The sequence below is a fragment of the Streptopelia decaocto genome, assembly GCF_964273445.1.
Source record: "Streptopelia decaocto genome assembly, chromosome: 3".
Classification (NCBI taxonomy): domain Eukaryota; kingdom Metazoa; phylum Chordata; class Aves; order Columbiformes; family Columbidae; genus Streptopelia; species Streptopelia decaocto.
The window spans coordinates 63,948,598-64,092,776 of record NC_138656.1 but is presented as its reverse complement, the minus strand read 5'-3'; the positions used below and the strand labels follow the sequence as shown (position 1 = coordinate 64,092,776).

General features: G+C 39.2%; 3 protein-coding genes across 10 annotated transcripts in view; 2 read left to right on the top strand and 1 right to left on the bottom strand.

Annotated features, from left to right (window-relative positions):
• LAMA2 (laminin subunit alpha 2) overlaps positions 1–45,310 on the top strand; it is a 359,087-nt gene extending 313,777 nt beyond the window's left edge. For both annotated transcript variants that reach the window (XM_082048323.1, XM_082048322.1), the window contains exons 47-63: positions 4,708–4,867; positions 8,375–8,499; positions 10,614–10,776; positions 12,838–12,982; positions 14,358–14,496; positions 19,121–19,241; positions 21,479–21,697; positions 23,039–23,187; positions 26,457–26,633; positions 27,386–27,602; positions 31,967–32,079; positions 34,090–34,279; positions 36,732–36,887; positions 41,013–41,166; positions 41,526–41,656; positions 42,283–42,505; positions 45,047–45,310. In XM_082048323.1, the coding sequence (XP_081904449.1) occupies positions 4,708–4,867; positions 8,375–8,499; positions 10,614–10,776; positions 12,838–12,982; positions 14,358–14,496; positions 19,121–19,241; positions 21,479–21,697; positions 23,039–23,187; positions 26,457–26,633; positions 27,386–27,602; positions 31,967–32,079; positions 34,090–34,279; positions 36,732–36,887; positions 41,013–41,166; positions 41,526–41,656; positions 42,283–42,505; positions 45,047–45,204 (2,740 nt within the window). In that variant the 3' untranslated portion in view covers positions 45,205–45,310. The remainder of the gene's footprint in view (positions 1–4,707; positions 4,868–8,374; positions 8,500–10,613; positions 10,777–12,837; positions 12,983–14,357; positions 14,497–19,120; positions 19,242–21,478; positions 21,698–23,038; positions 23,188–26,456; positions 26,634–27,385; positions 27,603–31,966; positions 32,080–34,089; positions 34,280–36,731; positions 36,888–41,012; positions 41,167–41,525; positions 41,657–42,282; positions 42,506–45,046) is intronic.
• A 24,099-nt stretch (positions 45,311–69,409) lies between these two features.
• Positions 69,410–135,952, bottom strand: ARHGAP18 (Rho GTPase activating protein 18). 7 transcript variants are annotated; one of them, XR_014183819.1, is made up of 17 exons: positions 135,731–135,952; positions 107,689–107,888; positions 105,178–105,413; positions 102,321–102,393; positions 96,939–97,108; positions 94,569–94,734; positions 91,824–91,915; positions 89,190–89,267; positions 86,642–86,801; positions 84,155–84,237; positions 82,737–82,943; positions 81,761–81,907; positions 76,063–76,187; positions 74,502–74,563; positions 71,236–71,899; positions 71,070–71,137; positions 69,411–70,617 (listed from the first exon to the last, which is right to left on the bottom strand). XR_014183819.1 is itself a non-coding variant. In XM_082050125.1 (16 exons), the coding sequence occupies exons 2-16, from the start codon at positions 113,729–113,731 to the stop codon at positions 71,808–71,810; spliced, it is 1,926 nt and encodes a 641-aa protein (XP_081906251.1). In that variant the 5' UTR covers positions 113,732–113,763; positions 135,731–135,769; the 3' UTR covers positions 69,412–71,807. The 7 variants fall into 7 exon arrangements, 5 of the variants coding, with proteins under 5 accessions (XP_081906251.1, XP_081906249.1, XP_081906250.1 ...); XR_014183818.1 differs by having other exon boundaries at positions 69,410–70,617; positions 71,070–71,899; XM_082050125.1 differs by adding an exon at positions 113,697–113,763 and having other exon boundaries at positions 69,412–71,899; positions 135,731–135,769.
• LOC309438043 (uncharacterized protein) lies at positions 135,806–142,409 on the top strand (the record flags this gene model as incomplete). The annotated part of the gene is made up of 3 exons (XM_082048951.1): positions 135,806–136,263; positions 140,847–140,960; positions 142,257–142,409. The coding sequence occupies 3 exons, from the start codon at positions 135,806–135,808 to the stop codon at positions 142,369–142,371; spliced, it is 687 nt and encodes a 228-aa protein (XP_081905077.1). The 3' UTR covers positions 142,372–142,409.
• Positions 142,410–144,179: the final 1,770 nt, after the last annotated feature.

Genomic DNA, 144,179 nt, shown 5'->3' with positions numbered 1-144,179 from the left:
ACCTTATTGCTAGGAAAATACAAATTGGGGTGCAATATGAATTGTTGAAATCTTCACACGCTCATGTTATGCATACTAAAATAGCTTCATGACACAGTAATGCCAGACTTTCATTTACAAGAAAGCTGCTTCAGCAGAATATGGAGCCAGGACACAGTATAAAAATTCACACATCCTCCAAAAGCACATTGCCTATTAAGCTGGTTGTTCTGGATATATAGGGTGTGCATGCTATTAGTTTTGAATGAACTGCAGGATCAGCAATTTAGAACAATTACAGCTGCACAAATCTGAAGTACAGAGCAGTGTTTAGGAGAATTACATTGCAGAGACATTAGTTGGATTTGTGGGATTAAGGTGAAGAACTTGGGACTGATTTTGCATTCTTAAAGCAGACTTAGTAAATCCTGTACCTACTGAAGATTCTTCCATTTTGAACATTTTAGTCCATTTAATAACTCCCCTCTGATTCGCTTCATAAGCTGCTGGAGAGTGTTATTAATTTCATTCTCTCGCCTTTTTTTCTCTCTAAATGTCTGCTCAGTTCCAGACACAGACTTTTTTTAGCAATCTTACAGAGCCACTGGGGCAGCTGAGGCAGGGCACCCACTTAGAATGAGGACATAAGATGAAATTCTGACCATGCCAAGTTTTGCCATTGATTTCAGTGGTGACAGACATTGACATACAGTAATAATAATATAGCAGGTTTAAAGATTGATAGCAGTTCTTAACCAAGGATCCCAAAGGGCCTTAAAAAGGGGAGATGTGGTGGCCAAAAGGTTCTCAAGTTCATCCAGCATACTGAATGAAATCTAAATATGAAAAATCTGATGAGATTTTTAACTGATCGGTTAAATCAGTTCAGTTAATAACTATGCCAAAATTTCCAGTGTGTTAAGCCCAAATTGATAATTACTGCATCAGTTTTCCAGGGACAATTTTAACTTTCATCACCTTTTTATTTGAAGTGTACTAATACTTTGCATTTTATTGTAAATGCAGAGGTTATCATGGAAACATTTTAATTTTTTTTGGTAAATAACTGAAGTAAAAATTCTTTATTCAATACGAATTTCCTATAATTTGATGGTACAAGAACTTAACAAATGTCACTTACAAAGTTACTTACCTGTTTACAGAGGCAAATATGATTGGCATTAAGAACTGCAGTCGAAATATCAATTAGCAAAGGAAAATCTGGCATAACAGTATGTGACAAAATTATTTAAAGCACATTTCCAAAATGCAAACTGTCGATTTTGTGAAACGGTCAAATGGACAATAGAATGTTTTTGAGGCTCACTAGATCAGTGAAACAATGTCACTCGACTTCAGCAGGCCTCAATTAGGAGCAGGACCTGATTAGTTTTGATTTTAACCAAGTGTGATTTAAGTATTACCATTGTTTTAATTGCTATTGACAGAGTTTAAGAAGCGCCCTTCCTTTGAGGGCAAAGAACTCTTGAGTCACAAGTTCCCTGTAGACACCTCCAGCCCAGTTCAGGGAGAATTCAGTCTTAAACTACTGTGCCAAATCTAAGCCATACTTTCCAATGAAGATTTTCTGTGCTCTTAAGGGGCCAAGGAGAAGAGGTTTCTACACTGTATTTTGTAGTCTAATGTTGATAACTTGCAAATGTCATCCCCATTATACCATGCATCTCCTGAAGAGCAAACCCTGCATGCATGGCATTATGTAAATTTTTCAGATGATCAGCCACAAGGTGATGGTACATCTTCTGTAATCCACCAGTTTTGCAGAACTATCACTAGAACAATATCTTCTAACCTGACGATTTGTCATGCACAGAGTAAAAATGCCTTTTTGCTGTCAAGTTAGCCAAGTTCTTTCTTCAAGCTCAATTGTCCTCCCTAAATAAGAGAGAATTATTTATGGAAGAAACTCCATTGTTAGCATTTCAGTCTGTTTGAAGATGAAAGACAACTGTGCTATTTGTGACATATTAGACATCCTAAAAAAGTGTCAGTCTGTTCAGTGACTTCTGCATTATTGCACTTGGATGTTTTTAAACTGGAATCTTGATTTCAGCACTGTGTTATTGAAAGTTCTAATGACTTTCTTTCAGAGAGCATTAAGGTTAAGTGGTTTAAAAAGAAATCTTTAGCAACTGTTAGTCATTCAACAATTACTGCATTAAGAACTTCTGTTGTTTAAAGGACTTCATGCCAATAAATCTGAAAAAAAAAAAAAGGTAAAAGTTTGGAATTTATCCTGCATAGAAATCTATCTGCTTGGCATTCAGTTGATTTTGGAATAAAAGGTAAAATATTGTCATTAAAAGGAAATTAAAAAAAAACAAAACAAACAAACAAAAAAAAACCACCAAAAAAAACCCAACAGAATAACATGGATGGCTTTAGCCCACATTGTTAAAATGATTGGGAGCATCTACATGTTTGTGTACCCCAGAAGTCACTTCGGAAATTCCTGAGGAAACTGAGGGTCCCTTCCATGTGGTTTCCAGAGCTGCCAGATTAAGGTATGGGTGGGTAATCAAAGAGCTCCAGTGGTTTTTTGTAAATATGTATTTTTCACAAAGAAATCCTTGAGATCCCTGACTACAAAGCAAGCAAGATGGCACAGATCTACAAAGGTATACTCCATTGGTTGGCAATCATCAAAATTAATTTGTAACCCTGCTTCACAGTTCAGGAGAAATTAATCAAAACTGAAATGTTTCAATGGAATTTTTTAAATTATTATTTAAGTGGCTTTTTTTCCACTTTTATGTTATTTCATGAGAAAACTGTCGTGTCATTCTGATTATCAGGTAATAGGTTCTGAGACAAATGAATTTCTAAAGAGTGTTTTTTAGATATAAAACGCATAGTCTTATAGGATTTTTCTACTCTCTAGAATCCTGGTCCAGTAATCTTTCTAAATCCGGGAATTCTATAAGTACAGATTTAGCTTATTCAGTAGCCTAAGTAATGTCTTGCTGTGCTCTAAATGTAAGTTCTTCAAGTAAAGCTTTCACAGAAATGACAGTTCTTCCTGAAAGGTATGCTTTTAACTTTCAGTTTGCTTGTTACTTCAATACCTGAAGCCAATCTTTTCTTTTTTTCTAATTACACAAAAAGGAATTGTACATCTTTGCATGCATGGAGCAAAGTTCAAGACCTTAGAAAATCAAAGTGCTTTTTTTTCCCTTTTTTTTTCACATTCTGGCTGTGACTTGACTGTATCTTCATAAGACGAGTAATGTAACTTTTCATCTAGAAAATTTTTGGTTATTTTATCACCTCTATTTAATTGGCTTCTGTCCTTTCCATAGAAACCTTTGTCACAAGCGTAGATATGAAGTCTGTTTTCTAAGAAAAGTTTGTTTTGTCTAGCTTGAGAACAGGCACTCAGTAATTTTTGGAGTTTAATTTGATATACAGTTGTCACTCTTGGTACATATACACTCTTGGTAAACTCTTATGGAAAAATAAAGTAAGTTTTATTTAAAATAATGTGTTTCTGCATTAAATATCAAACAGTTAAGTTATAAAAGTTCCATGTGATATCCATGCTGAGTGTTTCAGTGCAAGTTAGGATTGCAAGGTCAGGCATCCATGTTAAGAATTTCCAAATTAACATGACAATGGTCATGGGAAATCCAGCATCCTATTTAAAGTGAGGTGAAGCATTGATTTCCAAAGTTATCCCTTAGCCCACAGTATGTGATCTCCCTCTGCCTACATCACTTCCCAGCCACTCCTCCACCACATTACTGAACATACTAGATACTTCATCTGCACATGGCAGGGTTTGGGTCACGCTCCCTCTGTCTGGCCGGAAACACTAAGTTATGGTGTGACTATAAATGCCTTATAGTTTACTTCTACTAGGTCAGTAGTAAGCTTTCCATGGAAAGCTACGATCCATACTGCTGTAAGCAAAGGTAATATTAAGCAAATTATTGCAAAGGATTCAAAATTATTCAAGTTTCCTTTGAAATACCTTTCTGTATACCTGAAAGACCAGGAAGAATCATCTTCTCCACATTATGTTCCTCCCATTGTAAAAATGTCAGCAAACTCTTTCCATGCCAGTTGCTACATTAATATAACCTAAGGAGTACAAAACAAATTGCTGCAGAAACTATTAACAACTGGTAAATTCATTTATTGTTGTTGTAACTATCAATATTTGATATGGTTCATAGAGGAAAATGGGGTAACATCCTTAAACATAATGGGGTTTATGCCTGTTTCATAAGCAACCAGAGCGCTCCACTGCAGAAAATACAAACTCTATGCATCACAGTAAAGCCAATTGAAGTACTGTATCACATGATCATTCATTTTCAGTTCAAATATGATCTAAGAAACCTTACAAAATTCAGAAACTTAATTTGGAATTTTGCCTGCATCATTTGTTATGTCAAGAAACAATTACTCAGCACTAATTTCATCACAATAAATCTTAAAAATGCAACTTCTTTATTTTAGTCAATGAAAGTTCCACTTCATCTGTATAGTGAATTTTGTTCAAAAAGGACATTGAGGTGAGAAAAAAAATGGTTCTGTGATCATGTCTTTAACTTACACAGGCATAAGTCTATTTCTTTTTATCAAAATGGTGCATAAATCAGTAATACATGCCTCTATTAAAAGATGCCATCAAAAATAGTATTTTCCTATGTTTGATTTAACTACTGAGTATGTATGCTTAAATTATTTTGTTAAAATCTTTAGGACTGGGAAAAATGGCACAATATCAGTGCGAGCTCTGGATGGCCCCAAAGCCAGCATTGTGCCAGCCACATTCAGTGCTCTTTCTCCACCTGGATATACCATTCTGGATGTAGACGCTAATGCCATGCTGTTTGTTGGTGGTTTAACTGGAAAAATAAAGGTAATGTCATGTCTGGAGCTAGTGTATTAACTGTCTGTTTATGTGGACAATATTGTTATTGCTTAGAGTAGAAATAGGGAACTTTAATATTTTGGTGTCATTATAGTAGATGCTTTAGTAGCAAATAGTACACCTGTGCTCTTGAAAGAATATTAGGATTTGCCAGCCATCTGGGTGCACAGACCAGAAAGTTCTCTGTCCATGCTGTTAACTTCTTCTGCTCAGAAGCCTGGTGGCTGGATGTATGGATGCAGCATTTAGCCCAAACAACTAAATAGACAAGGAAGTCAATTGAAGAATTTCTTGGAGAAATACATATTAGACAAGGCAGACTTTCTGACATTTTTTTCTATGTTCTCCTTACAGCCTTAAACAGAGGTTCTAGTTTGCTCTCTACCTTCCAACTTTCTATCTAGAGGGTGTTTGCTTTTTTCTGTTAGCCATCAACCAGAACCCTTGAAAAGTATTTCTTAAATTAATGAATCATCAGTTGCTAAAAGTGATACTGCAGAGATTAGTATGACCCTTACAAAACCAAAATGGCCTCACTGGCTTTCTGTACTCTGTCCCTTCGATCTGCTTTTTCAAAGAAAATGGAAATTTAAAAAGGAGAGGTACTTTATCACCCACACTCTCAGCTTTCTTTAGTTCTTGGATTTTTGCTATGTCAGGTAAGTTTTAAGTTTCTGCTGTTGTTTTCACTCATACCACATTTAGTTACATTGGCATTATGTCCTAGTTTTCACTCACCATAATACCTCAGTGGAATAAATACTCCACTGCGGTGAATCAGGACTGTTTAGGGCTTGCAGTGCTGTGTAGCTGTAGCCACCAAAGGCTCAAACACACATCCATTAGAGGCTACAGGGTTGTGTCTGCCCACCTCCCTAAAACATTTAGCTGGCAGAGTCTGACTGCAGGCTCAGGAGAACAGACTGGCTCAGGTAACAATCATAAGTGCCAGAATTATGATTAAATGAATAATTTCATCATTCTGCATGCAGAAAAGCACTTTAGGGTTTGGTTTATACAATATTTAAATTTTGCTGACTCAGTTGAGACTCCACAAAATGCATGGTCAGGTGGTTTTTGGCTTGTTATCTTCAGGTGATCCCCTGAAGGAGTCATGGAACTTGAAACTCAAATGCCAGCCTAAACCCAAACCTTATTTGCAGATTATTTTAAGTATCGATTTTGAGTTATCAGAAGGCAAGTGGGACAAATACTGAAACATAAAAATACCATTTATATTTGCACATGTCTAGAACATCGAACTTCCCAAACCAAAGTTTTCACCTGAATTCTACTTCGAAAAAAATGCTTGGTTACATTAAGAATCCAGAGAATCAAAGATGATACAGAAGTTCAGCACTAGGTGTTCTGTGCCACAGCATAGTCTTGTGCCCAGTCCTGATTTCCACAGCAAAGCTATAACATTAGACTAACAAAAATGTATGTTTTACTTGATGTCATCTCTAGATTTAAGTATTATAAATATTTAATCTTAGTATTACAGCCTGATGGTAGAAAAAGTGAGGCAAAGGTGTAAAGAGAGATCACATGTACTGTTTGAGCAACCAGACACAAAAGCTGGTACCTACTGCTCCAGTAAAAGATGTCGCCTTTCCTAACAAAGGTCATCGCACTTAAATTGCAGTGTCAGAGAAAAAAATAGTTTGAATTTAGAAGTATTTAATATTGTATCTACTGATTTTACTTCATTGTTATTATTAGTAGTATATATTTGGGATATTTACTTGATATTTAAATACTAGCAGTATTTGAATAATACTTAGTCAAGAAGAATTACATAACAATGAAGCCTCATGAAGTGTGTGTTTCGGAAAAAATTAGAGATTTAGCAGAATCTCTAAGGGGAAATGGTTTCAAGGTCTCTTCGTGTTTCAGGACAAACAAAAAAGACCTGGACACAGTAACGTTTAAATCTGAACCCTTTCTTGAATGTTTTTCTTTTTCCTTTAGTTAGATACAGTGAGGCAGAGGTGGGTAGTGACCACAATTCAGGACGTAAGACAGTTGTAGGATCAAGTATGAGGTGTGATGCTGAACAGAAACAGGAATTATGGATGCTGCAAAAGTCTGATGCCAGAACGCTGTTTTCAACTTCAGTAAGAGTTCTCCAGTTTGCTATGGCTGGTATATTTGCAATTTAAACACTACCAGACTTGCTCTGTTCAGACACAGTTTATGAATTTAAAGAGAAATTATTACTTTTCTGAGAATTTTTGTTATCATGTAGTACAGTTTTCAGGGTCAAAAAATGAAAACCTTAACTGAGATTCTTCTAAAACCATGAAGCTCTTTGGACATTTATGACAGTCACTGATAGTTTTTTTAATCTTTGTCTTACAAATGGGCTTTTTCATATTATTGGGTTTTAGCGTGCTTTAATTTGTCATGGGATTTTGTCCACATCCCTTTTTGCATGCATCTTTGCAGTGTATTCCAAAAGAAGGCTCATTTTCAGTTTTTAAAATCATCTTTCATCTGACTTGAGTAGAAGACTATGATACTTAGATGCCATGAATTTCTCAGGAGTGACATTAAGTTTATACTTGTTGCTAATTAAAACCTTCCAAATTACCCTGGAAAATATCACCAGCCCATTAAGTCTTTTGAGTCATACTTTTCCTTGAATATTTTCAAATTGCACTTCTCCATATTCTCTTATAAGATCTTAATATTCATAATTGCTGTATGGAAAACAGCAGGTGCTTGTCTGTTTCAAATAGCTAAGTATATAGATTTTCAATCAGCTCATATTGATGAAGTGAAATTTAAATGAAACTAGGTATTTTTAGAAGGATAATTTTGAGCTGAGTACTCTGTGTACTTTCAAATATTACTACTGTGATCATGATACCCTGTTATGGTCTAATGAGCATTACCTGATATGCATGACCCTACCTTAATGAATTTTAATAGAGTATGAGTTTAAATTGTTTTGCCATCTGCACTTTTTTCTGCATCCAAAATTCAGCATGAACTTTACAGGTGTAGCCAGTTGAGTTCACAATTGGTCTTTTATCTTGGACAGTCTGCTCAATTTCCAGGCATTTGAGCATTAAGTACAGTAAAAACACTTTCCTTATTGTATTGCGGACAAAGATTCCTCATAGCCCTTTCTATGAAGCCTTAAACAAAGATCCAGACAGACCCTGAACAAGTGGGAATGGGCAGCTCCCTGAATAACCAGCAAAGCTGACAGGGCAGCTCCTCCTTCTCCAGGATTCATTCTTCCTAGGCCTTCACCAGAGTCTCAGATAAATGGGCTTTGATAAATTAGCTTTTCCACCCTGACTGATACAAAGTTTAGTTCACTTCCTTGCTGATCAGTTGTTTAATAAGACAACTTTCAGATCAATTGTTTCTATTTATATTTAAAATAATATGAAGCATCTTCTGGTATTTCATGCCAGTTTTGGTTCCAGACACAGTAGATCACTTCAAATTGAATTCTAATGAAATTTGTGTTTTCTGTTGCAGAAGTCAGATGCTGTAAGAGTCACCACCTTCACCGGCTGCATGGGTGAGACCTTTCTAGACAGCAAGCCCATAGGTCTGTGGAATTTCAGGGATATTGAAGGTGACTGCAAAGGGTGTGCCGTCAGGTAGGTGGTGCACTGACTGCTTCTCATGCTCCTTTGGGAAGCTGTCTGCAGTGACACTGTGTTCTCTGGTAAGCAGCAGGAGTTTCCACAGCAGCCGTCAAGTTCCCATAGACGGTAGCAGTCTGTACACAGCATTGAGAGTTGTAGGTAATACAAAATGAGGTTGCAGTTATGCCAAGAGGGGAAACGCCCAATCAGGGTCATAAAAGTGGTCACTGTCGTAACAGAATTAAGATGGTATGATGGTGCCGTGATGGTGAGGCTTCTGCTAATCAGTAACCAGAATTAGTCAATGAAAGAGAGTGGGATCCACAGTGGGACTGAGTCCGGCTCATGGACAGTTGTGGTGTGGGTGCCTGCTCCTCCTATGCAGCATGTGGCAGACACAGGTGCCTCAAGGTGGCTTTCATAGCCACCAGTGTTGTGAGCAGGGACCCCCACAAGAGAAAAGTGTCTCCGTTCTCAAGAGAGAATGGAAAATCCTGTACTTGTCAGTGACCTTTAATTCCAGGTAGGGCAAATGGTCCATCCAGGCAGGACCAGGATTCACATATGTAGGCTCAGGACTCTCTTCAGGAATTTTGAGACAACCAAAGTTACTTCCTTTCCAGATGTGTCCTTGTCCTTAGAGAGCTGTTGACCCATCTTCATTCCTCTCTTTCCCACCAAACTAATCCCAAACACTTTCCTGTACCAGGTCTCAGTTTCAAAAGCTGAGGGCCCTTATACAGTGCATGACCTGATACTACAGCACAGTCCTGGGAATTATCATGTAAAGAAGACAGACTCTGGGTCTGTCACAACCTTGTTTCTAGTTTATGACTTTCACAGTGACCAACCGCATGAAAGCAGCACTGTCCTCTTAGAGGCTCCTGGGTTTTTTTAGCAAATTCAGCAGTGTCAGTATATGGTATAGAGCTCATGCTGCTTTAAGGGAAATAATTGCAAACCCAGTCAGGGAAGTTAAGAATAGACTAGTTTTGAAACTAGGCTGCTAGTCTGACAACCTGCTAAGGCTTAGCCCTTTACAAATTATGGAAAATCCAGTTGTGAACAGTAACAATTTTGGAAATACCAGAGGATATCCTTGACTACAAACGGAGGCCGTTGACAATGACATAGAAATTTAATGAGCATGATGATGGATATATGCATTTCAGTTCCAAGCAAGTCATAGTGGAAATGCTTAAACCATTATGTGGAGCTCCGCCTAAATTAAATTTTCTTATTCATTAGTGATAGTGTATATCTACTTGTTTGGAGTTGGAGGTAGGTGGGAAGGAGATTAAAAAAAAAATACTAGACTTGAGATGTGTAGAAAACTGTATTAGAAGCTCCCTTTTACCTTAACCCATTGTTTCAGTACCAGAAAGAGTCCTGTTCTCCTGCAAAATCTATTTTCAAAAACCCGTTAAATGTAGCTATAAAGAGTGGAAAGACTACATTCAGGATCCTTGTGTACATGTGCCAAGATAAATGAGAAACAGGTTCCTGGCCAATATTTCACATGTAAGTCCCTTGTTCAATTTTCATTGTATTTGTGATTAAACCAAAAGACTGATGTTTTGCAGCTGTCTGATCTGTGTGACAGAAATGGACAAGAGTCTATCATAAAAATCATATCAAACAGATTCAAAGCCTCATCTTCTGTTCTGTAATGATAGGAATGCCAAAAATTGTGGAGGGCCAGATGCTTCTGCTCTTGTGGTGTTTGTAATTTGTGGGTAAAAAGAGAGAATTAGATTCCAGAGTTTTCAGTCTGGGATCCTTTAGAAGTTGTAATATCGCTAACCATAACAAAAGATTTATTACAAGATGAAGGAGTACATAATGCTATTTTACATTGAGGGTTGCAAAATGAGTCATTACAGACCACAAGATATATGGATATATGTGACAGGTTCTGCTTCCATCTTCCTCCCAGAAGTGCTGTTGTGTTGTACAGCTGGTGAACTGACCTTACAGCTTCACTTCCCAGAACCAGGGTTTGATATAAAATCAAACCAAGTTTGGGAAGAGTCCCAAGAGGCGTCCCCTCCCTCCAACTTCCCCTCACTTCTTTTTCTTTTAATCTCACATGGCAAAAGAAAATGGTTGGAATTGTCCCTTTTCAGCCCACAGGTGGCAGATGGTGAAGGGACGGTCCAGTTCGATGGGGACAGCTATGCCATGGTGAGCCGCCCAATCCGCTGGAACCCCAATATTTCCACAGTCATGTTCAAATTCAGGACCTTCTCATCAAATGCCCTGCTGATGTATCTTGCTACTGATGACTTGGTAAGAACAATCAGCTAACATTCACACTCCTGACAGGTTTCATGCCATCTTCACAGTGTCTGAATTTATCGTTATTATGAGAACAAACAGGAATTGAGTGTAGCATTGTCCTGGTATGATACTCTCTGATAGCTAAATGAAGGCAGACAATACTGTAGTGTGGAAGCTGACTGCCTCCGATTTACTGATTGGGGAGCATTATTATGTGCCTGGATATTTGACTGAGGGGAATTCCAGCTTTTCTGAAATTATTAGTTCATTTTAATTTATCCCAAATGATTACCTGTGCAAACATTGCCATTTATAGTTATGCCTTCATAGTTTAAAATGTCGTAGTGTGAGAGCAGGGAGATTATGGGAAGAGACAAGTCTTAGAAGTCCTACTGATATATAGGCAAAGTTTATGTTTAATGGAGTGGCATTAAAGGGGAACTGAATGGTGCAACAAACACGTGATGGTGATGGCATTTTTATGAGGCATACAAATTGTCCCTTTTCCAGCTAAAACAGCGAACAGAAACATTAGTTATAAAGGTGTTCAAGGCATTTATTCTCATGCACTATCAAATGTATGTGGGTGACAGGGAGAAGTTATTTATAAAGACATCTGGCCAGATCCTCACATGAACCAGGACTAACTCAACTTCAGCATATCTGATCGAGATTGACTTGCAAGCCTGGCTGGGAACAGGGTCATTTCTTTAGCCTTTTCATATGGGCCAGAAATTATGTACAGCAGTTCTTCATGATGTCTTGAAGAATTACTGAGCACTCACTATTTTACAAAAACTGGTTTTGTGTAAATCAGTCTTACTTCAGATGTCTGTATTTTAGGAAAAATTATCATAATTGCTGGAATTATCAAGGAGAAGGGTGCTCCTCCTGAGTGACTATAGTAAAAGAACATTTTATTATGACAACGAAGTACTTACACAGTTTTTATAATTAATTTTTATAATTGAATATTGAAAGTATCATTATTGTAATTATTTTAGATGACTTTGTATAATTATTTTGTACAATAATTATTAATTTTTGGTAGTTTTCAAGAAAAATAAGTGTGTACCTGAACTTCTGAAAAACTCTGGAAGCTGCAAGGCAACTAATCCCTGATATAGTTTCTCTCTTAAGATATTGTCCCACTATATAAAAACTTCAAGGACAGTCTTTCTAGTGATGTATGGATGGACATGCATAAACATCTAAAATACTGAGTTTGTTATATTTCGCTCTTTTATCTTAACATAAATTCATGTTCATGCACATGACATTATGATCACAGTTTTGCATAAGTATTCAGCACATGGTAAACTATTTTCATCCCCCACATAACTGAACACAGGAGGAACTGACCCTGAGCAAAATTATCATTAAACTTAAAATTTCTCTGGTACATTCATATCCTGGGTCATAGTTCTGCCATTATTTGCTTAATGCCTTTCATGCTGCCCAGTTCCTTGGTTGTTTTCCACTTTGAATCCTGCCAGCTCTTTTTTTGTAGGTGCTGCACTGTTACACTATTATTCCAGTCAGCCATTTGCAGTCACTGCTTAGATATTGGTGTCACTGGCCGATGAGAAAAACAGTTCATAGCTCTCCATTTCTAAAGATTAATCTGTGGAAACACTGATAAAACAAGCCCATTTTACCACCTTCACTATTCTTGCTTTCTACTTTGCAAGTTTAAATCTGAAATACGTAGTAAGTACACTACCTGTCAAAGCTCAGTATTAGTTTCAGGTAATTATAATGTGTATTTCTGTCTTCAATCTAAGAAAGTAAAAGTACAGACATCCCAGCAAAATTCCAGCTAAGTTGTTAGCAAAATTCCAACTAAGGTAGTAATCCAAAGGAGAGGAAAAGGGGAAAAAAATAACTTGTTGGCAGCAGACATTCATAAGTTACAGGCCTGGGCAATAAACACATAAGCAGATATTTTTTTAAAGGTTAAAAGAAGTTGTCTGTCACTGAGGAAAAGTACTTATTTAATGACATATGCATTTTTACCAAAAGGAACAAGAATAGTAATTTGTGTATCTATCTAATCCCTTTCATTAACAGAAGGATTTCATGAGTGTAGAACTCAGTGACGGGCATATAAAAGTCAGCTACGATCTGGGTTCAGGTACAGCTTCTGTTATGAGCAACCAAAAACACAATGATGGCAAATGGAAATCTTTCACCCTGTCAAGAATTCAAAAACAAGGTGAGTTCCTGTGGTGCTGACACCATGACATTCCAAGTTTCTTATGCAGTGCAGCTAACCATCTAATCTTGGGGAAAATGATGTGCAAAATTACTGGAATTATAAAGTTCTAGTGATTTAGAAACTTATTTTTCCTAGAGTACAGGTGTGTTGAGCTGCACGTGGGTGATTGCACTGTTGAAATGGCCTTTTATGAACAGGTAGTTTAATTTTCAGGCATAATTCCAATTTACAGTTGCATAAATTACATTCTGAAATGCTTCTGAGTGGAGAAAGAAGAAACTTTTTCATCAGTTCCCTGATGTTCAAAATCATTAAAAAAACCTGTGTGATTTTTGTTAGGACAGCAACAGCTTCTGTACTGTACAGTCATCTCATGCTCAGCATGCCCTAAGGTACTTTAAAAAAGCAATTACTTCAGTGCATTATCTCAGTAGACAAAGCCAACAACTATTTTATATACCCTAATGAAATGCAGAGTGCCATGATCTGAATCTACGTGAAAAAACCTGGGAACAACTTCAAAAGGGCTACTATTTCTTTAGCCTGTTACTTGAGCAAAATGTGAAGTGGTGGCACTTGGTAAGATCGCAAAGGTTGCTGGCTATTGTGCTAGCAACCCCCTTTTTTTTGTTTTTAATCTAGTTATAGGACTGTTAGAATCTTACCTGAGCCAAATTATTTTTATTTATGGTATCTGTGGCATTCCTTGTGCCTTTGTATCCTGAAGTCTTTGCATTCTGAACCTTCAGGGTCACCAAGACCCCCTAAAACGCACTCTTCCTCCACTGCACCCTGCAGTGCCTTCACATCTCAAACACACCATGCATTAAAAATATATGGAAGAAGCATGTATATAGGATGGTTGTTATGCAGCGCATCACCAACTCAAGATTGAGATTAGACGTGACGCCAACCGACTGCTTTGGGTTTGAAAATCTCTAAGGCACATAATGACAATGCTTAACAAACTTTTGTGCTAAAAAAATCCTGCTCAAGTGACAGCCTTTGGACTGAAATAAAAAATTAAATGTAAAGTGATTTCTTCTGTCCTGAATTTGTCCTGAAGTGTTAGCTCCAAATTACATTGACACAAAGAACATACTAAATTGAAACAGGTTTAGAGAATACATAAAAATAAAGCAGACAGAATTGCTATAGCTTTTCAGGTTGTTATGGAAACAGAGGAAAGTGCAGGTCTCTTTGCCTGCCCATAACTGACAATTTGGAAATCCAGTGTTTTAATTGTGAAATACAACCCTCCTTGCCTGTCCCCTCACCTGCTAACCCTCCAAATATTTCTCTGTTGTTTTCTTACATGAAGATATCATTGTTCCTGTCTAATATTCCAAAACTAATCTCAAATCTCTTCCAGCCAACATATCAATTGTAGACATAGACACCAATGAAGAAGACACCATAGCAACAACTTCTACAGGCAGCCACTTTGGGCTCAACTTAAAAGGGCATGAGAAGATATATTTTGGGGGATTGCCAACCCTGAGAAATCTAAGGTAACATGGCTCAAACCAATTTCTTTACCTTTGGTAAGGGGTTGTACATGCAGTGGAATCTTATTCTTTGTATTTATTTCTCAAGTTCACTCGCAGTAAGTGAATGGTGAGTTCCCAATGTACCCTATATTGCCACAGCAGACCAATGCTTTATTTGCATATGTTATGTATTTCAATGTATTTCACAGAGCTCACATTACACAAATACAATGGAAATAGCAGTAACAGTGCAGTTCAGGTTTCTGGTGTTATACAAGAACCATGATGTAGCTGACTTTTCAGGTATTTTTTTATTTGATTAATAGAATTTGTGACTTCAGACTTACAGAAATGGCTGCATACCTCCACAAAATTAAGCACAAGTGTTCACCTTGTGCATGAGTAGACAAATTGAACTACAAACTACTCCTTATAGTATTACTATTAAATGGGTATGCATGTTTTTGCATAATCAGGGTCAGTATACATTCAATATATATAAAAATGTTGTGCTTGGATATAATGTAAAATTATTTGTAGATACAAGTACCTGGTTTGCTTAGATAAAATTCCTATTGTATTCAGGAATTAAAATATATGATACAACACTTCTGATATATTTAATGTAAATAGAATGAAATACAGCAATCTTTCCCTTCAGAAACCTGATCCTGAATTTCTTACACAAATAAAATTCCCAGTATTTATTTTTAACATATTGCATAGTATTATTGATAAACTTTACCTTAAGTTTTAATAAACTAAAGAAATGGAATAACAGATACTTGAACTTAGTAATTGTATTGTATGGTTTTAAATAGACCAAAAAACTTTCTGAAGATTTAAATGAATATTCAGTAGTTTTGTAATGACAAGAACAAGAGAACTCCGTGCTACAGTGGACAGATGAGCAAGACAGAAACAAGCCCATTAATCTATGTCAGCTTTAGCTACATGGTATAATGACAGTCTTGAAGTGGTCTTGTGCACAAGGAACTGCTGTGATTAGTCCACAGGCTGTTCTGCATCTAAAAGATGGATGTATCTGTTAATTTATTAGGTTAATAGCTGACCTCTGATGTCAAATCACCCAGCAATAAAAAGATCTAAGATCTATTTTACTCATGAAATGTAACACTATATTATGTAATTGTGAAATCACACCAGCGCATAACAAAATATCTAGAGTCATTGTCTTCCAGAAAATCCTTTGTGGTTTCTTAGAAAATCAGTGTACCACAGCTACTTGGACCTGTGGTAAGCATTTTGCCTGCAGCTATGATTCATCAGTCCCTGGGGCAAGATGAATGTTACAGTAAATTAGAACCAAAAATAGGGAAAGGGAGATTAGGGCAAAACTGAGCCACTGCAAACAATAGACACTGAGGTACCCGTGACTTTGTAATTAGCAGGTCATGTCAGTTCTGCCAAATTCTTTACATGGTTTGCTTTTACTCACGACCATATACAGCAAGAAATTATGAAAGTTCTCCATTATATTACACTTTAAGGTAGCTGTTTGCAGAGTAACCCTGTTAATTTTTATAGTCTGATAGTGTATGTAGAATCTCACCATCTACTCTGTGTTGTTTGTAAATGATGTATATCTGTCTCAGTGTGAAATATTTGTACCTTGCTAATAAGTATAATTTGTTACAATTAATTTTGATATTTTTTTTGTCTTTCTCTCTCACCCTAGTGTGAAAGCAAGGTAAAAATAATCAGATTACTTGCATGACTTGCATGTGTTAGTAAGTGCAGCTTGAAAGCACTGGCAGCAATGCAGAAGCAGTGTGTGGGCAGTATTTACACCAGCTGCTATGCTAAGGCTGTTAATTCAGCAAGCTGCTCCTGCTGCATCAAGCAAAGCTGCTCCCAAGTGCTTAACACTCTCATCTTACACACCGTGCACACGCCTACACAAACAACTTTTTCTTCACACAGCTGCTTACTTCAGCTGTGTTTGTTGATGAGACCAGACTAAGGCAGAGCTCAAGTGAGCTGTGTTGCCGAGTTTCATTCTGACCCTCGGAGCTGGAAGAGCAACATAGTCCCGGGCCAGGTGAGGAGCCTTGTGCTCCTGGGCAGGGAAGTGGTTACTGAGGAGGATGAGAAAGCTAGGTGCAGATTTTTGTGATATCTGCCACTTCGGAGTTTAAGAACAAGAGGACAGGAGAGGTCACCCGTTTCTGACTGTTTCCATTTTGCAACAATTGGTGTCTGTTATTTTGCTCAGATGTGAAATGAACTCCGCTGTTTCAGAGCTTAATTCATGGCATGAAGTACAAAAATGTAGTTTCCTTCCCCAGTCTGGAGAAAGATTATTTCCTCCCAAGCTCCAGAAATCTTTTCCTGTGTTCCCTTGAAATTGATACTAATTTGGAAAAAAAAAAAAAAAAAAGCCAAGATCCGAGGTTGCATCTGGAGTACTACATCCATGCATCCAGTTCTGGGCTCCCCATTTTAAGGACAAAAAATTACTGGAGGCAGTCCAGCAGCAGGCAACAAAGATTAGGGGCCTAGAGCACCTTTCTTTTGAGGAGAGACTGAGAGCTGGGTCTGTTCAGCTGGAGAAGAGAAGGCTGAGGGCGGATCTCATAAATGTTTATAAATATCTCAAGGGCGGATGTCCAGAGAATGGGACCAGACTCTTTTCAGTGGTGCCCAACGATAGGATGAGGGGCAATGGGCACAGACTGAAGCACAGGAGGGTGCCAGAGCACTGGCTGCCCAGAGAGGTTGTGGAGTCTCCTTCTCTGGAGACATTCAAAACCCGCCTGGACACATTCCTGTGCAATCTGCTCTAGGTGAACCTGCTTTAGCAGGTGGGTTGGACTAGATGATCTCCAGAGGGCCCTTCCAACCCCAACCTGTGATGTGAATGAACTTGGACCTTGTTCTGTATGTTTGGAATGGAAAAGGGGAAAAAAAGTCTTAGGAAAACATCAAGCAAGTATTAAATGTTTACAAGGATGTAGAGTTCATATGGGTTGAGAATTATAAGACAACAGTGACAGTCTATTGCATGAGTGCAGTCTGTACTGGAATAGGGCAGGAATGGGGTGGGAACATGGGTGGTTTCTGTATGGCAAAGAGAGGAGACAGTGAGCACTGCTGACAACGACATGGCAAAACTCATCTGCTGCTGGGAAGATCAAGCTATGAAGGAACTGGGGAAGAGCTAGGAAAGAAAATAATAAAAAATAAAAGGTGACCATAGCTACATGACCGTAAACAAAGCAAAGTATGGATTATTTTAGTAAACCAGATGCCTAGTTTCAGGGATGTAAATTTGCCAGAGAACATACCGCGCTTGCTAGGATGGCTGTAACGCAAAGAATGGCTTTCAGTACCAAAACATGCAGCTGAACAGTATATCTGCAAATTGGTTTTGTTCTGTAATTAATATTTTTAAAATATTTTCTTTCCTTCCAGGGAGCTCCCGTGCTTGGTTTTGTTGTTTTGTTTTTTTTTTATCCCCACAGTTCTAACTCCTCATTTATTTTCCCAATTCATTTTTCTTTCTATGAGCTGTTCATATTCAGATATTCTACTGAAGACTCATGGGTAATATTGTGAGTGAATTAACTAGTGCTTTTTTGTCTCTTTGGATTTACTTTCCATTATATGAAAGGCAACTTTTTTCCTGAAGTGATTTTATAAGGCTTGTCTTCTTTCAAGCCTGGTTCAGATGTTGCCAGCAGTAATGATCGCACCCTGGTGTTCCCAGGCCTGGGAAATCATACTTTTGCATTCAACCATGGTAGCTTTGATATTATTTTCAGGAGTTTTCTCATTTCTTCTGGCAACCAGCTGATGGGCCAAACCATGGAACTTTGCAATTCGATTACATAATTTTCCTGTCTTGGATAGATAGTCAGTTTCTGTAACAAACCTGAGGTTTGTTTTTTTCTTAACTGCCTGAAAAAGTCAAATCTATTGCTGTGTCACAAGAAAATATGCAGCAGTTTTCATAGGAAAGATACTGGGAATATAAAAGGCATAGAAAAAATCTTAGTCCACCTGAACATAAAGAATTCCTAAAGCATAACAAAAATCAAATCAAAACTTTTTTTCAGTCTTTGGCAAAGACTTTATCAAAAATGTTTCTATGCTGCTAAATTCCTCTTTTGTTAGGATCTAGCATGCAAAATATGGATGAAACCTCAGTCTTCCAGTTAAGGTCTCTCCTTATTGTCATGATTTTTGAGCTGGCACCTTTCTACTTCGCTTAAGGAACAACTACTTATTTCGTAGCTCACTGCATTTAAACAGCAAAGGTGACAGCTCTCCTTTACAAAAAACAAACAAACAAACAAACAAAACCAAACAAAAACAAACAAACAAAAAAACACTCAAAAAAACCACACACACAGAAAAAAAAAAAAAAAGGAAAAATTAAGACTGTTGTCAGTTGAAGATGAGATGAATCTCCTGTTACACCTTTGAGTGATGGAAGGCAGACTGCACAATGTGCTGATAAGTTGTAGAAGGCAAGATGTATTCATTTGAGTATGTGTGTATTAAAAAAAAAAAAAAAAGTCAAGCATCTGTGCATCTGAAAGTGCGTGTGTGAGTGTGTCTAGCTGTGTTCTCCTTAAACTCTGTTTTTGAAAATACATTCTACTTCTAAATGTTTTTTTAGGCCTGAAGTAAACTTAAAGAAATACACAGGTTGCCTCAAAGAAATTGAAATTTCAAGGACACCATATAATATATTGAGTAGTCCTGATTTTGTTGGTCTGACCAAAGGATGCACACTAGAGGTTAGTCTGACTTCCGTGTATTTTGGTCTTAATGGGTGTAAATGTTTTCTGGTTTCTGATTGTATAAGGCATATTCAGACACACATAGGGATCTAACCTGAAAATCAGAGTGGTTCTATTTTATAGAAAGAAAGATTAACTAGTCTGATCAGCAAGCAGAGCAGTTTTCCAGATCCTAACCTCTTGGACAAAATTCCTGGACAGATGTAATATCCCTGTCCCTAAGGAGCAGTATTTTCTGAATTCCTTAGCAGTGGTGTAACTCTGTTTTAGATGACTAAAACGGGAATTATTGACATTAATGAGGGAGAATTAGGCACTTATAATATTGCAAAAAGCTTTAAAAATGTTGATACATGTAAAATCTAAGGATTTAAATGACTTTTTTAAAAAACATTAATATAAAATCATTCATGACAGGAAACCTGAGGTACTTTGAAAATCACAGTGTGTTTGGGGGTAAATGAAACAAAATCACTTTTATGATAGGGACTGTAGAGCACTTACTGTTATGAACTACCACTGAGCTGGAAGGCATATTTCTTACTGATCACAAAGAATGTGCAAAATTGGTGTCATTATTTTAACTGTAAATGCAACTCAAGTCTATTTATTTTTAGTTGTTCCTTCTTCTAATTAACAGGCTTTCAATGCATATGAAATTCTAGGAGTCTGATTCTAAGTTTGAGAAATAATATAGCAATTTTCCTTGGAAGAGTCTTCATATAGAAAAAAATATTTCTGGTGACATTTGTCTCCCAATAAACATTTTGTATTTCTTCCCTGGAAATGTATGCTATTTAAGATAGTTTTGCAAGCAGATGTATCATCTAGAGTTCCATCTCATATAACACTACAGCAAATCGAGTTACTGTTAAACACATGCTTTCCAAATATTTTTCTCCAAAACACTGAAAATTTCCTTTGAACAGTGACTGGAACCCAGACAGGCCAAAATAAAGATGAGTAGCCTATTTTGCTGTGTTCATCATTTCTGTCTCTGGCCTTCATCAGAGCAAAAAGCACACAACAATAGGACTCTCAGACAGGATAGCAGACTAGATGGATCAGTCATGAGATGGCCATTTTTAAGTTTTCAGGTTTGTGACAAAGCTAAACTATAAACAACCAGATTGCACAAACGCTTTTAAATCTTACACATTTGGGGTTGGCAAAAGTTTTGTACAGAAGTTCATATTTGTTTGCATTTTTTGTATATTCTTTGCTGAATAGGAAAAACAGTTATTTTGGTTTTCTTCTGTTGCTGTGAATCTTAGAAGCTTTTCACAATATTTTGTAACTTTTGAGGTTTCAGAATTTGTAATCTAATTGGACTAACCATTTTGTTGGGGAATTAAATAAAATATCCAAATTGTACAAAACAGGGTTTGTAGGATAATTAAAAAGAAGTGAAGTAAAAGCAAAAGATAAGGACTGGACATACGCTCAATTATTTAAATGCCCTCAGATTTCAGAGAAAGGTGAACATCAACAGCAATGATTTTATCTAGCATAATCTATTATGCTGAAAACAGTTCTACTGTACTGAAAAAATGGTGAGTTAGTTTAGAAAAAGTCACTGTTTCCGTAGAGTGGTCTTCCCCATCTGGAAGAGTACAAGAACTGGCAGTGATTAGAGAAAATCTTCAGGAGTATGCAGTGATGTATTATTTGATCACATACTCTAGTCTTCGAATTGTGTTAATGGCTACCAATATCCAAAGAGTTGGACCATGCACAACTGCTTCATTTATGAGCCTGAGTCATTAAGAAAGCAGTGGTGCTTAGAGAAGCAATAATGATGAAGCAATCATGACCGATTAAAGGAAAGTATTTTCTGGGCACATTTGACAAATAATAGAATCTAGTTTATGTTCATATTGGCTGCTGTATTGATTTAAAAGCAGAATCTCACTGGATTAACTCAGTGGAAAACTTTAACATAAAAAGATATCTGTAAGCAGTTATTTTTAATCCAAGAGGATACACTGAAATAAGACTGGAACTTTGCCTTCCTGTAAGACAGAAATACTCTAATGAAGGCAGATGTAAACAGGTAAATCAGTGTTTGCACAACAGTTTGAGAAGTAAATTGCTTAGTGGCTATTATTACTTTCCATCTCTTCCCACTACTTATATTTATGTAGTTTATTACTTTAGTTAAGAAATCTTTCTGCAAATGCAGACTCTTTCTTTTAATGCTATTAATGGACTTTCCTATTCTCTTCCTCCTACAGAACATTTACACAGTGAGCTTCCCCAAGCCAGGTTTTGTGGAACTGCAGCCTGTCTCCTTTGATACAGGCACAGAAATCAACCTCTCCTTCAGCACCAAGAATGAGTCTGGGATCATCTTGTTTGGCACAAGTGGCACAGTTGTCCCTCCCAGGAGAAAGCGCAGATACACTGGAAGGAAAGCTGCCCCTCTGAGGAGAAAGCGCAGACAGACGGGACAGGTATGAGGAACCTAGCAAAAGAGAAAGAAAACTAACAGTTTTACTGAACTTCTTCCACTTGGTTTGTTTCAAGACAGTCAGATGTTTATGCTTAAGTTAAAAGTCAGTGCTTGGGAATATGTTATTTCTAATGTTATCCTTTATCTCATGCAGAATCTGATAGAGGCTCAGAATTTTTTTTATTTTAATTGGAGGAGCTGTTTCTCTTAAAGATTTACAGTAAAACACCCATTACTTGTTACTAAACAATAACAGATTTGGTTTTGTGTCATATAGATGCTTCCATGTTGTTTTTTAAATCAAACCTAAATGTAAGAGAATACTCTTCTTCACTCATTCTGAGGACTACTTACACATTATTAATGCTTGGAAACATCTCCCACTCCTGTTTATATAGACATAAGTGAGGATTATTCTGCTTCCACCGAAACCCCTTGTTTGGGATCACTGCTGTGGGGTAAAATAATTAAGAGAATTCCAAGGTCTCCTTCTCTCCCATAAAATACGAATCTGCAGTATAAATCCTTTCTGAAGAAGAGGATAGGATCAGTCTGTTCAGAGGAAGTACACACAGAGTCCATGTGACTAACTGGCAAAAGCATGATTGCTGCTATAAGTAATTAAAATCTTGATTAATTAAAAACCTTACAAACAGACATACTACAACAGAGATAAACAGGATATTTTGGTGCTTTCTTTGTTCAGGACTTCTGGGAAATGATATTTCATTATTCTTCTTCCTGTCTGTTTTGGAAGAGAGCTCTCAGTGACCTGGAGGAACATGCTCCAGGGACAACACATTACGGTGGCTCACCTGCATGACATTAACTTCGGGGTAGGGGCTCCTTTATCATTACCCAGTTCTACAGGTCAGAGAAGTGAGCATGACACTCATTGCTATAGCAACTGGAGGTCAGATCCTGAAATCTGCTACAACATTATATTGGTTGCTAGAGTAACTACTAGTGTGATTTGCCAGCCCTCCAAACCCAAAACTCACACTGAGATCGATGCTGTTCAGGGCTTGATAGGTTTAAGACCAGGCCTTGTAACAGCAAAAATCAGAATTGTAGGTTAGAAGTCTCCATCTTTCCCTGCAAACAGGTATGCAGAGAGTTAAATCTTTTGTTGAGGCTTTCCAGCATGACCTCATTTTATCCATTCCTCATTATAAAAACGCAAAACGCTCTGAATACAGCAGCAGCAGCAGAACCAAAGCTACAGTATCTTGACTATGGTAAGCAGTGTAAGAAAATAAAACATACACACTAATGTAAAACTGAGTGAAATAATTTCTTTCCAAATGTAACTTGCCTTCTAATACCATCATACACATTGCAGGCCTACTATGCAGTGTTCCTGAACAGAGGTCGACTAGAAGTGCACATCTCCACTGGGATACGGGATCCCCACAGAATCACCGTCAGACCAGAAGCTGGCGAGTTCCACGACGGCAGAGCACACTCCGTCCGGATAGAAAGAGCTAAAGGGTAACAAATACCTGGAAGTGCTACAGACCACACAGCACAGCTAATTCAACAAAGCGAATGTACTAATGTCTTTAGCAATCCACGCAAATTTTTAGAAGTTAGTTTCTGACAGGGCTTATTGTTCTACAGAGCTGGGTTTACATGCTTTCCTAGGCTATCAACCTATTTCTCCAGAGACCTGAATTTGTATCTTTAACCTTCTAGTACTTGGCAAATATGTTTTATAATATTAGTCGAATCTGTGGATGAGAAATACCACTGCAGTACAGTAAATCCCCTTTTCAAGACATGTAGAGAAAAAACTTTTTAAAAGTGTATAAGCAGCAGCAGCACAGCAGCCTGGAGCCTTTTTGAGATGCTGACTCGGTTATTATTTATGGCCTGGAACACCCCTTGTTCCAAATAGGTTTTGTTGTGGACATTTGGACACACAAATGTGTAAGTAATGTGCAGACATTCAAAGGATTAGTGCACTATCTACAATGTTGTTCTATTTTGTTTAAAAAAAATCAGATAGAAGATGTAACATCCAGCATGTTACAAGATACAATTATTCAAGCCCGCTGAACACTAGGCTTCACCCTCTCACTCCCAAACACTGCAGCCTTCTTGAGCAACAATCCTGTCTGTTTAGTCACCAGGTGCCCTTCTGTCCCCTCTATAATCTGCTTTGCTTTGCTTTGTCCTTTGTCAGTATAATTTTCTTACTGAATTTCTATTGTATCAGTAAAAAAAAAAACTTTATAATAATGCCTTCAGACAATCTCTCCTCAGCTTCAATGACTAGTTGGGTGTAAAACTGCAAATTCTTTGGGAGAAAAAAGTTATTTTGGAAATGGATGACTACGTTTTGTGAAACATTTTATGTCACTGTGACAGAACACAAATATGCAGATGATAATAAGAAGCTTTAAACAACAAAGATATTTTATGCAGTGATATATCAAGTACAGTAGCTTGACCTGTGAGAGTACATCAAGACACAATGGCTGTACAATGCCATCCAGTAATGCTTGTTCAGATGAAACCTCTGTTACAAAACAAATCATCTGAACTTTGCAGTTTGTGTAACCTGAAATGATGTGAAAAGATATGGTAAGATTAACTCATCCTCTGCTCATCACAAACTCAAGCTTTATTTGATTAAATATGAGGAACATCCTTTGAAAACTCTTCAGAGAGATAATTGTCCATGTAATTATGAAGTATTTGCTTTCTCTTCTGAGATAATTACAGGATACTGTTGAAGACTAATGCACATCATTGTATGGTTCTGCTTGGTGCAAAAATGTTTACTATGGTAATGGCTAGGGATGAAATAGTGCATGCTGATGAAAATGAGGCAAATCAGTAGCCATGGCTAAAGTGCAGCAGCAGAAAGGATAACTCAAGTCTTGACAGTCTAATTTCCCTGCATGTCCTCTCAAGGCAGTGAAGTGCCCTCTCTGGGACACTTCACAGAACCTAAATTAGTCTGTTCTCTGAACTGCCCCCAGAGAAATCTCACTCCTGTTTCCCATGCTGAAGGGTCTGGGGAAAATCCTAGAGATTGTCCCAAAAGATAAGTCTTTTAATGCCTGCTTTCTCCAATCTTTTGAAAAATTAACCACTTTCTTACTCTACAGCTTTATAGACCAAATGAATCCATCCAAAACTATGAGGAAATAGGACAATTTGCATGTAGTACAACAGTTATACAATTCAGGCAATTAAGTCAGTATCCACTTCTGTCTATGACTTGTGTAAATAACAAAGCCAAGTGTTTGTTTTACATATGAAAACTGGCCTCTTTTCAGTAAACATTTTCAATATTCAGTTGGTGACTTCTATAATTATTGTTAATGAAGACTATTGGAGTTAAATGTAATTTTGCAGTTGAAAAAAATGAGATTGTTTGCCAGAAACTGATTATTTCTGATGTGTCTTAAGCATGCCCAGTAATTCTGAAAAATCAAGCTACTTACTTACAGCTACCCAACTTAGGCTTAGATAATTAAATTAGTCAAAGGTGCTTGAATAATTAGGTCCTCATGTTTAGCATGACTGTAACATATTTGAAATAAAACCTGCACTTCATAAATAATATCAGAGTTTTCTGTAGACACATATAGCTTTTTGTCATGGTCCTGATTCTCTCCTGGCTAAACTATATTAAATATAATCTAACAACATAAAGAAATGATGCCACCTAGCATTCTACATTCACCTTCAGAATTACTGAAGTTCTTATCCATCCTTTGCAACTCAGCTCACCTTAAGCTGAATTTGTTCGGACGTTGGAGGTTTTCTATGTTTCATTAATGATTAATTGTCCCAAAGACAGCAGTTCTATTTTTGACTCTTGTTGCTATACTTTGTTACATATGTTACTCATCAAAATAATCCACTGTCTCTCAGTTCCACAGCCCTGATAATAATGTTGCTTTGTCAGTATACACAATGTACGGTTTGGCAACCTAGATTTTCACTTTATGTCCCCTTTACTATGTTTCCTTGTAAATGTGGTATGAACCCAAAACTAGCCCTTTCCTCTTTGTTCTTTTTTCTATTCTTTGACTTGGTTTGGTCAGCCAATAGTCCTGTGCATCAGAGGCTTCTGCCTTCCTCTGTTCAACTTGAACACTATCTTCCATGAGACAGCTTTGACTTTAACTTGTAGCATGTGCATTACCCACAAGAAAGAACAATAGCACTTGTATCACTACATGGAGAACAATCAGCAGTTCTACTCTGCTGTCTCCCTCAGAAACAAAAGCTACCAGATCTTTTAGAAACTCTACAGTATGTATCTGTGGTTGATTCTGCAATAAGAGCAGTCCGTAGCAGTATTTGTTCCCCTGCAAGAAGGTAATAACCTGTACAAACCAGGAAATAGGGAGCCCAAACAAAACACGACCCCATGTTGTCCCCGTCCCACTGAGCACTAGATAATTATATCAACCATCACCGCACGGCCAGCTGGGCTCTCACCAGGTTAGTGTTGCCACACTACAAACAACTTCTTCCGTTCAACCAGTGAGCAGTGACATTATCACCTCTTCACAGCACAGCTTTGCCAAGCTCTGTCAGAGAACTACCAAGCACAGTAGGAGCTGAAAACCTTCTAGTGGTTAATATGCATTTAATGTGAGCTGCTAATTACATAACTTGGGTTGCTCAGTGTTATAGCTGGTGTAGGAGTAAATGGGGCCTGCAGGGTGGTGATTTCAGTACAAGCAATAACCAGAGTATAATATATATTTCATTGCTTTCAAATATTTTTTTCACAGGATGTTCACTGTTCAAGTAGATGAAGACAAAGGCCAGACTCAGAGGTTGCCAACAGACCTGCCCATCTCTGTTAGGAAACTCTTTGTGGGGGGTACTTCTTCTCAGTTTCAGACTGCACCTGTCAGAAACATACCGCCATTTGAAGGCTGTATATGGAATCTTGTCATTAATGCCACGTAAGTCTCACTGATGCCACAAATGTCCAGTTAATGAGGTCTGGTTTTCTACCTTGGCTGTCAAAAAAAACTTAATTGTTGCAAGGAATCATACTAACAGCAAATCCTAGAATATTATCTGTTTTCTTAATATGCCCTTCACTTTTTTTGTCTACAATATACACTGCCTAGGCTATGCAATTAATGAACTGCTTTGCAGAAAAGCTAACCCCTGTCTACTTACCCATAAAATCAGAGAAATTCAACAGTAACACTGGTGTAAAATTTGCCTCAGTGATAGATATTTATGGTGTACTACAACACTTTATTTTAAGCAAGGCTGATCTCCAAGTGCATACAAATTCTGAGACCCACCATGAGAATGAATTTGCATGCTGCAGTAATCTGGAAGGAACATTTAAGTAAAAAGAAAAGGAATGGTGAATAATGTAAAACCTCTGTAGAAAGTTCCCATCTAAGACTTTCTTTCATATAACTGAAGTACCTAAAGTAGGATCTCATAGTCCCACAGTGCATAAGTGCACATCAGAGGATACCTGTCTCTCTGCAATGACTGTAGGAAGGAATGCCAATGGTGACCGACACCTCTAATTTAAGTGTCCCGCTTCTTTACCTAAAACAGATGGGATTAATCCTGACTCTTGTGTCCTGTGAAGTGGAATTACACTGCAGCATATGGCTATTCTTTATAAATGGGTAGTAAAAAGGCAGAAAAACTAATAACAGACATCAATTTCTTTGTGTATTCTCAGCCCCATGGACTTTGCTCAACCCGTGTCCTTTGAAAATGCAGATATTGGACGATGTCCCTCTCTAGAACCAGAGATTAGGCTACCTGAGGATGAAGATAAACCAGTCCATGCAACAGTCCTGATCCAACCCGAACCAGACACCAACGGGGACAAAGAAAGACCAGAGACTCCTCCTGCTTCCCCTCCTCCTCCAACACCGTCTCTATCTTCAGCACTTGTAAGTGTAGATCATTTCACTCAGGTAAAGTTTGAAAAGTTTCTCTTCCAAGGCAAAATTGAAAAGTTAGTCATCAAGAATAATGAAGTAATTTGCTACAAAAATAATAACAGTTCAGCATGCTATTGTAAAGGGAACATTGGTTGATGTCATACACTTGGATTATCACAACAGTAATATAAAAGAATTTTAAAGAATGATATAACAGTAGAATCTCCTTTGGCTTGCATGCTTAGGCCTAAACTGTTGCACTTCAGGATGTAAGCCAAGTACTATCCAATTGGGGTTGGAAGATAAATTTTTCTATGGGAAATCCATGACCTTATGATACTTTTTGTGCTGTTCTCTGAAGCACATGGTAACAGTCACATCAGGGACAGGATGAAGAAACAGGTAAACCAGAGAGGTCTGTTTGATATGGCAATTCCTCCACTGTTATTTTATAATTTTAGTCAGGAGACTTATGAATTTAAGAACTGAAACCTCAGTCAGTGCTAAACTGAGCTCAACTGTTGTTGTCAGAGACCTCAACCAGGCAGCAGCAAGCAGTCTTATACAATGAAATTTAAGAAGAAACTCCTTCTGTCACAAGTGTAGCAGTAAGAACTTTTAACTGTTTTGGTAGGTGTGTCCACACTGGGTCAGATTTAATCTTCATTCCCGTTTCACACCTGATTCATTTTCAGAATTCATATCTGGACATAGGTAGGATTTCTAACAATGTTTTCTTACCAAAAAAAAAAAAAAAGGCACGAAGATGAGACCAAAATCCCTAAGTCATTAAGGTTAATTTTATATTTGAGATATATGGCCACCTCTATTGGCCAGCTACATATGGCACAGCTTTATCTAGAAGGATTGTCACACAATACTGAAGTCTACACAGAACATGAAGCCATCTGTGTACCTGGAAATGGGAGCCTGGGGTGCAAGATAGGCAAGCTTCATCTTAGTTATTGCCCTGTCCCAAGCCCCAGAGCCTTTTAATGCTCTGGGGCAGCATTTTTGATTCATTCCCACAAGGTGGAGTAGTTGTAACATGCGGGCTCCTGTGGACCTTCCTGTTTGGAGTTGAAGATAGGGAAATTTACAGTATAGTAAGGCCACCACAGAAAGATAATTAACTAGGCAACAACAAGGTAGAAAGGGTCATCCAGTTTAAAGCTCACTGATGTGAAACAGTTCTGTCCTATTATCCCTTGAACAAACATTACAAACAAAATAAAAAAAACACAGAAGTGCATGAGAGAGTGAGTACACACTTTCTAAGACTCTAAACACTAATGTTTAAATAGCACAAATGAGAGGAATAGATCTACTCATATTGGAAACTAGTTCTATTGTAACTAGGTGAGTTTTGTATATTACATATCTAGAGCCATGACAACTTGGAAAAGGAGTTCAAAATAAGAATCTGAATAAAAGACCATTACTTCTGCTCCTGGAAAAAATAAAACTGTTTTAGTATTCTGAAGACTTGGAAGTATTTTAAATAAGACAAGATTTTGGATAGTTTTTACATTGATAAGTAAGTTCTTCAAAGTATTTTTCTGGGGAATGTTGCAAGAAAATAAGTAACTACAGTTTAATAATGAGATAGCACTCATGACAGTTAGTTATACAGAAGCACAATGTAGAAAGACTGTATGTGCAGAAAATATAAAGCAGGAAAAAATTATTTCCAGATAGGACATCTAAGTAAGTTATTTTAGGACCTCTTTTTAATCTTCATTATATATGTGCATGTAAAGGGGGAGGGAGGGTTTAATCCCAAATGAAAAAAAGCTACCTTCTACTACAGGCAAGACAAGATCTAACAGTAGGACAGTTGGGAAATACACTGGTCACTAGTCTGCTGCTGCTGCTTGCTGTAGATGCCAAAATGTTTCTCAACATTGAGTAACTGTTGCTTCTGCCTCATATTATTCACTGCTTCTCAGGATTCGCTTGCCACTGAAATGAAGAGTGCCAGCATTACTTCTGCCTTTGACTCCATGCCGGTATCTTCTACTGTTTCTCCATGCATTATTTCATTGTTTTATTAACACTATTCAATGAGCTTTGAGGATTGTTTCAGCAGTGCTCCCTTTTTCCCCTAATTACTTTCTCTGTGATAGCTAATACAGCACTATTTGTAGAGAATGTGTGACAGTCCACCAGTTGGCTTTTCAGTTCTTCATTTCCACTGTGATACACACTTAGCTTCTTGACCTACCAGTCAGGTGCCTGACATCTGACAAGATTGAGGTGATGTGCAGCTGAAGAGTTGTCTTGAGGCTCTCAGGTAACATGGAAGATTATTAAGTAACATGGAAGATTATTAAGTAGCATAGGTTTAAATCTAGGACACCTTAAGGCCATTACTGAAAAAAGCAGACAGAATATTTTAATATAGGCAGATAAACCATGTTCACAGTCTTGTGAAGGCAGTAAGGCTGGCTGTCCTTGGGTAAAGTGAAAGCAGAAGTAAGCTTGAGACTAAAACCTGTAAGGTTTTTAAGTGTGCCCTCTTTGCTTTTTCCCTTTTACCGACATTTTCACATCACCCTAATGGACGTTTGTTATTATTGATCAGTATTTATCAGTAAATAATCGGTGTACGCTTGCTATGATTCCAACCCTCACCTAAAGTGTAAGGGCCAGACCCTTTACTAACGTATACCAGCCTAGGACTGAATATACTGTAAAAATATATCCTTTTAGCATGTAATATCTAAAAGTCTGCCCTAGAAAAGTGAGTGTTAGTGTATTTTCCAATTCTTTCCTGTTCAAGTACCAGTAGTTAGTCCCTGTTTTCAAATTTTAGGAAGCCCAAATGCTATTGTAAGTATTATATACACAGTATTATTATCAACATAGTTGTTAAACTTCTAGATACACTCGTAAAGTTTAAAATAATTAGAAACTATACCCAATATTATGGGAATATTTATTATTATTATTATTATTATTATTCACTGGAAAACTGCTATCACACATTCATAACTTACTTTAATCCTGCTGAATTTTCCCTGTTTTTTCCCTCCATTGCACATTGATGTGTACTTGTTGTAATGCATGGTGTTCTACTCTGTCACATTCAAACTGGAGCATTCATTGTGGAAAACTAATTTTTAGAAGTGGTCTGTACTGTTGTGAAGATCTTTTGTGATGTGTGAAAGTAAAATATACAACACTACTGAAAAACTGAGTGAGAAGGGGAAAGAAATTTCCTGTTTGCAGCTGAAATCTCAGTGCCTGATGAGTCACTCATGACATTTTCAAAATGTTTCACAGAAAGAGCTCTTTGTCAGCAAAGCACTGCACCTTGTGCTTTGCAGGTCCCTGCTGAGTCAGGCCTCAAATAAGAGACTGTCGCCAATCCAAAATGATATCAGCCACAGTGCTTAAAAACAGAGCTTGCAGCTATCAAAGTTTGTTTTTTTCCCCAGCGGTATTGTCTGGATATTGTGCTGTGTTAGATCCTTTGAGTCCTTTCTTCTCAATACTCTCAGTGGGAGGCAAAAGTTAGACATGAGTAAGAGCTGGTAATTACCATGGTCTCTCATTGCCCCAGGCACCCCTATACAAGAGCTTTAGGGCCAGAGATTAGAAGACCTGGTGAAATTAAAAAGAGAAAATTATACTGGGCAGAAGATATTTTACCTTCCATTGTTGCACCACTTTAATAGAAGTGGAACAGACAGGGAGGGGTTTCTTTCTTTACCCCCTGGGTAATGTGTCTGCATTAGGCAGCTCAGGGATTTTAACAGTTGTTACTTCCATCCATCAGTTATTTGGCTTCTCTTATTGTTTGTGGGGGCCTTTCAACAGCACCAGGGAAAACAGCAGCACATTAAACAAAGAACACAATTGTAAATCAATATAAAGAAGTAAAATGGGGGATTTGTTGACAGGTGCAGGATCTCAAGCTACTTTTAACTCATTATTTTTAAGGTGACTAGATTTCAAGTTGACAGCAAAGCATCACTTTAAAAATTAATTCTTGCTTCATTTCTGTAAGAGGGCATCCTACTGTGTAAAACTCAGTTATGTGAGCTAAGAGTACACTGAGCTGCCTGGAAATCACTTAAGACTCTTGTAGATGTCCACCGGTGGCATGAAAGCAGCAATGTTCGTATATTACTTTTATTTGCTGTTACAGCCAGCTTAATGGGCTCTGCCTTTACACCAAGTTCCTGTCATACTGCTCGGTAACTTTAGCTGGTGTGATGAGACATCAACATGCTGAAAAACTGCAGGGCCAGTGTCTAGACTAGGTGGAATATTCTGACTCCTGAGCAGCTGGAAGACTTCCAGCATGTGCACAGCTGAGACGATAGATACAAAATATGAAGTCTGAATGATTGCTGTGTATTTTGCAGGATTCCTGTGCTGCTGACACAGAACCAGCCATTTTGGAAGGTGGCAAGCAATTTGGTCTTTCAAGGAACAGCCACATTGCAGTTGCATTTGATGACACCAAAGTGAAAAACAGGTATAGCGTTTACTTCAGCAATGAATTTTGATGGAATGAGGTCAAGATAAAATGCCCCTCCTAATATTCTCAAAAGCATCTCCCAAAATTATGGGCATAGTCTAAAAAAGATCATGTCCCATGGCTAATTCATTTCATTATGCAAACATAAAAAGCATGAAAGGTATGCAATGAATTCCCACTTAAGTAGCTCTCACAAAAACAGTTTACCTCTTTGTAAAGCTCTGGGCGTATACAGTTTCCAGATTGATCCGCAGAAAAATAAATAAATAAATAAATAAATAAATAAATAAATAAATAAATAATGAAACCAGGTCATGCAACTGAGTTAATAAGTTGCCTTTTTGAAGAAAGTTTCTTGGTTCAGTAACTTGAAAATTTCTTGTAATAAGCAAACCTGGTTTTCCCTTTCACAGTATCACAGAATATTAGGGATTGGAAAGGACATGGAAGGATGCTGTGGGAGACTGTCAAATGCTTTGCTGAAACCAAGGTAGACCACATCCACCGCTCTGCCATCATCTATGCACCTGGTTATGTCCTCATAAAAGGCTATGAAGTTGGTCAAGCATGACTTCCCCTTGGTGAAGCCATGTTGACTGCCCCAATGACCCTCTTATCCTTGATATGCCTTGAGATGGCACCAAGGATAAGTTGTTCCATCGGTTTCCCAGGGATGGAAGTGAGCCTGACCAGTCTATAGTTACCCAGGTCCTCCTTCTTGCCCTTTTTGAAGACTGGAGTGACATTTGCTTTCCTCCAGTCCTCAGGCACTTCTTCCATTTCCCAAGACTTTGCAAAGATGATGGAGAGTGGTCCAGCAATGACCTCAGCCAGCTCCCTCAGCACCCGAGGGTGCATTCCATCTGGACCCATGGATTTATGGATGTCCAGATCACTTAATTACTCCCTAACCCAGTCCTCATCAACCGAGGCAGACTCTTCCATTGTCCTGACTTCCTCTGGGGCCTCAGGGGTGCGGGGCTCCTCAGGACAGCCTCCTGCAGAGTAGACAGAGACAAAGAAGGCATTCAGTAACTCTGCCTTCTCTGTATCTTCTGTCTTACAGTTAAGAATAAGCTTGCACAGTAAAGAGGCAAAATTATATTGCCTTCCCACAGTATAACAATATATACACACACGCTGATATGCAAAGGAGTTCCAAGAGCTACTTGTGAAAATACAGCAGTTTTAAATGGATTTGTGAAGCTACAACTTGTTACTTCTTAATTTTTGCTGTGATAGATCATTAACAAATGTGCTCTGTCACACCACTGGGTGTTTTTGCTGCCTTATGGTTTACAAGTCCATCAGCCTCACACTTATTTTTACTTATAAAGATGCTGTATTACTTATTTTCACATATGCTAATTTTAGAAAACTAGGAAAATAATTAAAATAAATATGTAATCCTACAGTCCTTGCATGTTGTCTTTTCAAATAAGAATCCAGGCCTGATTGTTTTCATGCAATGATTTTGCATGTTTATATTATCAGCTACTTTCAGGTACTGACTTTGCAGCTCAGCTTGGGCCAGGTTAATGATGCGCTCGCAGTGCAACCTTAGCATCTAGATAATCTAAATCATTTCCTCCCAGGTTCTTTGCTGTAGGGGAGGGTTTTGGCATGAACATTTGGTCCAGGGTGTCACTGGTTTTCACAAGACAGGAGACCTCCTCAGACACACTCCCATTTTGAATGGGTAGAAATCAGAATATGTGTTTAATATCCTGATTGTAAACTCTTCTCCCTGCATCTTTAAAAGTTTTGCAACCTGTCTTCAGACAATACAACCCATTAGAAACTCAACATTTGCCGGCTGTCACTACAGCTCGCTCCTCTTTGTGCGCAAATTATTTTTTCTTAAACCCTGATGAACAAGTAAAATGCGTCACTAGCTGTAAAGTTTTGTTAGAGGAACACAAAAAGGAAAAGCAGTTAAATCTGTCTACTGTCTGACTCTGAATATCTTTTCCTTTGTTTCTGTTTTCCTGTTTGTTTGATTTTCAGACTTACAATTGAATTTGAAGTCCGAACAACAGCTCATTCTGGATTGCTGTTTTATATGGCCCGCATCAACCATGCTGATTTTGCTACAGTTCAGATAAAGAATGGACTGCCTTACTTCAGCTATGATCTGGGGAGTGGAGACACCAACACAATGATTTCCAGCAAAATAAATGATGGCCAGTGGCACAAGGTATAATAGTCTCTAATGCTAAATTATTCTTTGTAATGCTAAGAGAGAGCTTTGTTTTGCCTTAAGATATTTGCAAAATGTAGTCTATACAAGCCAAACTTTATAACTAGGAATTTCTGTAGTCTACAAAATTTGTGCTTTCAGATACACTATTAAGCACATAGGACATACTCTACTAACAAAAAAAGTTAGTGCTGATCTTCGAAATTTGTCCTTCAGGAAACACATATTTCCAGATGTATTTAGAATATGTCCCATGTATGGTTAGGAACTGCAGAAAATGCTCCTTCTTGCCTAATAGGGCTCAGGTGGGTGTCAACTCATGATGATAAAATACATCATTAAAGCCAGTTGTTTCTATGTTAATAATGTGACTGTTCAGCCATAATGCTAAGAACAAAGAAAAAAAGAAACATTTAAGTAACTCTTCCCTGCATTATTAATTCAATTCATTAGGGCATAAATATGATATTTGTGGGTGTATTTGGCAGCCCCTTCTGTGACTTTATGAGAGGAAGCATTTATATATAATACAATGCCTGTGGCTCTCAGATGGTAAGGGAAGGAATAGTATCACAGCCATGAAGTTTTGTATTTACTGGGCCAAGGACAAGAGACACATAGTATATTCGTGAGATAACATGCTTGACAGCACCAACAAAGGCACAGAAGAGAAGAATACATGTAACCATGTATTCAAGTTATATGCTATGAGAGTCATTAATTTTTGGACAGGTATTTGGAAAGTCACCATCCACATCTCTATCACCAAATAACAAAAAATCTAATTGGATTTTCTGCTATGCTTGGATTGTTATGAAACCCACTTTGCAGTCATCTTTATCCTTCTCTGCTTCATTCCCACCCTGTTCCACATTTATTTTCACTGGATTTTTATTCATTAACTTTTTGATGATAGCAAATGCTCTAAGCGAAGGTATTTCATGAGGGGAAAAAAGTAAAGTTGTAGATACACACGTAATGTCTAAGAACACTGGCAGTAGACCAGGGCCCCTTTCTGCTAGACTCTCGATAGATACAGAACAACGTTTATTTGGTTTTTGGTTTTTTTTGGTGGTGGTGGTTCTTTTTTCTTTTTTTTTTTCTCTTTTAGCCATTTACTCTACATTCCAAGAGAATTAACTGCACATACATTCTTATATTTTTAATGGAAGACTGTGCTCTTTGGACATTCAGCTTGACACTCTGCCACAGAGGGACCCTTGTAGGTCAAATTTTTGTAGGAAAGAATGGAAACAAAATCCAAAGTCACCATTCCCAGAAAGCACAATGAAACCCATTTAGGGAGGAGGAAAAGGGCAACCTTTTAATAAAAGACCACAGTCTTTATTTTTAAGAAAGTTGGGTTGTCTCCTTAAAATAATCCTTTTAGTGAGAAACTTTTCTCCATTTGACATGGTTTAGGTTGAAATGTGTCCATCAGGCCTAAAGAAATACATTGTGCTGCTGCTCTGTGTAGGTCCTCCGTAAAAGTGTCTCTTTCCAGTTCTGTCTCATTCACCAAATCCTCCTTCTGCCCAAGGTGTAACTGTCCATCTCAAATTTACCATTGTAAACACCAAGGTCAGTCTCCCACCTTCAGGCCACCCCTTGTCAGTGTTAGTCATTCCCATGGCACAACTGATGTGCTGCTACACTGAAACAGGAGCAGCAATGTTAAAGAAAAGTCAAAGAAAAATACTGTTTCTGTCTCTCTGCTGCTCTGGTGAGCTAACTACTGTTCTGTTTAGAAATTTGCTAATATGTATGCTGCATTTTATGTGTTATTCCTTTTTATACAGAACCATTATTATACTGATTTCATAGAGATTTTGATATAAATCTTTGGAAATAAATTGGCCTGTGGTTGTTGGGGTATAATTTTCTCAAGTCTCCAGCAATTGCACTTCCTCCATGCGATTCACAGCCCATTTGTCTGAGCAAAACCATAATACCAACAGCACATATTTGGTACTATATTTACTCTAGCATGAACTGAGGCACATCCAAACAAGTAGAATCATAAACTCAATACTGTCTGCAAACATGTTCTGTAATAAAGATTTGCAACCGGTGCCATTAACATTGAGCATTTACTATTCCCAGTACTTAAAATCACTATCTGATTCCAGGAAAAGCAATATTGTGGCTTGCCTATAATAACAAGCTTTTTAAAGGAACTTCAGGTCCTTTCAGTAATTCTAATAAATAACAGTCATGATGCCTCCTGACCCACAGCTGATTAAAAGGTAGTCATCTGTTTGCACAAAACATAGCATGGGAGCTTTGGTCCATAAACATTATCCATAGTTGCTGCCACAGTACTTCTGCTAACCACTCCTACTGCTTTCTCCTGTAGTGTTATGTATTTCAGACTGTAAGGCCAGTTACAATCTGGAACCAGTTATCAGAAAACTATTTGTAATTGTATTGCATTTGTGTGTCTTTTTAGATAAAAGTCGCTCGAACGAAGCAAGAAGGAAATCTTATCGTAGATGATATTTCAAATAGGACTGTTAGCCCCAAAAAGGCCGATATATTGGATGTTGTAGGAATGCTGTATGTTGGAGGATTGCCCATTAACTACACAACTAGAAGAATTGGTCCGGTAAGCAAGTTAATGTAGTTATCCTACAGTCCCCAAGTATGTCTTAATTGGTACCAGTGTCCTTCCAGTTTTGTGTTGCTTTTCTCCCAGACTGCTCAAGAATATTGATAAGATGAATCTTAGTGGAGGTACGCTATATTCTTTAAGTGGAAAGATCTGTCTCAGAATCCAGTTAATGAAAAGAACTAGAAATTGCAGAGTTAGTTATTGTTACGGAAAAGCAAAAAGATCCATATACTTGTATCAACATGAATCACTGCACAGCCAGAGTATCAGGTCCTGAATACTACTTGTCCTTTCTCTTAGCTGTAATTCATCTACCAATAACTGCTAATGAACAGGGAAAGCATCTCCTAAGAGAAGCAGCAGAAGCCAAAATTACCCTGGACAAAGTACCCAGTAGTATTGCTGCTTGCTATAGTAATTGGTTTTGTGTTGTTATTACTAAACTAGAAGAGAATATATTTTAAAGTAAAGCCATAGAAATTCTGTTGTCCTCTTTCTGTTTCCAAATCAAATGTGTATGTATCAATTTATCACTGTTTTGGCCTAAATGCCCAGCTTCCATGCTGACACAGAACTTATACCTTGGCAAACAGAAAGCTGAATACCATTTTGGCCTAAACGGTGTAGAATTAACTAGGAATAGTGTATTCCCTCACCTGCACCATTTACTGTGTCTATTCACACAGCTCGATGTAGGTCATCTCATTTCCCTGCTGCCATCCCACCCCCCAAGTGATGCCAGTATCAGAATCTGAGCAAAGCTCTTCTCTCCATAATTTTTCTCCCCACACGGAGAGTTCTTTCAAAGCAGAAGCCAGAACTTGAGGGAATGTAATTATAGCAAGCAACAAATTAGACATATCGTGCAGCAAGATGTGGACAAATAAGTGGAATGTCAGTAGCAGCTGTGTCCAGGCTCATTCCAGGTGGTTACACACAATCTGTAAAGAGGAGGCAAAAGCACAGATCCTGGCAAGGAAACAAACCAGATTCTCGAAGAAACTGCATGTGAGTAAATACCATTCTAATAAGATTATTATGGAATAACAAATGCTAGTATATAGACAGGCAAGAGTCTACCAGTTCAGGTGGACAAAATAAATACAGAAAAGAAATTCCGAGATGCTTCTTAAACAAGTTACTATAGTAACTCATTGACTGGGTACAAAGTAGAAGTCTAAATCCAAAAGTTCTATTCCATGAAGAAAACCGACCTGTAAGATCACATTTCTTAAAAAAATTAGGATTGGCAGAAAGACCAAATTGAGGCAAATCTACTAATCACAGAATATTTTTGGTTGGAAGAGACCCTCAAGATCATTGAATCTAATTGCTAACCTAATGCCAGCACTAAACCATTTTTTTAAGAACGTCATCTACATGTTTTTTAAACACCTCCAGGGATGGTGACTCAACCACTTCCCTGTGCAGTATATTCCAGTGCTTCACAACCCTTTCCATTAAGAATTTTTTCCTAATATCCAACCTAAACCTCCCCAGGTACAACTTGAGGACATTTCCTCTTGTCTTATCACTTGCTACTTGGGAGAAGAGACCAATACCCTTCATGCTACAACCTCCTTTCAGGTAGTTGTAGACAGCAATAAGGTCTCCCCTCAGCCTTCTTTTCTCCAGGCTAAACAGCCCCAGATCCCTCAGCTGCTCATGATAAGGCTTGTGCTCCAGACACTTCATCAGCTTTGTTGCCCTTCTCTGCACTCTCTCCAGCACCTCAATGTCTTTCTTGTAGGGAGAGACCCAAAACTGAACAAAGGATAGTCAAGGTGGGGCCTCACCAGTGCCAAGTACAGGGGGCAATCACTTCCCTAGTCCTGCTGGCCACACTATTCCTGATACAAGCCAGGATACTGTTGGCATTTTTTGCCACCTGGGCATACTGCTGGCTCATATTCAGACGGCTGTCGACCAACAACCCCAGGTCCTTTTCCACCAGGCAGCTTTCCAGCCACTCTTCCCCAAGCCTGTAGCATTGCAATCGTTTGGATTTATCAAACTAGATCTCAGGCAGTGAAAAACAAAAGCAATGCTTAACTACTCACAAAATATAATTGCTAATACTATCAAATTATGCTCTTTGCCATAAATCTGCAATTTACAAATATTAATCTAAGGAGACAGGTAACACTAAATCCTTACCTATTGCTCCTTGTCAGAAGTAATGGAGGGAATCCATGCAGATAAATGGCTCAGTCTGGCAATAACAGTCGTGTCAGATCCCAACAGTCTTATATGCTTTGGGATTTAAATGAAGCTGTGATTTCAGATGTCATTCACAGAAGGTAAAAAACAGTGCTTGCCTTTCAATCATTCTCAGTAAAATACACTACGTGATGTATTAATAGAGTGTTGTGTTGTAGGCTTTATGTAAAGGCTCTGATGCAAAGTTAGTTGAAAGGAGGTATTATCTTAGAGCTTTCTTCTGAACACACAGCAAGCTTTTTAGACACTAATCTAATACATAACCGTAGGTGGACTGGCTTCCTATTCCGTGCAGAAGACTGATACCTACTTGTTTGGCTTCAGCAGATGTCACATTTTAAGCACTTGAAACACTCCTTTCTGCTAAAGAAGTTATATATTGCCTGTTTCCATGCTAAAGTATAATCAGGTTTCCTTTTCCATAGAGAAACTGAAATTTTAAAGTTAGAAAAAGTTACTGAGTTGTCTACAAATCAGGCATTTCTATGATTTGTTCTCACAGTGATGATGGCAAATTTTTTTTTTTCTTCTGTGGCATATTTTTCTTTTTTGATAACAAAACTTCTTGGTCTGGTGATGACCTTCACTTAGAAAAAGATCTATTTATGAAGGATCTTACAGAAAGCATTGCTCAGATCAGAAATCAATTTATTTACTGGTAATGCTCGAGTTGTCATGAAAACTTTAGTACATGGCTATTTTGCAGTAAATAAGCTATATAATTCCACAATACATTCTGCTTTGATTTATTATACAAGGAAAGAAATTATTTGGAAATTCTTTTGAATTAGTAGTCAGGATATTGTTAGAGGATGCAGTGTGCAGATTCAAGGCTTCCCTCTGTAGATGTGCCTTTCTCTTTTCTGTATTTTTACATATTTCTATGTTGTATTTTATATGCTGATTTTCATTTTCCTCCTTCTTACTGCATTACCTATGAATGTCTTCCTTTTCTCCCTCAAAGTATATGTGTAGCATTTTCCTCTCTCCCACTGATATCAGGGATAAATTTTCCTGCCTCTAAGTCAAAGATCGAAGCCTTTGCCTGAAGCCAAGAACCAAAAATGCAGCTTTTGCACACCTCAGAGAGGAAAGGGAGGGAGGGGAGGAGGGAGAGCTCTGGGGCGGGATCTCACTTACTTACACCAACCACCAGCTCAAGGGTGCACATGCCATCTACCCGGAGTCTCTGTAACGTGCTCTCAGTGCAGAGACCAAACTGGAGCTGTGGTTTGCTACCCTGCACTGGAGCCTCCATACATCCCAGCACATCCCCCTCCTCCACCTGCCTCTCTGGCCAACAGAGTCAGTCTGGTCATCAGACCTATACACAGGTATTATACAAAGAACTATACACAGTCAACAACCTTTGTTCATTTTAGTAGCTGTGTACCTGCATTAGCTCTGCCTTACCATGCAACATTAGGCTCATATTAAAGTGATTAAAGGGAGGCGGGGGGAAGAAAAAGAAAAAAAGCCCTAGTAAAATTACTAGCAGCCCAGAGAACTATATCCAGTATCTTCATCAACTTGCAAACCCATAACCTAGTCAATTAAAAATGTAAAGTATAGGCGATTAAATTCCTGCATTGCTGATATAATTTGCTATGTTTCATTATGCAGTGTATTATTTTATGTCCCCTCCATTAAGCCAAATAGATGTGGCTCAGATCATATCCCCAAAATGTACTTCATCCTCAGTATGACTGAGATTAGATTCCAATTACAATCAGATATTAAGGATTAGCCATGTAAAATTCAAGTTTTATTCAGCTCCATAAATCTAGCAGAAGAGCAGAGGAAAGGTACTTTTTGATGACATGCTTTAGGCCTTTATTCTGAGTACTTGAGCTTGCTTTGCACAGTTACACTTTTTTTTTTTTTTAATATTGACTGTAGGTCACCTATAGCATCGATGGCTGCATTAGAAATTTTAAAATGACAGAATCCCCTGTTGACCTGGATAATCCAACTTCCAGCTTCAATGTTGGAAAATGCTTTGTCACTGCACAGAAAGGAACATACTTCGATGGAACAGGCTTTGCCAAAACAGGTAATGAACAGCAATTCTGCTGATAGGCAAAGAATAGCAAAAGACAAGATGCTGCTTTCAAAAATTTTCAGTGCTACCTAACTCCTGTTGACTGGAGGCAAAGTGAGACCAATACTTGAAACTCCCACTGATCATTTTTAGTTATCTTGCCTAGGGATAGACTATATGACTTTCTAGCAAGGTCTCACACTAAGCATAACCACTGTAACTGTTACTTACATCATTTCACACAAAATGGAGTGCATTAATAATGCTGAGTTAGTTACCTTGCATTACTGGTAACATGCTTTGTGTGATTATTAGGAATAAAGTATTAAATTTTTTTTTCAATTTATAATGCTTCCTCTTTTCTCTTCAAGTTGGTGCGTACAAAGTGGGAACAGACTTGCTTGTGGAATTTGAATTCCGCACAACGCAAATGAATGGTGTTCTCCTAGGAGTCAGCAGCCAGAAAATGGATGGGCTTGGCATCGAATTAGTAGATGGAAAAGTGAGTAGCAAAGCATTTTTGGCGCTTTATAGAGGCTGGTTTTAAAAAGCACAAGTAATTTAAATGCAAGCTTAATACACCAATCTCAAGGAGTCTCAGTCTGAATCAGGGCTCTCCTTTAATGCAGCACTTCATACATCAAGAGGCTCTTACACTGTTACAAAGATATTTTAAAAGATTCTGTAACCCTTGAGTTTCCTAAAACTGCAATGTCAGGACTTAGTGGGAATATTAAAAGTTTTGAGGAAAGGCTTTGCCTTTAATAGTACTAGTTTCTTGTCTATATATTTTATTTCACAGTCTGGAAAACCAGTCAGTAATCTATCCCTATAAAGACCATGTGGTGGGGTGATGAAACACCTCAAAACTAAGACAATAAAATGGAAAAATGACAACCTGTACAACAGTTTTGCACATTTCCACTAGTGTTTATCTCAGTGACGTAACCCAGATTCTAGAGGAACAGCAATCCGCAAAGATTCTGGTATTAAATTAGAGCTTCAGTGTGTGCAATCAGAGCATGTTGACTTTAAATAAACAAAACAAAAGAAAAACAAACAAACAAAACACACCACACCTGTAGAACTGTTTCGAGAACTAACTGACCTCCACATCACACTTTTCAGGTGATGTTCCACGTTGACAATGGTGCAGGCCGATTCTCTGCTGTCTATGAGCCCGATGCACCAGGCAGCTTGTGTGATGGACAGTGGCACAAGGTTCTTGCAAACAAGATCAAGCACCATTTAGAGCTGACTGTGGATGACAGGCAGGTGGATGGTAACAGCCCAAACAGAGCCTCTACCTCAGCAGACACTAACGACCCCGTCTTTGTCGGAGGGTATCCTGGTGAGTATTTAGCACACAAATGATACTTATGCTCTAGCTGCACTGACTTGGTGATGTCTTAAATGCAATTAGGACCAGTATGCTAAAGTTGATGGATAAGGTTCTCCAAGTCTGTATCAGCTGGCATGGATGCTCTTTTCTGCATCCAGCTGCATTTCAGAACAAGAGGTTCTGCAGCACCCAGGGACTCTCACAGACCCCCTGGCCAGTCTCAGAGGTAGGCACAGTGACACCGGAGGAGGCAGACTTTCTGTCTTCTGCTGCCCACACATACACAGCCTCCTTCTTTAAACTTTCTTTAGTAACGGCGTAATAGTTATGTTTCAATAGCAACAGAATTTGGCAAATTTAAATTTAATGAAAGCATAGCAAATTTAACTAAAGAATGTATAAATGCTCTTGGGAGAGCAGGGCACTGTGTGTCTAAATCAGCTTGTAAAACCTGAGGAGCTGAGGGATGTGGACAACAGCTTGCACAGAGAGGTGAGAAGACACCCTCTCTTTTTGATAAATGTCTTTGCTCTTGGTCTGGTGGTTTTTAAAGTTTAAAAAAAAAAAAAAAAAGCTATTCAGTATATTCTGGAAGTCCTTGAGAGAACTTGCTTCCTGCAGAGGTAATTGAACAGGATGCAGAACTGGGCTGAGCTCGGTAGTTTGCTTCATCTTCCACTGAGCTGATGATGAATACTGGTATTCATCTGTTCACAGACAATCAACAAGTTTATCTAGTAGCAGTTTACTTTCTGAAAACACAGCTAAGGTATTTGTGAAGTGCCAATTTTGTTGCTTTTATAATAAAATTTCCCTCTAGTTTGCAAACAAAAAAGCTAAGGATGTTTGCACTAGGTGTCTACTGTGGTGAATACCGAGTTCAATGGCAAGATGCACCTTGAGGGAATTCTGAAATGATTTTCTGGAAGTTGTTGTCCCCGCATTCTAGTGTGATACAGTCCATCCAAAAAGCCTTGTCTCCAAAGCTTCAGAACATTTTCAACAATGTTCTTGATACTGAGATATGAGAGTTGTACTTCAGTCACAGTGACTATTGATAAGGACCAATAACTTTTTGCCAGAAGGAAAACAACTTCGTGGCAGCCTTTTTATAGCAAAACAGGATACTAGCATAGAAGCTACTGCTAAAGGAACACTGCAGATGGAGTTACCATCTCATTCTGGACTGTACATCAAGAGGAACATAGCAAGAGAAACAAACAAAGTAACACTGCAATCTGTCCAAAACAAGCCTACGCTTACATCATGTTGAAGTGCTATTACTGAGTTCAGCCACACAGTGAGTTATTAAATGATTTAGTAAACCCACATGCACATTTAAACACCTCACACTTCTCTTGCTATCTAGTGTAGCTCTTCCAAGATTTGTTTTAATATTCCCAATACCTGGACAACCTTATCACAAATTTAAAACACAGTATCATGGGATTTTGTAAAATTAGTAAGCATTTGTATTTTCCAGTCCTCTTGAGGCTTCCCCTGGCTGCATAAACAGTGCAAAACAGTTGTAAAACAGATAGAATTAACTGGTGGAGAGTTTCCTGTGCAGAGAAACATTTTGCCATGAAAGCATGGGCAAGGATACAAATTCCTGGCTACCCATAAAAGCCATTACTCGTGTCTTACTATCGCTTTTTCTTGTGCAAGGAGGGACAGGTGCATTCAACCACATCATCCTCTGTGAAACAGCATAACGCTATGGCTATTCAGTCCTCTACAGGTGCAAAGTTATTTCCACAACCAGAACATAGATCAGTCAGTATCGGAGCACATCCCTGTTGCCACTTTTTCACTTGGAAGAAGACTGAGAAACAAGTTGGGACATGAATTTCAAGCAGTTAAGGGAAATATTTCCAGCTTCTGAGTCACACCAACCTTCACTTATATCATCTGATCACACTAGAATAGTTCCTTCCTTCTTTAGTGGGAGAGGTGTACTCAAATCCCTGGCTTTACTATCAGCAAGAAAAAAAAAAAAAATCATAATGCTTGAAAACTCTCAAAATCATTCTTTAAATGACACCTGAAGTCCATACTGAGGAACTGGCTTTCTCGTGATGTTAGGCCTGAGAACTGCATCCATTTTGGCGCGCTATTTTTTTTTTCCCCCCTCTCTTACTCTGTGGATAAATAGCTTGAGAAGTTGGAGATCTGCACGATGAGCATGTGTGTATCGTACACCATTTGTAGGTACCAAGCTGCAATTTGACCATTTCCCTTAATTTTGTGTATGTCGCATAACTGAGTTGTATGATTTACAATACCAGTTTAAATGCGTTCAGATTCTGCCACTATCATACCAGGACAGAAAAAGGAAAGACGACTAGATCGTTACCACTACCATAACATGTTTTATATATGTGTGTATATATATATGTGTGTGTGTGTGTGTGTGTATATATATATCTATATATATATATATGTATCTATCACTGAGGACATCTCCTGCAGGGCTCCCAGATAACAAACTGAAGTATCAACTCACACTTACGTAATTCCTTTTCCCTTTTTTTTTTTCCCATCCCTCAGATGGTGTGACCCAGTTTGGGCTGACCACTAATATCCGTTTTAAAGGATGTATTCGATTTCTGAAGCTCACCAAGGGTACTGCTAAACCTCAAGAGATTAACTTCAGCAAAGCTTTGGAGCTGAAGGGTGTTCAGCCGCTGTCATGCCCTGCAAACTAACTGTCATTCAACTGATGTGGGTCTGTTTATATAAGCACCTCAGATAAAAAAAAAAAAAAAAAAATCTACGTATACATTGCATTCATAATAAAATGTCTTTATGCAAGTATTTGAGTAGTGTTTGTGGTATCTTCAAATGGCTATTTCAAGGAAATTCCCAAGAATACAAGAACTTATGATTTCCCCCCACTCCCTTCATTAAGGAAGTAGAACAATAATTTTTATCTGTCTTTTTTTTCTTATAGCTTGAAACAGAAATATCTCATCTCTCTGTAATGAAAGGCGTAGAGCCACGTTCTGTCACTTATCTGGAAAAATAGTTTTAAATGATCCTTAAAGTTTGATACTGCCCCTCTCTCCAACTACATGTGATATTGAAGTTACACATAGCAAAAATTCACAAGCCAATTTTCTAAGAGAAGATGAAATCTGACACTACTGCATTGGAGCAGAATGGAGGTGAAGCAGGAGAATCCCAGAGATTACTAGCATGGCACATGTCACTGATCTCTTCTGTCATCTATTTAGTTAAATCCTTAAGATAAAAGCAGCCTCTACTGGTTCTGCTTGATACTGTCAGGTTCTGAGGGATTCTGAATGCAGAAGCCACCCCAGATCTTTCTTAAATAAAATTTAGAGGAGAGGAAAGTTGCTTCCTAGATTTTCACCAAAAATACCAAGTCATGGTGATTTTCCTCAGTGCTCTGTATGTTTTAGAGGACTATGAAATCATCACTCAAGTGTGAATTACCTTTTCTATGGAGTGTTTCAAATTGTTAAATTCTACTTTTGCAAGGTTGTGCTTGGACTGTACATCTACTGTACAAATGTAAAACAACTACCTACACAGAAGAGAAAAAAAAACAACAGGGGAAAAAGAAAACCACACACACACACACACACAAACACAGTAAGGTAGCACAGCCACGCAACTAAAAGAGCAGGGTTTTTTTTCTTTAAGTTTTTTTTTTCTGCCCACCATGAGCCTTGAATACACTTTTTCAGAATTTCTGACATGACTGAAAAAAAGGCTAGCTGAAAATTTGTGCTGCCAAAGAGCACTCCTGCATGAGTGCTTTGTATTTTACGAAAGGTCTCTTTGGCATACAATATTGCTCTAAACTGCCATGGAAAAAAAACCCACACATTTACACTGGGAAACTACATTAAAGACATGGTAATAAATATGTAGCTTGCAACTATTTGGGGAGTCCAACATTCATCAGATACACCTGAAGAAAAAGATCTAGCTGCAGTGAAACCCCGAAGTAATTGACTTCAGCAAGGATGCTGGTTTTCACTTGCAAATTGCCCCTTAATATTAACAAACAGTTAATGGCTGTGCAATGTTCTTTACATTCAAAGCACTAAAAATTAGTAAAGCATGCACTTATCTCTGAAAAAGTCTGATTATGGGACATGTACTGTCTTACTGTAACTTCTACATTCTAGTCCTACGAACAAACACTGTAAAATATTCGTTTCTCTTTTATTCTTTTTATGTCCCTTGTATTTACCTACTCTCATCCTTCAGGACAGTTTGATCAGCTCATGAAAAATAGGCCATAACACTTCAAATATAGTTGAGTATTTCTGAAATTCTTGAAAAATATGAACAAATGAAGCCCCAAGACTTTTCCGCAGAGGGACGTGTGTTATTGTCATGAATCTCTCACAACACACAGAACAAACAACCCCCTTGGCCCGTTACATGCACAGGTATTACCTAGTTCAGAGAAGCGTTTCCTTACCTCTGTTCCATTCAGCATGTTGGATTCTTTTTAAACTAAACTTGCTTGTGAAGTTGCTTGTTTTGTTGTTGTTGTTGGGTTTTCATGGACTTGAAGACACAAAGGAAATTCAAACAACAGAGCCAACAACACCATGAGTTAATACCGTGCCCTTCCTCAGAGGCGGGAAATTGCCACTGCTTTGCTCAGCGCTGCATCAGCAACAGTCTTCCACATAAAGATGTGGAAACAAATCACAGAATCACAGAATGTTACGGATTGAAATGGACCTCAAAAGACCAATCCCCCGCCAGAGCAGGAACACCTACATGAGGTTACACAGGAATGTGTACAGGCATGTTTTGAATGTCTCCAGAGAAGGAGACTCCACCACCCCTCCTGGGCAGCCTGTTCCAGTGTTCTGGCACCCTTACTGAGAAGAAGTTTCTTCTCAAATTTAAGTGGAACCTCTTGTGTTCCAGTTTGAACCCATTACCCCTTGTCTTATCTTTGGTTGTCAGCGAGAAGAGCCTGGCTCCATCCTCATGACACTCACCCTTTATATATTTGTAAACATCAATAAGGTCACCCCTCAGTCTCCTCTTCTCTCTCTCTGTCCTCTGCTAAAAGAAATAAATTCAGCAGGCTGAAACAAAAGCTACTTCAGCAAATAGCCAAGCTAAAAGGAAACATAAAAACCTGCTTAATTTGTTTTTGTAGATCCCTGAGTAGATGTATCAAGTGCTTTCTGCATTTGAAGATTCAGCAGAACATCTGGGAATGATCCCCACTCCCTATTACTACCTTTTGCCATACAACACATTAATAGATAAAATTTCCTGAAAATAGCAGGTTGTGAGGCGCAGAGCCATTCGCAAACTGCTAGTGATTGTCATTGCTGACTCTGCCAGAAGACGTGTATTTCCCAATTCAAGACTGCAAACTAATACACATGGACAGAACACAAGAATTTAAACCCTTTTACTGCCTTTTCATTTTGTACATATTAAGTAGCCTTTGCTGCTAAACTTTAAAAACTTTACAGCCATGTGTTTTTAAAATTGTGTTTAAGACTGACCCTGTTGACTAAGGTCACTTTTATGGATTTATGATGAGCATTCACTCTGAATGGGACAAATCCCTATTCATCTTTAGCTTTAGGCAAACTACTGTGTATGAATAAAAGTTGTGGGTTTAGTTTTAAATACAACCAGTTTTCAACCTAGACTCCTTGTAAAGAGTAATTTACTTGTTCTTTCTATCAAGTCATACTTTAAGCTCTTTATAGAAGCTTGTAAAGGGAAAAACATTTTGCTGGCTTAGCAATTTTCTTTAGAATGCACAAGAAAAACTTCAAATGCTTAAAAATCCAAACCATTTTCCCTGTCTCTCTTTTAACACAGAAAACACCAGGAATGTGAGTTCGAGCTTTCCCTTGTTCAGCCACGGGGATTCTGGGAGATCCCAGTTGTCTGCTGAGGAGTTTCTCAGTACATGCAAGTCAAATTTTTCACTGACCTGTTTCTGACCAAAAAGAAAAGTGTATGCCATACCTTTCATGAGAACATGTCTAGTGAAGGCTGCACAAAAGGTCCTTATCCCCACATCCACACCAGCTTTTAGACTTTTAAAGACGACCTGGCAGTTTTCAGCTGCCTAAGATTTTGTGAAAGCCTATAAAACTCTTCTGAAAATATCCTAGGCATTGAAAGATGTTATTTTCAGAGCAATTTAATGAGATACCATAGCTAGACCACTGGATTTTTAACCTAAGATTTTTTTTTCTTTATATCATCTGCATTTCCCAACAGCAAAACTCTATCAGTTCTTCAGTCATCCAACTTACCATCTCACAGCGTACATATAAGATGAATTTCTGACATAAATATGTAGGAAGAAACATCAATTTCACTGTTTCATGCTTCATAAATAGAAACAAAATCATCCAGACCTTCCTTCAAAATAATTCCTTATATTGCTGATGTGTCATGCTATGGAATTGAAACAAAACACCAAATTATTCAGTCTGTATATTTATATGCTGTTATTCTTCACACTCGAGATTACAAATAATTTCTTCAGGTATGTGAAGTTGCAGATCATTCCTGATATGATGTATCTATTTCAACTCCAAAAAACCACATATCCTTTCATTTTAAGTTTAGTGGACAACACAGCATAAAATGACAGCACTTCAGAAACTAAAATATCTAGTTTAAGGTAAGAAAGAAAATCCTAAGGAAAAGTCTCCAACAGTCAGTGCTCTTGTACACTTTTCATTCTCCCACTGGGACCAACATCAGAACCTTTAGCCCAAATCTAGTAATTTTCACTTGGCTACAGACTTACTTATTTTGAAGAGAACTGCACAGAACATTCCTAATGCTAGAGTCACCTCCTCTTTGCCTTGTTTTTCAAAAGGATGTTTGAGTACAAAACTCAGCTGATGCTTTCTTCTTGCCCCATCTTTATATAACACTTTGTAATAACAATAATAATGAAAGTAGATGACTAGAGTTTCAAATACTTTTATGATATATAGTATTATTAAATATTCTGTAAAGCAGAATAATCTGCTGTGACATTTCCCCTTTTAATCATAATTTATTTTGACAACTTCAGTACTTCTATTTGGCATGAGCAAGGAAAGATGACTGGCAGTTGAGGCCCTAGAGTAGCTAAATTTCCTGTGGTTTTCTTCATTATGATTCTGTGCTTCAATATCACATGAATTTGATTTAAACAGCCAAAGGCTTCACTCTCTCACTGAGCTTCATGTCAAGAGAATGGCTCCTTGGGAGACAAAAAACTGTCCCCATGTGTGCCCATCTCTCTGCATTGAGGGAACACAGCATGTGGAGCAACTCATGTTCCTGCATCCCTCAGGAGCATAAGTTTAGGTGGAATAAATCAGGGCTCTTTCATCCACAACTTTGAAATATTTGAAGGGACTTCTTAAGCACTGAAATGCCTGGGAGTGTAGACAGGCCTAACACAACACAGACTGATACTTCTTGCAGTTTGCATCAGTTTAGTCCATCTGAAGATTCAGGAAAGGTGTGAATACTACAAATTATTGTAGAATTTCTTATTAGCACCTCTTCAAGCAACACTTACATTTCGTTCCTCTTTTAAAAATTCTATTTTTATGTTAAATTTGCTTGGGGGAAAATCATCATTCCTCTTATTTTTTCTTCTTGACTTTTTCTTTCTCTGCCTTGTGGACAACTATGTTCTACAACTGAGGGGGGGAGTAAATCTTCAGCTGAAAAGAAATGTTGGTGCTTGGAAACAAACGATGTCATGTTAATCTGTTATTGATATACCCATCAGACTACAGTTTTTACTTCAAATGACCAGAGGAAACAACAGGCTCTCATTCACCATATCTGCAAATGCCACCTCTAGAGTTCTTCTGCCTACTACTGCCCCAGAATCCAAATTATAAGCCTGATCCACCAGCTGAGTCAGAAGGGCTGCAAGCCCATACTGTGCCAGTGACCAAAAAGCAGCAAACTTTGGTCACTCCAGAAGCTGCAGACAGGCCCACTGTCATCCTGGGGATTTTGTTTCATTTCACTTTGTGTCACTGGTAAAACATTTCTTCCCAATTGGACTTGGTAGCTCTGCTGTAATTTATTGTAGCACCCAGCAGTAGGGTTACTCTGGATGGAACAGAACAGAGCCCAAGCTTAGGGAAAAACTTCCAGATGCAGGTATTATGAAACAATACTAGCCAGTTTCTTTTACACACATACACACACACACACACACACACACACAAAAATAACCTCCCCAGTAAACCTGAGATGCAAGCACAAGCACTCAGATCTTTGTCACAGAGTGCAGCATTTTAATAAATTAACCTTACACAGGTATTCCCTAAAGCCTGTTTGTTTCTGTTAGTGGCTGCATTATTGCTACTATTCAGTCAGTTTTGACAATATGAATAAATCTCCTCATTAAGTAACAGAAGTTTTAACACAAGGGCTGAGTTGGCTGAAATAGTTGGTCAAAGTTGTTGAGAATTCACTGATACTGAGGCAGGTAGGAAAAATCTAAGTAACTTCTGACTGCTCTTACAAAACCACTGTCTTGTGGAAAGTCTCAAGGTCGAAAGGCCAGGGTACTGCTAACAGTGTACTGCATCTCCTCCAGACAGCTGGACAGAAGAGCAAATTCCCCAAACAAAAACTACTGGCAACAGTGGGTTGCCCTAAATTAGAAAACCCATCTTTCATCTGGCGCTGCATACAGCTGGTGCACACTGAAGGAAAAGGTTACAACATGCAAAACACTGAAATCACATCTACATACGAGATTAAACATTCATACAGCCAAGCGGGCAGCTCTGAGAAGGAAATAAGCTGGTCAGGAATGCCATTACAGCATTATAGCAGAGAAAAGGGCTGCTACAGATGGGGGTACTTGATCTGCAAATCTGCACCAGGGCCACATACAAAATGGCTCACAGTGGTTTGTTTCTGGCTTTTCTCATGTAAATGAAAGAATGGGAAAAAAAAACCCAACCAACTAATATAAAATTCTATTCAATGTGTCTGTATACTTTTGACTGTTTACTCTCCTGAAGATTACAACTATCCCACAAGTAGCTAATGGTTATGGGTGTAGGTAGGTTTTTCAAGAGTGTTCTGGAGGTTTTTTGTTTGTTTTTTTTCTAAATTATTATGGACCTGAAAACTCAACACTGCTTCTCACACTACGAAATTGCTTCGTGTCCATCCTATAAACGGGTAACAGAGAGGAAAAACCCCTGTATCCAGACATTATGCTTGAAAATACAAACTGAAGACAGCACTGCTGCATTCCAGTTGCATTAAAGAAGGACAAGCAGTCATCATTGACCAAAACCCAACATAGTGAATTTAAACCTCGTAAGGTAAGGTTTAAAGTAGTACAGTAAGCTCAGTGTTTATCCATATCAAAGCTCTTAGGCCAAGTTTGCAAGATACTAATACATTCAGTGCAAGACTAAGGGCAAGCATGGCCACAATGTACAACCGCACCTTTGTATACATTGTCTATAAGGTATATGCTATGTTAAACCTCCAAGCAGTAGGAGTGTGCTCTCAAACACCAGTTGGCAGTGGCACATTGGGTTGTGAGGTCTCTAAAATGTGATTCCATAAAAGCCATTGGGTGTTGCTGCTGCGTAGGAACTGTTAAAAGTACTAGAACAGCTGAAGAATTAAGTTTACCATTTAGCTGCCTGGTCCATGGACCATTTTCTGTTCCCCCTATCAAACATTTTTGAAATTAAAATTTTTTATCTTTTTCCACAATCTTTCCTTGTCTGTTTGATCATTTACCTAATCTCAGATAACTACAGAAATTATTAGCTGCATTATCATCTATTGATTAAACAGCCAATATGTCCTCGAAAGAGCTTATTCACCAGTGCGTGAAGATGGTGTCACTAAATATTTATATCAGGTTGAAAAAACGCATGAAGTTTTCTGCTAAAAGGACTGTCATCCCTAAAGAAAACTTTACTTTCAAAGGTTACATACAAATAAAAACAACATCTAGAGCTCTTGTTGGCATTTCTTTTTTCAGTGGAAGTTTTAATACACCATTTCTTCTTTCACTTTGTGGTATGACCTCTTTGTAATATCCTGCTTTGTGGTATGTAAGAACTGACAGATTTGACTGATAATTAGTATATTGCACTGACAATCCATAATTAGCCACCTTAGTAATAACAACAGGTTTCTTGCATCACTGAGATACTATATTTTCTAATTTTTAAAATTCTTAAATACAAAACAAAATTGTTTGGCTACCTGACTTTTTCTGCCACTTCTTATGTGGCTGCATTGAGGCAATCAAGAAATCAAAATAAATCTTTTCCTATACCATGGGGGTACTCTTGAAAGAGATGTGGATAGGCCTAGCTCTAGAGGAAACAGTCTTTCAGAAAAGCAAGCCCCAAATGACCAAACCCCCCACATCACACAGTAGAAAGGGCTTGAGGAGGCCACCTAGTTCATACTTTCCTATTTGCAGAGCAATGACATAGCCAGTAATTCCCCATTTGTGTTTGTGCACGAGGTTTCTCCTGGGATAATGCCTTTCCCTGGCAGGCATCAGCACTATGTTCTGTACCTGACCACTGTCCCAATGAGGGCAAGACCAGGGAGCAGAGGAAGAAGAGCTGGGTAGTTTAGCTGAGGAAGGAGAGCCGAGCAGCTTATGCACTTGCAAGGATCCTTCACTTGTCCTTTTCAAATTTAACAATTCCAGCTTTGGAGAGATTTCTCCCTCCTGAGCCAGTTCAGGACAGCAGACATAACAGCACTTCAGCTCTGTAGCCAGCCAAATGCAAGCAAGCACACTTCAAGTTAAGGGCAATTTTACATTCCTGCTTCATTTATCAAACCTGACATGTACTGCACATTATGATTTCCATGTAATGGTTTGACTGTAAATTTACCCTCAGCAAGATCCTTTTATATGCATTCAAACTAATTTACCTCTCGCTGATCGAGTCCTAACTTGTAATTTGCTTAAATGCAAAGCCTAAATTGACTAAATCAAATGCATTTGCGCAAACTCAATAAACAAAACCATTACCCACTGAAATAAGCAACTCTCCTAAGAGCATCAAATGCTTCCTTACAGTGGAAGAGTTGGCTCAGGAGCCAACCACCACTCCAGCTAATGACCATGTTTCTCCCTCTATTTCATTAGCCAGTCTGAGGACTCTTGTGGGTTTTTTTTCCCTGCTCAACGGAAGTGCAAGAAGCAGACACAGCTTTATCAAGTACTCCAAGCAAAGTGACTAAAGCTCATTTTCCAGTGTAATGAAAAGGAACCAGTGGAGAAAGATACATTTGAATATCCCTGTTAATGCATACATTAGCTGAGCCATAGCCATCAATAAAGATCTCAACCACCTAGCACACTGTATCCATTTGTGGAGAAGGTCATAAAATTATTGGAGCACTGTGTCAGTACATGGTTTTTTATAGCAGTGCAAATAGGGTTGAGTCATACTGATCTGCTTCTGACTCAGTGCTTAGAAGGGGACATTGATTTGCAATTGCAAAGTAATGATTTATAAACTAACACACTGCCATCCGTCAAGAATGCATTCAGTCACTTGATGAACCAGGATCCACCTGAAAGGGATGGAAGACTCTTATCAACTGCACCACAACCCACCCGAAGTATTTCACTAGTGTATATTTACTTCGGTGGCTTTGTAATTTAAAGGTAATGGTGGCAATAACAACGGAAGCCTGCATCTAGTGCTTTACACCAGCTTAAGAAAACCTGTGTTGGATTAAAAGTATTTGAAGCTTCATGCTTATTGAAAATAATACCTGAATGGCATGTGGTTTACAACACACACCAATAGTTGTTCTAATATGGAAAATTATTACTGTAGGGCTGTACTACTACACTAAGTATTCTCACTGGAAGTTGCCACCATGGGTACACCTTCAAGCTGTCATGCAAGGGGGGTTAAGCAGCTAAGTTCATTCTGAGTCCAAACTTAAAGTATCTAGTTGCCAGGAAGAAAAAAAAGAGTTACCAAAATTAATAAGACAATGCAAACATTTTTTTCTGATATGTATAAAATAAAAATAAAACCAGAACGGAAAGTCTTAAACTAGCAGACTAATTTGGGGAACTGATGACTCTTTAATACAAACTATTAATAAAATGTTGCATTTCATAAATTCTTATCTATAAGTTGCTTTAGGAATATTAGCTTATCCATTTTTCTTCTAATAATCAAAAGTCATAATTTGGGTTGACTACAAACAGCATGTCCAGGAAATGAAGTTATCCAATGCAATAACTACACTGTTCTATTTAATCTGTTTCTCCTTTAAAATTTCTGCCTTCAGTTCCGTGTATGTTAATTTCCAACAAAAATCACTAAGACAGACTCTGCAGTGGTTTCCAAGATAATATGTCAAAGAATTACATACAGACCTATCCAATACAGACCTTCCTCAGACATGCCTGAGCAGCTGGGGTGCAGCTTCATATAGATTGGCAAACATAAAGGAAAGGGGTCTTGTGTTTGAGAAATGATTCTGTACCACATGGGCTCTCGGCTGTCCCTAGTGCAGGTGACAAGAACATGAAGGGACTAGGAATTACCAGTGCATTGCAACAACTACTACTTTAAAAAATATTTCTATTAAGGATTAATGGTGATTAATGCCAACCATGGGGAACTGCAGGCTTTGCAGGACGGCTGCCAGCTGAGAACGTGGCTTCGTGCACTCCTACCAACAGCATCAGCAATCCAGTGCTCATTCTTCCTTGCTAGCAGAAAAAGTTACCAAAAGGCAATGCTTCTTCTAAAGATGTGTGTTGTGTATGTGGCCCATGTTTTGTGTGACAGGTCCTCACTCAACAACTGAGACTAAAAATAAAGGAAAAAGTGACACTGGAAAGGCAGGCAGGTGAGGGAACAGGAGAACAGAAGGAAAGGTGCAGGGCAACACTGAGTGACAGCAGAGAAAGCTTTAAGAAAGCATTTCTCGACAGCAGCCACTGAAGGAATTCTGTCTGCTGGGCTGAAATTTTAGATATCTAAAACACTGAAATGAGCACCTTTGAGCACATGTTCTTGTTTAATTTGCTTCCTAAATTTGCAGTTAAGCTTTGCCATGTTTTCCCTGCCTAAAAATGGCACATAAATCCAGATGCAAGAGTTCAGGCTACTCAGCAAGTTTCTTCCCTGGTAAACAAGGAAGAACAGAATTTCCTAATACTGCTAAGAGAATTAAGTTCCTGGATCTCAGTCTTGGTGTTCATTTTTTTTAAGATTTTTTAGAAAATATACTACTTTTCTATACTGAGAATTCCTCTTATTTTTCATTGTCTTTAAATAGAAATTGTAGTCCCGTAAGTAGTTTGCAAGGATATGCCCACTGGAATAGGCCCAGTCTAAAAGACTTTCAGTTTCAGGTTTATTCCAGTTACAGTTAGGATACTCTGGGCACTAAGGGAAATTCATCTTTAATTTGTTTCATCCTGAGGAAATAAGTGACGCAAAGAACCAGCAAAGCCATGAAGAAAGCCACAGTGGTGTTACTTTCCTTAATTCCAATGCAGGCAGAGGTTTACCAAAAACCACTAACAGTTTTTCCAGCCTTTATGGAAAACCAATTACCACACTCAGAAGTCCCCTGTCCAAAACCAACTCATTCGGAGTGCAAGGGTTGCCGTAGATCTTGAAAACAAAAATGAGCTCTAGGGGTCAAATCACTTTCGTTTCTCAAGAGTATACTCCACTGGCATTACCTTGCCTAAAGAAAGTGCTGTGTGATCTACAACTACATGGCAAAGCTGAAAACTGCTAACAGCGCATATGCTGTAGCCATGATGGATCTACCAGGGAAGATGCAGCCCCGGTACATCTGCAAAAATCACAATCTCATGAAAGAAATTATATAGCCGCAGATTTTCAGAGGCTTGTTAATACAGGGGGGATGCTGTGTCCCATTTCTTCCTTCTGAACTGTTGCCAATACTGTGATTAGCATGCTGTCATCAGCTGCACAGGCTCTACAAGCACACAGACATCTCGTAACTATATAATCTTATATTACATAAAAATTAAATATAATCTCACATTTTCCTCTCCAGTTGTGGGAAGACAGCTGCCAACCAAGTGTCTCTAAAGAAGGCCTAAATACACTGCAAACCCTCTTGTGCTTGCACAGTAGAGTGATATCAGCTTAAAAAATGTCAATGAAATCCAATTCAACTCCTTTCTTTCCCTATGTGCCTTCCCTCAAAACCAGACATCCTTGTCTACAGCAACGAACAAGAACTTATTTAACAAAGGTGCCAAAGGTGCATGTTCTTCATTTTTCACAGCAGTTAGACATACACATATTGACAGTCTGTCTCTCGTTGATCTGCTTATGGTTAGTGCTGTTTCAAACTAATAAACAGAATAAATATTCATCACGCACTCCCTTGAAGCTTATTTAATGTGACTGGAGAGACAAGAGCATGGAAGAGTCAACCGTTGTGGCAATATAGCTAAAATCATTCTCTTTGTGGGTAATGAGCAACTGCATTAAGGAACTGGTGTTTTTTCTAGCTGGTTTCTTCCACCGTACGGGAGACAACATTTTGTTGTGTGGTCTCCAGACCCAATTTGAAGAAGCTGATGAAGAATTAATGTCCCTCCAAGGCAACGATGTAATTAGAGGAAACACCATAGAATAAGAAGAGGCAAATATATTTGAGGTAATTCACTGCAAGCAAGACTCCAGTCAGTAGCAACCATTTTATTATGGTATTTCTGAATTGCCTTCTTGCAGTTCACTAGCAGACATTCTATTCAGTCCCTCTATTTTGTTCTAAGAGGTTTTTAAAGTGACACCAGCTGACAAATGCATAATTACTGTATGTACAGCATGTGTTAAACTTGTCATGGTGCTTCTTTCTCAGGAAGCATCAGAAGCTGGATTAGGACTGAACCTGCAGCAGGCACTGTGCGGGGGAGCATCATACCCACCTGTGTAGTCTGGTGTCTTCCTCCCCTGACAGCTGTTGCCAGACCATTCTCCCCTTCTTAATTATGAAAAAAAAAAAAAAAAAAATTCAAACACTATTTGTCCGTTTCAGAAGGAGAAGGTAATTTATCTTTTGTCTGATGCACAGAATATAAGCATTATCAGTGTCTCTCTGAACTTGCTCAAGCTTGGAGCAAAGGAGTAGGCAGAATGCTGGCACTTGCACAAACGCAGTGCCACAAAGCTGAGGCCATAACAAACAACACGCAACTGAAACTTCATTTCTTCCCTTCCCTCCCTCTTATGGATGCTTGGGACTGGGCTATTTGCTTCTACTTTGTAACCTGGTGGTACCAACGTGAGGGTAAGAAGGGCTGCAGGTCCTTCCACTGACCTGCCCTCTAGAGAGCCTCTCCTGGTGGCACCACGGGCACGCTCCTGTCCTTCCCCGTGGCCTGGGACCCCAGGTAATTCTCTTGGGCTGCTCACCTGGAAAGCCGTTCTCCTTGCTGGGGAAGCGGGGAGAGATAAACAAGATACAGGAGTTTGGCTCAATGTTCTGGGTACATTAGCCCCCTTTATTCCCTCATAATATGGAGAGGATTCATTTTTCAGAATCAATACGATCATCATTTTTGCTATTTCCTCCTCCTCTGTCACTGAAGAAACACAATGAAGCATATCTACACTGGTTTTATTCACGGATCCAAGACTAAGTAAAGCTTTTCACCATCAACTAATGATTGTGAGCATCTCTACATGCCCAGCTTGTGGCACGAATGCCGATTAATAAAAAGCGAACAAATGGTCCACATGCACTTTTTTGACTGCTGCCCTCCTAAAATGCAAAGTCCTCCTGAGGTGCCCTGTTTTGGGAAACAACTCTGTCAACTGTAATCACCACTCGCATTTTGCAAATTCAGCCACAATGTGAAAGATGGATTTGCTTGCTATATAACCCCACAGTAAGGTCCTATGCTTCATTTTTCTGACATAAATTTCTGTGCATGTCAGTTTGCATTAATATCATTATATTAGCCATCTTCCTCCACTATTTCTGCAAATGGGCTACCAAAATAGCTTCATGAGTCCAGTGGAAGGGCTACTTAGAACCAAGTAAATAATAATCCAAAATAACAAACTGTTTTCTAGATGACACATGTGCAGATGTTAAAGTTTGGAACAGTTAATTAGTCCTCACATTAAGTTATTATATCTTAAAAAGAATTAAAGTATTTTCTAAAGAGGAAGAAAGTTGTTCTGTGATAATAGGCAGTAATTAGTGGCTTTTTTAATGTTGCTGCTACTAGAAGATACATAAATGCATTTCAAAAAAAAAAAATCCATCTTTCAATGGCAGAGAACAAGCAAATAAGTCTGTAATCAATATTTTCTCAATGCTTCTCTTGTATATTTTAGTAATTTTTGTTCCATAAATGACTTTGAGCACATGAAAATAATTTTCTTGTTAACACAAACTTCATTTGAACTGCGGTCAGAATACAAAACTTCACAACCTCTTATATTGAAAGTGCATAAACTTACTGTGAAGAGAGTTGCATTGTAAGTGCCAGGTACCTTCATCAGGGAGAAAAGACAAAGAGTACCTAAGAAAAATCATAGTGGGTCAGACGTTACTGAAATAAAGCTCACTTCAGTATACTTTACATTTCTACCTACAGAAAAAGCTATATGATGGGTAAAGAAGAGTGGGAACATTTTTGTGGAGGAAAAAAGATTAAACACTTCAGATGTGCAAGTAATTTGATTGTACTCTTCTCCAACTGTCTCCCTACACAAATTTGGGAAGCTGTCAGATGCTACTGGAGCTCTTTATGTATTTATTTGCACATAACATTTTTCATCGCTAAAATAGAATTAACACACTGAGCAGCAAATAGGCTTATCTGCCTCACTTCAATGTTGTAGCATAAATCTACTTCCAGCTGATAATCTGGTATAAGTTATTATGAAGTTCTCTATGGATCCTAGCCACAGAGACTAGCAGGACAGCATCAACTACACCGAGAAGAAAAGACAAGCAATGTGAATGCTGTGTTGCCTCCTTAATTGCTTTGTCTTGCATTATACTTATAAATCTAAGGAATTCCACTTAGTATGGTATCAAAAACATCCTTTACTGACACTCCTTTCTCTAAGATGTTTTATGGTAAATTTTCAGCCTGGTGCTCAGTGGCACCAGGTGAGAACCTCCACATTAACAAAAAAATGGAACTATACATGTGCTCTATTCTTTGCTGCAAGTCAGGGCATCTCAGATGCAGAATTAAAAGCTAGTGCAGCTTTCATGTCTTCAAAGAAATGGCAAATCCTTATGTGAATGAGTTCCAAATACTTTAAAATATTTTTCTCCTTACCTCTCCACCTTTTCTCTGTAAGGAGCTGAAAGGACCAGGAAAGGTGCAGAGTTGGTAGACATTGGTGAATATTGTGTTCATGAGGGAAATTTTTAAAGCCTGAATAAATGTAATGCTCTAACTCTTTTATATTAGTTTCTAAGCAAGCCTATGTCTGGGAATCTTTGCAGAGGAAGTTTTCGGTCTCAACCTGCATCTTGGCTTATTTTTCATGGACAGAAAGCTGTAACTCAGCCCACTCTGAAGCACAATTGCAGCAAGGCCATGTTACCAGTAGAAACGGTTATCTATGGCATTCTCTGTATTATGGCTGCTTGATCCAGTCTGATGAAGAAGATCTGGAAAGTATTACTAATATGCAACAAAGCACTATACAGTGTACATTTCATAAATCTCCCTTTTTCATGCATATAAATGCGGAAGCAAAAACATATTGGTTATGTTGTTACAAGATATTTTTGTTATTAGAGAGCATAAATTATTTTCCTTTCTGAGACATTCTGATATATATCACTGCTGAGTAGTAGATGCTGTCCCCACCTCTACCATAACATTGAGAGTTTGATAGTTCTCAATGCCTCCACTGGTCTCTGCAACCCCTCCAAGGCACACAGCTCAGGAGTCCTACAAGGACCCTGACCCTATCTAGGTCACGTTGCTACAAAGGGTTTACTAACTCAGCTTGGCTCTCATTCTTCCCATGACACCATTGCCAATATGGTCCATAATTTCTACCAACCCCCTCACTTCTTGGACCATGAGGCTTCAGCAGCCCATTAGAACATGGGAATTGCCACTTTCAGTCAGGGTCCATCTGCTCTGACAGGGTTCAGAAAGCAGCCACAGACATATCAGCAAAGCGACAGGTGTAAGGACATGGCAAAAGCCTTACAAAGGCCTCATGGGCCCTCATGGGTGACTTGACTCAGCCGTACCTCTGACAGCTGCAGAATGGCTCATACCCATTTCACAGGCAGGAGCTCCCTCATGTGAAGCTTCAACACCGCACACAGAGCAGACTCTCCCACAGACTGGCCTTGCCTCCTGTTTTTTCCTAAGCTATGGATGTTTTGTATAGGAGGTCTCCCTCTCCCAGGAGAAGAATTTTTCCCATTGGGGCATACACATAACCCAAGAGAGTTTATGAAATTAGAAGAAACCTTTACCCACCATCCCCAGCTGTTTTCTTCACTCCTGAAGCTTTTAGCTCAAAACTCTTCTTCCTTTGGGTGTTCTGCCAGGCTGGTGCACCCCTACATGTCTGTGAGGCTGACAGGGAGCACAGAGGACCCCTTCCTTCTCATCAGAACAAACTACACCAGCCTCCAGCTTCTACCCATCTCTCTGAAGAGGTGATCGCATTCAGCTCGCAGCAAACAAGGTCCAACATCAGGCTGCTGTTGCTTCCAGCTGAACAAGGTAACATTCAGTCCAAAACATGTACCAAGGCAGTTCAAATTTCACTTTGCTACATCATCAGTGCCTTATTATTTATATAAATATTCTATTTCAGAAGTTGATATTGATTTGACACTGTTTAGTTTCACTGAACATTCCCTTCTCCCCATGTATTAAAACAAGGAACAGGGATGCTTTATTTTAGATTACATTTTACAGTATAAATCTTTGTCTAAATATTTTTCTGTCCTACAGAACTGAGACCTAATCTCATTTTCTACAACGCTGAGCAAAGAAAACTAGAAACTCACTCTGCCATGCAGGCAATTCAACGTGCACACTTCTGGACTGCAGGGTGGCATTGATATTTGATCAATACAGGTGGGTGGCTTGGGATTTTTTTTTGCCTTTGATAGATTTTGGTAGAATACAAAATCCAAACTTCATACTGTAGCTTTAAAGATAAAGGCACAGACCTTTTAGAAAAAGTAACCATTTAAGAATATGCTCGAGTGTCTATGTTTGGAAATTGCTTGACCAATTAGTTGTCTCCAGCTCCCAAAAATACTCCAGCATCATACAAAAAGGAAGTATTTTCCACATGCCAACTATAAAAGCAAGTTAATATCAAGTTTAAACTTCCCTGTGAAAATTTTTAGCAAATTATGCCAAATAATTGGCTAAATATAAGGAGGGGGGAAAAAATGTTATTTGCTGTAAGTTCATTGCTACCAAGTATAATTGACTACTTGCCAACCAGTCTCTCACTGTTTAGGTATCATTGTTCAATGAGCATGGGGGATCATGTTCTTGACAGGGGGAATGAGGATGAACCACACACTCTGAATCATGTTTCCAGTGTAAGACATCTAGTATAAGGAAGGCAGCACATAATATACTAAATTCTTAAGCAAATCTGGCCCATAAAAGTTAGAACTGGCCCTTCTGTTCCTTAATAAGCTTCAGTGAGACCCCAGAGACAATTAGGCTGAATAATTCTGCTTACTTCACATTTTCTATTCTTCTGATATAAGACTATTCAACTTTTTCTGCTTTTTTGCAAAGGCAGCTACTACACTCTGAGGACAGTCTGAAGGGGAATAACAAGAAGCTATTCCTGGGGGAAGGGACACAAGGAAGTGCTCTATTAGGGTAAATTTGCAGAGATCTCTACTGTAGAAATAGATTTAACAGTTTTCTCTGAACTTTGAATCAAATTTGCCTTGGTTTTCTGTAACTGCTACACATCTCCCAGCTAAAACAGATTTCTACACTAAACACAAAGGTAAAATCAGGGCTCCATATTGAAAACCTGGCCATTGCCAGGACTTCTGAGATTGATATCTACACTCAGCACTGAAAACTACTGTTTCCTTGTTCTCACACCCCCTTGCCAGAGGGTAGACAGGAGCTGCATTGATAGGGGAGCAATTAAACTAAATGAAGCCAAAAGCAGATAAAAGCCGCACTGAAATGCAGCGAGCCAAGGCATTCCTGACACAGTAAATACTTAAAAGTGATACAAAAGGTCAGAGGAGAAATAAATTAATAGCATTTGTATCTATGCTGTTTCATTCACAAATGAATGGCATTTGTAGGAAGTGTGACACAGATGAAAAAGGATTTAAGAAAGACTAGGTAATTACAGCAGTTATTTAACATTTCTAAGCAGGTCTTTGGACGATCATTGAGAAGAATGAAGAGAGGAAGTGTAAAGGCACAAGCCTGAATATATTGAGCGCCTGCAGAAGCTGAACTGCGGAGTGACAATGCAGACAGTGCTGTCCCTCTCCACTTCCACACACACCACTGACTTCAGGGACACTGGGCCAGAATGGAGGGACTGGAAGACAACGGGTGAGGTGGAAGGAGGGGAAAAAGAGACAACAGAATCAGTTGGGAAAGAAAATAAAACTGTTTCTGAATGGGAAGCAGACAAAGAAATACTACATTAGGATTCAAATACTCCAAGAAGGGGAAAAGTTGCATTCCATCAAGTTTGTTTGTTTGGTTTTTTTTGTAGTAGTAGTAATTAATAATCAAATTGCCACAAAGCAGAGGATCGGTGTCAAAGCAAAACCTTGACAAGAAAGCCAACAGTCCAACGAGACTCAGGTTTCTGAAATGTCACTCTGAGGTGTCCCACCGAAATATGCATGCCACACAGGGACACAACAGCCATGGTACTGACACTTTTCTTAAAAAGCAACCAGAAAGCAGGGGTTGACTTCACTCTTGCTCATTTTGGTTCTTAAGCAGGAGCAGGAGGAGCTCTTGGGCAAGTGGTTGGTAGGGGGAAGGATGGTGCCAAGGTTGTCTGTGTTTTCAAATGTGACCTGGAGCCCTGAGGTGAGCAGGTACAGAGGAGAGGTCAACCCTGGAAGTGAAAGGAATCTGCGGTTCAAGGTGCAGCAAGGTTCAAGGGTGTAAAACCAGTTTTTCTTTTCTTAGGAGTAGGAGGGCTGCCAGAAGTCTATAGGAGCAACGGTTAATGTGTAAATGGAATGGCCAAAGAAGAGACCACAACAGAAAAACTAAATTAATTTTCTACGTCTATATTATCTCTTTAGGATTTACAGAACAGACTCCAGATGAACTCTCAAACTGAAGTTCAGCAAAAATTTGTAACACAAATTGAGAAAATTAACACTAGCTAGTTACCAGCAGCAGATGGTCTTTGCTCACAAAATAAACAAAATTCAAGTATGACACAGCTGAATTGTTAAATGTAGTAATCCATTACTGAAGATGACGCTATTATAAAGTCATGACTCATGAATCTGTTGAAGGTTTTGAGAAAGTTCATGCAAGCATGTTGATAAGGAAGACTCAAAAAATAAAAACAGACATCAAAGACTGGTTAAAAAAATGACAGATGAAATTCAGTGTGAAGTATAAAGTAACGAATATGAGGAAAAAGTCCCCAGCTGCATTCACAGTGATTGAACCATCAGCTATGCCTTGTGAGGTTACATAGCTGAATATTATTTCTGGCCTTTTCCTCTGTGCATAGTGTAGATTGAGCACACTGGCACATACAAAAACATCACACAGAGTAGATCTTAACCTTTTGTCTCTGTCGTACTAACTGCTTGAATATTGCTAAAGGGCTTTATAAAATAGTGGAGTGCTAAAATTACCCAAAAGTAAGGCAGAGACAAATGAAGAATAGCCACTTTAATCAGCATTGCCCACACTCAGCATTTCTTGTGAGGCAGCACCTAATAAACAGACGTGGGATACCAGTACTGTCACTATAAGCATAGCTAATTATGCAGTTTATTTGTACTGTTTATACAGTAATTTATTTTTTCCTAGAACCAAGTAAGTGTTTTTAGAATTTGCTGTGCCACAGACACAGAAGTCTTGGCAAAAAAGAAAGAATTATTTCTTTCCTAACTTTACCAACAGTGCACCACTGGCTTAGCAAGTACTTGTCCACTAGCTCAATTCCTCTTATAATGATCCAAGCAGATTTGATATAGGCAACTTACAAATTTTTTAGAAAACACAAAGACCAGAATATTGTAATCATGTATATTATACATACATATATATATATATATCCCCCAAACACCCACATTGTGGTTATACAGAAAAATTCTCCTAATTATGCTGAGTTTTCACTATAATTTTCATATATTTGAACTCCTAACCATGTCAAATTTCTCTGTTCTCTCATTGCTAAACCCAACAAGAAGAAAAATCTTATTTCTTTTTGGTTCACAATGGCACATTAAAAGCACCAGCAGATATTTTTGCCACAACTCCAAGACTGCACAGGAAGGTTTCACCCTTATCATACCTCACAAATGCTGCTTATTTCAAGATCAAGTGTTTTAAACAAAACCAGCATCTCAGATGGATGTCACCTGGCTCCATTCAAAGATCTTACAGTCACAGAAGCAAAATGCTGTACAAAGTATGGGACTGACACACAGGAGAAAAGGAGTCAGGCTGTGATACTGAGATGGGCAACCCTCAGCTCTGCCTTTCACAGATAGGCAAAGCCCCACAGTGAGAGCTTCAGCACCATTTCACCTACTCAGGCTCTGGTTCCAGCCGAAAGAAACTGCCTTCGTGCAGGCTGAATGAGATTTATGAATACAGACAGCTTCTGGCAGACTACGACTGAGGAGGAGCACCCAGAATAAGGGTTTAGGAGCTCATTTGCCTCGTAACTTACAGAGCAAAATGTGGGAACATGCTAGAATATAACTAAAGCAACCAAATTAGGTTAGAAACCCTGATAAATTTCAGACGAATCCAAAATAAGAAGGCAAGATTTAAATCAAATGTCTCCTCTCAGATTAGGGGAAAGAGTGAATAAAAAACTAGTTTCCACTTGCTAATCCAATGCAGCCCGGGGTTTGGAACCTCAGTCAGACACTCAAACATTTCCAAGCAATTACGTGTTCCCTTGTTTATTCTGGGTCATTTGGAGCGAGTCATGTATCTTCATGTTGATAACCCACAAGGGACACTCCAGTAACTCATGCAAGCTTGCGATTTTCTGCTATGCAAAGCTTTCTATCCTCACAGCATCACTGTGCTGACACAACTTGATGCTGAAGTTGTACCTGCCTGATGCACCATCTCAGATAAATAAAGTTATGCACTGTGTGACTAGCCACGGGTGTGCAAAAAAGACATTAAATTGTATACATGACTTCAGGAAGCCAAAGAGCTGTCAGTGCAGCTGACAGGATGCACAGATGAAAGCAGACAGGGGCACACTAGTACAGATCTGATGTGTATAGTTAGAGCACTATATAATATTTTAAATTCTCACCTTCTCCAAAATACACTGATTTATTTATATTGGGGAAAAAAGGGGGAGTAGGAAAGGGGAGCAGACATTATGAGACGTCCATACTCCATTTCGCGGCTCCCACGTTCTGCCAGCCCGCATTTGGCAGGGGGTAGTGACCTCCCCGCCTGTACCCAGGGGCGCGCAGTTCCGCGGCGGCGGCCGGGCCGGGGCGGGCGGCCGGGCCGGCACCGTTCGGCCCGGTTCAGCACGGCCCGGTCCGGTCCAGCACAGTGCAGCACCGCCACCTGCCGCCGCGGGAGAAAGAGCCAGGAAGTACCGCAGCTGCGGCAGGTCCCGGTGGAGCCAGGACAGCGAGGTCAGGCCACCCGTGGCAGGGTGCGGAGATTTCACACGCAGAGGGGCGGCTGTCTGACAGGGAGATAAATGCGTGGGCACTGAAGGGCCGAACCTCCGCTTCTCCTAAACTGGCGATGAGTTACAGCAGAGAGCACACACACGTTCAGGTAATAACCAGGTGGCAGCTTCACTGCTCTGAGGGCACGTGAAATCCCGTGGGGGAAAAAAAAAAGCACAGAACTGACTGACCTGCAGGACCCGATCTAGTGAGGCAGCATGTGGTCGGGATGCCCACGGGAACCGAGCCAGCTCCACCAAACCCAGGCATTTTCAAGAGTGATGCATTAGGGAATGTCATGCTAACACAGAGGGCAAAGCTCATGTGGCAGGTGAGGTATGGAGACTTCAGCTCTCAGTGTGCATGAGTGCTACTTACTGGTCTTACAGTGCCACAGGAAGAATGAAGGATCCTTTCAATCATCCCAAAAGGGACTAATCAATGGCAACATCTGCAGGGATTTTGAACCACCACCACCACCACCACCAACACCACCACCACCACCAACACCACCACCAACACCTCCATGTGATTTGGAACAGAAGATCTGAACAGCAAGTTACATTCCCACTAGAGTTTAAAACCTGTATGTGAAGGGTGTCCCTGGGTACTGACCAATTTTAGATCTGATCTTTTTTTCAGGATGAAGGTAATTTCCAGCAGACCTACAAGCAGAGAGAGCAGATGTACCACTACCCACCTCCTAGCCCCTGTGAACACCATTAACTGCAGATACAGCTCAGGCTGGGAAGATGCTCACTTAGTTGTTTAGTCCACAGAGAGGGCATGGGGATGAGTCATACTAACCATAAGTTGTGGAGAAGCTGCGTCACAAAAGCCGGCCCAGGAGAAGTGCAGCAGCTTCAGCAACAATCACCCACATCAAGTCAGCAGGCAACACGAGCAGGTGCTTTCACTGGCATCCAAACACCTGATGCCAGTTCCCGACGGCTGGCTTGTGAGCTCCAAGCACAGCCTCCCTCCATGGTCACAGCATGCACAGGTTCCCTCTCCCACACTTGTTCTGGTGCCTCAATAAAGGCTGAGTTGATGCTGTGGTCTTCTCTTTCCTGCTCCAGCAGGGGGATTGGACTAGATGATCTTTTGAGGTCCCTTCCAATCCCAAACATACTGTGATACTGTGATCAACAGACTTGTACTGCCTCTGTCTCCCAAGTACCTTATTTTCTGAAGCTCGTGGAAACTTAATTATTTTTGAGACATTCCCTCCCCCCACCCCATCTGCCAAAAATGACTGAAGTCTGCCAAGAGAAGCAAAAGTAATTAGGGGAAGACACATATAGGCAGCGAGATTAGCCCAGACACCTTTTCTTTGGAAACCAGGCTAAAACCCACAGTATTGTATTTATTAAAACAGTCCCCTGAAGTCAGATTTGTGATTGCCATACTCTGTTATTGGCAATATGGCAGATTTTTAAAACAATTTTTGGATGATTATATTTGGTTTCTACAAATCAGATTGATCCCACCCCTTCTAGCCGCAAGCAAGCCATTTATAAACACTTTTCCCAGCTGTTAAATGGGAATAATTACCTACCTGCCTCAGATGTGGTCTGTGTGCACACAAACAGTGGTTTGAAGATCCTATAAGCATTGCTTTACATAAAAAAATAATTATTGTAAACATTGATGTAACCATGTATTCATTTTATTCATTTTGAGTGGTTGCAACCTTTTAAAAATAGCACAATAGAGGTCTAATCCTCAGATATATTTAAGCGTGATACAGAGGAAGTAATTCATTTAGCAAATATTTTGCCAAGTTAGCTTTCTGCTGCCATTTAACTCTTACTAAAAGAATGTATTTGATTGGACAGTTCCATTAGTTTTAAAAGGAATATCTGACAAAGAAATAATGGAAAAAGTTTCTAGGAGGCCTTTCTCAAATGTTTCCTTCTCTATCTGTGCTCACTGGATAAAAATACATCTCCTTAGCCCCTGAATTCTTCTCAGTCATGCCACTGGGTACTGAAAGGCCTGAAGGAAACTCAGCCAATGCGTCCATCCATGCAGACCCATTTGTAGAATCATAGACCAACGGAATCATAGAATGGTTTGGGTTGGAAGGGACCTTCAAGGGTCATCTAGTCCAACTCCCCTGCAATGCGCAGGGACATCTTCAACTAGATCCAGTTGCTCAGAGCCCCATCCAGCCTGGCCTTGAGGGGGAGGATCCTCCTCCTCCCTCCCGCCTTCGTGAAACCTCACCAACACACTCACACATGCTGCCTGTGGAGCTGCAACACGAGACGACAGCTTTCTTCCCAGAACCTGTGGCTATCCAGGGATGGTACATCTGCTTCACACAAGCTGGGGCAGTACAGGAAGCTATGGAAAATGAGCACAAACTCTTTGAAGAGGGCAGGCAGCACGAGAAAGGTGTCAACAGCCCACGCAAGCACTGCACACCCTTCCCCCTGCCCCCAATATACATTTGAGGATGATTTTGAGCATAAACCCAACCTTACATGTTCCATAACATCCAGGCGTGCTGCCCCACTCCTTCCTTCCCCCATCCCGGTCCTGCTGCACCGGATGCATTCCCGCCGCTCTGCCGGCACAGGGTTGCGCACTAAGTGTTGAATCAATTAATCTGTCAGCTGGGTAAAAAGAACCCAAACCTGTGGATGTGTTTTCCCAAGTCATCAGCTAAACAATGTCCAGCTGCCAAATTGCCCCAAATAAGGAACCCAAGCAGTGTTGTCTTCTTAATTATAAAAGATTTTTATCAGCTTACCTGAATGCGTTTTGGACTTCCTCCTTGTGCCCTAATTGAATTCTTTAATTATGAGCAATTAAGAGCCAGTATTTTCAATAAATGCTGAGAGGAATGATGTTCCCTCGTGTATACCCAAAAAAGGGTTATATTACGGATTTAGCGAAGGTGCGCTGTGATTGCATCAATGTTTTAAACTTCTAACCAGTATCTCCTTTTCCAGCAGGCATTGATTTTGCAAGACTGTTTCTAACTTAATCAATGTCTCCTTTTCACCCACAAAACTACAAACTATCTACAAAGTGTGAAATTAAAAAATAATCACTGCTTGTGTCAGTTGTGTGTATTTTACATACAAATATAAGAATTCAAATGAGAAAAGAAGTCAGAAAAAAACAACATTTAATTACAAAAGAGCTTTTTAAATTAAAAAAAGATAATGGCACTAAACCAGAAACACAGTTATTTAAGAGATCATAGCCACAGGGTGGTTGTAATTTTACACTGAAACTGTACAGCTGTTCCTATCATCTGCACTTTGCTCCTGATTAAAATAACATCTAGAGTTCCAGTAACAAGCAAATTTTTACAGAACTATAATGTATTATGAAAATGCACATCATTTTTGTATTACATGACAAAAAAACCTTACATTTATTACATTAGATTCATAAATATTTACCTAAGCATTGTACTGTTTTTCTACTCTACTGCTTAGACTTAAAGAACAGGGAGTGTGGTTTGTTCTACTGACAGAAGTGATTTGTCTCACAGGGCTCACCCATAGTGGCACAGTGCTAAATCACCCAGGGGTACCCAACGAGACAGAGCTTCGAGGGGAGCACAGTCACATTAGAACAATTTCCTGTGGTATTCATCCTGCATCTGAGAAGCGTTCAGTGCTTCCTTTCCATATGAAGGCAGCCTTTGACTTCAAAAAAACAATAAATACTTGCCCCCCCAAAATTGTTCATATGCTGTGGATAACAAATAGAACCAGTAGATGTCTAATTCTTCTATGACCTTTCAGAGTTCTGTTTCACTGCTTAAATATAAAATGGAGAGTTCCAGTGGTTACTTTGGGAACAACATAGTCAGGGCCTGTATCCAAAGCTCAGCAGAAAGACCCTTTATTCCTTTAATCAGCTTTGATCACATAAAAGAATGTCATTCAGTCCTTGATTGTATGTAGAATATTCCTTACGAGGTCAATATAATTCTGTGTGTGCACAGAAAGAAAATATTTCATCCCAAGGATATAATTTCACAGTAGTTATTTCAGGTAGTCAGCACACAGGTGTGAGCGCTTAAGCACGGCTGAGCTAGTTTACATATCAATTGCAAAGCAGTACACAAATTGGTGAAGCCCAAAGTGTTGCTGTGGGACTGAGGCTCCAGAGCCACTGCCCACAGCTCTTTGTGCTGCAACAAGCCACGTCAGATTATAATTCATTATCAGTGAAGTCCACAGGGAGCTTTCAGTCCTGCCCTGCAAAGAGAAGTATTTGCAATAGTTCACCACTGGACTATTAATTTTTGAAGTGGTTTAGACAGCATCTATCAGCCTCATCATTTCCAGCCTCAACCAGGACAGACCAGACATAAAGCTGATGATAGATAACACCAAAAAACCCATGTGAACTCCACAGTAGACTTTTCCACTGATTTGGTGTGAAAGGTTTGGGGGTTTGCTACCTGTGGAATTCAAACTACAGTTTCCCTCTATAGTTATTTTATTCTTCCTGAAAGTTTTTATTGTGCTAGTGAGTGGCAGGTTTTGGCAGTTCACAAAATGCAATCTATCAGATGTCCAAAAAACCCAAAACCAGTATAAGTAACACAGCTGCATCTCATTGCTGAAGAACCAAAAGGTCTTTCCAGTGCTTGACAATATTCCAGAAAGGACGCTGCCAAGAGTGGTGAGCTACAAAAATGACTCACCTTGTCACATGGTCCTTTTTTTTTTTTTTTCCTCTTTTTTTTTTAAATAATCTCAAGAATACAATAAACTGGAATAAGAATAAAAAAATATTTTAAAGACCTAGCAAAAAAGCTGCATAGAAAGCATTTTCACAGTTGTTTTTCAACAGTTTTCATCAAACCTTACCTAGAAAGTGAACAAAATTAGGACTTCCAAAGACAAAATATATTGCATTGCAGGTTTGGTTTTTTTTTTTCCTGTGAAATTCACACCTGGGAAATTCATATGACTGGTTTTAGGTATTTTTAATACTGTATCATTCAGAAGTGCTCATCAGGATTTGGTTCTCCTGTGTACTAGCACTGTACAGACCTATATGAACACAACTCTACACAAACAGATTGTAGATCTCTAATATAAAGAGGTTAAACATCTGTTTGAAAAATAAATTTTTCTGAAATAAGACTTACCAGATGGGAGGTAGATTAGTGCCATTAAAATATTTAAGGTAGTTATTCTCATTTCAAATATGAGTGGGAAAACTGTGCTATACCCAAAATGTTGCTGTGAGTAAAACTGAAAATTTATTGGTAATCGCTATTGGGCTTCCATCACTTTTTTTTTTTTTTTTTTAAAAACTGGATAAAGTTCTATTAATATGTATAACAGTTGAATGCTGAAAGGACACATTATCCCTTTGAAACATTCAGCCTTACAAAGTAAGTCCACAAGTTGTTCATTTGCCATTAGTTGTGAGCTTAGCTCTGCTTAGATTTTATAACCCACTCAGCGTTTGGGTTGAGCTGGTGCAAGTCCTTCATGTAGGTATCACCATCAAGGCAGCGTTCTCCTAGAAACAGAAGAGATACATGGTTACATCAGTATCAAAAACCAAAGAAACAATTTTCAAAGTTCCTGTCATTGCTTTCCTCAGTTTAGGTTTTTGAGCCCTTTGTGTGCAAAGGGACAAAACCAAAGGACAACACAGCTAAAACCTAGAAGTGTTCTCGCCCTTCCTATCTGTCTTGGGGAGGGAGGGGGACAGAGGAAGGAGGAAGAAGCGTAGGGGCTGTGTCACCTCTGTGGTATGTTCTAGGTCAGATTTTTCACACAGATCATGCACATGGGAGCTCCCCTCTGCAAAGGTTTAGGAAAGGAGCAATGCCCTGGTCCTCTTATGGTTCACATTTACATAGAAGCCCATTAAAATTACAGGTTATTTTCCCACTCTTAAATGGAAAGTTTCAGCAAGGTTTGTCCTCGCTAAGAAGGTTTACTCCCTATCCTGCTCCTCTTGGTCAGCAGCTCTGCACAGCACTTGTAAAGGTCACTGCTCTAGGAGGGAACAGCAGTACAGAGTTCTTGGTGTGTTACAAGCAATTAATTTATGTCTAGTAGCGATGATGAAAATAGCATATGCTGATCCATCAAGATCTGCATGCTCTTCCTGTTCCCCAACAGGCAAAGCATTATCTCATGCATTTGCAGCCCTACAGCAGAGCCCCTCTCCCACTCCACCGTGCCAAGTGGTTGGGGTAGATAGTTTGTGTGCCAGCCAGACATTTCAAGCCCCTGTGCTCCTGAAGCAGGAGGTGAGCAGAGGTAGGATGCTGCAGCTGGGTTTGTCTGCCAGCTCTTTGGGTGCCCTGTGCAGAGCAGGGGAGAAGGCAAGACTCCTGTTCAACCAGGCTCGGTCTCCATCTGCTCATTCTTCATCCACTCTCCTTGCCAGGTGGCAGCCTGTCTTCCCTCCAGGATTTTTATCCCAACCTACATGACCTGTACTGCCCACACTGCTGAACTCGGCCCTCTCCCACACACAGTGCAGTGTGTTCAGGCAGTGAGAGCACAGAGACAGTGGTTTGCCATGTCCCTACCCAGTCCTGGTCACAAAGCAATGACAGAAGTCCTATTCGGTGCCCTGAAGCTCTATGCAGTACTAAGTAAACATCTGGAGACTTCAGCACCTCCATCTGCCAGGGGACAGGATCAGAGCATTGTGCACGCTGCAATTATGAGCATAAGTGTAAGCACATGAGTGTCCCTTGAGCCTGTCGAGTCTTCTTGCTTTTGGGGTCCCTCTACGTGAGTCAGTCACATTGGGCAGAAAAAGAATAGCAAAGATCAGGACAGCTAGTTTACTTAAACATGTATAGCAGGTTATAGTAATGGAGTTTATCTTATCTCAAGTGAGTATTTGTAAGGGCTGATTAAAGTTGAAATTGTTTGGAAGTATTTAGACAGAAGAAACATCTAAGCTTTCTATCCTATTTCATAACAAAACAAACCTGCAACTAGTAATGTATTTTCTCTGAGATCCATACTATTTCTGTCACGTTTAAAGTGATAGTAAGACGTTTCAATTTCACTGCAATTCTGTTACAAAAACTTTTTTCTACAGTGACCAAATCTCTGTAAAAGAAAAATATACTTCTTTCCTTTAAAAAAAGTCTTACAAATGTCTGTACATATTGGAAATGCAAGGGAACATATGATACATTATATAAGAGAGCATCCAGCTCTCTTAGTAACTTCTTTTTTGCCATCAGACTTAGTAAAAACACTAAAACATATCTGTTGTACAGAATATAGAAAAGTGTTATTTTTAATTTACTTTACGTCACTTGATTTAGACACACGCACACAAAAGTAATTGATTTAAAATAGTGATTAAGTAAAAAGAAAAATTGCTGGAAGTAGCAATTTACATACAGGATTTAAACTTGCAAAGTAAAAAAGTACAGGGTATTAATGTAATTTTATAACTTCAAATAAAGCTTAAGAGGTCACAGTTAATAAGAAAAATGTAAATGTAAGTCCAATCCAATACTGCCTTCTAGTTATATTTTTTTCCTGAGCATATGAAAAATACTGTGATTAGAAACTGATCTCCAATGCAAAAATACTTCTGCATTCACCAAAGAAAATTTCAGAATTGTGTTCAAAAGTTTGGCATTAACCTTACCCATTTGCTATTTGCTTTAATCAAGAGGGTCTAGAAAACAGAGCAGGAAAGGCAAGCTGTTGGAAAATTTTATCACTAGGTCATCTTTCTGGTTGAGCATTTTTCCCCAAAGGAACCTGCAAGCAATGCTCAAATGCAGAGCATGAAGGATTGTAAGATCACTTACTATGCCTCAATACAAAGAGATGAGTAAAATGAACTTCAGGCACCTTCCTATCCAAGCTTTCTGTGCTTCTTCACTGTGCCTATATACCAGGAACATCTGTTACAGCTGTGAGCATCCCCTTGGAGAGGTAAGAAGATACTACTGATATGATGATCACACCAACACCTCTGCTTCCTTCTCCCCAAGGTTAGCTGTCTGCCTTAGTGTCAGGGAGAACTGGGAACATGAATAAAAATGCAACGATAGTGAAGCCAATGGACAACATGCCAAGGAATCCTATTCTATTAATAGCAAAATAAGTTGTTCAGAAGCCATTCTTACCAATATTTCCTCCTATTTCATAAAGAAAGACGTCTTCTTTCTTTAGTGTTTGGACATTTCCACTGTCAAGAACAAAACACAATAAATAACAGTATTGTGAAAGAGCTTGTACGCCCGCCATGTAGACATGTCCAGGAAAAATTAAGCTAATTACCATCAGCAGTGTAGTTAGAATCATAGAACCAATGTCCTGAGTTGGAAGGGACCCACAAGGATCATTGAGTCCAACTCCTGTCCTGGCACAGGACAACCCCACAGTTCACACCATGTGTCTGAGGGTGTTGTCCAGTCTTTTCTTGAACACTGTCAGGTTTGGGGCCGTGACACCTCCCTGGGGAGCCTGTGCCAGTGCTCCACCACCCTCTGGGGGAAGAACCTTTTCCTAATGTCTAACATAAACCTATACGTGTCATAAACCCTTCATTTTTATACTAATTTACTGATATAGTAAGTGAAAAAGCATATCCGTGCATGCTAGGGCAAATGAATAGCCCTGCAAGTGAGTAATATACTACAGAAAAGATAAAATAAGATAGATGTGAAGAAACTGTGGGTTTTGGAAAATTCCATTGTTATTAGCAAGTAGCCTGATATTTACCCTCTCATTTTCCTTTCACTGCTGCTACAAAAATAAGTATTGCCCTCAAACATTTCATATTTCTGAAAAAAAAAGCCTTATGTTTGGGTGGGAAAAACCACATTCTTGCTGTTTTTAATTTTGCTGCAACTAAAAGAAGTAAAAACAAAAAAGACAGTGGAAGAATAAAGTCGCTGTATTACAAAGAGATTCCATTATTCTCACTCCTTAATTGTAATAATATATGTGAAGGCACAGCCAGAAAATAGCTTTCTGTCAAGGTCTAAACTTCTAAAAACAGCATTTAGGAAAATGCAGCTTCTTAAGCTCATCTAGTATAGCACATTATTGATTTAGCACGAATAGTTATACATGGTTGCACGCGTGTGTTCATTTTTTTTTTTTCCTAAGTCTATTCTGATTTGTTACTTCCTCATATTTATAAAGACAAATGTAAAATCTTGATTAAAACTTCTCCCTTTCTAAAGGTATTTGGATGACTCAAATGTAGATTTCCTTTTAAATCACTCCACCTGCACAACATATGCACGTATTTATATTCTAACACCTATACTGCTGCTATATATAAATGCATTTTTTTACAAAATATTTTTTTTCTCTTTTCCTCATTTCTTTGTTTCCTAGACTTATTTACTTGAAGTTCCCTTCTATCTTCTTCCCAGAAAGTTGCAAAAGTATTCCTGACCCATCAGATTAAATAGCAGTTAATTTTTTACTAACAGCACTCATGTATTCCTGAAGGCTTCATGAGCTTTATGACATTGGAAGTACTAACTTAATTCCTCAAGCATGTATTCTAATAGGCTAAATTTGGCTCAAAAGTTCATTAAGTCACCTGGATTTCAAGTATTTAAAATTTTTTTCTTGATATAATATATATTGATATAATGTAATATATATGCATACAAATATATGCATATAATATTCTTCCAAAACAACAACAAAACAAAAATGCGTTCGTACCTTTTCTGGCTGAGAAACCTGGCTACTATATCACCGGCTTTCAGTTCTTCTGTCAGCTGTATTGCCATGGAAACTTTGGAAAGATGAGGTGCTTGCACCCGTATCACTCCCTGAGGAACATCAGCCTGCAAAGCAATAACGGTGTTGGAGCAAAGCAACTTGCAGCTGGCTTTGATGCGCTCCTCAAAACACAGTATGGCAGAAGTAACTTGGTACAGTGCTCTGTAAGTACACTGAACTGCTATCTACTACACTTCACTGCAGAAATATGATAACTACACAGTAATTCAGTAAATTACATCAGACCTTCACATCTCTTTTTAACAGCAGGGAGAACTTCGGAACAAAAGAACAGTAGTGTTTAATTATTTTTCAAAGATGTTAAGAATAACAATTACTGCTATATTAAGAACACACTTCAGCGTGATAAGAAGCATATGAGACTGATACAGAAAAGACTTGCTGCACACATGAAATCCGGGCAACCTCCCTGCACCACCCCCCACTAAAACTTCCAGAAGAAACCTTTCCAGATTCATTTAATCTGAATTTCATGCCAAAAAAAGAAATCACAAAGTATTCATAGGTAAGTCCACTTTAAGTGATCCCTCTTTCCAAATATAATTTCATTTTAAAATGGCTTTTTCTCCCTATTTTTCATTCTCCAGAATGTATTCAGCTAGTCAAACTGCAGGTATAGCTACGTAATGGATTTTTATTTTATTTCAACCCAAAAATCCTAGGTGACGAATATCGATCATATTAGTTACAGAGAAGAAAGGCTCCAAAGGACAGTTTTTCTTTTCAACTTGCAGTACACGACATGTGAAGTTACAAAAGGATTAATGTATTTATGAATAAGGTCCTAATTTCTGTTCCTGGAAATCTTGAGGTAATTTGGCTATTCATATTACATTACCTTTTACCCAAATGTACTCATTTTGATATGAAATGTAAGAGTCTCAGCAGTCAAGGTTGGTTATGGCAATTCATGCTCTTATTTTATCCCTACATTTACTGCAATTTTATGGCTGAACACTTCTACCTCCATAATCAATGAACAAATCTGGGCACCTGTGAATCCAGGATAGCTTCTCTGAAACCATCTGAGTTAAACGAATATAGAACAAGTATAAAAGTGAGCAGAATCAGAAGCACAGCTTCCTGAGAAAGCTAAAGGCTCATTATAGCACAACTGATGAGCTATGGTAATTTTACTCAAATAATCCTTCTATATCCAGTCTTTTTATTTATTGATTTAAAAAATACTAGACATAGTAACTATTCATGCCTAAAGCACTAAGATCACCAAATTGAGAATTTGCTTCAGAGTAATTGTGGAATCAAAAATTCATAAGGCTACAATTGTTACCAAAGAGCAACTCCCTAAATTTATCCCTAAATTTGTAAAAAATTTTCTTTTAAGTCTCCACCTATGGAAACAATGTCTGTAGCCGTCGGCTAGGAAGTTAACACCTGCTTAAACATCTTTTGTCTCTTTCAAAACCATTGTGATCCTGGCAAAAGGAAAGGAAACTTTTGAGGATGAAATAGTTATTTACATATGTCCCTAACTTGTCTTTCAACATGGTAAATTTAAATTGGTTTTAATTTTTCTATAAAATTCTGTAACATTTTATCTCAGTTGACTTTAATGTTTTTTTTTCCAACCTTCAGCTAGTGTTATCTACCCTGTTATGGGTTTTTTCTATACAATGGACATACGATAAATTATTTAAAAACTCGCCTGCTTTGAGTGTACAAGAGAAGGAACAAGGAATGTCCACAGAGCTGTAACATTACACTCACAGATCAAACAGAATAATTACTTTGTTTATTCAGACAGAATCATTAACTCAGCTAATGAGTCCATTTTGCCACTTCCACCACCTGCATATACAGAAGAACTCATGCTCAGCTGCACAATATGTTCATGGTCCTCAACTATATAAGAGAACAGATACTGAGCATCCTCTAGCCCATTCACTGTGCAAGTCAGTGAGAAAGAAATGTGGCCATAAAATGTCTAGGAGCAGAGTCACAGAGGATCTGTTTTCTGCACAACACAGTTCAAAACATCCAAGTTAGGGCTCCACATCACAACATGCAAGCCGAGTACCTATAAGGTGATTGACAATATGCTGAAGGGTGGGTCACCACTACTTGGCTTGCGAGTCTCCCCTCCTGTCCCACAGGCTCTCTCGGGATGAGGTTTGCAACGCTGAAACCTCTGGCTAAGTTAGGCACTTTGACACTTTAAAAACCTGGAGACAAATACATCCTTAGTTGATGGACTATACACTGGCCCACATTCAGTCTGCAGCAGGCACAGCAGTTGCCTGTGAGGTATTTGTCTTCCTTCAAACCCCTTCTTTTCAGAGGGACTTGAATCTGTATGTCACAAAAGAACTGCAGCTGCTTGGCTATAGGATCTGGGGTGGGTCTCTTCCAGATTCTCCTGTTCCATTTTGCATGACACAAATATTCATCTGACTAGATGAAGAGAGGAACAAAGTGACTATGCAGTATTTTCACTAACGACTCAGATGATGGAATATAATGTATATTCATGAAATGTGAGAATGATACCAGGCAGGAATGGGATGAACATTATGAAGAACAAGACTGGAATTCCAAAGGATCTTGCTACATGCAAGATAAAGTCTGAAAAAAAGGAGATGTAGTTGTTCTCTTTGAACTGCAAAGTGTTGCACTTAATTTGGGACAAAAAACTGTAAAATGACATAAAGACAAATGACTTAGCAGGTAGCAATTCTTTAGTAAATAATCTGGCAATGCAGTAGATAAATTCGGCAAGAGTCAGTAATGTTATACTGTGAAAATTCAAAAAGTTTATGTAAACTGAAGGACTATAAAACGCAATGGTTATTTTAGCCTGTTAGATAAGCCCAACAGCATTGCATTGTACTGCTAACGTGACTGTTTTTGGAACAACTGCAACATACGGAGGAATACAATAACAGAGGGTATAAACGTGACTGTGCTAGTAGGTAAATTTCCAGTCCTGAGGGCATCTTTGTTTCCCTAGCTAGAGCATTATGCACTCCAACAACACCACAAAGACTTAATCCCTAACACAGACTTGGAGACGCAGGTATGCATCAGTATCCCAAAGAGCAATTAACCCTCACAAGCCCTCTACTATTATTCTCTCTCAATTAACCCTCATGAGCCCTCTAACATTGACCACTCTCAGCGCTGTGCAGAGATCTTGCCCAAAGTTTACAGTAAATGCTATTTAACCTCTATCTTTAAAGGAGAAATCTGATAGAGAGCCCTTATCAGAGATAAGATGAAATTTTATCCAAATGAGTTGACTGCCATTAAGAATGCAGATATTTACATATTTCTGAAGAGCATGGAAGTGACTCAAGCTCTGTCCATCTATGTTTCATCACGTGGCATGCCACAGCATACGGTAGAAAATAGCAACTTTTACTTAGCTTTTGTTCAGCTGCATGCAAGATAATTAACTCTCAGAACTTTTAAACAGTCTTCACTGGAGTGGGGAATCACCACAAATCTGGCTGGCTTACTTGCTATCTAATAGTGGAATGCAGTTCAGGAACTGTACAGGTAAATCACCTCAATTTCAAATTAAGGCAGTATAAATTGAAAATTGGGGAAAAAGAAAAATCAATTCCTTCTCCTTAAAGAATGGGACAAGTATTTGCTTGGAAAAATGTATAAGACTGTCATTCAAAATGAAGACTTATCAATTTGGGAATATGATTTTAAGAGTAATATGTTCTCAGGCACCCAAATTACTGAATGCTTCAAATAAGCATGAAGGATTTGTGAAAAACTGTACCACCTAATTTTGAAGGAAATCTCCACAGATTTCTAGGGCTTAAAGAAAACTCTTAAGGAGTAACTTTACATTTACACTTCGGTATTACATGAGATTTCAACCCTAACTCCCCAGTGGATTAAAAAGGCATATTTTACTCTAAAAGACCAACAGCACTGAATTACAAAGAAATTCAATACCTGAAGTTTCAACAGCATTTGCCTATTTCAGTGTATTTGCTGTTATTCCTCTGTTGAACAGAGGATGGCAGCATTAAGTGTAATCTCATCAAACTGAGCTGTAGTCAAAGAATCCCTTTCTTACAGTGTAAAACAAATGTCAGCATTTACTTTCCTTTATTCTAAAATTGCAAGTCCTCATTCTGTATACAAATTCCTTCATACAGATAGATATGAAAGCAAGGCAAAGTGATGTATGGAGAATTAATTAATTTTGGACATTAAGAGATATATTAAATACTGCACATAAAATGAGGCAGGAACACTGAAATATGTATCCAGCAGATATCAGATGCAGTTGTCCAAAGGATCCAGCTTTTTGCACATTAAAAAAAAAAAAAAGGCATACTTACAAGGCAGATTTGAGGGACATTATAGCATATTCGTTTGCCATATTCTATTTTTTTGCTTTATTGCTTAAAAAATGCCTTTATTAGAATATGACAACCCCTTTTTGTAACAGTTTTCCACACATGTACTTGGTAAGAAAAACAGACCATTGAAACCAATGCACTTTTGCAAGCTACCACAAGATGTCTCTAATTCACCAGAATCTTCAATATTACTTCAACCCACAAGGTAGTATTTTCATACCAACTACATCCGATACGTACTCATTATGTTTTTGGGATACAGATATTTGGGGTTACATGTTTATGTATCTAAAGTAACTTTGGAATAATGTATTTTAAATGCATTCTAATTAAGATACCATACTGTATAGGCTAATGAGCTTCAAAGACTTATAATTACTAACTTCAGTGAAATTGTAAATAATAAGCAATTTCAAGGTACATGAGATATAGTTTTGAAAAGTTTCCATGGCAGTGGGAACAGTTCGGTTAAAATACCTGTAAAGTACAGAAAAAAAATAGTACTATAATGCCATGGGATTTTACTTGTTTTTGTTAAAGAGTGTGTGAAGAAGGTTACACTGAAACTTATGCCCTGACATCAGTGGTGGGTCTGGCAGAAGTCAATTACCAAATGGAGAGATACGAAACTGTAGATTATATATACCGTAGTAAATTGGGAGTAGACACTTGGACAGCAGCTGCATAAGAAGCAGTTTATGAGTTTTTTATATTTATTTTACCCTTTGGGGTTTCTTGGGGTGGGCAGGTTGTGCATGCTCTGACATGCTCCACTTTACAAGGAATGGTTACACATTAATTGAAGCAAAGAGTGCAGTAGTGGAGGAAGAAGGATTAAATGCTGTCTTTGTTTCCAAACACTATTAAATATCTAATAGTGAAATCTAGATATTTATTTTTTAAGTAAACACATGGTCTGCTGTGACTTCATTGTGCAGCAATGCATCTAAACCTGGTGCAGTAATAATGAGTGTTGTCACAACACTTGCTTCCTCTACAGACACAGACCTAGGGTACTTGTGTTTCAGACACCCAAACTGAACTAACCTGTGGGATATAATTTTTCCAAATATAAATATTTTGAAAAATCTGGGAAAACAACCAACCAACCCACCCAACCCTCTAAATGTGTCCTGCTGGTAACTCATGAACTATGAAACCTATATTAACTTGATACCTATCAAAATTCTCAGTTAAATAAATGTAGATATCACCCCTGGTATTTGCACTTTTTCACTAGGGATTATTGTCTTATTAGTGGTATGTTTCCTTACATCATTAGGGGTCTTCTCCTGTTTCTCATGCTTTTCCCGGTCATATGCCATCTTTTTCAGAAGTTTCTTCATAGCTTTGTCCTTTTTCTCCTTCTTCTGGCTTTCAGTGTTTTGTTTTCTCACTTGGTTAACAATGAACTTAGGAATCTAGATGAATATAAATGTATTTTCATTAGTATATAAGTATGAACATCTACATAATTTCCTTAAGTAACTAATTTATCAACATTTTGGAAATTGACAGATTGTCAGGTAGAACTCAAAAAAAAATAGTATTTATTTCCAGCAATAATTAAAGATTCCAGTAATATAAAGCTGTGAAACCATTTAAACCCCACTCCATTTGCAATGTTATATTCCATTCAGTAAGCTCTCAGAGGAAGAGAGGTAGAATCATGCAGTGTTTTTATTTTCCTCATCCAAAATCATTCACTCACCACTTAGTCTGTGTGATGGTGATAATAGCGTTCCCTCACATGCAGCAAAGGTCAAAACGGTTTAAAGTTGCTGATGGACAACAAAGCCCGAACTTCTCCAGTCTGTCTAAGTTAGAGCTTTGCTTAAGACCATGACACAACTTCACGTTTTGTCAAAACATGTTTCATATAATATCAAGTTCGATCCAAAAGGGAAATGGACTAAAACACCACGTTTCCTGTAAATATCTCTAAGCATAAAAGAATAAATTCCTCATAACAATGCATACTGATAGGCCAAATACAAAGATTCCTCAAGGACTTAGTTTTGAGTTCACATATGGTACATACAATATAAAAACTCCGACCATCAGAGCTTAATTCTTCTATAAGATACAAGGATCCCGTTTTGCTCCCATAAGAGTGACCTATGAGCAAGAACCCAGCTGGATGGGGCTGATCTTTCTCTAAATCACGGAAATAATTCACATTACTTCTTTGTTCAGATGCCTTGTTTGCAAAATTTATTATTTCCACCCCCACTTGGAGAATACACTTACTGTCCAGAGCAGTTTTTGGTATTGAATCATAAAACGCATGACATTTGCTGTTCCAGCTGCCATAACAAACTCGCTTTGTTCAATAGTCTTTGAGCCCAACCCATGAAACGTGAAAAGGTTTGGGGCCATCACCATCGCAACATTCTTTAACGTCATTTTATTTTTCTCTCGATGATCAATTACCCTTTGGAGGAATTCAAGCAGTACCTGAAATAAGAGCAGAACTTAGAGCTCAATTCTGCACATGAAAAAGTTACGACTGAAAGATGATGTTACACATTTACTGAAAAAAGCTCTTCATCCCTAATAAAACCACATTAAAAACAATCAATACCAGAAGTGTGGATATGTTTATTCACAGGAGTGTAACGCAATTTTTGTTTCCTTTAAGAACTGAAGTAAATAATTCTAGTTATTTTTGTGGATAACATTTTCAAAAGCATTCAAGTGACTTTGAAGCCCTGCACAGTAAGATTTTTTTTTCAAAACCCTCGTTATGTAGGTGCATAAGTAGCATCCCACAGATGCTTTTAAAAACACTGCTGTTGCTTTTCTTAAATTGAAGGTGAACACAATATTGCCAGCTGTCACGGCTATGGAGACATGGAGGGGCTAGTTCTGTAAGGTAAGCAATTCATGAGTAAACCACCGCATTGTGAATGACAGGTACCCAGTCAGAAACTGCCAATCTTCAATTAATTCAATTCCAGACATGTGTAACTCAACTCAGGAGCCCTACTGACTGCTTCCACACATTAAATAAACTCAAAAAGAAATGTTTAAACAATAACACCTAACAGGGGTTTTTTTTGCATGTAATAGAGGATGTTCTGCATCCTATACAAATCCTGCAAATTCATTTTTGATTGTAGCAATTTTAATAGTAAGCATATTCTGAAAAAGATGAACAGCTTTGTTACAAAAGAACAAGCCCAAATTGGAAGACTCCACCTAATGTGCTGCACATATCAATAGGAAGTGTAAATTTCTAGCTTATTGCAAGTAGAAACAAACAGCACAGAGAAAAGTGGGGAATAAAAATTAAGAGCAAAACCCATTTCATAAAAGCAAACTCTCATCCACAGTATTCTAACACTGTTTATTTTCTGAACTGGAAATGATGACTTCTGGGAAAAGAAAAAAAAAAAAGGCGAGAGAGTAAAACTTGTAAGAGATTATTATTGCAATCTCCTGGAAAAATTTCAAGTCATTCTTAGAAGTCATTTGGGAGGAATTCGGGTACTAAGGTGCCTTTTTTTTTTTCCCCTGAAGTTCTCTGAAATATGAAAAAACAAAGAATCACTAGTTTCAGCATTAACTTTGAACAGAAAAAAATGTTAAAAGATAGTATTCATTACAGTGGATTCACAGAAACAGACAAGATATCTGTGCAGGAAAAAAGTATTAGCAATTCTAACCTTCAGAGTGTCTCTGTTTGCTTCAGGTAGAAGGAGAACCAAAAGATTCAAAGCTTGTAGTTGCTGTTTCCTCGTTGGAAGATCTGCCAGTGAAGCACAAGAACCTCAGTATTTTAAAATTGTCATTTGTCCTCTTCAAAAGGCATGATTCCAAAGTGGAAATCTCTTGCAAAATGCTGAATGCATACACATGGCTAATTGTCATCGTATGACAAAGGACTGGCAGATCCTTGCTTTCTGATACTCATTTCCAAATGTTCTTTTAGGATTCAGTTGCTGTATGACTCAGCAGTCTTCTGGCAGTATTTTCCAAATGCCTTGTGATTCTTTATTTTGCAATGTTACAAGAAGAAACAGTCAGTTCCTCCTTTTTTGAGCCTGTGCCCCAGCATATGAAAGGGCATATTCAATACTGCTTTCACAGTTTCTCTGATTGCCTGAACAGTTGCACAGTCTCCCAAGTCACCCACGCAGAATCAATATCACGTGTTGCTGAATCAGGCAGGTCTCCAGCAACATAAGCAGCAGCTGCTGCAATGGCAAACCAGTGGGGATAAAGCCAAGAGCAGAGAAGCTTAACAGATATCTACAGCAGTGAGCACTGTACCAATCATGGCAAGCTATAGTTAAAGAAGAGTGCTGTTGATTCTGCCTTTTACCCAATTGCTCAGTGGTGCATCATTCACCCAAGATGCAGGGTGAGTGCAGCCCTGCACTCCTCCACCTGCTACAAGAGCTCCTACGTCCTGGCACTGCTGAGCAGCAGAAAGCCCCAACGCTCACATTTGTCACTTGTGGTAAGTTTCCTCCTGTCATGCTTTAGAGGACATGCTCTGGCAAGTCTTCTCAGCAGATTCCTAATGAATCAGACCATACATAAAAACAAGTGAAGAAGGAGATACCCACGTGATGTAGTTTTATCACACTATCTCAAAATTCAACAGGGCTGTTCTTGTGCACCCTGCTGGCATTCCAACTGAACTGTTATTTCATATATGTTTCATTCAAATCAGTTTGGGAGATACCACCAAGAAAAAGGTTAATTGATGAAATAAAAAAAAAAAACACAAACCTTTCTGACTACTTTCTACCATTATAAAAAATAAGGATCTGACTAAATGAGTGATACACTGTTATCACTACTTACATGTTTTAAATGCCTGTATAGTTTATCTATCTGCTCTAGAAAGCCATACATTAAAAGTAAAGCTTAAATTTAGTTGCAAAACACCATGTCACAATGCTCAAAAAGCCATGACAATCAACCTTTTCCTAGGAAAGTAAGCAAAAATACGATTACAAACCAAATAAAATTCATTACTTAAGGTTTTCTGTCTGTTCACCTAAATAATGACTGAATTTTGATTAGTCACAAAGATGGCCCCTTTTCTCTATAACCTATTGTTATTACATGTAACCAACAAGACAAGCAGACAATTTAAACAACAGGAGGTTATGAAGTGCTATGTCTGTTTTGCATCAAATCCTTTGGCTCAATGTAGAAAGTGCTTTGGACCCTGGCACCTGAGTATTTTCTAGGCAAGTAAAACCACATAAGCCTTCAGACAGCTCAGGAGCGGGAAACAGAAACCCTCCTGGCTCCAATCAGTATCCGGAAAGTGGAACAACCCTAAGGAGCTGTTTGCTGCCAGCACCATTTGAAAGCATTCTGGCAGCTTTAACTTGCCCCTCAGCACTGCAAAATCAGCAACACCATGTAGCAGGCCCAAGCACCAGCCCCCTACTCCCACCAACTTAATTGCCTTGAAAGGCGGCACACAACCCGCAGACTGATACAGCCCATGGTTTTTAAGAATATTTGTCTATCTGCCTGTCTGTGGAAACAGATTTTTCTGAAACTTGCACTCCTGTGCTGCATGAGGAGTTAATGTATGTGGGCTCTTACTCCTGATTCATTATCACCGAGCCGCTCTCTTTCAATTACAGCTGGTATATTTGCTGTCTTGGTGACCAGTTGGCAAGGAAGACATTTTGACAGGCTCTTGCTGATCTCAAGGGATCTGGGATGATGAGCAGTTCTGACAATTCTGATCTGATTCTCCTATTGTAAATTGTTAAAAATACCCTAAACAGTATAAATTACCATTTGTTAGATTTTCTGCAGAAATATTAGATCTTTGCTGTTATTTTCTTTTGAAGCAAATATTGTTTATAAACTGATACCATCATACACAATTTCCTTATAACCCATCTATAGCTTATAACGAGTATCTGCAACATCTTATCAGAAAGAGGCAGTGTGCTTTCATTTTATGTGTAAACTATTAAAAAATAAGTTCTACAAAAGCTGTTATTTGTACATTAACAAAAATACGCCCAGTCTTTTCTCAGGAGAAGTCATATTGTTGTTATTCAACTTGATTTTCAGTTTCGAATATTATTAGCGAAAATACTGCTACAGCAAAGAGGCACTTCTCTGCACTGGTACCTATTCTTTGCAGCTGAGACAGAAAGGACACTACTCACTCTGTACATCTTGGAAAGCTTTGAGATATTCTACAGTGAGGAGTGGCTGAGGCAGTTCGCGGATAAAGAGTTTTAAAAGACTTGCTGCATCGTGTTGCTTCACATTTTCCCAGTTGAAAGTCCCTTCATAGAATTTTGCTTCCAGTTCTTGGCAAAGACTCTGAAAGAGAGTAGATAGAGAGAGAGCACCAATAACACTTGGCTGCTGGAAGTCACGTATTATACACACAGCAATACTTTCCATACTTTGAAAGGGGTAAAAAAATGGGACACCTGAAATATCGCTTAACTCCAGCTGCTGATCTTTTGCTACAAAAAGATAAATTTGGGATCAGAAGTATTGAAAGAAAACACATAGTAATAGGCATAGATGGCCAAATCATACAGGAAGAAAACCTACGGGCCTGCCTCAAGGCCATATGGAATATACTATAAGAATCAGACATATTCATTCATGTAAGAGTTACTGTGGGATACTGTTGGCAGCAGACATCACCATGTACCTGCCCTGCTCCCATGGCAGTACTATTACTGTGCTTCCAGAGATGTACAAATGGAAATTCGCTGAAAAGACTGAGTCGTCTTGGTCTCCTGTTAAGCATCGGTCCCGGCCTTGCAGCCACTTCATTTATCTCCCAATCCGGCAGAGAGGGAAGTGGCCCCAGTATAGGGCCAGTGGCACCTCTCTCAAGTCCGTCCCTTCTTGCTTCAGCTCTCCCAGGCAGAAAATGAGGACAGAGACACTGGCTTGTTTTGTAAAGTCTGTGAGATGAAGTGACGGAAAGCGCTATAGAAAAATATGGCTTTATCTATCTGGACAAGAAAGACGCATTGGATAGTGGATACTAGATACATTTTTAAGATACTGTTCTCATTAAATTTAACTTTGTCCAAATGGAAAATGGGTCTATTTCCAAAGAAAATGGTGGACACTTAGGTTGATATAAAAGCTGCATGTTCTCAACTGTCCCCTAGAGAGATCTTCTGTCTCCACAGATTACATAGGGGATTCAAAGGTGTAAAGAGCCTACCTCAGATGTCTAAAGTCAAGTGGGTATGACTTCCTGCTCATCAACAAAGGCAAGCTTTAGAAATACAGATGAAAATTCTCCCTGAGTGTCATCAGTTTCTCCATACACATTCAGACCAAATCACTGTGGCAAATGTAGTATTAAACAACTCTATAAGATGAATTGTTTTGTCTGAGAGGCAAGGGCAGAAATGCCAACTACATATCCTAATGGACCCATGCTTAGATTTTAAAGTAAATGTATCTAACTATGGGGTATTGCAGATATGCAATGCCTTTTTTTAATTAACTCTAAAAATCTACAGAGTAAGATAGCAAAATATTTTTTCATAAGATAATCTGTGCCTTTCTATAAAACTAAACCACAAGGAAAATATTTTCTATGGGAAAAAAAGTTTAAGAAACTTAAGAGAAAACATCAGTCCTTTAGTATGCTAAATTATTTGGTTTTCTATAAAGTTTTCTATTGGCACAAATAAAGGAACTTAACATCTTTGCTAACAAAACAATCGCTTAATTCAAAGAAGCAGCTCCTACAAATGAATAGGTAAAAATTAATGAAAGTCAAATGGTAAATGAACCTCTGCCTCCAAAATTGTATTACACTGATAAACTCAAAGAATAAACAAATAAACAAAATAACTCAAAAACCATTCCAGTATAGAGAACTGATGAAAAGCAGAAAATAAAGAATGGAGGAAAACTGTAAAAAAAATAATATCTTAGTTACTGGTAAAAAAACAAAGCCAATTTCCATAATATTCCCCTCTTTCATTTGTTTCTAATGAACCAGCTGCAGGACTTAGTTCTACACAACAGAGGCTGGCAGATGTCTTCAAACAGCTGAATCCACTTAAATAGTCCTTTCTGTTTAGAATTTAAGGCCAGTTCGGACATCTTTTTAACACATTGACTCTTGGCATGAATTATACTGTGTATTCAGTTTCCTGCATTAAGGCAAATACCAGGGAAGAGTCTGCATGCAATTGGCACTCGCTCTGCAAAGTGTCGGTGAGTACAGATGTGCCTAACAAGACTGTGCTTAGTGAGCTGAGTAGTTATATTGCTGTTCATAAAAATAAATGTGAGAGGTTCTTCAGGCCATGCTGGCTGCCTTGCTCTGTAACACAGGTTAAGTCCAGCTATTAAAACAGGCTCACAATGCCAGAGAAAAGCTTCCTCCTGGGGCAGAAAGACTGTTCAAATGCTTACACTGCTTCAGGGAAAATGCAAAAGGCTAGAAAGCTTGTGCCAAGAATTAATGAGATTTTGGCAGAAGTGAATTTGAAACGTAGCCTTGACTCTTCTTCAAACTCTTAACTCCAGTCTTCTCCCCAGAACTACCTTGGATGAAAACAACAGCTTCCGGGCTAATATAACTCACTTTTCCTTGTAAAGAGATTTTGCCTTCTGATTTTGAAAATTTTCATAACAACCTGAGATTAAAATATATTTCCACAACAACATAAAATCAGCAAGCACAGGTAAGATTTTGTGGATGATGAGAATCTGTTTTACCTTTATCCTTGTTGCAACTCCTGGTATTCTAAGAAGTCCTTCTGTTTCCAGAGTTGCCTCTTCTATCTGGGCAATCAGCTGGCAAACACAAAGCAAATTGCATGAATGAAGATGCCAATTAAAAATTACTGGTAGATAGTTCTGATATAATGGAGCTTTTATGTATGTATGCGTGTATTCATGTATTTGTGCATGCACATATGTAACAAGCAAACACACAGTTTATGAATACAAATGGATTACAGTTGCTGTAGGTATAGAAAAAAAACCTCTTTAATATGGCTCTTATCTGTTTTATGAACATTATTAAAGGAGAATTTGTCTGTTTCATTAAAAAAAGAAAACTGTATTTTTTTAGACCTCCTTCAGAAACCGAAGCAGATTTTTTGCAAAATTACTCTGTCTTCAAAAGTAAACCCCAATGACTACTCTTGTTAAAATGTCTCTGAATCAATTAAAGTAACACTAGAGATAGAGTACTGACTGTCTCACAAATACTCTTTTTTACAACTTTACCAGAGAATATCTAAGTACTTTTAGGCTTTAAGCAAGCTTCAGCATTCTCCTAACAAGCTCCAGAGTTTGCATCCTACATAGGGCTTAGACATCAATTAGTAGAAATTCCATAAAAGTACTTTAAACACATATCATAAATTCTGTTTCTCTAAAAGATATGACTAGAAGTATCCACTGAAGGATGGATCTAAAAGTACTCAAAAGAAATTTGTAAACGTCAAAAGCTGATGACATCATCATTTAGCACAAATGGTTCTCACAGTGTTTAACTAGGGCAGTGCCTTTGTCACACACCTTCCTGTGCCAGCTCTTGAGTAAGAAGAATTATGCAACACAGTTGTGTTTTCTCTAGTCACAGAAATTGAAGGGGGTTTACCTACCAGTGTATTTATGCACCTGATAAATGCCATAAAAACAAGATCAGACAGAAAAATCCACAAGGTTAGAAAACAGAAAAAGAAAAAAAGTGCTCAATGGCCACATCCAAGTCTCCCCATACCCAGCTTCCACCAGAGCAGCGGCTGCCACTCCCATCTGCCAAGACACACAGACGTTGTGGGATTTGTGACTGTGTGATTTGCCACCATCACCACATCTGCGAGGAGACAAGGTCTGGTGCCACTGCCGGTGGCCACAGCTCCTCTGCACACGCTCACTCACAAGTGGCCCCTTGGCAGGCAGTGAGAGGTGGCCACTGGCCACCATCAGAACTCCTGCCTGTCTGTGGAAAATCCCCTTGTCATCTCTACCAGGGCTGCTTTGCGTGGTGTCATTAGCAGGCCAGAGATCTGAATTATTATCAGCAGAAACTTCTGTTGGAGATACATGTAATGGTATTACCCTCAGATTTTCCATGTGGAAAATTCCTAGGCTAGATTATGTCATTATTTTTAACTGCAATTCCTCAATGAAATAAAAACTATCTGTATTTTACTAAAATATTTTGTTTCATGTTAGTGACAGCCAAGGTACATTTAAAAAGCAGTATGCACAAAGATGTTCTTTCTTGCACTTATATAGATCTCCTATTCTTGGAAAGCACATGCTGTTGAGAACAGGTAGAAGAGATGGAAAACTTTCTATTTTCATATTCTTATTTAAAGAAAAACTGTATTCCAAATGATGTTGGTACCTTACAAAACAAATCACATCCATGAGCTAGAAATTTTTATGTATAATTTTCTTCCTGAAGAACTTGCTTACTGTGTTGCTAGAACAGCACAGTGATCAATCACTTTTTTGTGATTTGATTTCTTTATTTCCTGGTAGCATCTTTCCCAGAAATGTATTTTTATAATCCTGAGGAATTAATTTCTGGCATGAATGACACAGTGTTTTGAGAGAGTGAGTTTTCAGTTTCTTGAAAAATAACTTAACAGGCAGGTCCCCAAGCCTACTGAAATGGTGATGACACAGCACTGAGTTTCTGTCAGTGTTAGGACAGGTCCACACACTGTGGTCTTTCCCTTCCCATGCAATGAGACCCGCTACGCATTGGCATTAAATCCAGGGTCTCCATCATCTTTCCTATTATCTACCGTGACATGATACAGGCCAAAGCATCTCCTCACACACTAAAGCAACAAATCTTCTGGAAAAGAGCTGCTGCCACCACCAGAGGCAGTTTTCCAGCCAGCTGCCTTGTGGCCCAAATTACTTCTGAAAGAAGAAAACCACTTTCTAGAAAGGTTGGTTCGGGCTGTGGGCCAAGGATTGAGAATTTCTACAGAATTTCAAGTATTTTCTCTGAAAAAAAAAATAAAGGGCAGCCCTACTGATAATGAAAGTCACACCACCTTTATCAGCTGGAATTTGGCTGCAGTGGGTTCTTATGCTGATTGTCAGTTTCCACAGGCTTAGCAGTTAACTTGCCTAAATCACAGAGACCAGACAAAAACCAAACTTTAGTCCTTTAACTCAAAATACGTCTGATACAAAGCAAAGTACCACATTTACTAAATTAGTATGTAAAGCTGAAAAGAAAAGTTACAATAACTTTGATGGATTAGAGTAATATACTGAAAACTGTGCTACAGGAAGCAAATAAATCCATGACAAAATGTTATTTGTCTGTCGTTTGCAGATATGTAACAAGTTGACTTGTTCATGCCCATTTACCTTTTGAAAAATCAGTGGGATCTTGGTTCCTGGCACCTTCTTCTGGTCCTGTTCCAGTAAAACTGACAGTGGGACACCAAACAAGCCAGAGTCTGAAGAATAAAGCAAAAAAAATTGAGATATTATCCACATCTGTGCCAGTATATGTGATAATGGCCTATTCCATTCAGTCAGAGCTATTGACCTTTTGTTCAAAGTGTTTGAAAGTCTTTGTCAATCAAGTTATTACACAAAGCACTCTGGCTAAAAGGATTCATTCATCTCTTCCTTCATCCATAAATCAGGAGTCTTCTGGTTTGACTTCAAATTGCCATCCACATATTCTGCAGTACAGTGAAGCAAACTGCATAAATGAACCATCTGCATCGTTCTGGTTTGCAGAATGGGTCTGCTGATAACCCTGCAATGCAGATCTTCATCACTCAATGCAAGTTACTACAGTTAAGGTGCAAATGGCATGAGTAAAATATCCAGAAATTTGGCTACTAAAATGAGACAGATGTAATTATCACCCAGAGTTACTCTGAGCACTTCTCTCTGGGAGGGTTTTTAAAGAAGAGCTTTTCAACTCCTGTGCTTTTGCATTATACAACACTGGCAGGAAAGCAAGATCACTGTCTTGCAAAACGTGTTCTGCCTTTTCTTTTTTTTTTTTTTTTTAATAAAAGCAAAAGTGTAGTTAAGTCTTGGTTAGAAAATGGCCTTTGCAATAATGCTAAGGCAATGCAAATTTAGAAAAATGGAATCTAGTCTCAGTTAATCTAGCCCTGATGCAAAACCAGCCTTAGTCTTCAACTAAATGGGACTCCTGGGTATTTATGGCCCAGTTGAATAGAAGTGAATGACCATTAAGAGAGAGCTATATTAGTAACTACTAACCCAAAGTTTGCTGACATAGAACTTCTCTGTCAGAAGTACTGATAATTGCTGTATGTGCAACTTTTCTGCAACAGCATATAACACTACATAACTCCTGCTTGGGATGATGCCATGCTAATATTGAGCACAGAACAGCTGTAATTACTAAAAAGATGTCAGCCCATGAGGGAATGAGATGTATGTCAAATAAACATCAGTTTCAGTGCCAAACTGGGGAGATCTTATATCTCTGTCAGCATAAAAAGTCTCTCTATAAAATATGTAGAGACTCATACATGCATTCAATTTCCACACCCCATAGTTTTATCACCTTGAAGATTTTGCCAATAATACAAGTTTCTACTGGGATGAAGCTGAATAAGCAAACTGTAGGAGGTCAACAGAAAGGCAAGGCTGGGCATACCACAACAGTCCACAGAATTGTTTTCACCATCTTCACATTCTCAGACACAAAGGGGAACAGCCAATAGATCCATCATTGTATGAATCAACTGGCCAAACACTTCAGGAGTTAAGAGGTGAGAATCAGGTAGAGGAACAAGGCACTGAAGGCATTACATTGCTAAATCAGATTTGTTTGGCAAAAAGGGTGACATGTCAGTGTCTATTTCCTACACATTTCCAACTTTTCTAAATCGGGCAAAACCAGGGGTTTCTATCAATTTAGTGTTTTTCATCACTGCCTGTCATTTAGATAATAATGCTATGAGTGAAATTCAATTAACAATAAATTTGGTTTAAAAAATCAGTTAAAACTAAGACCCAAAATACAAGAGAAGAATGTGTTTTGTCTCTATTAGTGATACCAGAAGCACTTCTGCAAGGAGAAAATGCATTTAAGGGATCAAGGTTTCACAGATGTTGCCATGTATGCCTTTTGCATTTAAAAAGTTATTTTCTACTACTGTAAACTGAGACCATATTCTAAAGAATCTATTGTACTTTGCTATATATGTTTCAACCCTCTCTGCTGGTTTCAATTATTTAAAGTGAGCTATTGCACTGTCACGTTCACTGAACCTTGACAACAAGGTTTTGGGCAAAGCAGGTTCTTGATTAACTGGTAACACATTTCAAGCTCTTGTAAAGCATTTAGCAGAAGCCAGAAACATAGAAAACAAACAAAGCCCTGAAAACCTCTAGCATCTTGAAATTGGTTTCTATGTGTCCTATGTTCCCAAGAAAAGCACTGTGATTATACATGTGCTCCCACGGCTTGCAGAGCATAATGACACACTGCAGCTGTCTCGACATCCTCTGCAGCAGCCCATGTATTCCACTTAGTATTATGTCATTCAGCATAAAAATTCCATTATGGCCTGAGTACATACTGGGTGGGCAAGGCCTATGTGACACAGAAAAGTTTGTACCAGATAGAAGATGAAAGCAGGTGACAAACGCTACCACAGCTTCTCCAGGCAAAGGAAATAAAAGCAAAAAAGTCAAGTAGAAGTAGCATAGTACCTACCCTCAGAAAAGCAGGAAAAGAATACCCACAAAGAGCACATACACGTGCCTTCCCAGGGAATACGTCAGCACATACAAACTTCTGTGAAGCAATTCTTCCTGCACAGCACACTACTAAGATAGTTCCCCTTCTTCACTCCTTGGTTTATCTGTTGAGTGACTGACCTGAGTTTGAACTTTAGATGGACAGCACAGTCCCATAGCTGGAGTGACTATGTGCATGACCTTGCTTAAAGTGTGCTTTGAGTTAAGGCATATCATCACATGCTGTTCAGGACCTACATTATTATTTATATATTAGTATAATTTTTCTGCTGGAAAATCATAAAGAACCAGATGCGTTTGTTTCATGGGATTAAACCAGACCCATTTGGTTCAGAATATGAAACACCGACTCACCTCTGGTTTTGATTTTTACAGCTTTTTGCTGCTTGAATTCTGTCCCAAGTATGTCATAGAGAGCAGTTAATTCAATCAGTGCTAAAGAATATACTTTCTTCATATCCTGAGGGGCCAGGTCACCAATCTTTGTGGTACCTGTTTTGTCCTTTGGCAGCCTGAAATTCTAAAAGGAGAGATTTGCAGCAGAGTGAATAATCCAAGTCATAACAAATTACTTAGCTCAAAGGTTGTGCTTCTTTGAGGGCACAACCTTTCATCATGAAGCCTGCTGTTACTGAATAAATCACAGGAGAATCCCCCAAATAGGCGAGCAGCAGATGATCTTAAAATCAGAGGAGCGTTTAGGTTCCTAGTGACTTCTGGAGGTCATTTAATAACTGCCTGCTCAAAGTCTGATCACGTTGCTTGTTGTGTTGTCCAACTGAATTCTGAAAACTTCCAAAAACCTCTGTGGGTGTCCATTTGAATGCTTAATGCTCTCATGGGGAATTCTTTTCTTTGCAAAACAGAATTTCCTTCGTAGTAACTTCTGTCCATTGCCTCTTGTCCTTCCGCTGTGCACCTCCATGAAAATTCTGGCTTTGTCTTGCTTGTAACCACTTCCCACCCCACTACATCCACCTTGTGCAACCTTTTGCAATTGACAGTGGTGGAAATAGCTGTCCATGAGCAATCCTACACTTGTACAATTGAAACAGAAATCCCTGTGCACTTACACATACAAAATAACACATTTGGCTGTCATATAAATAATAATAAAGGGGTTCCCTGCTTAGGGAAGGGGGATCCTCAGTTATGGCTCATTTTTATGGCACTAAATGCTCAGAAGCTGCAGTCAGAGACCGATATAAGGAACGGAACCGAGATGGAGAGAGAGGGGGGACTTCCCAGCTCATAGGGCTTTCTAACTCCATCTCTCACCAGCAGGCTTCTAAGTAAGAGTCTTGCTCATGCCTGACATTAGGAGTGTGCATGAATCAAAGCAGGAAGGTTGACAAGACTTTCTGCCATTTGGAAAGATAAATTATACTCCAGAATTATTATCTCATCCTGTACAGACCCAGCGATAGCACAGCTGAATTGGTGGCTATGGTAGATAACAACAATGGCACATACCGAAACATAAACACAATTTACAAATTGTATATTTATAGCCAGTTTCCCACCTTGAGTTTCATTGACTTGCACAAACATGTATGTTTAAAAATAGCTGCCAATGATGAAGGTGCAACAAATACAAACTGTAGATTTAAATAGGTAACTCCCTTCCTTTTCCTATCATTTTGCTACTCCTTCTACCACTGAAGGAAAAAACTCATAGCCATGTCTTTGAGCAATCCTCCTAAGCCTCACTAAAAGTATAACTAAAGTATGTAGTACACATACACATATATGCATATATACAGAAGTTAGACAATAGCTATAATTTCTTTGTTAAAAGCTGCATTAGAGAAACACGACTCAAACACTTTAGAATCCATTTCTAAATATTCATTAATGTCTAGTTTATAATGTTTAAACTAGAATACATAGGGTAATTACTATTTGAAGAACTGCACGTGTCCTTATCTAAATTAAGTGTTTGAAGAACTATGAAACATTATTACTTCAGACACTATGTTTACTCAGACATGTTTGCATACACTGTTAGGAAAAACACAGACATTTTTCACACCAGCCATTGTTTCGCAGGTCATACTTAACTGCATGTTCATGAACTGTTAGAGAGAGATCCTCAAAGAGATGCCTGAGGATCAACAAAAAAATACCTTAGAGGATTTTTTTTCCTATTTATTTGAATTCATTTAGAATGAGTCATTTTTATTTAAGAGTTGGAAAGTAAAACTGAGTACAAACTAATCTTTAATTTCCTGCCACTTGACTTTAGACTTCTATAGACTGTTCTGTTCTTCATTCTCACCCCTCACCTATGGGATAACTGCACAAGGTTTCTGCAGGCATCCACCAACCCTTTTTAAACGACAACAGAGATCTTCATTACAGAGGTAAAGCATCTCACCTCACATAACAGGAAAAGGGGCTGTAAGCAGATGAAGCAAAGACAAAGTTTTGAGTACAGCTACCACTAAGCCAATATCCTAGCTTAATATTATTGGTCCATTATTCCTTACACATAAAGTACATCTTCCCAGAAAGATAATGACATAAATAGGCACAAAAGTAGTTACTTCCATGTTATTGAGAGTACTGATCCCAAAAATGAGTTACCTTGAGAATGTCTATCTCCACAAAGCTGGATCTGACAACATTCTTCCAAGCACAATTCACCCACTATCAGATAAATATCATCCAAACAGCACCACTAGTAAAAACAAAGAATTAGAGCAATATATAAGAAACACCTACCGGGAGAAGAGTGTCACCCCCTCCACCCTTGCACATTTTGCCTACTGAGCTGTCTTTGAGATTAGCTGCCTGTTCTGCAAATGATATCTCCAAATTGATGTCAGTGTCCGAAAATGGCATGTCTTCAAGTAGGCTCTTCTGCTCATCCATTCCAAGACTAAACTTTGTACCTGAAAACAGAGTAGAAAAAACAATAATCAATAGCAGCACAATTGAGCATCCCTCAGTGCGTGACAGATAAGTTTAATACTAAGTATTAATGGAAGTTAATGCTGTGCAAGGGATGGACTTTCTGGATGCAAATTCACTGATTTCTGCATTTTTTATGTCAATTGAAAATTTAGCTTTCTAAAAGGGTTCATCTTCTGTAGTTTTTCATGATTAGTTCTGCCAAGGCATGGGGTTTTCTCCTATTTATCTGTTATGAAAAGATAAACCAATCCACCTTGAAGAAACAGCAGATTCACAGCATCTTCCAGAGCCAAACAGCTTTAGCATCAAAAGTTTCTTGCCAACAAACATTTTCCAGCCTCAAAGACTGTAACATCCAGCAACAAAAACGGCAATTCTTTCTGCTGTTAAAATTTCAAAAGCAAAAGAGAATGTTTCCTCTATGATCCAAAGCATTAACATTTTGGAATAACAGGGAGTACACAGATCATGCTGTTGTTCCAACATTCCTGTCCTCACCTCAGTCTGAAGAGTCTAGATTCCTCAATACTGTTTGGACATGTTTCCATGACACTGGAAAGAACTAAGTACACAACAATGGCCTCACTTCTCTTTCTTTGTTCCTTAAAGGAATCAAACAAAAATCAGAACAACTTTTTTTTTTTTTTTTTAAGAAGAGGGAAAAAAGGGAGAGGCAGTTCTAGTTCTGCTTTTCAAAAAAGAAGTCTAATGTCATAGGCAATCAGCCATGAGTTGAGGAGAACCATGAGCAGTGCATATGCTTTGGTATAAGAATATTGCATAACATAATAGATGAATGTCTTTACACTGCTGTGGGAAATTTTTGTGCGGCCTGGAATAACTGTGCTAAGCCAAGCCAAAAAAAAATTTCCAGAAAATAGTTACAGCTACAGCAACATTTGACTTTAAAGCAGGGGAAAGGCTGCAGATAGCGTGAGTAAGAGAGAAGGCAACAGGGAAGTGCTGCTCTGCATGGATACTTCCAGTGGTCTGCAAAAGTGCTGAACTGTAAGCACGCAACCCAAACAACATACAAAGCATCGAGCTGGAAAAAAAGAAAAAATTACATAAACTCAAAAATTTTTCTGAAGTCTATCTGTGTCTAATTGAAAGACACAAAAACAAGACTAGTCTCTGATATTCTTTAGAGTGAGTCCTGAAAATGACCTCGGTCTGCCAGGGCCAAACTCGAGGGACCTGATAGACAAGTAAGTGGCTGCAGCCACCACAGCCACTCTCGGGTAGGGCACAGAGCTTTACACAACCACTTCCATGTCCGTGTAATCGATCTAAAGCTCAGACACAGCGAGAAAGAGGACAGACTTGAGTTAACACTTTGACTCTACCAAGCAACACTGTGAGAAGCAGAACAAAACATTTCCTAATTTTGCGTGTGTTTACTCATGACTTGCTCTTTCCAGAGTGGCTTCTGCTCACTTTCCATAGACCCCGAAAGAAGCCTGGGGCACATGCTAAAGATTAAGTTGATCCTGAAACTAGAGCTGGTCCTTCTGGTAAAGAGATACACTAGACCTCAGTAACCAAACATATCCAGGGTCAAATTCATCCCTGGTTTCAACCTTTGGCCTCCTGTGTGTATATCTGTATATATCATGTAAACTGTTTAATGCACCCTCCCCTCAAGACTTTTGTCATGCTAATGTGGCCTATATGTGACCTACATACTTCCTACCAGCCTGGGAGGGATCTGATGTTAACAAACAATAAAGTAGTAGCTCCTATTTCAGTCCATATCCAAGGGTGCTGCGTACAGCAAATGTCTTGGTAATGCTGAGCGCATTTTAAAGGTCTGTGAATGTTGCTGTGGTGGGAATTTTCTTCCTGTTCATATAGCTTTGCTCCTGTTGTTGTGCATTCATTGACTAGGAAGCAGCTGTAAGAGGAAGCAGCCTTGGCGTTCTGCCAACTACATGCAACATTTCCTGAGAGAAATGCAAGTGTGATACAGAAAAATGTAAACATCGTCTGTCAGGATGTGAAAACTGTATTTTACATAACTCTTGGACCCTGTCCTTGGTTCACAGTGCTATGTAAAGATCACATCAAATGATGGGAATTCTGATGGGGTGAAGGTTACGTTTTGGGTTTCTTTTTAACAGGACATGGAAATATCGCAAGTGTCAGCCTTGCTAGTTTTGCTACAGAACCCAGAGTATACCCCGATGGAGGTATGCTGATATATCTTAATTATAATTGGAAAGTTAGAATGGCTGATTTTTTTTTTGACTGACAAAGCATTTCTCCAAAATGCTAACCCACATAAGATTTTAAATAGAAAATATAAAACTTTGCAATCTTTTCACTAACACACTCTTACTCCAGCCACAGATTCCTCATTTATCATGTAAAATAAAAAGCAGAAACAAACTCTTTAATTAAAAAATACAACCACGTTTCAGTCTGTTTCCCTATCAAGAAGTAAACGTTACAGCTCCTTTCCCTTGTATTATACATGGTACACACAATTATTTCATGTTTGCCAGTTCATTATGCTTTGAGGTTGCCCTTCTACAGAGGTTTTATCTAACATTCTTCCCTTGTAGCTAATCCTGCGCATTCAGAAGGACAACTGCAGTCCTAGAGTAAACTGACTTCTGCTGCCTCTCTGTTTAAGCTAACAAGTATTTAACTTTTCAGCTGCTTTATTCTTTCCCTTTTATTTCTTGAGATGTCTCAACCAACACAGTTATTTACTCCTTTTCACAGGCATCCAAAGATAATTACGTTTTTCTTTCGTAGCTGTTGAACATATTGCTAGCTTTGCAGGTCTTTAATGAGTGTTACGGACTGTTAAAATGATAACGTCTTTTGACGGCATAATAGACGACTCTGAATTTTCTTTTCATTTCCTGTGGACACATTCTGTACCTACATGAAACAAAGAGGCACTTAAAGCCAGTAAGTGAGCGTCCATCCAAAAAACCTCAACAATCTACCTCAAAATCTACCAACAAAAACAACTTAGGAACTCATTGAACTGTTCTGTTTCAGCAGGAGCAGGCGAATAAAACTTAATGGTTTTTTATTATTCCCTGAGTTTGCTTCCACTGTTTAGGCAAGAATCCAAGTGTGTCAGACTGGCAAGAAAGGAGGAGTAAGCACAGGTTCACACAGCCGATGTATGCTCTAAGGGCAAACCATTATCATCTTCAGTCTGGCAGAAGCACTTGGGAAAGCAGCATTCAAATACCAAATTAGGAACAGAGCCATCACCTTTGGAGAAGGGCCAAACAGAGTCAATCACTCTAGCAGTTTTAAGACATCTTAATTTAAGCTTTGGATTTTTTTATAGATGTCTGAGATTATATTAATATTTTCCAGGTAAATTGGTACTACTTCTCTGTCAAAGGGGGTTTCCATTTTAAAATAAAGTCTTTGGATTTAGATTTCGTAAATACTTGGTACCTCCAAAACATCAGGCATTATTTTCTTTTTGCCTTGAATTCATTCACTGCATAACACTGATCTGCTCGTCATTCTGGAGGTAAGATCACAGCACAGCACTCAAACAGGTGCGGTGCTTTTAACACCACCAAACTTGCGTGGTTTGACTGCAAACTGAACTGGCTTTTTTCTTCCTGCTCCAATCTTGGGAGCAAAGCCCATTTTTGCATGTTGTATCAGGATGTAAGCAGAGTGTGTTTGCCATCCACATCGCAAACTGTGCTGAGGAGCTCTAGCATATGGGATTTGCCTTTCAGAACTTCCCATTTCTGAAGAGTTCATCAGGATCACTGGAAAAAAAGAACCAGATGTGATAAAAACTCTGTAATAATTGCTTGGTAATTTTCCAGCTCTGAATCCTACAGTGTGGTTTATTGACACAAACACCAGGCATCTCTTCCTTCCCTTGTGCTGAACCAGCAGTTTGGCAGTCCTCCCAATTTTTTACTGTTCCTGTTAGAGAGAGGTCTACTGAGAGGGAGGGAGAGAGGGAAGGAGGGAAGGAAGGAAGGATTAACAGCACCTCTAGAAACACAGAGATTTGGTGACATTCTCATCTGGTTTATACTCATCTCTCCCACTTCGACTTTCAAGCACATCCTGTATTGTCTGTTGCTGGTTTTGAAGTTTTCAAAGTAACCGTTTTTCCAGAATACAACTGGCCAGTATTCTAGAACTGGAGCAGAAGTTTATTGGGTGGCTTAATTACAGATAAGTAACTTGCAGTAGGGAACTTGATCTGCCTGTCTGCTTATTTAAGTAGCTATAGGGTTCAGTGTAACACCTATGTGCTATCCAGTCCCCTGGAAGTACAAAACAACCCAACATACAAACAGTGTAGAATAGCAATGCAATATTTTACAGCTGAAATGGCTGCCAGTTAATATCCTGATCTCTACAGTGATGGGTATGGTGGTATATCAGATGTGGTACAACCCATACTTTGAAGAAACCTAAGATGATTCAGGGCAGCCACCCTTTTATTATTGGACCTGAAGAACAGTAGAAAGCTTTGTCAAAGTCTTTCATCAAAATTCATAGTCTCAAAACTGAAAGTAAGGAATCAGCTAAGGACTTCTGTGATGCTCTGTCCTGCCTCCAGTGAGAGGGAGGGGCCTTCCCTCAGTACTGCACCCCTCTTTTGTCATCACAATCCAATCACAATCCAGTCCTACGCACACAGAATGCTATTTCTTTTCCATTTTCCTTAAAAAGGTAAACAAATTTTTTCTTCCATTCCTATTCCTCTTTCATTTTGAGCTGCAGATCCATAGCCAGTTCTCACTTTTTTGGGATGTTTATAGTCAATTTGGTTTTGTTCTCTTCTATGCACTGATGAGCTTATGTATATCGCTTCATTTCCTGTGCTGCACAGCTGAGATAAACCAGAAGGTATAAATTAAGGATCAGGAAAGACCTAAGGATAAGCTATGAGAGGAGACTTCTCCCAGATGACTCGATGATAAGATTATCACTGATAACACACAAGGTTTCACAGATGGGTCAACGGACACTACCTACAGCCACACTTAAAAGTTTTACACCAGAACCATGCAGGCCAGAACAGGTTCCTCAGATGAACTTCATTTTCTTTCCCTGAAAAGTTACTGGAAATATGGACCTATGTAGTCGGTTGTGTAGTTGAAAGCCCACAAACCACAAGGTGAAGAAAAAAAAAACAAAAAAAACCCCCCCCCAAAAAATAAGAGAGTTGCTTGGCATTACCTTTTGCTCCATCTTGTGTTTCATTTCTGTTTTCACTTGTTCCCACAGTTGAGGGTTCACTTCCATCACAGACCTAAGAAAGGAACAACAAATATGCATGCCTATAAAAAATAAATGCACAGTTGCAGAAACTCTTTTGATTCTGTGCAGGATCAAAACACATAGTCCTGTAGTTGAGGGGTATGCAGAAGCACACCTGTGTGTTTCAGTAGAAAACCCTTTGCCAAAGTCTAAAGGGATCTGAAATCTAGGTAATTAAAAATTAGTAATTAAGTCAATTCCCCCTCTTCCTAAAAGGATAAGTGGGTATAAGACTTTATTTTCCAGAGTTGTAAAGAATAAGAAAATGTAGTCTTTAACCTGAAACCCTAGTTTGCACTGGAAAAGATATGGAAAGGGAATCTGGAGGAAGTATATTGACTGACTCAATCCAAATTCCTTCCTCTTGCAAAATATTCTATGATTGCCTCCCCTACGGAACAATCCCATCCCTTTTGCACAACAGCCTGACATTAATATCTGTGATTACAGCTCAGATTCCCAACAGCAAAACAAGGACACTTTGAAAAGACAATAAAGCAGGAAAGGATGTGAACCACCTTCTCCTTTCTACAATGCTGCACTACCCGGTCTTAAGATTTGTCACATTCCATGAACTGGATAACACCTATTATTTAAAAAAAATATTTCAGAGCATGTAGAAAATCTATGCCCTTATCTATATGAGTATACATATACCCAGATATGTTTTTACCCATGTATTATTTCTGTTGTGTTTTGGTAACTCAGATCAACAATGAATGCTTAGCACGCTGGATTTTTAATGGTATTTTATGCAAGCACTGTGTAACTCTATACTTACTGAGAAAAAAGGAAAGTTTTAAAGATTCCTCCTACCAACACAAATCTGTATACTTTTTTTTAATTATTATTCTCTCAAATCAGGGATATTCAGAGGTGCAAGAAGATAGTCTGACTGCCCAGAAAATGATTATTATTTCACAGAGCAGTAGAAGCAGACTGGGAAGCTGTCAAGGTACCTAAAGTCTAGCTTCTCTTTGGGAACATGGCAGGAAATTTAGTAGAAACATCAGCACAATTGTTGCATTGATGTGAAACATCAACACTATTGTTTTACCTTTCCTCCTGCTTTCCTCCAGGTGAAGGGAGGTTACAGGATTTTTGGAAGCTATTATTAAACCGGAATGACTTCACACAGCTGCAGATGGCTTCAGTCCTCTTTTGTCACATAAAAAGCTCTCTAATGATGGCAGAGTAACAAAGCACTGACATAAGTTACCTAGGGAGGTTGTAGAAGCTACTTCACTATGGGCTTTCTGTAATAAATCAGGTGAATAATCACGAGCAAAGGTTTCTGAATAATTATCTTGCTTTGGAGAAAGGAATGTAGTATAGGTTTGAGTGCCTACACTTGTATTATTTTATTTCACTCCACTCAAGGAGACAGGTTTAGAAGGATTTTTTTCAGTTATTTCTCTACGTAATAAGTATTCTAACCTTCTGTTTTATACATCTTAAATGGCTACAATCACTTGTTTGTATCAATATCAAAACACGTAGTTTAAGAGACTCAGAAGTCTACTGAACACTGTGATGTGACTTCCAAACATTACAATATGTAACTTAAATACAAGAACATGGGTATTTCCTGTGCTTTACTGAAATAACATACTTGAAAGGGAAATTTTATTGCTTTAAGCTATATGATATTTTACATAAATTGCTCTGCTTGTAATTCTTAGGTATAGTCAATTCCAAATCAGATCCCGGAAAGCTTTTACAGAGTTAATATCCCTTGTGCAACCACATGCAAAGCAGAACAGTGAAAGGGAAGTTGTGCATCCAGGACATACATTTGAGCTTACAAACTTCCCTCACTACATTTCACCTCTATTTAATTTGAAAGGAGTTGTGGAAGGAGAGGAAGCTGTTGGAGGGGAAAGAGGAACTGAAATCCTCTCAAAATCCACCATGCTTTCCACCACGGCTACCATTGCGCTGAATGGCAGCAGCAAGAATGAGGGATGGGGCCGAGGTCAGGTAAATTACCCCTGCACTTCCACCAGGTAAGAGCCTTCTTACAGCTGAAGATCTCACTGCTTTTGGGGGAGTAGAGAGGACACATACATTTTTCCAGAGAAGAACAACTCTAATCATAGTCTCCATTTCCCTCCTTCCCCTTTCCTGTGTGTGGCAGAGGAACTCTCCTGTTCCATAGCCCAGGAGAGGACACAAGGACCCCTCAGAGCAACTTCCCACACACAGTTTAACGACACACACAGGCCCAGTGAGTCAGTACAAGGTCTAAGCCCCCAGCTGACAGGCATAAAAGCCTAGTCAAAATTGAGTACATTAGGTTGATGTCCCATTTTTGTTTCTCTTTTTTTAAAAACAAACAAACAAACAAAAAGCAAAACAAAAAACAAAACAAACAAACAAACAAAAACACCAGTAACTTAGAGCTACTGCTCTGGCAGACACCTCAGGATGACTGCTGGCCACTACCACTGTTGTTAGTTCTTTGGGTGATTGTTATCATGAGGTTTGCATCTGCATTAAAAGTAATTCCGATTAGTATCTTGACCATGGAGTGGTTGTTTTATTCATCACCAATATACATACTTCTTTCTACACACTAAATTGTAATGTCATGTATGGACCAATGCTACTCCCATAAATTCAGTAAAAAATTCCCTTGGAAATCAGTGAAAAGTTAGACACAAATCTTCTGGAAATATTCCTTTTGTGTCTGTGCGTCCCTTTTCCCTTCCCTCACTCCCACATGCCCCTCTCTTCTCTCTGCCAGAATCAAACAAAACCACAGACAGGAACTTACTTTTCCCTTTGAGTCATCTTGTAGCCGGAAGATATCTCTGACATCAGGAATCTGGTGCTGTTTGTTTTTTTTTCTCATGGTTTGCGTGACAGTCTCTACTCGCTTTTCTACCGCTGCCTTCTGGGTTCGGGTCAGCGTGGACAGGAACACCACGCTTTCTAGGGAGTCACCAGAGCTCTCGCCGAACAGATTTGACAGACCTGCCTCCTTCAGCCATTCTTCTTCCAGTTCTCCCTCTGAGCAAGGCAAAGAGAAAAAGGTATAAACGTTGGCTTTCAAGTTTGGTTAAGCAGACTGGATGTTAATAACGCAATATACTTAACGCAGTTCACAGAGAAAGTACTAAGGGGATCCACAATTAAGAACAATTACTTAAACTATCATGACTTGGAAAAACCCTGTTGTTTCTAAAGAGCTTCCAAAGTGTTAACATATGATAGAAAAGCTTTTAAAATAGTTAATCCAATACAGATTGCTATAGTGCAATCTTTATAATAATCTATAGCACTTCTATTAAATTATATACCATTTTATAAATGTACCTAGATATAAATGTGTATGGGGATGTCTGAAAACTTCTGATCATTGCTGCTTCATTGATTTTTAGTTCAATCCTCAATCTTTTTAGCTCTTTTACTGACAGGATTTTGCCCACTTTTCTTGATACATTAATTCTACAGCTCTCCACTAGCTCAATTTAATGAAGGACAAACCAGGCTTCAGGAGTCACCTTAATGCTATTTTTTAATCAGTTCTTATGACATGGTCTACAGCCTGCTGACAGCCCATGACACAATTATTGCTGTAGTCTTATAGTTGATAAGGTATCCTTTACTGACAGATCACTGCACATGAATGATGAGAAAGCTATTGAATACTGTCATTGATGGCAAAACTTCTGCTTCTGAAATCAGCATCTCTCTAATGATACTTTCTTTAAAACCCTAAGTTTTGTCTGTAGCAGCTGGGCTTGTGCTGAATGCCAGCAACCGTCTCAAACATTCAAGCCACATTTCCATTTATTGGATAACTAAAAGTACTCCAAAGCTGGCATGTCATCTTCACTATTGACTGCAACTTCCCACAGTGCCCCGTGCACATCCAAGTGGGCACCTGAATATTAACAGTGTTCAGAAAACAGGCACAAAATTTTAAGTATGAATTTTGTTATGGCTGTGAGGCCAAATCTTGACAAACTCTCTCAGATTCTGCTATTGGGGCAAGAAAGAAGTGCTACACTCATTCTTCCAAGCAGATGTGAGCAAGGTATACCTCTTCCCTCCCCTGCCTCGCCTTTGCATGTCCAGGTCTCAAGCAAGCCCCTGCCAAGGCAGGCCCATCAGCCAGGTGCAGTCTCCCACATGTTCAGCAGTACCTGTACCCAAGCGAGGTGCTGCACATTAGGCAAGGTGTGGGGCAGAGCAACATCTGCTCCAGCTCATCAACTCAACTCAGCTGACTCGCTTGGGCTCCATGCCAGTCTGCGACTCAAGCTGGAGCAGCAATTAAGGGGAAATAGGCTATGTATAAATAAAAAAAGGAAAGGTGGGTTTCGGAGTGCAGAGCCTGAAAGTGTAACAGCATCAGTGAGCTGGGGTGGCAGAAGAGGCTTGTGCTGCAGAACAAGGGGCTCTGCTGCTCTAGAGAAAGCCTCGCAGCTCTGTCAGATGCCCTGCTCCCCGGATATGCGGGCTAGGAGCCTGCTGCTTTCTCCAGAGGTCACACTGCCACCCTCTTCAGAGCACTTGTAAATAGCAGCAATGTTTCAAAATGCCTAGGCTGTTAGAATTGCAAATCCCTTTGAAAGCAAATGGAGCACATTCTTCTCACTCACATAGACGCCATACGAAAAGCTCACCATTTTAATTTACTGACACTGTGGGCCTCTTGTAAGAATGGCAGAAGGGCAGATACTGCACTGTTAAAAATAATTTTTGAGAGAAGAGTGGAATTAAGGACATTACTCCTCTTTTACGTGATAGGACAAGAAAAATACAGAAATTGCCCAACTTCTTCTAAGATCAGGCCCATAACCGATGCTTCTGAGAAACAAATATAGTACAACTGAACAGTCACAACAGTTACAAGCGTAGAAAGTTACTCACTAAACTTAAACTGGTTAATCATTGGCTTGTCTTCTAAAGCGTGAGGTTTCTATCCACAATAGCTACAATAACGAACAACATATACAAAGAGTGAAAGGATAAGTTAGTTTAACAGTAAACTGCAAATGAAGCTTTGATTGTTGTGATTTGCAAGTACAGGAAACTTTCTGAGGTTCTGCAAATAACATTTAAAGGAAAAACAGCCTTTTACTTATCTCTGAGACAATTCTCTTTCAGGGCACCACCTGTTTCTGGTGGTATGTATCAGAGGCAACAGGATTTTCAACATGGGTGTTCAGTAGAGTGACCTCCTCTTTGATTTAAGTGTGTTAGGTGGGTGCCATCTCTTTAAGACTTAAAGAAAAATCCCTAAACAGCAATCATTCACAAGAGTGGATTTCATTACCATCTGGCTCTTTCACCACAAGTGCTACTCGTTCCTCATTATTATTTCCTCTGGTTTCATGGATGTTTTCAAGTTCTTTCCAGTAGTCATCCATAGACAGTTCATCCAAGGAGTCCTGGGATCCTGAGCGGTCAAATGATGCTCCATCAGGTGTCTTCTTGGAATGGTCATGGTTCATTGTATACTGACCAGACCGACGACTATAAACATAAACCAAAAAGCAATTTTTGGTTAGCATTTTAAGATACAGGGTATATTTATATCTGTGAAGGCAGTTGGTAATTAATTGTGTCAGAGTATCAAAGCAAACTACTATAAACAGGCAAACCAAGATACTGAAAACTATTTTTAATATCTGGAACAGATTTTTAATTTAACTTTTCTGCTACATGCATCTCCCACTCTGGAAGGGCATAGGAGTCTGTATTAAAGAACAAATAATGAATCCAAGTTCTAGTAATGCTAGTTACACCAAACCTCTAATTCAATTCACAAGTCAGTTTCACAGACCTCATGGTATGTATCTTCCTATCACCATTGCTCATAACAAATTTTTCAAAAGTGTCTTTCTGCCTGAGTAAATTCTTATAGCTTGACAGTGTCCCTACATTTTTACTTCGCTATTCTGCTTTTGTTATCGGTGTTTAGTCTGGTATCTATGACCTGAATTACAGCTGGGAAAGTACAAAGTAGAATTACTGAGGTTACAACTTGTGAAGTAAAACTAGTGAGTCCAAACGTTTAAGAAAGGCCACTATTTGTTTCTGTCTTGCTTCCTCTCTGACTGAAAGCTTACAATATTTATAGTTTGGTGTTAGTTTTTGGGTCACTCTGCCAAACATATGTTGCTAAGGCTTTCAAAAGGTTCTTTCATCTTAAGTATAGCTGCAACTAGAAAAAAGAAACTAACAAGCTAAAACCTCTAGGTCTCATCTAGAACTCATTAAGTCACTGGCAAAAATTACCACTGACCTAGCAAAGAATTCCTCTTAAAAAGTGCAAAGGTTATAATTACGTTATCGAAGTTACAGGTCATTCTTACGGTCAAACACATCAAATCAAAAGCCACAAACTGGTTCAAAGTATCAGAAAGAGGACATGGATTACATGAGTAGCAACCTGATCTAACTTAAAAGCAGCCATACTTCAGGTTTGGGGCATATCGGACAAGATTATCACCAGTGGTCATTTCTAAACTGAGTAACTCTAGTATTATGACAGTATATCAAAATACTTCCTTGTATTAAAAAATAGTATGTTCTTAACATTTCAGGAACAGCTACAGATGTCTTTTATGTCTGAATTTGTCTCCATATTTTAAAAAAGGGGCCACGGTTTGGGGTTAAATAATAAATATCACTTATTCTGAGAGAAGAACATATCAAAGATCAAGCACTGTGGATTTATCACAATGTAAATGCTGTAAATTAAGTCCTACCCCATTTGGCTGGCTTTGCAAGTTTATCTAGAATTAAAACAAAAGCACCTCGTCCTTACATTTTATCTTGGGACAACTGACGCTTGTTAGCTGCCCCTAAGTAAAAAAAGCCATACCTTTCTCTCTGAAGATAAGCCCCTTGTGTGTCCAAGTCACAAATCCTTTCACACCATACGTGCTTGATTCTCTGATAAGAAATACTAACCATATGGACTTTGCCTTTAAAGGTAAAGAGCCTTATGAAAGGGCTGAGTTTCCACCCGCCCTGCCTCCCTCCTCCAGGTACAAGTTAATGAATGACAATGAATTACCAAGCCAATAGGCACCCCAAAACCATTCCTTAACCTGCCCTTCTTTGAAATCCCAGGAAAAAATACATACAAAGGAGTATTCAGGTTCTGCATCAATGGTAATAACAACATCTTGGTAGTAGAGCATGTTACCAAACCAATACGATTTCTCCATGTAGCTACCTTTGCTCTTGAACTTCTCCCGACAGGTTTGTCCTGTGTGTGACCTGTGCTGCCTGTGAATCCAACACTAATCACTGCAGAAGGATGTTCATGGAGCCACATCAGAAGCATTCCCAGCAGCCAACGTAGGTCTCAGGTGTGGCCAAAGCAGGTCGGGTTTCCCAGCCCTTGCCTGGGCTTCCCTCCTCCTGTGGCTGAAGGTGCTCAGAGCCGACCGGGTCCCTCTCACAAAGAGACTCTGCACACTTGAACTCAGCCTGAGGGAGGTCAGATTTCAGCTTATCGTCCCTAGGCTTAACCCTGCCGACCTGCTCAACAGCTCTTCAGTGGCCTTTCACCTTTGGAACAAACTGCTCTCACTGACCCACCTAGGCTGAAATGTAACCACCACAGCACACCAAGCGGAAGACAGAGCTAACAGATCAAATATGTTAAAAGTGTGCACCTGGGGGACTCTGGCAGGCTGCAGTGGGACATGCTGCAGCAGACCACAGCTTGGTGCCACACTCCCAGGGCAGTACTCCTTGGGTTCCTCCAGAGAAGCCAGCCCATCACCTTCCCTGGACTAAGTCCTGTCTCACAGATGAGAAGTCTGTGTCCTCAAATGCACAGGTGACACCCAGGACAGAGCATTCATGACCATTTTCAAGGTCCTGTGAGCATTTGCTGTACATTAAAACAACTCCACTAACTCTCAGAGACTGTGCTCTACCCTTCGTGCCTTACCCTTCAATCACCAGGCACAGACCTGCTCTACTCGACCAAACATAGCTGCTTGTCTTGTAAGGCTCCCCCCGGCCTGACCTCTGCTTCTCAGTAATGAATCGATACAGCAACTCCCAGCTTCCATCAAGCAGTAACGCCACTTCTAATTGTGAAAGCCCTCAGAGAGGGAAAGACACCAACAAGCCAGGGGAACCTTCCAAGAAATATTCACCTCAAAAACCTCACTGCTCTGCTGCGAATCTCTCCTTCAAAATCCATGCTGCTTTAGGCTCATTCACAGCCTGATGTTTCTATCGGGTAGGACAGAGAGAGGCTCGGGCTGGGAGAGAACTGCTAAAACTTTATCTGACAGAGCAGGTCAGATCTGATTTTCACCTCACTTAGCTCAACATTTCTTGCTTCACATGCCCCACTGGGGAAAGTGGCTCCAGGCATCCCCATCTCTGTCTCTCCCTCTGTGCACAGAGACACGAATGAGAACGGCCCTTTGAGGATATCAAGGACAGCCCTGATATCATAGGGTTGGTGTAGGTGAGAGAAGAAAAACAATTTTTTAAATGCCCAGTATAGGGAAAAATAGGTTGCCAAGTAACATTTTTATTTCTAGGTATTTATTGGCAAGACCAAGAACATGGGATTTCTGCTGTGACCTTCCACCGAATGAAATCCTTTTCCAAACATATGCTTAGTAAGCATTAGTTCCACATCACACAATAAAAATGCATAGGTGGGAACAAGTTAAGGCCAAGAAAAAAAAAGAGAGGAGAAAAGGAAAAGCAATAAATCTTAGTAAGAATAGTACAAGGAATCTGGAGGAGAGATCTGATTTTTAAAAATAATTAATCCCACATTCACAGCCTCATTTAAAAAAAAATAAAAATCAATCTTAAAGTTATTTCAAATACCCAATGTTGCAACCTTTAAAACTTTGTAGAAGACTGCCTTCCAAAAAATTATCAGTAGGAAATAAGCACAGTTCACTGCAAAAAAAAAAAGCTATTATTGAGGTTGCAGAAGATAGGTTACTTCTCCAGCACATTCTGAAGTTTTTAGGTGTTATATTTTTTCTGTTTAAAATGTGAAGAATGCAGCTGCTTTTCACAAGTATCTTTAAGGAGATGTCTTTTCTTCTCCCAGAAAAAGTAAGGTACTGCTAACAAACACTAGTCACTTAAAGTCATTTTCAAACACTACTTGTTTAGCATTTCAGATTACTAAATTGTAAGTTTACTCTCCAGCACCTTTCTTCCCCCAGAAAGCTTGTATTTCCATTAAGGTCTTTGCTAACAACACTCTCAAGTTCTATTAAAATCTTATTAACATCTATTTCCAATCACTAGTAAATAGTTTACTCTTCAAACAGCTTTACAGGGAGTACTGAAATACTCTCATTTCCAAATTACACAGTTAGCTCTGACTTCTGGTACTCAGACATGTGCCCTTTGAAGCCGATGAGATTTTTGCCTATGTAGCTCAACACAAAACTGAGCCCCCAGTATAAAACACATTCTTCAATATAGTTATTGCAGTCTTTTACCAGAGTTAATCTTCTTGTCCCACCCACTAGAGATGCATTTATTTATTAGAAACGTCAAGGATATAAGACAAAGCACTCTAGCTCTTCCAGAGGGGAGCTATTAAAACCAATTATTGTAATGAACACCATTCCTAATATTTATACGGAAAGAAACCAGATTTAGGTTATCTCACTAAGCACTGATGAGCCTCACATTGTGGTACTTAAGGGAGAAGAACTGGGCACAAATATTTTCTTCAGCCTTCCCTTTCGTGACCAACTGTGGAAAACACAATTCTTCACATTAATCGTTGTTTTACATCATAATAAAAAACGTGCATTTCTCAGGTTCTGTCAGCCTGATTTTAATTTCATCAATAGGCACTTTTTACTAGTGCAGTCATCTTTATTCATTATTTTCTTTTCTGTGAAATCTCAATCTCCCTGTCTGTTCAGTGCCTTTATAGCGGTTCATAACTGAAACTTGTCACATGTAAACCACAACAGCTGGAGATTAATCAGTTAGTAAGGTGCACTTTCACTGCCATTTCAGATACATTCATTTCACTGAAAGCTAATTTTGTCTTTACTTCCAGTTTTCTCCATAAGAATTAAGGACTATGTTGTGTTTTAAAACAGCAAGTGATGAGAAAAAAAGATAACTTCATCATTTCTATAGTGCTAGCCACTAATTTTGAATCTGAATATGATCTTTCTACATTGCTATATAAACATCATAATTGTATGGCATCCTTATATATTATATATGGGCATGCGTGTATTAGATGTGTAAATACACTGAAATGTAGAAATACTAAAGGCAAGGATGTTCATGGTCATAAAAACTAGGGAATATAAATACACTGTTGAACCAAACCGAATAGATTAACAATGCTGAAAGCGAAATGGAGTTCCTTTAATAGGATTATTGCAGGTGAGCTCACCGACTCCAGGAAAGGACAAAGTCCAGCTACTAAATACTGCACGAACATAAAGCAAAAAGATACCAGTCCCTATAATCTGCGATCATCTCCTTGGGGAAAACAAACAAACAAAAAAACAAACACACACACGATAAAAGATAGAAAGCAAGGGAAAGGGAGAAGTAAGGAATGCCTTTTCTTCTTGGCCACAAATTAGAAAATTCTGTAGAGTCCTTTTTTCCACCTCCTTTTGTCAAATTTTGGGGTTCAAAATTCAGGCCTGGATCTTTCTTAAATAAAACCAGTTGTAACTATAAGAAGTGTCACAAGTGGAAGAAGGGAAGAGGCCACCTGATTAATTACTGGGTTTGACCTCAATTAGGATTCAGCTCTTTGGAATTAAACAAATATTGTCCTTTTCCACAGCTGCCTAACAAAGCCTATGGGAGTCTTAAACATCACCATTAAACAGGCTCAAATTGAAGGTCAATTCAATGTTCTATAAGACTAAAAGTTTCACAAACATTTGTATCAGCTAATTTCCAACATTGAGAGCAGTGCAAAAAAGCAATGTGTTATCAAGTGATATAATTACTTGTCAGACTACACTATTAAACCTCCTTAAACTGTACATTGAATATACAATCACCCATATGCTTGGCCTTAAAAGCTTCTTTAAGTAATCCTGTACATAAAGCACTGCTGCTGGGATTCTTGTACAGGCAACATCTTGAGCACTACATTCCCTTCAGGTACACCCTCTGGTACCCCAATAAACTAGCATTTCCCTTCCAGAGTTACATAAAATGATAAAAACACACCTGACTACAGCTATATTACAGCAGCAACTTCTGAAACCCCCACACAAAGGCAGTCATTACTCCCAAAGGCTTGTGTACATTTAGCCATTGGTAGTATTATTGCAGCCATACCTCAGCTGGTACTGGGCCTCACTGACTTTGAGCATCGTCCCAACACACGCTTAGACGTGTTAATAACCTGATAAACAAGACACACAAAGGTTGTGAGAGGGAAAAAGACAATGGGGGTATTTGGCCTGTAGAGGTGAAGCATGCTGTTCAAATTGAGGGTGCAAACCAGTGACAAAAGCAAAAACCATTCTCTGATCTCCGGAGTCTTTCACCACTGGACCACTGAGCATGAAAGATCGAGATCTGCCCCACGGCAAACTGCAAGGCAGATAAAAGGAAGCTTTGCTGCTGTGGGTATCTGACAGACTCCAGCTCTGTGGCTATAAATTGAGTAGCACTCTCAAAACAGAATTATCTTCTTGACACAGGAGTTACAAACTTAAGCAGTAATTTGCATAAGTAATTTTACATTTGTTCAAAGGCTAACTAGATTCAAACAATCGAAGTTGCCTATGGGTACTGTGGGCCATTTTGACAAGTATCTACTGAGCAATCACATCCGCGGGATGCCGTACCCTTTAATATAAATACAGGACTTCCCAAGTGCTTTCAAATCTAAACAACTAAAAAGATGAGAGGGAAACAATGTGGTCTTCTGTCCTGCTTCTCATCCTGAAGGTTGAGCTACAGAAGCGTGGGAATAACTAAAGCTTCTGAGCCCAAAGCTCCCCCCATCCCTCCCCTCCTTTCAAGATGCCAAGTAGCACTGTGAGGTGCAAAGACTTCTTAATCGAATTAACTAAGAAAGCTCTAATCTAATGGCAACAACAGCGGCCTGGTTTAAGCTCCCTGTTCTTGGCTGGGACAACGGCCTGGGAAGTGATTGCCAGATCTTCCTATAGCCACAGTGCCTACCAGAACCTGATCTTTCACAGTTTCTAGGCAAAGCTGCATCCCAAATGATCAGATATGAAGATAACACAAGGCCTTTATTTCAAGGATGTGTTAAAGAATTTTTATTACCAGATCGCTTATTCTAATGGTTTCAACCTAATATTTAAGAAACTGACTTCTGTCACACCACCCCTTCCACAGAACTCAGCATTTTGCAGAGCAGCTTTGAGCATCCTTTCAAAGTCTTCTGTTAAAGAAAAATATATCAAATTGTAATTGATGTGCCCATCAAAGCCAGTGGTTCTAAAGTAACCAGATTTAACATAAGTCACAGAGTAGTACATTACCTAACTGAAGGGTTTTCTTTTTATAAAATGTAAATGTCTTCATCTTTTTATATGGCTTAACTTAAAAAAAAAAAAAAAAACAAAAAACTATTTCATTGATAGCTAAAACCTCCTATCAAACAAAAGCCAGTATCACCAGCTTTCACAAGCAGCAGGTAACCCTTGAACAACACCTACCAAGACTCAAGTCCGGCCATTTGGTGTCCAGAACAATGCAAAAATATTTCTCATACATTTTAAAGTGCTTCATAGCTTCTAGAAGGCATTAGAGAAACTTCAGTCTGGACTTGTATTTCTCCCATTCATTCTAGCTCCTAAAGCATGTCACTCATTGCAACAACTACATCCTTTCCTTTCTACCTTTTCTATCACTTTTGTTTCCATGACTGACTGCAAACTCTCTTGCAACTGTCTTTTCAGGAGAGTCATACAAGACTTGTAAAGATAACAGTAACAAATCAATGTAATTTCCAGTATTTTTAATGTACTGACGCATAGCACTCCTTCTCTCCCAACTTAAAGAGTTTTATTTTGGCTCGGCCATGACCTTACAAGCCATTTTAAATAGCAATTGCAATGAAACTTGCCTAAATCCCTCTTAAGCTCCCAAAAAAAGCCAAAGAACTAGGAACTGAGGCAAGGTTCTGTTCTCCTTCCAAAGCTAGCACAAAGTGATTGCAGAGAGCATATAAAACAGTACTAACTTTCCAAATGTTTTTCCAAATGTTTTCCACCAGCTGCTGTTAATACCTGCTCAAAACTGCTCTGGAGATTAACACCACCACCACCACACCAACCCACACACACACACAGCAAAAAAAAAAAAAAAACAGAGAAAACCCCACAAACTAGCATTTTAAACCCCTCCACGAATAATAAACGCAAAACAGTCCAAAGTTAGGGCTGCCAGACTGTAAGTCTAAAAGGTGTATATATACACTGCACTGCTTCCAGTCATATCCTCATCATTATTTAGATCAGATTTTTTTACCTTACTGAACATAACCTTCCTCCTTTCCCAACCCCAATCTGTCACTGAGTAAAACAGGAAGGAAATTGTGGCAAAACCATAGAGTATTACACTTAATATTCTAATCCACTGCACCAGAAATAGGAGATTGCAGATACGATGCCAAAACTTAATCTGCCTGAACTATATGCAGCACTTCTAAGAAGATTAAAATATTTAATGACATTTCCTGTAATAAGAGCTCATGTTCCCACACAGCCAATTAGATTCTACCTATTTTCTACTTCTGATTAGACAAATTATAATTATAGTAAACTGATACACATACACACACTATCTAAATGATGGTATAGATCATTGGCCCCTGTGTACAGTTGATTATAAATCATTTCACATCATCAAAAAAGGTGATAGAACTATAACATATGCACTTTTGAACACTTGCAAAAAGAGTTGCTTGCAATGCCGTCGCAGGTTGTTCCATAATAAATGTGATCTTGTTCCACTCCATACAAAGCGAGAAAGAATTCAGGACTGACAACTGCAGCCATGAAGCCTGTCCCGCACAGAATGACTGGACTAGTTGTGTTTCCTTGTTTTTTGTGAGACTGTTGCATTCCAGTGTTTGAGCTGCTCAATTCAGTGCATGCTTTTAGCTTTATTCTCCCAGCCATAAAATACAGAAGTCTGCTTATTTCTGTTAGTGAAAAGTGTGTCCCACGGACTCAGACTTGGAGCTTGAAATAGAACATCGCATGTTATCAGACTTGCAATAAAACTATCACAATTAGCCAAACTGAGAAGTAATATCAGAAAAAATCAGTTTTGGTTTTACTTCTGTATTGACAAAATGAAGTAGACTATATCGTCTCAGGTCCTCCCATTCTGACCCTTTGAAAACACATTCCCATTTTTTTGCCGATACACAGAAATTTCCTGTTCAAAAGCATACATTTTAGAAAAAGAAATAGCTATTCCTGGAAGTGCAAAAACCACCAGAGAGGAAAACAAGGCAGCAAGGGAACCTAGGTGACCAATATAGACACAGCCACACAAGTGGCATCACATTAGAGGCAGGTTTGCAACTGCTGCAGACTTTTGGAAGAACTGGAAGTGCTTACAGAACCTCAAATCCCACTGAATGAAAAAAGAAATCAGTCTCCAAACTAAAAAGACACACAGTATATTTCCCTTACACGCAATCCTAATTGTGTTTAAAGCTCAAGTTTTAAAGAAAACCTCTTGCCCACAGAGAGAGAACCACTGGAACTAATCTTCTCCCAAAAAAGAGAATAAAGCCTGTGTGAGATTACTTCAGGCTCCACAGATATCAAAGAGAATAAACCAGGAAGTGAAATAGATACAGTCTAACTCCATTATTGAGAGGCACAGAGAGGAAAGATTTAAATAATTGATTTTTCTTTACACAGTGGAAAAAAAATAAGCATGGTAACAAAGCCTGATTTAACCTATCCTGCCAAATAACAGGACCATCTAGTAAAGTGCAGTTACAGTCATGAAATGATACTGGAGTCACTTTTGTGCCTCTAAAAGCAATTAGTTCTCTAAAAGCATTAGCTCTTACCATGTTAAAGGACCTATTAGCTAGACCTATAACCCTGTTACTTGCAAATATAAGGCCTACAGCACAATTCAGTAATTTTGTTTATGCTTGAAGGAAACTGGCACGCATTCATAGTCAATTTATTACAATATAATCCTTACATTCAGAATAAATCATAAATAAATTTGTATGAGCGTTCTCAAAGAGAAGGCAAGGAAATCCATGTAGGAGGCTAAAGAGGTTTTGTCAGGAAATTAGTTTAATTGTGTAAATAAATCACCAACAAAGATCAAGGAAGACAAAGCAGATACAGGTGCTCTCTCTCAGAAGCTGGATCAAAGAGGGAGAGGAGGGAGCAGAACAGGCTGAGGAGAGCAGCATCGGCAAGGCGGGCCAGTACTCAAGTAGACTGAGGGACACAGGTCTGTTCAGAAGCAAAACAGAGAGGATGCTTTTAAGAAGCATCCTTAAAGGCAATGGGGTAGGAGAGAGGAGGCCTCAAGGATACTGCAAGGGATTGACTAATCTGGGTTTAGTTGGGGCTCAGCATTAGGAAGGAGGTGTTTGCAACCAGCTTCAAAAGTAGTCACTGGGATTTCACCTGCTCTGAGAGGTGCAAAGACAACAACAACACAGGAGGCAAACCTGCTTTGAGGAACTCCTCTAGCAGGAGTTGGGCAGTGTACCACAGCCGAGGCAGACAGCAATGCAGGTCTGCCCTTATCCAGCTGTTTCCTTCCTTCCTCAGTGACAACCAAAGGTAAGTAATGGGTTCAAACTGGAACACAAGAGGTTCCACTTAAATATGAGAAGAAACTTCTTCTCAGTGAGCGTGACGGAACACTGGAACAGGCTGCCCAGGGGGGTTGTGGAGTCTCCTTCTCTGGAGACATTCAAAACCCACCTGGACACATTCCTGTGTAACCTCATCTAGGTGTCCCTGCTCCAGCAGGGGGATTGGACTAGATGATCTTTTGAGGCCACTTCCAATCCCTAACATTCTGTGATTCACACCCCCGCCCCACAGACCCACCCCACAAAGACAGCAGCAGAAAAGTCCACTGTCACCTCAACAGAAGAGATTGAAAAGTGCACTCAGTCAAAATTCTTACTTTTTATGTTTGAGGGCAACTGCAAAAGCCATGAGCCTTTGCAACATCTCCTTTCCTAGCAAATTCCTTCTTCTAAGCAAATATTCCTGGGAAATACCTGTTCCTGGGGTGTAACTTTTGAACTGCCTGCAGTCCTCTCTTACCTACGCTGACAAGCACTTCCAGAGGCTTAGTGTCCTATAACCCAGCGGGAATGCCACTAAATGAAGCAAAATTACATTAATATATTTCCTGCCCACTTGTATTTCTGGCAGTTTTTAAATGTCAGTAGACAACCAAGCAAGCAGGAAGCAACCCGGGACCACAGATTCTCTCCTTCCCTCTCCCTCTTCACTACCATCTCGGTTTTCTGAGCATCAGCCAAAAAGATATAAAAACATGTATTTTTTTTCAACCAAGTGCCCTACAAAGCTTTAGTGGTAGTTGTATGTGCAGGTGCATCCCTTTGCTTACAAATTAAGTACACAGATGTACAGCTACCAATCTGAATACACAGATCCATTCAAGTGCAAGTTTGGAAGCCACTGGCAGTCCTAACATAAAAGCCCTGGTGTGCAATTTAAGAGCTCCAGCTGCTCTGTTGTTTCACCATCCCAGACAGAGGTGACACCACAGAAGAAACAACGTGTCTTCTGATGTGTCAGGTTCTAGAGGAGCAATGCAGAGGACAACCCAGATTACCCATGGTAAATAATCCATTCTCAGAGTCAGGGTCTCCCTTGATAATATGCCACCCATCACTAAATGCCTACTGTAGCATTCACTACAGTGCCACCTGTCCACAAGGTCTGAGCATCAGGACTTGAATACAAAACCAAAACTTCAACGGTAAGGATTTAAGAGGTTTGGTTTTGTTCCAGGAGGGGGGAAAAACAAAGAGAACACAACACAAAACAAACAATGGGAGAAAAACAGAAAAGAAACAAACACTGGAAATTAAGTAAACAAAACACGCAAATTAAATAACCAATCACTTAATAGGAATAACTGTTCAAAATAAAAAACAAACCCTAAAAAAAAAAATCCCATATGTCTTTTATTATTAGTCAATCATAATTTTACACATGTAATCCTTGATTCTCATTTCCACTAACAGTATTACATTTTTTTGTTCTTTATTCTCAGACTTGATTCATTTTTGGCATAAGCAGTCTCCTTTCCCTGTGGGTACATGGGCAGCGAGTTCAAAACTTAACATGGTCATGGAAGACTGTCATCATACTCTAAGGCAGTAATAGAAAATGTCCAAGACTGGTCAGAAAGGGAAGGCTGACAGTCACTGCTTGCTCTGCAGCCGAAAAAAACAAATGTGCTGCTAGTAAAATGAGAAAAAAAAATGGTTCCAGAATTATGGAAACTGAAGACCAAAAGAGCTCTTACCAGCTTTAGTTTAAATCACACTCATTACAATGAGGACGCAGACAGGGACTGTGAGAATTCTGGGATTTAAATATTAAATACTTGAAGTAAAACAAAAGTGTCACTGTTTAGATTTATAAACTTTAGATAATTCTTAATAGAAATTATTTAGGAAAATCCTTTTGGTCTCCTTCCTAACCAATATCCCTTTTTCTACCAGCATCTTACAAACATGAGAGATACCAGTTTCCAAATCAACATATAGGTGACACCTATGTTTTTTCAGCTGATAACGTTACCTGTGATTACTGTTCTAAAACAGTATCATTGGAAGATGTCAATCAGTTATACAAAGCAACATCAATCTGATTTTTTACAAATCACTGCATCACTACTATTAGCCATTACTCTTACCCTGCATTCCCAAACAAAACACTTCAGTGGAGGGTTAATTGCCACCAAAAAATGCAAGTAAAAAATTAGATTGTACTCTCTTAACTTCCCCCATGTATCTAGAGGTTAAATCCCTGACTTTTAACTTTAGACATATTCCTTTGTGTAAACAGGGTAAAAATAGCACATACTTATAACACTAAGTAGCTATGATTACAGACCCCAGTAATAATCAAGGAAAATGAAATACAATGCTTCACATATAACACATTAAACCTGAAATAAGGCACAATCCATATGCAGCTGCTTCTATAAACATGAAATCATATTTTATTTTGCCATATGTACACACACTGTGTACAAAAGAACAAGAGCAATGTTATATACTCTTGAATATTACTGTCCTTGATTTTTAGTTACAGGACCAAGATCCCGATGCTAGACATCTGTACTTTCCATTATGAGACGCATCTTCTACAAATGAATACCATATGGTTTTTACACAGTATCATACATACACAGAAAAAAAAAATGTTTAATGCAATTTTAAGTCACATACGGAAACTCCATTTAAATTACTTTGAAAACATTGTGACAGTGATCCAAGCCTGCAGTGTGGGGAGAGGGGGAGGGAGGAAGTAAAGACAGCCTGAACAGGCCTGACCTGAGCGCACAGAGCAGAGACATTTCCAGACAGCAAAGGGAATGAAGTGTGAGGCAAACCAGAGCAGAAGCTGGAAGGGCCCCACAAATCCTTCATTCCCAGCTCCAAAGCTGCACTGCCCAATACTCAGTCTATCCCCAACCCTCACGCCGCCTCGCCATGCTGACCAGGACCCTGCTGGCTTTCCAGCTCTGAACCACTCCCTAATGCACCCTGAAATTTATGGAACCAGCACATACCAACAGTGCTGGGGAGGCAATGAAGGTACTGAATATCTCTGGGCCTGTTACGGGTGACAAACACATCCTTGGAGCTCAGGCAAGGTGACACAGTTGAGGCCCTTCCTGCCAGAAGTATTAAACACCTTCTTAATATTTTCTGCACTGAAAACGCACACTTGCTATCTTAAAAGTTTCTTTGGATACAATAAATACTTGATTGTATAAGTAGACAATTCTATCTCAGAGGAGAGAGAATAAATCCCTCACCAAAATAAGGCACCTGGACAAAGCCTTACATTCACAAAGACAATACAAGTGATAACACATTGACACAGAAATGGAAATATACACCTGTCAGCATCAGAAGGGTTTAAAACCTACAATGTAAGACAACAAGAGCAATGGCAAGGGAAGTCGAAACTCTGTAACAGAAAATTTACAACACATTTTAACATAAAGATGAAAAGGAGTCTTTCAAAGAAAGACAAATGCCCATATACCTAAATTATACCATTTTCTCAATTCTCTAAATACAAAACTGGTGAATATACTTCACAGCTTCTGCCACCGTTGTTGTGTGTTTTCACCAAAGGTGCTCAGATCTTCCTCTTTGAAAGTCAGGAAGTTGCAATGAGGAATTTAGGGATATTTTCATTGACTGTGCCCTCTAGGCAACTGACCTAATTTTCCCTTTTTTGATATTTCATGACAACTCACTTGGAACCAAATCAGTTAGAATGATTTGCAAGTCTCAGAATACGTCTTTTTATTACCAAACACAAAATCTATTTTTTTAAAAAGAAGTAATACACTGAAGCTGTCCCTTCCACAAGAATGCCCCAAGTAATGCTTTTCAGTTCCACGTGCAGCGGCTCAGTTAACAGTGTTCACACCAGTGTAACCTCAGAGTGTCCCAGCGCAGTGCCCCCAGAGGCGACACAGCAAGGCCACTCCATCCTTTACAGTAACTTGCAAGAGGCAGGCAGCACCCACTGAGCACCCTTCACAGAGCAGCCTTAATCCACACCCCAACACAGCCACGTGCCAGACCTTGCGCATCCCATCCTTACAGGCAGACGCCCTTCAAAGACAGCATAAGCAGGAAGGTAGCCAGCCTGTCGTACACTCAGTGCAATTCAGGAGAATGTAAAGGGTATCACCATTTATGAGGAGAAAACATGGGAAAACTCCAGCTACCAGGACTGTCAGAGGACCACATGATAATATTTGACAGAGTCAACCAGATGCATAACTCAAGCAGGTCACCAGCCCAGTGAAAATCACCACCTTCTGCAGCCACAGCAAAGAATAATCCTTTATTCAGAACTCGTGATGGAATAATTCTTTACTCAGAAACAGAAATGCCTCTACATCCATGGAAAGGGCATCAGCATCATCTCAGCACTGCACCTCCAGCCAACAGCTAGGCTTTCTTCTGCTGGAGGTGACCATCAGACATCCAAAGTAACACAGTCACCCTTTGCGCATCTAAGCCACTTCCCACAAAAAAAAAAAAAAAAAAAAAAAAAAAAAACACATACAAAACAAACAAACAAACCAAACAAAAAATCACAACAACAAACAAACCAACCAACCCCACAATGTCACTGCTTTTTCCCTTGTACTGCTCATTCAACTTGACACAGCAAAAGATTTGGATTCCCAGAATTGTACAGAGGACTTTGAATTTCCCTTGTCATTCAGTTTTTCCTTAATGCCATTTAATTCTGGAGAATCATAGGAAAACACCTAACACCTGCAAGGCATCCTTTAAGGGAACCAGAATGCAGAGAATGACATCTGTCCATAAGTTAACCATACATGAGCCTGCCACAGCTCCATATGCCAGCCACCTTGTCCTTCTTTCAAGCTATCAGTCAGAGAAACAGAGGCAGGCAGACCTGGGGGTATCTAGCAGAAGGAACATGCAAGACATCTTGGCCACTTCTCCTTAACTGCATCAATTTCCTTAGTATTACTGAGAGCTCACTCAAATGGATAATGAGCAGGCAAAGTCCCACTGGCCTAGCAGCACCAACTTGCTGAAAACCATGCAAAGCAGGTGCTTCTGAGAAAGCAAAACCTGCAGCATGAGGGACCCTTGCTAACATAAAAACACAAAGCAATACCTTCTTCTGATTGTAAGCACCACAAGCCTCCTCCTTATGGATATAGATATGGATATAGATGCCCTTCTAGTAGCCTGGCACAGCTGATTGTCCCATGACCCTTCACGCTGCCACCCTTCTCAGATGGCAAGCAGCTGGAAGCAGACTGGATGGCACATGGACTTACAGAGCTGGAAGACTGTTAAGGAGATAGATGGTGGACTTCCTGAGGTAAAATTACCAAGATACTGTTTGATACACTACCCTGGTGGACAACTATCAGTGAGAGATACAGCATCCTCTGGGATCAAGACAAAGGCCTGGGAAATATCTGCTCTGCATCTCCAGAGCTAATGAGGCCAGCCACAAGGCAGCTTACACACATCAATAAAAGAAATGTCCTGCTCTTGATCTGGAGATGACATGGCCCTTGGAGAGTTATTGTAAGTATTTCCTGATTTAAAGTACTAGCAATGGTTTCTTGCGACAGCAGCAGCTTGAAATGGGACAAAGGATCATCTCTGACTAGCTCAAAAACAGTCACAGAAACAAAGTAATACAGTTAACAATAAAAAAAAAAAAAAATCAAAGCTTTAAAATACTACAGTTCCCTCATCAGTTACTATAAGCTGCAAAAGTGTTGCTCCTACTTGCAAAACCATCTTATGCTTTTAGGGTTTCACTGTATAGTTTTATTTTTTTCACCTTAAAACACAAAATCTAATTTCTTACTAATATTTTGACTCCGATGAATTTCATAAGTCTTCAGAAAAATATTACTGTAACTTAAACTACAGGTGAGTAAAAGTTCTTAAAACCAGACAGAAAATCATTCCGTAATTATATAAAGAAGGTATTGGCATAAATATATCATTCAATTAAGAAATGGAGAATACTTCTAAAAAATAAAATGAAGGGTAAGTACAAACCATGGTCAGCAATTCCAGCTCTAAAGAGAAACAGAGACTAGTTTCTCAGGCCAACATTGTGGTAGTATATGGCAATATCTTACTTAGGTTTTAGATGAAAGTGGCAGGGGAATGGCCTTTTTAATTATTGGAACAATAGTGTGTAAAATGAGAAATTGTCCACTTACTCTTCATTTCTAGATTTCGAACCTCCCAAATATTCTTAAGAACAAAGTTGGTGGGTTTTGCTGTTTGGGTTTGTTGTTGTTGTTTTGTTGTTGTTGTTGTTTTGTCTCGTTTTGGTTTGGTTTGTTTTTTTCAAAGATCACATAATATTGTGGGACATCTGATGCACACCAGAAAGCTTTTACAATTTTAACAGCTTTTAAGCAGTCCTCCAGAAGACTAACGGAACAGAGCACGGTACAAAAGGTACCAGCATTGTCCAGAATCAGAGGTTGTGCACCTGTGTCAATACCATAGCACACAGCGGGAAAAAAAAAAAACAAAAAAAAAACAAACAACAAACAAACCCAAAAGACCAAACCAGGTGGAAAGCAAGGTTTCTCAGCCTGGAAACACATATATTTAAAATGAAACTTCTCAAAAGAAATAACAACTTGTACTGTGGTCTGTAAAATCTGTATAAAATAATTCAGCCAATTGACGGTGAGTGAAAACAAAAGTCTCACTTGCACTCCCTAATACGGGATGACTGAACTACCTTTAACAATTACCTCGAAAGTTCAAGCAAGGACCCAAAACCAAAACACTGACACATCACACAGATTCTAATACCATACATCTTCATAAGCTGTTTTCTGATTTCAAGTACAAAGTGCCAAATACCAGCTTTCACAGCACGAAGCTCATAAAGTTCCCCATGAACTCTCAAGAGAAGCTCCTACTAACTATGAGAAAAAAGAAAACATTTTAGTTTGTTCTTGTACGCAGCATCCACAGTAAGAAGTTCAAACAAGTACAGCATTCAGCTTTTGCCTCAAAGAAGAACAAGTATCACAGTGTAAATATCCTTCTCTCAAAGGCGAAGGCAGGGAAGTTTTGAGTCACTTGGACATTTTAATTAGTACATAATATTTTCAGTGACATATTTGTATAATGTCTTATATATTTAATGTCTTAGACTCTTCTACCCTTAAAACAGAAAATATTACTGCAATGAAAAGTTAGGTTGTGTTTCCTATAGGAAATCATATGAGCTATTCTCATTATACTTCTCATTCCTGACAACTGTTTTGATGTATAACCTTGGGCACTACGAAACCAAAGCAATCTTTCTGGTGCAAAGTTCAGAACAAAGAAAGGTGTGTTTAAACAAAGCACCAATCAACAACCTTTCAAGAGCTTATCAACTGACAACCACCCACAATTTACAAGCTGCACTTTAATTTACTTCATTACAGTGTGCGGGAATCCAAGCTGGGCTTTTGTTTCTTTCGGTGCAGCAAGCTGCACAATGCCATGTGCAATGAGGGGAAGGCAGGTTATCTGCAGCTCCACAAGAGGAATGCAGATGTTCCCCACTGCATAACACGTGGGCATCCCAAGGATCTCTACTCATATCACAGCCTGCCTTTTGCATGTAGAAGCCAAGCACACGACTGAATCACTGAACAGTGTTAAGTCAGGACTAAATGAGCTGGAGATAAAGCTTAGGCTAGCTTCAGAGTCACTGCTAAAGGACAAGTTGTACTTGAACTGACTAAAAACCTGTCAGTACGACTTAAGCCATCAAATATCTTTTTAGCAAATCTGAACCAATGGAGTTAAATTAGATCAGATGAGCTTCTCACAGGATGTGGCCACAGCCAGTGCTAGGAGTCATAAAAATGAGTTATCTTGTCAAATCGCAGCACCATAATGATCACGTTAAGCTGGCACAGATGTAGCCTGCCGCCAGAGGGTGTGAAATCCCCTTCACCTGTGGGTTTCTGTCACTTCCCTTGCACCAGCATCACCATTGATGCAGTCACTTGCTGAGCTACGGTAAGAAACCAATCTGTCTGAAAACAACACTTGCAAAAAATATTGCTTTTGGTTGGATTTTTTTTGTTTTAAATTCAGCTCAACCTATGTCAGTTGACTCAGAAATGCCAATGCCAGGGCAAGAAAAACATTAGGAAAAGTGTAGGTGAGAGGTGGAAGGAAACTGCAGTTTCAGTGATGTCCGCACTCTTTTCAGCCTCATACGGCCATAACGTTCACCCACAGTCACTGCACACCAAAACTTCTGCTGGTTAGGAGGCACTCTGAGATGATAAGAAAAAGTTTCAGGAAACAGCACGGCATCTCTCTCCTGAGATAATACATTCAACAGAACAAGAAGATATTCCTCAAGTCTTTCTGAAAGACGGGCTTCTCAGAAGATGACACAGCCAAGCCACAAGAATGAGTTCAGTAGGACACAAAAGCTCACGCTGTAAATGGGTTGTAATGATGAGGATGACTATTCCCACAGTGAGAACACTGTCACCAGTGTTTCTTTATCTGGTTGTGGCAAAGGGAATCACACAGTGAGGCTCCAGGAGCTATGCTATGGATCTGTTAAATCCATCATCCCCTGGGCAGCTGCTGAAAGAGACAGTATCTTTCACCGGTAACCACAGCTCTGGTCTCTGCTGTGCCTGGCCAGCAAGTCACGGCTGCACGTGTGACAGCACTTGACAGGGTTTCATCCCTGTTCCGCAGCTGAGGCTTCTCCTTACTGCCCCAAGCCTCTTGCTTTGTAGCTGGGACCACAGACCCATAACCACAGCTATAACTGTGATTACTATGCGACTCCTTGGGCCACTATGAGCCTACAAGAGCTTTCTCCTTTATTTGTGCAGCTAAAATCTAACCTTGCATGCTCTCAAACCAGGGGCAAAGCTCCCTGTTACCTCTGAGATATAGTATACTCCTGGACCTTGCTGATGTATTTTATTAAAGGCAGAGAATTTCCTATAGAATATTTCATCAGTGGCAATGAGTCCCATCAGCTATTGTTCTGACAATTACACAGAAGTCAGCTAAAAACAATCAAGTGATTAAAAATAATAAAAATTAAACATTGCACTTCACAAAGCACACATCACAAAACATTAGGCAAAGAATTCTCACATATCCTCTTAAGTATTTTCCTGGTTTTCAAACAGGAAAGTGAAGTCAGAAGAGCTGACTTCCCTAAACCACTGTGAAAGCTGTCTGTGTGCTTTAGCAACTGGCAGACAGGAAAAAGAGGTAGTCTGAGGAGTGGTAAATTGAAGAATTGTACTGATGCTAGATCAAGCAAAACATGCCAACTGCTCTACTGCCATCTGGCACTGAGTATACATGATAAGACATTTATTTGCTGAAGACAGCATTATTCTTACCTTGATGCTTTCTCATGTGTGGCATACCTTCAATCATATTTCTAAGCAAGCTAAAAACATTCATATTTGCTCCTCCTTGAATACTCTACCCCAAACCATTTTAGTCCCACAACAATACCAGGGGCACAGCAAAGTAAATATTGTAATATGTTTTTACATATTTGTCACCCTTCAGCCTAAGGAGCCTCCCTAGGAAAGGATGTTGTAGAAAGATGACAGGTAAAATAACTGAAATGCTCATTAAAGTATTTCAGGGCTAATGGGACTGGGACGCTGTAGCAGAAAGGGCAGCGAACAGTCACAGAACAAGGGGGAATATTGAACAGCTTGTCCTCACAGGAAGGTATGACCAGGTGAGTAATTATTTCTGTGGACACTTTATTCTGCTGCAATACATGAGAGCTGGCACAGAACAATGACCAAAGAATAAGTTCATAGATCCAGCTTTTTGGAGAGGCACAGGGGTAAACTGCTGTCATAAAAATAAACCTCAGAAAACGATGGCTAAAATTCTACTTGTGAAATAAATCAAGCCTATCTATTTTTTACACATCCAAATGCTTAAAAAAAAACCAAAACCAACAACAACTACTTTTTTGTTTTCCTATTTATTTGGCAATATTTAAATTCCCTGGTTGAACATGATTATTTTAAGGCCAAAACTCCAAGACAGAGACAAGTTCATTGAAAAACCAGCAGCCCTCACAAAACAGTCCACCGGTACACTGGAAATGCTCAAAATTGATGAGTGTGGAATTTTTCTTCCCCTGGACAAGCAGATTTACTGAGGAGTGTGAAGTGACAGTCGGTGACCTGTGTATAACAGGAATCTGCAACACCACCTATGGCAGGAACCTCAATATAATCATGGCCTCCATTCAGCCGTAGTATTCCAAATCACATAAGAAAAAAAATGAAGGTGCACACTCAGTATCTCTAGTAAAAAAGCACTAACAATAGAAAAAGGTGCTGGCATTGCATTACCGACACATACCTGAGTAGCCTTTTAAAAACCTTGCAGCTTTCAGCTCCACCCTCACTAGTAACAGTTACGAAACAAAAGTAAAATATTGGCAGTAACAGTAGGCTATAACACTCTTTAATCAAGCATCAGTACAAGCAGACTGAATATTACATTAGTCTTATTTAAAAACAAGTTAAATAATTCTGCTCTTCAAAGAAAAAGAACTCAGAGAAACAATTAAAAAAATATTCATTTGATAACACACAGCACAAAGGTTGGAGTTCAGATTTACACAGCTCCTCTGGCACTTTGTTCATCAGAAGTACATTTAAATTCCAATTTTGCATAAAGTCTACATGATTATAACAGCACTTCTAGCAATACATTGTATTACGCTCTGTATCTCGTTTTGTATACACTCAAGAAAAAAAGGGAAAGCCCTTAATTAAAATGTTCAAAAGGCCTTTATGCTTCACATTCCTTATAGCTAGACAAGCATGACATCTTATTCTCTGTATGTCATTAAAATAAAAAGGAAAGCGTATATACCGAGGGCCCTGATTTTCTTCTTTTCTGCTCTGTAGCTCCACTGATTCAGCACAGTTATTCTCATTTTATATCTATTTAAGGGCCTGACCCAGAGTAGCAGTGAATAGACTGTTTTCACTGATAGCAGAAGGCATTAAATCAAATCCACACCCACGATGTTGGATAATCTAGGTCACATAGTGAAGTGGGCTTGTTGAAATAATGTTGTTTTATTATACTGACAGATGCTAAATAGATGTCTAAGCGCAAGACAGTGACCATATTTACACAACAAGGACTGCACTGAAAAAGAGCCTCGGCAAATCTAGGGCTCAGAAAGGCCATGCAAATCAACGTGAGTTCCACCAGGTTGTTTCGAAAAACAAGATAGCATGATTGCAATATGTACAATTGGCTGCGGTGGCAATTAGTAGCAAGGAAGCGATTTTACTTGTGAAGCTATAATAACACTTGTAAGACTGACAATGAAGCCCTGAATGTAATTCAGGCTGGTGGTGAAGGGTAAGCAAAGTAGCAGGACAAGTGTAAAGAAGGATGCCGAAAATGCTGAAGAAAAGTGTCACAAAAGGGATTCTCAGACTGAAGAAACAAAGAGGCTCAAAAGAATTACTTGCTTTGCCTACCACGATAAAATTGAGCAGCAACTTGTCGATAAGTAAGAGGAACTAGGAGGCCTTTTTGATCGATTGGAAAGACATAGCAAGAAACAAAGGCAGGAGCAAGACAAATTCAAAGAAGAAATATGGTGCAAACTGTGGGTAGTGAGGACTCCATGAAGCAGGAATCAAAGAAGCAGGAAATGTTGGGACACCAGATCTTGCTGTCAGTAGACCAAGTTACTGGGATTAATACACTGGTAACTAAGCAACACATTAAGGGTCTGCAGTATACTACATATTTATACATACGTGAAGTGCAAAAGACATAAAAGCAATTCTAAATAAAGCAACTTAATGCATTGTTGCCTGTCAGTTGTATTTGAAGATGTTGGTAAGCACCAGACAAGAAACACTGTTCTAAGTAGGAGGCAAATCCAAGGTAGGAAAGATTTTTCTAATGCATTTAGATGGAAGACTGTGCTCATGTAGAGCCTGCAAACTTAGCTGATAAAAAGATTACTATGATTCTGTAAAGTCAGATGTAGTGTGATAGGTACTAAGCTATGTATACTGGCATCAATAAAGACAGTTTATAAGGGTTAGGAACAATTAATGCTGCAATGATACAGAACACATTAAATCTGTGCTGTATTAGCAGATTGCAAATGAAATTGCAAAAGGCTGCACCAACTTAAGCCAGTTGTGAGTAATCAGCTTGTGAGTTTGTTGCTTGTACACTGAGCATTACATGTATCCCTCACAGTGCTTTAGTCCTTCATACTGGATTTCACTAGATTTCAATTCCAAGAGTGAGTCACTGGTGGGAAAAGAGGGGGAAAGGAATGAGGGCTTTTCTCTCTGAAGGAATGGAGATGGACATTGCCCTTGAAAAAAAGGCATGAATTCATGCTTACTACAAGGCTGCTTCTTGGCTTAAGATGCAAGCTATTAAGTCTCTAGATTAACTGAGCAAATATTTGAATAATGAATGAGGCAGATTATTCTGGTAAGGAAAGAATAAACTTCTCTTACATGTCTGATTTGCAATGTCTATTATGGTCAATATTTGGAAAAAAAATCATATATTGTGGGAAATTCATAGCAGAAGTCTTTGTCATTTTTCCAAGCTCAAAGGACTTCTGTCATCTGGTTTCTTTCTTAGGGAGATCAAGCAGTGAGTCAGTGATTTAGACCACAGCTGTATGTGGAAAATACCAAGCCTTTCAAGTGCCTCGCTTGTCATCCATCCCCACAGTGAACACAAATGCTACTGCTACTAAGTTAGGAAAGCCCATTCTTACAAAGACATATAAAAAATAAATATTCTGGTTTATGCTGACTTGCATAGTAACACACAAAAAAGGGCACTTCTCTACAACAAAACCTGAGACCCCCCAGTTTCACTGCCATACAGACCCAAGCATCTCCCAAAGTCACGCAGATTCAGTAATGATGTGGGACAGGGAGCCTGAGGGACCACAGGCCCTGGCTGGCAGGTGTCACTCGAAAAAGGAGACCTGAGGCAGCAGCAATCTCCTCTCATACTGCAGCCAAGGGTTACAGTACTCTTTCCAGAACTGATCTGGGCTTCAGTTTCATCTCAGAGAAACAACTCATCATTCTCATTTTGCAAGTGAGGACCAGCAAACCAAAAGCAAGATTTAAATAGGGCAAATAAGGGAAGGTGCAAATACTGCAAGGCCTCTGAGGAAGAAGAGACATATCCCAAGCTCTATGGAGTCCTTCTTAAAAAGCCATTAGCAGTATGAGGATTCACAGGCCCTTGGGGAGCATGTTAAACAGGCACTAGCTTGCGAAGCTTCAAAACTCAAACTAGTCTTCTGATGGAAGTTAGAGAAGTGCAAATGAAGTGGCAGCAAAGTGCACGTGCTGTCTGCTGGTGAGCAAGCACAGTGACTCACTGGAAACAGATACCAGGAGGCTGTGACTCACAGGACAATCTGGTGTAGCACAAAGACAACACAGAACAGCAGCCTCCCAGATAGGACAAAGGTATGGAAAGAAAAATAAAATTAATTAAAAAAAAAAAATCAACTTCCAGTGTCCACCACATTTAGAATCATTTATCTGTTACTCTGTTCACATTTTAGGCTTGGCTCTTGAAAATGCTCTATAGAAGAAGTTTATTTGCCTCATGCACTGGTGGGCATGCAGTCGGTTCCACATGTACTCACTTGTAGTTTTGCTCTATCCTGTTCCCCATCGAGTAGTCCAGACTTGGTCTTAGCCTTATAATCAGATTTTCAAAATATTTTTACATACATATATATACATATATGCATACACATACACACATTCACTGACGCTACAGGACAGAAATACTCCTGTAGCAGACCTTCTGGATGGCATTTGATTGCCTGAGGATAAGCCCACACAGCCATATGAGAAGCCTGTTGTTACCTGAAACCCCTACATGTGGCTGGCAAATATGACACAGGACCTGTTGTCCTTTCTGCCACAGTACGTAGAGTAAAATTCCTCAGCAAGGAAACTAAATGGCACTGGACGTCTATGCTTAAGGGTGTGGATTTCACATTTCACGTGCGTGAGGGTGACATACCTACAAGCAGTCACTGAAACAGGGTCTTGAACTGCAAGGTGTCTGATTCACTCTTTTTTTCCACAGGCCATGTAACAACAAATGGCTTCAAGGGAAAACAAGAAAAAAACATTTCAAAGAAACATCACAAAGGAGATAAACCAAAATGCACATAGCGTGACAGCCAGTAGAGCATTAGTGGATCTAATGGGTGAAAACTGGGAAGTGAGAAAACTGATGCAATACAGAAAAGAGAGCTATTAAAATTGAATTTGATACTGGGTAACCTGCCTTTATAATTTCTCTAAGTTAGTTCTTGGATACATACTTGGACATGTCACCCACAATCAATATCTACAACTATATGAATACATCCCTCTAACCTTTACTTTAAAGAACTACTCTATGGTGAAGATGACAGCACCAATGTCAAACCTGGAAGTAATGACACGGAGGCTGCTCTAGATTTTAGCCTAGTGAACCAATGGTAAGGCAAGCCTTTCCTAAAGGAAATATTTCACAGGCTCATTGTGTCTTTCAAGGGCCAAAAAAGAACAGAGAACTATCTCAACAACCTATCAGGTCAGTAAAATTCTTCAGTCTTATGAAGCAAGACTTCTTGTGTGCCTGAAGGAAACAATAAATGGTTAGGAAGTATAGCCCTTTCCTAGGATGTCATTTTGTTTGGAGCACAGCCAAGGTATTGCTTTTTCCAGGATGTACCAGTGCCATGCTTCCCCAGCTCTCCAAAGACAATACAATCTCTAACAGGCACTATTTTGAATGCCTCTGAAAAAAATAATTCAACAGAGTTTCTCTAATAATCTTTCCAAAGGGCTGTTTCATTACAGCTGGCATGCTATTATGCTAGCTTCCTAATATTCTGATCCCTGTTAAATATCACAGAATTTTCAAATTAGCAGAGAGATGCTAACCTAGATACCGAAAGATGTTCTTACTCTTTTTTAAAAAGGCAAAGTAAGTTCTACTATCACATCAGTAGTAAGATGCAGAATCTAGACTGCAGAACTGGTGCGTTTTCACATTGTTCAGAGCATAACAGAAGAATGTATTTCCAGAAAATATTTCAGAACTATATAGATTTGGGAGTTTGCACTATTTTTATCATGCAGATCTGCACATCTTGGGGATGGTGATGAAGACAGAAAGTAGTTAGAAAAATGAAAAAAAAAAATCCCACAGAAAGGTTATACTGTTTCAGAAAAGTTTTGTTTATTTAAAAGGAAAAAAAAACCAAAACCAAACAGAACCAAAAAACAAAAACCACACACACACAAAAATAAAAAAGAGCCAAAAAAACCCACTACAAACAAACCCACAAAAACACAAGTGGTCATTCCACTCCCTCCATGCCTCATGAAAATAATATTCCCCAACTCTCTCACTTCAGAAATGGGAAAACACTGGAGATCCAGGGCAAAAGGGAGATTAATCAGAACCATGGAACTGACATCCTGGGTAGTGAAAACTGGAGAGACGGGACTGACTTCCAAATTTAGAGTGGCACAGCAGAAGACAGAGAGGTGTCCTTCAGGTTCTCAGTTTAATGAGCTAAATGGAAAACATGCATGGCTTGGAAAACTCTAACACTGCCAGTAAGGGGACTCAGGCAAACTAAATGGGAATCCCCTGTTCTGCACAGCTTTAACATCCATATTTTTTTTACTATAATTAAGGAAATTACACTGCTTTTCACATTAATTTCCCTCCCACACTCCATTTCTCGCACAGCTGAACAATTTGTGAAGGATCACCATTGCTCACATGGCAATGTCTCAGTTTACCCAGGCAGCTGTCCCCAGAAGCAGCTGCAGAGAACTTTATGAGATCTCTGCTCCTAACGGTGCAGCATTATTACGAGTGACAATTTCCTGTGACACGGAGGGGCCCCCAGCACTGTGCTCATGGATCCAGGACCTCTGGGGGTTATGAGTGACTGCAGCTTAGAGACAGGTATCAAGGCAGCCCCATGTTAAAAACGGGGAACCAATCCTAACAGTCTGCAGATACACAGATCCTTACTCACGAGTTATCGCAAGGAGAGTAGTTTTTATTCTGTCTCTCCTCCATGGGAAGTTTGAGGAGAGGTATGACAGGTAAAAACACTAGAAACAATAACTGAGAAGGTGGTGGATTTTGTGATTTCTTGTCAAAATGCACATATTTTACATTCAATGGTAAACAACTAGATCTGCAGTGCCCTTATATATGTAGCTAAGACAACAGCAGGACTTAAAGCGGGGTTGATAAATAATACTACTTATGGAGAAACAAGTATCTCAACAAAAAGAGAGGCATGACTTTGTGGTTCAAACACAGGGTAGGCTGTATTTCTCAGTTCAGTTCCTGCGTTTGCTGTGGACTCCTAGTGTGACATATCATGATGTATCAGTTATCTTTTGACCAGGGTCAAACATGGTACTTCCTTGTATCTTCTTTGATTCAGACTGTAATCTCTTTTATCAGACACACTATTCCTATGGACACATGGAAACAGCATGCCAGTTTCAATACCTTCCCAGTTTCAGCTAGCTTCTTGGCCTTAATAAAAGTCCCATCTTTATCAATGGGGCCTTTGTTGACAGTTTCAGCAAGGAAGAGGCAAGACTGAATGGGCCATAAAGACAAGACTCCCATTTCCACACAGCAGTCTCTCTGGTCATTGCTATGGAAAAGCCAGCAGTGCTTCTCCCTGTATTAAACACATGCTGTGAGGCACTAGGTGGTCCTCAGCCTTCATATAAATGAAGCTGACTTCTTTGTCCATTATCAGCTCCACCTTTTAAGCTAAATGACAAACGCTTCCAAAAGTTTATCTTGACCTTACTTGCACGTTCCTTCCTTTTATCACATTAAAATAATAATAATTATTATAATAATAAGAATGCAAAGTACAAAGCATTAAAGTGCAAACAGGTTATGCGAAAATCTATGTACTCCATCCCACAAACAGTCCGATCCCAGAGACTGCTGCGGTCCAGCTCCCCCTGAAACCACAGGGCAGCAGCACCCACCACTGCACCCTACACGCCGTCCACACGCCAAGTTTGAAAACACACCGACAGCAACAGGTTGGTTTTAACACCGACAACACGCTTGGGCAGCCACGGGACTGTTTGCAGCTACAAACACCTTGACAACAGCCGGCGTCTGCTGTTGGCACTCGATTCCAAGCAGCTCAGCAAAAACGCCTGGGGTTTCCACAGCGCGCAGGGATATTAAACAAAGGAGAGGGAAAAAAAGAAAAGAAAAACCGTTTGGGAGGATACGGGACAAAGAACAGAAACAGGGGAACCCCAGTCCCTGGGGGGCGGAGGAAACACCTTCTCCCCGTGCAGCAGCTTGCCGCTGAGCCGGCCACGCTGCTCCTCCACAATACGGCCGCAGCCCCGCGGCTGCAGCCGCCCCGGCCCCGCCAACCCCGAGCGCACCTGCCGGGCCGAGCCAGGCAGCCCCGCCGGCCCGGCCTCCCCGCGCCGCCACTCACCCGCCGGGGGCGTCGCCGCCGCCGCTGGGGTGGTAGGCGGTGAGAACCACCCCGCGGGAGCCGGACCCCCAGTTCATGGCGTGCGCCGCCGCATCCCTTCTGGGGACGACAAGGCGGAGCGGGGCAGCGCGGCCGCGGCCCGGTGCGGCCCAGCCTCCCACCGGCAGCGCAGTGGGGCAGGGCTGGGTGACGGCAGCGCTTCCTCCGGCGGGCCGTGCCCCTCCTCCCGGCTCGGCCGCCCCACGGGCGCGGGCGGCGGGAGCCGGCAGCAGCGGCCGTTCAGCAGTGCGGCGGGACCGAGCGGCTTCCGGGAGCGTGTCCTGCCGCCCTGCGCCGCACCGGCCGCCGACGGCGGCTCCACCCGGGACGGGCCCCGCGCACCGGCGGCCGCCCTGCCTGCCCGCCCGCGTTGTCCTTTTGTGTGCTCCCGTACACCACGTACTGCTAAGAAACAGCGTTCCCGAGTCAGGCTGGAGTTGTTTAAGGCATTGCGAAGAAACCAGTCAACTGAAGAAAAGTTGCTGCAGAGCTGTGTAAGTCGCCCGATGGTCGGTGCTGTGTGTCACACGCCAGTGGCTGCTCCCGTCAGAGGTGGCTTACGAGACCACTGTGTTTCAATCAGAAAAATAAGGAATTTTTTGGTATCTGGTGTTTATTTTATGCATTGTCCATTTCACAGAATCACAAGGTGATTCTGTGCTTGGTTTAACTTCCCATGGCTTTTTTTTTAATTGCAAGCTATCGTTATAAAAATCACAGCAGATGGCAGCGTCAGGCAAGGACACAAGGTGACCGAGCTGCCTCAGAGATGCTGTGCCTTGAACCAGCTGCCATTGCCTTCAAGGTCGTGCTCTACCAACCAGTGACACCTGGAGCAGGGCAGCCTTGGGTCGGCCTTTTCACTAAGGTCAGCATCCTCTGCACCTCAGCACAAACTGATGAGGTGGGACTCGCTGCCTTAGTATTAGTTTTGAATTAGTAGGCAGGACCTGTAACACAACACTCAGACCTGTTTCGTTTTGTTATCCATGGCAACTACATAACCAGTAAATGTATATACACTACTTAGGTTTGTAATTTGTGTCCACAGAAGCCTATGATTTGCCTGAATTAGAATTGCTTTGTGCCATAAGTGAATGGACTGGCTTCAATATGAGCGTAATTTGAATTGCATTTCCCTTTTCCTTTTAAAACAAAACAAGTCATGCAACTTCTTTGCTTGCAGTTAAACATCTGAAGAGTTCACCACCAGGCTATCTGAGGTGTTCTGGAGCATGCAGGTATCGAGTTCTGAACCTTCACTTATTAAAACTGTCACACACCCAAAACAGAGAGCTGCGTGCTGTCACACATTTTTCTGTGCAGCTGTTCTCTAGCACAGAGCTGCCAAGCAGGGCCAGCACATAAATCTCAACCTACAGTTGCTGTGAAGTTGCTCCCAGCGGAGGAGCAAAGGGAAAGAACTTCCCGTCATGTTTGAGCAAGATCAGTTTGTCCTTCAGAGTCCTTGGTGCTTACAGCTGGTGACTTTGCAGAGTTCACAGGTGATATCCAGACATAACTGAATTTTGTCATTGATTTAAGCAGCTGATTTCGGCCAGTAGGTGTCTTCTTCAAAGGGTTGCCTTCTACAGAGTGCCAAACAGGCGCTCCCCGATTTCTTTAAAAAGAGTAATGTCACTATGAAAGAAGAGTGTTAACATTACAAGCACAGGAAAATTTGGCTGACATTCAATAGGCCAACCATTACAGAGGTGACTTCTTACAACACTGAAGGTCAACTGCTACCTTAGTTTTAAGTTCATATAAAGAACTGAGGGTAGGAGTGGGTTTAATATAGCCTGCCTCTTCCATGGCTTCTGTAAGATGTTTTGTCTGTGGGCAGCTTGCCAAGGTGTTTTGGCTAAAATATTTTTGTATTGTTAATGTTTAATCCAAACTTTCATATTAAATAAAAAATTATTAAGAAGTAGACATTACTACCAACCGATGAGTTTTGCATATAAATTAGAAAAGAGAACAGGTCTATTTTGAACTATGTGCGTTTTTTAATTTTTTACAATTTACAGTGCATAGAAAAGAGGCTGGTGCTGCCCCACCTCCCCAGATGTTCTCAGTTTCCAGAGGGAATGGGTAAAAAAGAAGGCACAGCTACACTTTTGCTTAAAAAATGGCTTGGTAAGCATGGCTACAACAGCTTAACTGGCAGTATGCACCAGAAGCAATACACTGTAACAAATGCTCTGCAAGTAGCTACTCACAGGAACATAAGCAAAAGCAAGGACGTGAACCCACTGCAAAACCCCACTCCAATCTCAGGCTGTGTCCAATAGGCCAAAATTGGCCTAACTTCTCACATAAACATACAAATAAGACTTGTCTGTTTTCACTGCTCACTTTAGAAGTAAATCTGCATGAGATGAGAAAACGTCCTTTTAATGTATATCAGTACACCTACCTATCTGCTGGTGCCTTTGGGTCTTTCTTTAAATGCATGTGTGGATAATAGTCAAACAGCCTATGCAGAACCCAAAATAATTTTCTGAAGAGCCCAACCTCTTTCTTTTAAACTAAATCAAGAAAACTAAGCATGTAAATACCAGGGTCCTTAGGACCCGGCCATTTCTAAAACTTCAGCTAATTGGTTGCATGCCAAATACTCCACTTCATTATAAGATTTCCTTCAAAGAATCACTAAAAAAATAACAGAAAGAAAAGTAAAAACATCTAAAGCATTCTGCGTTTAATGAGTGCTTTCCAAAGCCCTTTGCCCAAATCAGAGATATATTAGGTGCTAGAAGAACAACAATATAAACTGCTTTTTCTTTGATAAGCATCTTAAAACACATCGTAATTAAGGCACACCATAACATGCTGCACTGCTGCTGTAAAAAGAAGAATGCAGAAACGAGATGTAGCCAATGTGGCGTCACCAGGGACCGCTCAAAGAAAATTTTACTGCAAATGGGGAAGGGGAAGAACCTGCCTCGTTCATGGAGGGAGGAGATTAAAAATGGCAAAACCCAGAATGAGTTTCTACCAGCCAACTGGAGAGTAAGAAAGCTTTGTTAAGTATATCACAAGGAGGGTGGGAAAGGAGCTAGAAAGAAAGTTCTATTAATGAACGAGAATAGAGATTAAATTACTGATAAAACCACCAGAGATTTCTTAAATCTGTCTTTAATATGACGCACTTCAAACATGGAAGTGGATTTAGGAGCTTAACTCTAGGCACACCTTTTTCTTTACTATGCTTAACAACATGATAGGATCAAACTCCGCTGTTATGACAGCATAAAACCAGAATAGTTTTCTTTGATGAAATATTCCCAGTTTACAGTGGAGCCAGCTAGACAATTTTGGCCTACAGATGTATTATTGCTGTAAACAGACATGAATATCACCGCTTTCTTTCACTGGTCTATCTTCTGCCTAAAACAACTTGCACCCAGCAATTGCTGAGCTTGCAGTTAATATTCATGTTCTTAACAAGATACAGGGATGCTTATTTGAAAAGTAAAGTTCTTTGTAATCGACTAGATAAGAATGCACCATTTGAGGCATATAGCTTTATGTGATGAAAGGAGATATCACTGAGATTACAAATCAGTCGATCTTGCTACAAAATCCAAGACTCTGTCAAAGAGTTTAAATATTAAGATGTCACGCAGTGCCTTTACACTTAATATCATCAGTTGTCAGAGCCAAGCAGATCGTGCAGGGTTCTCGTGCTTCGTGCTCTCTTTGCAAAGCAATTGCTAAAAAGAGAACTTCTCAGCAGTACCATCCTTCATCACTGCGTTACAGGGTTTGAGCATGCATATGTTCGACATATGCTTTTGACTTTTCACCGCAGAGCACTTTTTTTCCTTTTTAAAGCTTTCCCAGATTAAAAAAAAAATCACACTGATTTTCATATTTTGTATAGATATATGTTTATATATTTTATATAGGTGATGGATGATTTTCCACACTCCATGTTCCTGATCATGCATCAATTACCAGCAGGTAAAAATGTAATCCACAGAGAAGCACTGGTTTACAGAATGCAAGCTTACAAATTCGAATTCACAGGCTGACTTCAATGGCAGTAGGTGGATTTATTCCTGCTGAGGTCCAGAGATCCCTCTGGAACCAATGCTGGAGCATTTAGACAACTGATGCAGTCCTGCAGTAAAGTACAACTGTACTTCAGGACTTGGAAAGTGTATTTTTTAATGCAGGAAAGTTTCATCCTTTCCCTAGCATTATCTACTGTAAAATATGTTCATATGGGTTTTAAACTGAGCAGAAAATGTCTCATCAGCTCACTCACCTAACTCACATTCAAATAAAATAGCAGCACTTCCATTGTCCAAATTGTGTTTCCAGGGTTCCAGCTAGCAGCCAGAAAAGACGTGAAATAGAAAGTTGCTTGTATATTGTAAGATGGAATCTAACCCTTATTAAGCTTCACACTTCGTGTATTGCTGCAGTCCACTACACGAAGAGCTACATACATGAGTAGTGTTCTGCAGCTGTTAATAATCAATGCTAGGAATAACATAAAAAAGAATATTACAGGTTAGCATACTCAGGGTATGATTTCTGTTACTTAACTCTTGATGGCTACACCCATGTAAGTGATTTTATGCTCCACTGAAAGTCTGTGACAGAAATGTACTCTTAGAGAGTAAAATCCTCTGCCCTGTGTTAGACATCCACTTTAGGATGTAAAGATGAACCATGCTCTAGAATTTTCTGTTTATTTCCACTGACTAGAAGGGATGACTACATAAGTAGGCCTCATGCAGATGTCCACATCTGTCAGATAAGCTCCACCTTTAATGCTTTTATGCTGCCCTTCAAAATATGGAAGACGCAACGTACAGTTACAACATGCACCATTTGGCATACACAATGTGGAGTAGTCAGGACTCTGAAGGTACAGTAGTGGTATGTAAGAGGGTGCTTATATATCCCTGAATATAAAGCTGAGGATGAAGTCACACGTGTACACAAAAAGCAGACTTGTACACAGAAAACTGGTAACATGTTTGCTAGCCAGCACATTATAAACATTTTTTGTAGTCTGATCCTGCAAGCTAATGTTTATCCTACATCCAAATTTTCATAGGATTTTTAATGGCAAAAAATGTCCAATACTATCAGGAGGCAGCTCGAAACATGGGGGGAATTTAGCAAGCAAGACACAATTGGCACAGAAGCAACCCCATGGGCATGGCCACAGGTAAGAGAACTGACACCCTCCCGCCTTCCTGCCCTCACTGCCCTCCATGTACATATGTAAACAGCTGATTTGTTTCCCATAGCAAAAAGAAAATAAGAAAATAATAAGAAGGATGGACACTTCTTAGGTTTCTCTCTTTTCTTGCAAGTTGCTTTACAATGTATCTGGTGCACTCTGGTGGCTGCTTCTGTAATTCTGAATTCAATGACTTTGCAAAAGGTGAAACAGTAACTACCGATGAAGTTTTTGAGATTATCCATACAAAGACTAATGAAGACATGAATTTACTTCAGTTTATCCAGTTTGATTTTTCTTGAATGCATCCCCTGGATAAATTCAGATCTCACCCATTGCAGCCCATCTACTTACCTTACATAAGTCACAGGGGGGTTTGAGTGGTTGAGGTTCTTGTGGCATCTGTTTATGTTTTTGCTCATGGTCAGACAGCTGCTGAATTTTACCCAGAGGTATATCAGTTTCGGTAGCGGTAATTTACCCATGTTTATTTGTAGTGTGACCTTGTTCAAACCCTCATATCAATTGTTGCTTCCCATTCCCTATCCATATAATGGAGCTAATCATATCTAGCTATTCATGAGGATTATTCACCATATGTTCAACTACACTGAAAGGTACCAGAAATGCAGGATATTACTTCCCATCACATCACTGTTTACTTTCTTTTGGTGTATGATTTAATAGGGATAAAATGGCATGGATTTCTATATCCACAAGCACAGAGAACAGGTCTGGTACATCTTGCAGTATCTCCACAGGAGGTATAAGACTTCTGGGGAAAACTTAATACCATAACCAATGTTTCATGCCACTTTTGAAAAGCCAGCATCAATGCTGGAGACTAAGGGATTTTCACTGGTGACTCTGAATGCTTCCTTTCCCTTGAGCTAGTCTTGATACAATTTCAGTTTCATAAAACATCACTTAACATATGCCACTAATTATGAAAAAACAGTGTATTTTCAGAATATAATGGCCTTGATCATTCTTAATTCAACCAGAGTGTTGTCTAGATGTGGTGCACACCAAATGCATTCACTGCATAGGTAGATGTAATCTACTAGAGTATAAAAATGAAATAAAGATGGAGCATGCTATCTCATGTTTCTGTTCAATCCCATTTTACATTTATACAATACAGCTGTTTAACCCTTCAAAAAGAGCTTTTCTGGGTTAAACACGCCACATGGTTTTAATTTTCTTTCAGAAATCTTCCATCCTCCTGACCATCCTTGTTGCTTCTTTCTGCATCTGTTCCTCCTCTCTTCTTTAAGTCAGGAAGAAGACTGTGGTATCCAGCATTCACGGTGTAACTGAATGGGTGAGCAGACCAGCTGAAGTTTCATCAAGTGAGATGGAGACGGTGCTAGCAAGTGTGGAGAACATAACTTGAAAATAAACATATGATTTGCTGGTTTCAAAGGCAGGCTGTATCCATCACTCAGGTTCATGGTCTGTGTTAGACACTCCCCTCCTGCTTTAGATCAGGTTTGAACAGCGGCTGGGATAGCTTTTTCATTCTACATCTGGATAGGAAGTCGAAACCATGTTCACTCTCACATATGTTCACCAAGTCAGTTTACACATTGACTGGGAGCTTTTCTGTTTGTTACCCTTCTAATTTTGCTGTTGCCTGCAGATTTGATCACAGCTGAATTTGTGGCACAGGAACATCTGGTGAAGTAAAACATAGAGCAGCCATGAAGGAGAAGAATTTCTTCTGAATTTAGTCAATCAGAAAAGCTCATGAAAATCGTGACACAATCCCAAACTGAGCTAGCCAGAGCTATCCAGAAATGTCACTACGAGCTGAGAAGAAATGCTTCAGAACAAAGAAAGGAACAATTGCATGAGTCATGGGCTGCAAGAAAGAAAACCACTTCTCTCTAAAGGCTTTAAAAGTGAAGATTACCCAGTAAAACTTCACATTAACACAAAGCAAAATATTCATAGTTCTTTCTTATTGGCAGAAGCATTCATTTTGCATCATTCTCTTTCATCCCAGACAAATCTTAGAAAAATGTTTCCCTCTCACATTTTACTCAATGCAAATTCAGCCACCCTTAATATGGAGTATTCCAACCTGCCAGTATTATTTTTGCTAGTTCGAATTGAAACAAGCTTCTGAATTCAACATGAATTTTAAAAATGGCTCCTATAAACTCAGAACTGCATTTTCCAGAAATTTAATGAAAATCCCAAAGAAGGGCACCATACTTTAACTACATGTGAAGTCCCAAGTACAGTTTGACAAATGTCATTTCAATCAGACAGTATCTCTTAAAGCCGTGTCTTTAAGTATCAGAGACAAGTCAGAAAGGAGGAATAGAAGTCCCCACATTCTTGCTTGTCTTCCCTGTTTCATCAGCTTACCAGCCTTGTTTCTGTTATGCTTCCATTCTGCAAAAAAATCATCAATTAACACAACTAGATTTTTTTCTACATCTTTTGCATAAATCAGCTTTGACAGCAATGCTTAGCACTTGTACTTTTGAATTAAATTTGAATGTAAGTGTGTGATATTTGGGATTGGAAGCTATTTTCCAGTAGCATTATTATAACAAGGATTGGCCAAATTTTGAACAAAGAAATTCACAAACAAACAATTATTTGTTTGTGATAGTACTTCCAATGCTTTTTATTTGCTCTTCATAGCTATTCAGAAGTAACTGTCATGCAATTCTTAAGAAGAACAACTACAAGGAAAATTAACGTGAAGACTTGTGCAAAAATTTGTACAAGAAATAAGTATTTGAGGTTTTGTTTTTTTTTAATGACTGAAAGCAGACAGTGAGAAGCTGGAAAATACCAGTCATACAGCAAGAATAATAAAAACTCAAAGAACTATTTTAGCTGTACTATAGTACCATGTACCTAGCAATAACTATACTGATGCCACATGCCCTAGTCACAAATAATTTTAAAGAAAACATTGAATGTGTAGCCTCTAAGGCCTCAGTCCTCTAAGGGTACATTTGTGACAGTCACAAATGACTAAGTTTAATAAATCACTCGTTGCAGCTAATTTGCTCATCTCTGTCTGCAGAGAAATTGTGACAGACAGGTTTGTAGAGCAAAGTTCAGCAAGAGATGCAGAAATACAAGGCAAGGATATATACCAGTTCCGTGATTTTTTAAAGCAATCGCTGGTGTTACAGGAGGCTATACTTGAAAGTTTGCTTACATCAGGATATCATCCGT

Coding starts and splice junctions, on each gene's coding strand:
- ARHGAP18 (XM_082050123.1), bottom strand. CDS start 135,807: ATGAACTGGGGGTCCGGCTCCCGCGGGGTGGTTCTCACCGCCTACCAC. Junction 91,916..94,568: donor TGTAAAAATCAAAACCAGAG/GTGAGTCGGTGT, acceptor TTTATTCTTCAG/ACTCTGGCTTGTTTGGTGTC. Junction 74,564..76,062: donor AGGTTTCTCAGCCAGAAAAG/GTACGAACGCAT, acceptor TGTTCTTGACAG/TGGAAATGTCCAAACACTAA.